General features: G+C 39.9%; 1 protein-coding gene across 1 annotated transcript; it reads right to left on the bottom strand.

Moving 5' to 3' along the window:
- Positions 1-26,913: 26,913 nt before the first annotated feature.
- LOC112650522 (bromodomain-containing protein DDB_G0278469-like) lies at positions 26,914-105,590 on the bottom strand. Its single transcript, XM_049116011.1, has 3 exons — positions 105,507-105,590; positions 65,955-66,123; positions 26,914-27,905 (listed from the first exon to the last, which is right to left on the bottom strand). Exons 1-3 carry the CDS (start codon positions 105,553-105,555, stop codon positions 27,686-27,688), a joined length of 438 nt encoding a protein of 145 aa, XP_048971968.1. The 5' UTR covers positions 105,556-105,590; the 3' UTR covers positions 26,914-27,685.
- Positions 105,591-121,896: the final 16,306 nt, after the last annotated feature.

The following is a 121,896-nucleotide window of genomic DNA, read 5'->3' on the forward strand; positions in this document are numbered from 1 at the left end:
AAGTGCCAAACAAATGAATAATGCTCACACAAATCACAACGTGCAGCCCTAACGGCTATTTAGAGAAGTACAGTTCTCGAATCTTCCATAGAAAAACGCTGGGAAATGGTGAGCTCCTGCCAGTGTGCGTAACCCCTCTTTCAAAGCTTTCACGTATGATGCAAACCTTTCCGAAATACATTTTCTTTGCTGTAAGACAGTGTCCTACAGCAAAGTGTGGCTTTGTGTGGTTTCTCTCCCTCCTCACTGTTCGAGGTATGGGGACATCTGTCCCAAAGACAGGATTTAGCTTGACTTCTTTTTTAAGATTTATTTATTTATTCATTCATTCACTCATGATAGACACACACACAGAGAGAGAGAGAGAGAGAGAGAGAAAGAGAGAGAGAGGCAGAGACACAGGCAGAGGGAGAAGCAGGCTCCAGGCAGGGAGCCCGATGCGGGACTCGATCCCGGGTCTCCAGGATCGCGCCCTGGGCCAAAGGCAGGCGCTAAACCGCTGCGCCACCCAGGGATCCCTAGCTTGACTTTAAAAATGAGAGTGTGTAGGGTGTAGGCAAATGTGAAGGCCGAGCCCACTTGAGTGATTGGTGATCGTCCTGGGGAAAAGTAAGCGAAACGGATGACTCTGGCCTATGTCTTCTGGGGCACCTCAGTGTATCAGCTGTTCAGAGTTATGATTCCAGAAGATGACTCCTCCTTCAAGGCTGCCCCACGGCTTGGGCTGTGCTGCTTTAAATTTTGGGTCTCTAGGAGATCTGTACAAGCAACTTTCTTTGAGTCTTCAAAGTAAAGCCAAATGCTCGGTCCTCAGCGGGAAAGTGACTTTAATTAATTCTGGATGACCTTTCCATTGAAAAGCAAAACACTGCCCCGAGGCTTTCAGAAAGGTTAGGTTATACCTTTTCCCTCTTACTGTTACGAGGCCATGTTAGTGTTTCTCACACCAAGTCTCTGCCTCCTGTGTTCTTGTGGGTGAGCGCGCCGTTTAATAAAGGACAAACAAAATAAAACAAGCAAGCAAGCAAAAAAGCCCTGTCGGTAGCCAATTAACTCCTCGATTCTAGCAAGAGCTAAACCAGAGTATAAAATCTTCCATCACAATAAAATATGACTAAAGACCTCATCAATACTCATTTAGCAAATGCTTCGAAGTGGACCATCTTTTTCTAATACTTACGAATTCCATTATTTCTTATTTCAGTGAACATGCTAGGGGGGAAAAAAGTAAGTGAAATGGGATTAGGTTTGCCATTTGTCATTTACTCAGAGTAGAATTCCGGTCTGACATGCGGGCACTCATACCCAGAGCTTAATGCTTTTAGTAATTATAAGGATCATGTAGCGTCTGTTGATTGGTGGGGGGAAAAATCTTTATTAACTGCTCAGAAATAGTTAATTCTTCATTAGTCAGAGCACTGCACTAGAGGCTGCTGCCTGTGAACCATGGATTAGAGTTTATGATAGTAATAACCTCCCTGAAAAAACATTTGTTACTATACTTAATGACCAGATTTTAGTGCATTAACCTTCCCTGGGAGGTCAACCTAACAAAATGGATGTTAACTGCTTGTAACAACCAATTCCTCTGAAATTAATATTTAGATGCCTTTGGTGTCAAAAAACCTTCCTTCCATATCAGGGCATTAAAAACACTTCTAAATTATTAATAGCAGGCAGACTTCAATGCCTGAAAGATTTCCATTGCGATGCTCTTTATCCTCGGCCTCTTCCTATTTTCTCCAACAGAGTTCTCTTCTGCAGGAACAAGGCAGGCATTCAGGGAAATTAGGTCTCAAAAATGCATGTGAGTCAACAATGCACTGCAGTTTTGAAAAGGTCACTCTTGAAGTTCAACAGAAATAAACATAATAGGAGTGTGAGAGGCGATGCGGAGCGTGCAATGGGAAGCTGACGGGGACAGACTCCCGCCAGGCCTGAGGCTGGGCAGCCACGGCCTCCTCGCCACCTGTCAGGAGCTCCTTAACCCTGTTTTTGCATCCCTGCTGCAACTGACCTGCTGGCGCGGCTCTAAGGCCCTTCCCTCCCCTCCCCGCACACCCCCGCCCCCTCCAAACTGGAAACAAACCACATTGATGTCAAAAGAGCTCGGAACGATTTCCTTCCCAAGCAATCCCAGAATATAAAACATGTTCTGAAAAGCTGCACCGTCCCCTGGAGAAATTTTATGATTTGGTTACTGCAGCGTGTGCTGCTGCTTGGCCAGGGTAGCTTTGAGTCTGTGCCAAACAATGAAGCAATGCTATTATTAGCTCTCCCATTCAATGGGGACAAAGCAGCCCGTGTTTCTATTTTCAGCCCGGGCTCCTCCGGCGCAAGAGATAGGCCGAAGCTTCATCTCAGGACCCACACTGTACCAGGAGGGCAAAGTGGGCATCTGTGGCCAAGACACGCCACGGGGCGTGAGCATGAAAATGTTTCCATGGTCTGACTTTTTGGGCAGAGGAAAAGAGAGACAGCCAAAGCCTTGCCTGCTGAAACTTGTTTCTTTTCTTTAAAGATTTTATTCATTCCAGATAGAAAAAAGCATGAGCTGGGGGGGTGCAGAGGGTTGGGGAGCAGAGGGAGGGGGAGAAGCAGACTCCCTGCCTGCCAGCAGGAAGCCCAACACAGGGCCCAGAGGGGCTCCATCCCAGGGCCCCCGGATCATGACCTGAGCCCAAGGCAGACGCTCGGGTTCAGCCACCCAAGTGCCCCGAAACTTCCTATTTCAACAGAGGCTTAACCACTCGAGTTGGCACCGTACCCCTGGAATATCAGTGGTGAACCTGCCATGTTTGTTAATTTTTTAATTAATTTTCCCAGATCACAAGGACACAGTAACTTCTGTGACTCCATCATTTCCATTGGTCTGTGCGCAGGCACAAAATTGATAGGCCAGCACCACACAGAGCAGGGGCCTGGGTGATAAGAGTGGACACGTAAAATGTATACAAGGGCCTCTTCTTCATGGCCCGGTCAGTTAGAAGCCCGGCAGCAAGGTTTCCAGAGGAGCCAAGCAGCTTGTGGGCATTCTGGGCTTTGTAAATTGAGCTATAACTGACAGGCCTTTTGTTAGGTTCAGCTGTACAGTGTAATAATTTGATTTTTGTAAGTACTGAGAAATGATCACCATGATTACTCGAGTTCACGCCTGTCCCAATAAGTGGTTACAAAACTTGTTTTTCTTGTGATGAAAACTTTTAAGATTTATTCTCTTAGCAACTTTTAAATATATCCTATTATCAACTACAGCTGCCATGCTGTAGTTTATACTCCCTTGACTTATTTTACAGCTGGATGTTTTCACCTATTTCGCCTACCCCATGCCCCCACAAAACCCCAGCTTCTGGCAACCACCAATCTGCTCTCTGTATCAATGATCTTGGTTTGGGTATTGTTTGGTTTTAAGATTCTACACGTAAAGGAAATAATATGGTATTTGTCTCTCTCTGGCATTTGTCTTTATCTTGCTTAGGGTAATGCCCTCCAAGGCATTCCTTAGTGCAAGGACGACCAAGTTGTCACAAATGGCAAGATTTCCTTCTTTTTATAGCTCAACAATATTCCATTATATATAATATATATATATATATAACACATTCTCTTTATCCACTCATCTGCTTGGTGGAGACTTAGGCTGTTTCCATGTCTGGGCTATTGTAAACAATGCAGTAGTGAACATAGGGATGCATCTATTTTTTTTGCATATTTTTTTTATTAGAGTTCGATTTGCCAACATATAGCATAACACCCAGTGCTCATCCCATCAAGTGCCCCCTCAGTGCCCGTCACCCCAACCCCCCGCCCACCTCCCCTTCCACTACCCCTTGTTTGTTTCCCAGAGTTACAAGTCTCTCATGTTATGTCAACCTCTCTGATTTTTCCCACTCATTTCTCTCCTTTCCCCTTTATTCTCTTTCACTATTTTTTATATTCCCCGAATGAATGAGACCATATAATGTTTGTCCTTCTCCGATTGACTTACTTCACTCAGCATAATACCCTCCAGTTCTACATCCGTCTTTTTTTGAGTTGGTGTTTTCTTTCTTCTTTTCTTTTCTTTCTTTCTTTTTTTTTTTTTTTTTTTTTTTGATAAGTACCCAGAGTGGAAGTGCTGGATTGATCATACATTAGTTTTAGTTTTCTGAGGAACCTCCATATTGTTTTCCATAGCGGCCGCACCAATTTACATTCCGACCAACAGTGCACAAGGGCCTCCTTTTCCCCACATCCTGGATAACATTTGTTATTTCTGTCTTTTTGATAACAGTCATGCATACAAGTGTGAGGTGCTATCTCATTGTGGTTTTGATTTGCATTTCCCTGATGAATAGTGATGCTGAGCATCTTTTCATGTGTCTGTTGGCCATCTGGATGTCTTCTTTGGAGAAATATCCATGTAGGCCCTCTGCCCATTTTTAATGAGACTGTTTATTTTTTTTTGCCATTGACTTGTATGAGTACTTTATATATTCTGGACATTAGCCCCTTATCAATAGGTATATGATTTGCAAAATTCTGTCCCGTTTAGTAGTTGCCTTTTCTTTTTGTTAATGGTTTCTTTTGCTGGGCAGAAGCTTTTTAGTTTGATGAAGTCCCATTTGTTTATTTTTATGTTTGTTGCTTTTGGTTCAAAAAACCATCACTGAGACCAATATCAAGGAGCTTACTGCCTATATTTTCTCCCAGGGGTTTTAGGGTTTCAGGTCTTACATTCAAGTCTTTAATCCATTTTGAGTTAATTTGTGTGTGTGGTATAATATAGTGGTCCAGTTTCATTCTTTTGCATGTAGCTATCTGGCAATTTGTTGAAGAGACTGCCCTTTCCTCATTGTACATTTTTGGCTTCTTTGTTGAAAATTAGTTGATATATATATATATATATACACTTATTTCTGTGCTGTTTATTCTGCACCATTGATCTATGTGTTTTATACTGTTTTGATTACTATTGTTTGGTAACATAGTTTGAAAGCATGACAACTCTGTTTTTGTTGTTCTTTCTTAAGATCGCTTCGGCTACTTGTGTCTTTCTTGGTCCCAAGCAAATTTTAGGATTTTTGTTTTATTTCTGTGAAAAAACATCATTGGGATCTTAAGATTTATTTATGTCTTTGTTAGGGGGGGAGCAGGCAGGGGGACAGAATCTTCGGGAGACTCTGCACTGAGTAGGTTTCTACACCTACATGGAGCTTAATCCCACAACCCACGAGATCATGACCCTGAGCCAAAATGAAGAATCTGATGCTCAATCAATTACGCCACCCAGACGCCCCACCATTTGAATTCTGATAGGGATGCAATGAATTTGTAGGCTGCTTTGGGTAATATAAATAGGGTATTCTTTTTTTTTTTTTTTTTTTAAGATTTTATTTATTTAGAGGATGAGTGAGAGAGAGAGAGAGAGCAGGGAGAAGGGCAGAGGGACAAAGAATCTCAAGCAGACTCTGCACTGTGCGCAGAGCCTGATGCAGGGCTTGATTTCATGACCCTGAGATCATGACCTGTGCCAAAATTAAGAGTCAGACGCTTAACCAGGTGAGCCTCCCAAGAAACTGGGCATTCTTGATTTTTCTTATTCCTTGTGGATATTTTTGTAATATTGGAAATGAAGTACGGACAGGAGTTCATCAAAAATTTTGGCATGTTTCCATTAGTAAACAAGATTGGCTATCTGACCATTCAGGTAAGACAGGTTGTGTATAATAATGATTTTAATTTAATAGACAGATTCTTCCTTGTTTTGGGAATACTTGGGAATTGAGAGGTTGCAATGCCATTGCATATATATTATTCCTCTTTCCTACTGTAGCATTTTCACTTTGTTTATATCGTCTTAGGAAAACATTTTTTGCAACCAGGAAATAATTTTTTCTTTTAAACTGTGACAAGTTTCGCCTTTTTAACAAAGGCATTTAGGAAAAGATCTCCTTTCAAATATAAAACTGAAATGTAACCTGTACATATTTTTCCTGCCCTCTCCCCTGTCATTTTCCATGGAAATATCATTTGTTGGTGGCTGGGAGCCAGCTCTTAGACACGGGATTTTCAATGGTAGGAATGATTAAAATATAGTTATTGCCTTGGACTGCTTTATCTGTAAACTGATAAGATTTCTGAAAGCTATTTAATTATCATGTGAATCATTAACTTCATTATGTTTACAGAGAATATGTTATCTCCCCTGCTTCTTGGGAACAGGGGATCCTTCATCAGTGACCCGGAATGGTTGCTGAGTGTGATGCAGGTAATGTACCTGTGCAATTTATTAGTGCCAGGTAGAGTTTTAAATCAGCATGTTGATTGTAGTGTTGTTCACTTAATGAACTTCTATGCACTGCTTCCTGAAAACCCCTTTATGGTTTCTGTTGGCTCCATATGGCATTCTGATGAGCTTACACTTCTCCTTAAGTGTTTCTATATCAGAAAACAAGAGCAAAGCTAAAACAAAGTGAGTCATCTGGTTTTGTCTTTGCTTTCACTGCATGAGATAATGTGGAGGTGTTAATTACAAGACTTCACTGAGTCTTGACTAATCACAGTGTGCAAACAAATGTATGTCAGGCTCAGCCACAGAGAAGCTTCTACTAATAAGGTAAAACTAGCAATTAGAGCTGACAATGAAGTAATACTTTCCGTTGAATATTCATTAATGAAGTTCTTGTTTGGGAGAAGGGAGGCTTCTGATTGTCCAGATGGAAACCTAGAATAGGAACCCTGGTCATTCCTTTTCAATGAATTAACCACCGTTTGGTGAGCCGGCACACTGGATTAATTCCCTTTTGTACTAATGCACTGACCCTTCGCTTCAAAGGCAGAGCCCTGATGGCCACTGAGATTCCTCAATTCGTGACCTGGGCATAATAGGGACAAATTGAATTCCCAGAAAGAGAAAAATGATAGTGACCACGGAACATCACTAGCTGGAGACACAGCATGTTTTATTGAAATTCTTCACTGCAGCTTCTCGAGTTTCAGGGGATAAAGAGTGCAATGAGCTTACCTCACCCAGTCACAGCACTTGTTCTCATGCTTTCCTTCATTTTCCTTCTTTCTTTTCTTCCCTCCTCTCTTCTCTCTTTTGAAATGTGTCTTTAAGCCCATGAGATCCTCTACTTTCATGCCAAAAAAAAGAAGCCTCCCTGCAACAAAGAGTACTAGGCCTCGACTGCATAATTACTTCTGAAACATGATCATGAGTTATACTACCTGGGCAGTATTTTTTAGTAAAGATGCCCAAATGAGGGACTCCAGGGATGAAAGCATTTCATTTAGGTGGCATTTAGGAGCTCAATGCATATTCTGAGGAGATACAAAGGTGTTTTGTTTCTGTTTTTGTTTTGGGGGGAGAATTGCAAGAAAACAAAAATCTTCCTTTGGAATGAATGCTCAGAATGTCAAAATTTTAGAATGGATCCTGACCCGCATAAAATAAAACCAATCTTCTGTTTTGACTTTGTTAAGTGGCTCTGTGCCCAGATTAAAAAACCACAGTCTTAGCCTTCTTTGCAGTTAGAGACAGCTATGTAACACACATCTGGCCAATGGTGTATATAAGAGGAAGTTAGTTAAATCTCCTTAAATAGGAGCAAAGCGACCAGGAGGCACACATTTTGTTGTTCTGTGTTCTCCTGCAGTGGCTGGAACCCAGGAGCCCTTTTGCAGTAGACCGTACGGAAGAAGTGAAGAGATTCTTAGAGCCAACAATATGGTCCTCTGGACTTCTCTTTATGTGTGGATCCCTCCCTCCCTCCTCTTCCCAATAGTTAAGCTTCTAATTTCGAGGTCTTTGATGTGCACAGCCAAATGCAATTCCTAAATGAAATGGGGTGTGGTATCAGAACTGGTGGGGGGGTACGAGTAGGAAAGGATGCTTCAAGAAACAGAACCTAAAACATCTCACTTGCTTAATGGAAGAGGTGGGGCAGTGAAGGCAGTATTACAGGCAGGGAGGGCCAGTTGATCCATGTTACACAGGGCAAAACGCTTATTTCAGACTCCTGAAAAGCAGTGTACTGACTCCTAAGTGATACAGAATGTTGGCATATGCTAAGCCCTTCTTATTGCTTTTAGCAGAGCTCTAATGGGGAGATGAGCTAACTCAGGAGACACACAGTCTCCAGCAAAGTGGATGAAAATTCAGCACTTCCCAGAGAGGTGCCTTTGCCCAAGACCTGCAATTGAAGTTGTTTGAGACCTCCAAAATTTACAGCCTTTTGTTAATTAGGGTATCTGACCGCTAGAAAAGAAACCAAGAATATGATGTAAAATAGAAAAACAGAAGCTTAGCTCTTTCTCCTGTAACAGTCTAAGTGTAAGCAGGATAAGCTGTAAGGTATGCGGTTTCACGTTGCCTTTCTATCTTAGGACTTTCTGAATCTGCAAGGTATTGTCTTGTCCCAGGGATCTGAGAGGCCTCTCCACCACACTGGCATTTCAGCTGATAGGAAGGGGAAAAGAGGGAGTGAAAGGGCACTTTCCTGTCTTTAGAAGCATATGATGGGAGGGGCGCCAGGGTGGTTTAGTCAGGTAAGTGTCTGCCTTAGGCTTAGGTCATGATTCCAGAATCCTGGGATCAAGCTCTGAGTTGGGTTCCCTGCTCAGCAGGGAATCTCCCTCTCCCTCTCCCCCTCCTCCTGCTTGTGTGTGCTTTCTCTCTCAAATAAGGAAATAAAATCTAAAAAAAAAAAAAAAAAAAACACTAGAAGTAGCACATGTTCTTTTTGCATGTAACTTATTAGACAGAATTTAGTTATATAGCTATCCCTAATCATAAGATCTTTCATTTGGGCCACCATGTGCTCATTTCTTTCTTTCTTTTTTCTTTTTTTTTTTTTTTCATGTGCTCATTTCTAAGCTTTGGTTTCTATTATTATGGAGGGTGCAAAGAACTGATATTTTCTCCCTTGCAGGGTTGAAAATCCAACTTCGCCTCCACCTCAAGTGGAAACTATTACAAGTCAAGGACCATACGTTTGGTTTCCTCTTCTGTTCTTCTGACAATCCAGCCTCAAAAAGCTGCCTACACCAATCTTAAATTCCTCAGGGCTTCACTTTTTTTTTTTTTTAATGTAACTTTAATAAGATGGCAATACATTATATTTTGCTCTTCTATTAGGGCAAAGTTTATGCTGTTGGAATGATCTTTAGCAGTTTCAATCAGGAAAAATAAAACTGAAAAAAATCTTTTGAAGATATCTAGGATAGTGGAAATGTCTCAAGGTTTAGTCTAATTGGAATCTGGAATTCTATATCTGAAGATTCTATTGCATTGACTGAGTTCAGGAGCAGGGATCCTGGGACGTCTTATTCTGTCTTGAAAGAGGCACATTGCCAATTCTCTAAACAATGAATGAACTCTACATTTGTCAAACAATTTAACTGCCATGAAATGAATATAATTCATAACTAGTTCTAAAAAGGAACAATTTACTGCAACTTCACCAGATTGTAACAATATTCCTGGACTTCTAGAAGCATCCTATTAAATAGTAAAAAGAAAAAAAAAAAACTTAAAAAAATCGGCATACTGGGGGAAAATTTGGCCTATCTTTTTTTAAAGAAGAATCACACATTGATTCAATAAGTGAACAGATACATTGTTACAGGATGTTTACAGAAGCATTATTCACAATACTAAAAAATTGCAAGCAAATTAAATATCCATCAATAAGGGACTATCTAGGAAATATATGGTGTATCTATGCCAAAAAATTCCTACCCAACCCTTAAAAAAGAGGAACTAGATCCATGTGGAAGTACAGTCAAAATATAACATTTTATCTAGTTATATTACTAGATATAATATTGAAACATTATATGTATCATTCAAATTCATTTCTGTAACAAAGAACAAATAAGGAAGCATATAAATATAACTGTATAAGCATATAAGTTTCTGGAGGCATATACCAGCAGCTACCAATAATGTTTACAACTAGATAGAGAACTGATTGTTCCGGTATGAGGAAGGCAGGACTCTCTCCTTTTACTTTGTAATCTTCTGTGTTCAATGGACTTTTGCTTCAAATTTACATTTCGTTTTAAATAGAAAAAAAAAAAAAGTTACCCAAACCTATAAAACTAATGTTGTTCTAACGCATGTGGTCTATAGACATTGCACGGAGTACTTATCCTAAGAAATTATGGAAGGAGAGTCTAATCTGAATCCTGCTTCCCTTTGCTTTACATTGCTGAAGAGACTAAGCCTAATATTGCTTCTAATGGTACAGCCTTAGCCAGAACTTGCCAGAGAAGAAACCACCAGTAATTTCCTGCCTTATCTGCAGAGTGAAGAGCAGTTTAAGATACCTACCTCATGCTCATTTGACAACCCAGAAATTTATTTTCTAAAAAGTTCCTATTTTATCAAATGTAACATGCTCAATCAACCAGACTTCAAATTTAAAATGAATATCCGTGGGATTCCTGGGTGGCTTAGCGTTTTAGAGCCTGCCTTCAGCCCAGGGCATGATGCTGGAGTCCTGGGATCGAGTCCCACGTCGGGCTCCCTGCATGGAGCAGCTTCTCCCTTTGCCTGTGTCTCTGCCTCTCTGTGTGTCTCTCATGAATAAATAAATAAATAATCTTAAAAAAAATGAATGTCCGCTAGGTACAATTTCTGCTCATTTTAGGAATTAAGAGTATATTCTTCTCATGAGACCATGTGGCTGAAGTCTGAGAAGCATGAGTTTGAATCTGTGTGTCGACTCAGGAAAGGGGCCCACAGTAGCCTCACTATTCCTCGGAGGGTCAGAGGTCACAACACAGACGTGTATGTTTCAGAGGAGTTTCCTAACGGCCACACATATCGTTATGGTAAAAAGCCAATCATGGAGCATCCGCTAAGTCCGAGGCCCCCTGCCAGGACAGGGAGAAGACATAAACTCTTGGCATCCGAGACTTTAGAATCTAGTTGGAGGAGACAGGACTTCTGCATTCATAACAAAAACATTCTATGTCAATATACTGCAATATTCATTTCTGTCCTTCAGAAACTGAGAGCTAGCTCTGGTCTATAAAAACTCCGGTCTATGTAAACTCTTTGAATCTAATTTGCAGACAAGGAAGGGCAAGAATTGCTCAACAGTAATAGCACTTCCCACTGATTAGATACCTACTAGGGTTTCCAGGCATTCTCTCTAAATTTCCTATGGATCCTGCAGACGTGGGTGCCATTGTCTTCATTTTTCCAGAGGAATAAAGTGAGGTTGTGTACAAGTTAGTGACTGAGTCAGGAATCAACCACGGAGCACAGGTTCTTTGAACCTCTGAGCTGTAACGCTTTGTAATCTTAATGAAGGGGAAGAGAGATGGGGAGGGGTGGGGAAATCTTTAAACTCCTCTCTTTTTCCTCCTTGCAACACTTGAAAAAGAGACACAGGACAAAAGAAGAATGCACGTTCCGTATGCACAATTCTTTGCAGCCCTCTGACGAAGTACCTCAAAAGCTAAGCTCCCATCAATCCTGGCGAGATAGGATCGGCAGAGCACAGTGCTGAAATGAATGGCTTAAAAGAACAGCAGAGACCAAAGAACTTTTTATGCAGAGAAACCCCAAATCTGGGGCAAAGCCCTCCTGTTCATTTTATCACACAAAAGGTAGGTAGTGCTGCCTGTCAAGGTAATGCATTACTACACTATTTGGAAAAACTACAGTTCTAATTAGATGAGCAAATAAATGTTCATTTCAATTTATTAATATAGCTGTAGGCCTTGTTACAATTTATCTCTTGGTTCTGAGGCCAATCCATCTCGAGCTGGGAATCATTGTGGTGAAGTAACAGGTTTTAATAATGGATACGGGCGGTGAATTATTCAGGCAGAAGGGAGCAAAAGCCTTGATGCCTTCACTCACTTCTTTAATTAACTGTGAGATGCTGACGAGTCTGGGCTGTCTCGAGGCTTTCTAAGTTTATCTCCGTCAGAACCGTGAATTTTTCCTGAGCCACAGATATGTTGTGTTCAGGCCCATCCTTATCTATCCATCACCATTTTGTCCTCTTTTAGTCTGAATTCTGTGTCTGCTTAAACATTTTCACACCGGTTCTAGAGCAATGAACACTTGCCTTGCTGAAACCCACAGCTCTGTTCTGCTGGGCTTCTGGATGAGATTTGAAACACAAGAAAATCTGAAATATTTCAATCCCCCTTTAAGTCTGGAAACCCAACCAATAAACAAAGCAGAATCCAGTTCTGGTCACTTAAGCCCATTTAGTTTGGTCTAAAGCCATTTATTTTGGCGGCTGAGAAACAGATGAGCTCCTAGAAAAGAATTTTTAGAGCCTCCATTTAACGTGGCATGAAACAAACACAACTAAAACTCTTACCAAATGGAGGTTGCGTTATTTGCACAGAATAGGGTATGTTATTTATGGAGCTTTGCAAAGTGCCCAAGTGATTCCTGTAAATAAAAGCCTCTCAAAGCTTGGCACTAAACACACAACAGAACATGTCCACATCTGGTGAATTTTCTCTTTTGCCTAACACAAGATTTTCTGATTGGGAAATACATCCAGCCTGTAGATAGTCCCAGTGTAAAATCAATAGTTTTGCTGCGAACACATTAATAATGTGCTTAGATAATTGATTGCCCTTATTTGGACAATCTATTTTGCTATTACCCGTTACTATGAAAGTTTGTGTTTTTTTGTTTTTTTTTTTTAAAGGTGCACATAAACTGTTGGATGGCAATTTACTTATGCTGTGACAAGAGAGTTCCTCTTTCAATTTTGTCACATCAGAGAGAAAGTAAGAAGCTGGGGGAGGTCTGAGCTTACCACTTCTTGGTAGAAATTGAATCACCATTTCTATAAATCAAAAGTCATGTTAAAAGCTCCGTGAAGTAAACAATGATGTATATGAATTAGCAGCACAACCAGAGTCAATACAAATCAAAGTGGCTTTATGAAGGTATTGATGTGTTCAGCTCTTCTAAGGTTGAATACATTTAAGTATTTATCCCCCAGGGCATTGTTGATCTAAATGAATCTATTCACTTTGAAACCAGACAGTGGTTGCAGTGAGACACACTGCTACACACACTGACCCCAATGGGGCGCTTCCCCAAACCGAGTAACCCCAACTGTGGCCAGATGCTCAGTGTAAACCAAAATTAAATGCACGACAACCCGGGGCCAAGACATTTATATAAAGAAGAGGCTACCTTTGTATTTGGTTTTCTTATATATTAATTTTTTCAACATTTTCTTGGAGGGAAAGGCAACATAGATGTATTTTCTAAGGATTCAGCCAAGGAGGACCATGTGGACGCTTCACTGTATCCTGATTTAACTTCACCCAGGACTTTAAGAGACTGAATCTGTATCTAGGAGTTGCATCAGTACATCCATCCGGTTACTGGATACTCACCAATTCAGCCTGGGCCACAGGCATACTGGCTTGTCTGAGACGCGAGTTTCTTATTGTACTGAAAGGTCATATTTTTAAAAAATCAGATATTACAGACATCCTGTTAGGATTTACTAGATTAGTCTTAAAAAATGTAAAACATCAGATTGTGATCGCATGACTATGAAGACAAAACAGGAAACATACTTCCACGAACTTTCTGGCACCCGCGGCATATTCAGAGTTGAGGCAAGTCATCCCTTTGGGCCTCTGTGAAGTTCAGAAGGGAGCTCATTGCACAGAGGACACACACTGGAATTCTTGCCTGCCACCCCCCCCCCCCCCCCCCAGAGAACATCTAACTTTGTCTCTGAAAGGACTGGCCTCAAATTATCTGACCAAGGGCACTTCCAGGAGCCCAGCCCTCAAAAAGCACACTGAGAAATGAAACATAAACTGGTAAGTGGGTGGAAGTCATTCATCTTTTAAAGCCCATAAAAAGGGGAGAATTGTAAATTAAAATGTCTACAATAGGTTCAACACCTCTCTCTCGGCCCCTCCCCTCCTTTTGTCATGGAGCAGCATTCAAGTGTGGGAATGTTTCTCTTAAACATGTGTAAATCACACATTTGGTCATGCCGTACCAGGAGCCCAGGACCAAGGGGCCAGGCGCAGGGAGGCAGAGGATATTAAATACCGGCCCAGCCGTTTGTTAATGAAACATTTACGCAAGCAGTTTATGTGGTTGTAATAAAAAGGGGGGCCTCTTTCATCACACCCTTTCATTACTTAGCACAGTCTTTAAGAGGATTAATGTGTGTGTTGTGGGGTGGGGGTGGGGGGAGAATGTGCTTATCAGTTGAGTCTCAGGATCGGGTAATGCTGAGTTCTTAATAGATTGCCTCTGGATTTAGGATTACTGCCATGCAAATTCTTGCAGGCTTTCAAAAGAAGAGAAAGCAGTTTGTTTTCTCCCCTTGGACAAGCAGGGCTATTGACTTTGTGATGACATGACCTGGGATTCAGTGTACTCATACCAGTCCCTTCTCCTGCTGTTCCACACAGATGGGCTCGTTTTATTCATTTATTTATCTGGGCTACTGGTGGCCAGTGTCTCAACATATGCGTCGATCCCACTGTCACTATGATTAAGAAGCAGCGGATGGCATGAGGAAGGTGACGACCAAGGGGCTTTTATGATGTTCATATCAAGCATCCTAGCAAGAAGAGGAAGCCATCGAGAAGACAGATCCACTTTTTTTTTTTTTTTTTTTTAAGAAGCTGTGTGTTCTCAGCACCTCATTTTCTGAAAGGTTTCCCAACAGCTCAGATAAACTACATATTTTGGAGGACACTGAAGCGAATAAGTGGCCCTTTTATGTTGCTGGGAAGTTAGAGGCAGCTTTTGTTGGCCATCTTGTGAAAGAGTAGAGTACTGATGGATCATGCTGCTTGAGGTCCTGTGACTTCCCACTATTTTTAGCACAAGGAAGATGTTAGTTGTAACAGTGTACAATGGACTAATCAGCCATAATAGAACTCACACTGTTTTTTACTTCACATTGCACTTATTATGTGCCTTGAATGTAAACAGCTCTTTGCTTCTGACAAAGATGGCAGTTTGCCACGGTGGGATTCAGCTTTCTCTAAAGCTCAGCAAACAAGGAATAGAAACAAGCCTGAGGACTCTGAAAAAGCAATTGTTTGAATATATGTCACTTGCAGCCCTAGACAAAATTATTTTTGTTACTTGTATCCTGTCTTCCCTATTTTGCGCTTGGAATCAGCAAGCATTCATATAGGCCAGTTTTCCATGTATGGAAATTATTTCTATTATTTCTCCACCCACATTTAAGAAGTCAAGAAATCACATTTTATAGAAAGCCTTGAAGGATGGCATCCATGTACATTTAACGCTCGTCGTGAAATATGTGGAACTCAGTGTAGTAACATAAAGCTTGATCATATAAGCGGATAAAAGATATTCTACTTAAAATTACACCCAACACCAAAAAGAAGTTTATTGTGCCGTACCATCTGTATGTACCATTAGCAGATTCAATAGTTTGCTCTCAAAACAGATTTAGAGCAATTTACTATAAAGTAAATTGTTGTTGGCTAGCCTTCCTACATTGTTAGCATCCTATGATTTTCCAGCCATGCTGGCGCATTTAAAAGCGTTTAGAATTTTTATCACAGTGATACATGCTCCTGATAAAAACAATCAAATTGTATAAGACGGTTTATAAAGAAAAGTATCCCCTGTACCTCCCTCCATGCCCAGACCCATTTCCTGCAGCAACTTCTAATCTTTCTGGGGTTTTTTGTTGTTGTTGTTTTTTTAGCTCTTGCGGGAATTACCTTCTAAATTCTAAATAAATAATACGCTTATAATGATTTCTCTTGATTCAGTCAACAAATGGTTCAACAAATATTTATTGTGTGCCTATTATTTGCCAGACGCTGTTCTAAGGCTGTGATTCAACAGCCAAAGAAATGGACCAAATGTCGTCATATTCTGCAGTGGGGGGGTCAGGGGTGGTGAGAAGAAGCAAGTAGTAAATAACATCAATGAACAACTTCTTCAGTATATTAAAATGTAAAAACTGCTATCAAATAAAGGAAACAGGAAAGGTAGACCAAGGGAGATGGTTTGCAGTTTAGAACAGGATGTTTATGGATAACCTAACTAAGAATGTGATATTTGAGTAACGACGTGAAGGAGGCCATACAGTAAACCGTGAGTCCAGGCAGGAGGAGGAACAAGTGAAAAGACCCTAAGATAGGAGCATGCCTGGCTGGCTAATGGGATATAAGTGAAATCAGTATATCCCTCCCAAGTGTTGCTCCTTAAAGGATGGGCTTCTATTCCTTTGGGTCTTTTTCACCTATCCTCCTAGTTTGGAAAAGGTGAGATTTAGACAATTATCTGAGACACCCAAATGGGAGCCCCTTGTCAGAGATGACAGAACTATCATTTTAGTCCTGGATTATTAACTGTATGAGAAATTAACTTATTGTTTTTTAAGTAAGCAAAAAAAATTTTTTTAATAAATAAATCTGCACGTAGTAACTGTTCCTTTAAGAGTGTATTAGTTTTCTATTGCCACACAACCAATTATATTAAGATGTAGAAGCTGAAATCTATACAAATGTGTTATCTCATCATTTATTTGAATTGGAGGAAACAGCTTAACTTTTTGCTAACATCTCTCATGAGGTGGCAGTCAGGCTATCCTCTAGAGCTATAGTTATCCTCAAGACTCAACTGGGGCTGAAAGACCTGCTTTCAAGCTCAGGGACCTGGTGGTTGTCAAGCTTCAGTTTTTTGCAGGCTGTTAGCTAGCAAGTCTCAGATCCTCTCGTGCTATTGACTGAGCTCCTCACCACACCATGTGGTTCTTTCCATAGGGCTTCCCACAGTCTGGCTGCTTCCTTCCCCCACTGCTAGTGATCCAAGAGAATGACAACAAAGAGCCCAAGAATGTGATGTACAGGTAGTTCCAACTTAGTACTGAACAAGTAAGTCCAGCCCATGCTCTAGGGGAGGGCATCCCACAAGGGCATGGAGGCCAGGAGGCAGAGGTACTCAATGCCACCTACCCAGGAAGAGAAGTCAGGTTGGATCCTCTCTTCATACCACACCCAAATGATTTACAGATGAACACAAAATTGAACTATGAAAATCAAGTCATTTCTAGGAACAGAAGTAGATGTGAACATTTCTTTAGTATCAAAATGGGAAGAATGTCCTACACTTAAGACAACGGAAGCTCTCTATCCTGGGCTGGGTTATCCAGGAAGCAGACACTGCGACAGCGTTAGAAGGGAATAGGCTTTTGTGTAAGCAATATCATGAAAGGAAAAGGGGAGGAGGTGGGATTGGGGAGGGAATGTGGATCTGAAAAAAAGTTGGTAAGCCCCAGGGGAGCTCTGAAATGAACATTTCCCCTTGGTGCCGTCCCAGCTGGTGTGGCCCACCTAGGCCCTGGAACCTACGTGGATAGGGACTGCCCTAAGCGTGAGAGTACTTCAGTTTGAAAGCCAAGGAAGGCTCTGAAGGAACTAGCTGTGGGTGGCTGTCTGCTAATGGCAGTGTTTAACGGAGGAGCACATCAATATTTCAAGGAAAATGTCACTGCAGCATCTCCATCTCTGCCACAGTGCACCCCCTGTGCTATGTCCATCAGTGCTCAGACACTCGTAGGGAACAGCTCCTTAGGGCTCTAATAGGCTTTTTTTCCTGAGGAGAAACTGCCCTCAGCCTCCTGCATGAAGCAAATAATACCCACTAGAAGGGTCTTGCGCTGATCAGAAATGGCTAGGTTCCTATACGACTACCTTGCTCTCTCAGTGGCTGAAGACTATCCTGCAGACACTGTGCCCTCCTCTCAAAAGCTGAGGTAAAATACCAGCTAGAGGCTGTCAGCTAAGCATGCTCCTAGTCACTGGGCAGGGAGTCCTTTCTGGAAGGGCAGTATGAGTAATACACAATCACAAATGAAAATTTAAAAAAAAAAAACTTTTTTCCATACAGCCATCATCCTCAAAGCTCAAACACATAAAACATGAAAGGTAGGGGGAAAAAAACCCCATAAAATGTTAATGATGTAACGTCATAAAACGTTAACATCCTATCATAACATCGGTCTCGAGTAAAAATATATAGTGTATGGACTACACATGATTACTTAACAAACAATTAAACACTTAAAAGGTTCTCAAGCATAAAAAATACAGCAACTAATAGACATGAAAAAGTATTCAGCTGGCCTCACAAGTAGTCAAATAAATGCATATCACAATAAAATACATTTGGGGGCCTATCAGATTTCCATTTTTTTAGCTAATGATTTAGCTTTGACAAGTGAGCTTTAAGTTAGACACTCACACACACACCTGACGGGGCATAAATTCCTCTTTCTGCAAGTCAGTTTGGCATTGGGTTTTAAGAATTGTAAAAACAAATCCTTCCTACTCAGTAATTCTGTCTCAAGAGTTTATCGCTTTTCTCTTTTGGGGTGCCTCAGAGGTGATCAGCTCCTTCAAGATGAAGCTGGACATCTCTCTCCCAACCACTGGCTGCCAGAAACTCGTTGAAGTGAACAATGAGTGCAAACTTTGCATATTTTATGAGAAGTCTATGATCAGAGAAGCTGCTGCCATGGGTGACAAAGGGAAGGATTCTGTGGTCTGCAATGTCGAGGGGAATGACCAACCAGATATCCTCAGGAAACAGGATATTCCAACCCATGGCCACGTCCATCTGCTACAGAATAAGGGGCATTTCTGTCATAGACCAAGGAGGACTGGTGAAAGAAAAGTGTAAATCTGTTTGGGGATGCACTGTGGGTGTCCATTGGAGTGTTCTCAAGTTGGTTATAGTAAAAAAGAAAAAGGAAAGTAGGATATTCCTCAACTCACTGATATTATAGTACCTCATCACCTGAGGCCCAAAAGAGCTAACAGTATTATAAAATTTCAGTCTAAGAAAGATGGCGCCCACCAGGGCATCCTAAGAAAGTCCCTGAACAAGAAAGCTAAGGAATTTCGGTTACTCAAGATCCAGCATCTTGTTACCTCACGTGTCCTGCAACAACACTGGCATACTGCTCGGAAGGAATGGTATACAGAGGAAAATGAGATGAAAGCCACAGAATATGCTCAACTTTTGGCCAGGGGAATGAAAGGAGCCAAAGAAAACACCAGAAACAGAATGCTGAGAGATGGAGGCTATGCCTTTTTGGGCTTCTACGTCTGAAGTCTGAGTCCAGTGAAAAAGAAGAGTTTCTAAGAGCAACAAATAAATGAGATGAGACACATTAAAAAAAAAAAGTTTATCCTAAGTAAATAATCAGAAATGTGAAGAAAGATTTATACATAAAGATAATCATCTTCACATTGTTTGTTGTATTAAAAGCCCGAAGCAACCAAAATGCCCAAATTGAGGAAAGGGCTATAAAAACAATACTGTATCTGCAAGATCTCATTTTGTGCAGCCGTTGAAATGACAACATGTGATGAGCCTTTAATGTCAAGAGACAATGCTTAGGACACGTTCTGTGAAAATAAAAACAATTGCATATGTCTTACTACCTCAACAGGTAAAAATCCACACAAAGACTGATGAGCAGAAAATATGCCAAAAGTATAAACACTGATTGGGTTATCTTTGGTTGGATGATTTTATTATTTTCACTTTCAATTTTTACAAAATAAACATTCTCAGAGTCATCTCAAGTGACAACTGCCACAAGAGCTCTTTCCCAGTGCGTGTCCCTCTCTCAACATTTACGGTACTCATGCTCAGGTTTTTCTGTGAATGTATGTGCCATGCAGTGCCGATAGCAGCTCTCCAGCGTTAGGTCAGATTTCACAGGTGGGTGGCCTTGTGCTCAGCCAGGCTCCTGTCCCTGCAGATACTAGCTGTGGGATCTGGGGTTCTCAGCCCACCTGTACTTTTGTAGCCCCAACTGGCTACAAATGTGGGGGTTCTCATGACCTTCATAGATTCTATAATCTGTTAGAAAGAATCAAAGAATTTGGGGAAGTATTATACTTAGCATTATAATTTTAGTATAAAGGATACAAATTGGGACCAGCCAAGGAAAGAGATGTATCATAGGGTAAGGTCTGAGAGGGTCCCAAACAAAAATGTTCTCTGTCCTCAAAATGCTTCCCCGTCCTGGTCCAATGATATGTATCACTCATCCGGAAGCTCACCTGAGCTTCAGATGTACAGTCTTTTTTCAGTAGAGGTTTCATTACATAGGGTTGACTGAATGAATCTGGCCTTATGATTAAACTCGATCTCAAGGGCTCTTTCCCCTACTCAGAGCTTGGGAAGCCGGATCTCTAACATTTGGATCAAAGCCTCAACTCTTTAGTCACAGACTGGTCCTCTCCAGCATGGCCATCCCCATTCTGACATTTAGAGGCTCATTAGGAGTCACCCCATTGGCAAATGCAAGTGTGGTCCCAGGCACCCACCATGAATAACAAAGACATTCCTTTCACTCTAGAAATTCTAAGCATTTAGAGGCACCCTCCCAGGAACCAGGGACAAAGGCCAACCAACTTCTTTATTATACAATAGTATCTGTCTCAGCCTTCAGTGGTGGCCTCCACTAAGGGGGAGATCACGTCAGGCATGCCTATGCGTAGGACTGGCCTCCAGCAGATATTCTGCTTACAGTCAATCTGGCAGTTTAGGAAACTTTGCCTAGGGCACATGAATGAGTTAGAGGAGCTCCTCACTGCTTCTGAGTTCCTACTTGAAACTTTGTTACTTTGTCATTCTACCACAGTACCCTGAGATGGTCACCATTCCAGGAATTCGTAATGCGCCCACATTTCGGTCTTTCATAAATTAATCTCTTGCTGAGAAGGACAGTAACACCACAGCTATACCATTAAAAAAAATTTTTTTTTATCATGTGTTTAACCTTGGTGATATCCAGCTACAGACATACATTAACTTTGAATAAACTAGGAAATTAGAAAATATACTTGCTTTGTGTTAGAACACACAACAGAGAGAAGTTCAGGACTAGTAAAGTCATGGGTGTGCTGATGAGTGTCTAAGACTGTCAATATTAAGTAAGTTATAGAAGTGCATGCTGGTATTTCCATTCTTGTCCTCAATCTGAAGATAGCCTGGGGATTGGCTGTTGAGAGCATCGCTATGGTATTTGGTGAATCAGACAAGTTAGCTGATTGTATTTATCCTTACTCTTTTATCCCAAAAGCTATCTACTTCTGGTAGGGGACACAGTCAATGCCGAGGACTGATTATTTAACCTAATTCTTTAAGTCTCTGGTCACTTCTGTTTTATGATTTAGTAGATTAAATCTAGGACCACCATCACCTTCAGAGGACTAGGTTTTCAAAATTAAGTCAACCCTTTTTTGGAAACAGAGTACTTTATATTTTGTATTGTAAATAAATATTGTATGCATAGAACCATCCTCCCGATTTTAAATGTTTTACTCAGAGACAATAACAAAAGTTTCTGGCCATCATGATTCATGGTATTACTTCTACACACATGGAAACTTGTTCCTGGCAGTCCTAAGACAGTTTCCGTGGGCTTTTGCCCCACTTTCTCTGGGTCCTTGTGTGATCTGAGCCTTTATTTTTTATCTTTTTCTCTGAGTAAGCTTGATCTGGGGCTTGTGGAAAAAGGCAGAACTTTCTGTAATCAGGATGAACACAGAGCCTTCTGTGTTTATTGCATTTGTGTGGTCTCCTGTTCTTGCCCTAGGGCAAGGGTCTCCCGTGACTCGGTTCATAGGAATTCCTAAGTCTCAGCAAATACCCAGCACATATTTACATTTTCCCATTAAAACTAAGGGTTTATTTTATTTTATTTAAAACTGGGGAGAATAACAGCATGTTTGTAACAAGATGATGCAACTGAGAAGGAAAAACTGATGATGCTGGATGACGTGGGGACATCTGCAGGAGTGATGTTCTTTTTTTTCTTTTTTTAAAGATTTTATTTATTTATTCATGAGAGACACAGATAGAGGCAGAGACACAGGCAGAGGGAGAAGCAGGCTCCATGCTGGGAGCCCGACGTGGGACTTGATCCCGGCTCGCCAGGATCACACCCCGGGCGGCACTAAACCGCTGCGCCACCAGGGCTGCCCAGGAGTGATGTTCTTGAGTGGGGTCCTGCACCATTCAGCTCCAGGGGACAGTATCACGTGCCTTCTGTGTCTGTGGTGCCCCCTGGATGTGCGTCACAGGCTTAAATATAAAGGATGGTATTAAAGGAGTGAGTAGCCCACCAAAGTGGTCTGAAAATTATTTTAAATGGAAAGGATCTTAACAGACTAGCAGCCACAGAAAGAAACATTATCTAAACAAGCAGAAGCTCCTGAAAATACAGCTGCCATTGCCACCTACCCCCATCCCCCAGGGAGTTTCCTGTTTAAAGAAAACTGACCTTTAACACTAGAAAGTGTGAAGACAGCTGCCAACCCTCACTCCCGTGGGGAAATTTCTGGCCAGGGAGGAGAAAGACTGTCCCATGAGCAGCAACAGAATCTTCCATTCCTTCCCAATGAAATCCTAACCCTACCCCTCTTTGTTAAGTTGGTATATAAACCTTTACCTCCAGCTTCTCAGTGAGTTTCTCAACACTGAGCAATCCCTACTGGAAACCTGTAACCTAACCCATGTCCTGTTGATCTATTACCAGAGAATTTTCATCCCCTGACTCTTTGGACCTAACTCAGTAGAGAAACACTTTTTCTTCCCCCAAAGGATCATAGAGACATGTGGAGAGCCAGCCTTAGTCAGAAGCATAGAGCCTTCCTGAACAGTAAGAAAGTAGATGGGTTGGTGTATATTCACCTCCTCCCCCTGGATGTGTCACCTACTCTGAATAACTCATGTCCTCATTCTCATTTACTATTGTATCTACTCCAACACGACTGCCTGGCTCAACACACTCATTCAGTCATTCATTCAGCCAATGTTTCTTTAATCCTACTATATGTTCTAGGCCCTGGGGATATGGTGGGGAACAAAATTCAAAACTTCATTACTCCATGGAGCTAGCTTCTAGGTGGAAGAAAACAGATATAAAACACATAAATAAACTACATAGTACATTTGAAGGTGCTAAGTGTGATGGGTAAAAACTAAACACCCATACACAAAACAGGAAAGGAAGTTAGGGAGTGATAGTTGTCTCACTGAGAAGGAGACTTTTGAATAAAGATTGAAGAGGTAAGGAACAAAATCCATGGGTATTGTGGGAAGTCTGTTCCAGAAAGGGGGAAGAATAAGCAGAGGGAGTGTGCCTGGTGTATTCAAGGAACAGTAAAGAGATAGTAAGGAAGGAGCGAGGGGAGATAAAACCAATGAGGTCATACAGGGCTGGGTTATGTGGAGGCTTATATCATTTTAGGTACTCTGGATTTCTTCTGAGTGAGATGAGGACTCAATGGAGGGATCTGAGCAGACAAATGATGTTTGAAAATGAGCAGTTAGGGAGCAAGGATGGAAGTAAGAGCCAAAATAATGCTGATGCAATATTCCTGCCAAGGGATGGTGGGCACCACTTTGGAAAGCAATCTGGCATTTCCTCAAAAGGTTAAACACAGGGTAACCATATGGCCCAGCAATTACACTCCCAGGTACAAATCCAAGAGAAAGGAAAACATACCTCCAAACAGAACACAAATAGTCATTAGCACCCTTCTTCAAAAGAGCCCAAAGGTGGAAAAAATCCAAATGTCCATTAACTGGTAAATGGATAAATTATGCTATGCCTACACAATAGAATATTATTCAGTTGAAAAAAGGAATGAAGTGCTGATATATCCTATGACAAGGATAAACCTTGAAATTATGATGCTAAATGAAAGCAGCCAGTTACAAAAGACCGCATAGTGTAGGATTGCACTTATGTGAAAAGTCAAGAGTAGATAACTCTGTAGAGATAGAAAGTTAATTAGTGGCAGTCAGGAACTAGAGGGATGAGGGAATGGGGAGAGACCGTTCATTCTTTTTGGAGTGACTAAATGTTCTGAAATTAACTGTGGTGACAGTTGCACAACTCCATCAATATACTAAAAACCACTGGGTTGTACACTTTAGATGGATGAATTATATGGTATGTGAATTATATCTCAGTGAGGCTATGAATAAAAAGGAGAGGCTATGGTGATTGGCACAAAGAGTTGGTGAGATGTGGTCAGGAGGTTGGAATACTGTAAAGGTGGAGCTAACAGAATTTGTAGCAGACCGGATGAGTTGTAGGAGGGAAAACCAAGAGTCAAGGAAAACACCAAGTACTTTTTGGCCTGATCACCTTCAAGTGAGGAGCTGACAGTACGTGAGATGAAGATTATGTGACGACCAAGTGTAGGGAAGAGAATCAGGAGCTCTGTGTTGAGGAGGTTAGGCTTGGAATGCCTTGTAGATATTCAATATGCAACTGGGGACATGAGTCAGGATGCAGGAAAGAGCTGGACTAGAGTTTTACAGAGTCCTCAGCATAGGGCTGGTATTTAACTGGTTAGAGTCACTAAAGACCTCCAGGTAGCCAAATCTTGATCGTGACTTGTCAACAGCATTGGACACTAGAGACTACTGTCTTCATCCAAAATTGTCCCTCCTTGGGCAGCCCAGGTGGCTCAGCGGTTTAGCGTCACCTTCAGCCCAGGGCCTGATCCTGGGGACCCGGGATCAAGTCCCATGTCAGTCTCCTTGCATGGAGCCTGCTTCTCTCTCTGCCTGTGTCTCTGCCTCTCTCTCTCTCTCTCTGTGTCTCTCATGAATAAATAAATAAAGTCTTAAAAAAAAAAAACCCACAAAGTTGTCACTTCTCTTACTTTCAGTAGAGAAATGTTGCTCTTTTCCTTCTTCCTTTCTGGTCCCTCCCCGTCTGCACTGTCTGCAGGCTCATCTTTTTGCACCACCTAGTCTTCAGTTGAGAGTTCTTCAAGGTTTGTTCCTGTCCCTTGGCCCTCATCTTACTGTATCCTCTCTAAGAGATCTTATCCTCACCCATAATTTCAGTTCTTTCTTACACACAGGCTCACAGGTGAGCTTCACTTTACATAACTACACTGAAAGCATACATCAAACGCATCTCAAAAACCAAACAAAAACAACAAAAACACAAACAAAAAAACCCCAAATCCCAAAACCCCCCAAAACAAACACAAAACACAAACAGAAAGCATCTCAAATCCAGGGTGCTTGGGTGGCTCAGTCAGTTAAGCATCTACCTGAAGCTCAGGTCATGATCTCAGGGTCCTAGGATTGAGCCCTGAGTTGGGCTTTCCAGTCAGTGAGGAGTCAGCTCCTCCCTCTCCCTTTGCTCTTCCTCCTAGCTCATGCTCTCTATCTCAAATAAACGAATAAAATCTTTAAAAAAGAAAGCACATCTCAAGTTCCACCAATATAACACTTAACTCATCTTTCCTTCCACTGTTACTCCAAACCTACCCCTCTTCCAACATCCCTTAATTCAATAAGTTAGTTATGCAAACCACAGGCAGGCAACCACAAATCTTTCTCTGTGGATTTGCTTATCCTGGATTGCCTTATTTTTCTTCCTTTCCATGTCTTTTCCTCAGGGGCTCTCCCCCTCAGCCCTATATGTGTTTCCTAATTATTTATGTCCTTCACTCCCTCAGTAAATTGGTGCTACCTGATGACAGAGGATGTGTCTTAGGTGTATTGCTGTTCCTAGCACAGGACCTGGTATATGGTAAACTTTCCTAGCATGCTTCTTAAATGAAAACATGAATCAATGAATGCTCATCTATCATCTTTTCTTGAGTGGTTCAAATCTCTGTTCCTAACTCACATGGGTCTCCTGAAATTGGACTGGTTTTTGATGTGTAAAATATAAACACACAGTAATATGTACTACAGTATTTACTGGACAAAATTTATTGAAGACAGTATTTTGCAGTTAGCATTGAGCAAGACACTCTACTGGACAAAATCATTATGAAGATGAAAGAGACATCAGTGAAAGGTTTTCTTGTTGTTGTTGTTGTTTTTAAAGGCCATCTGCACTATTTACTTTAAAGATGTTGCAGTCTGAATGAGGCTGTTCATGACTAGAAAATGATGTGAATACAAGAGATCAGCACGTGGATTCCTGGTCTAAGTATGAATTGCTGATAGAAGACAAATGACGCTACTTGAAATTGTGACTTGAAAAGCAAGTAAACCATGAATCATCCCCACACACAAGCTTGTAATCAGTACAATAGAGAACTGATATGTGAATAGTTGTCATTTATGCTGTTGTTGGCAAAACACTGGCCAATTCATAGCTCTGTGGGTAGCCTAAATTTTGTAGCACGAACACGATTCACGATATCTGGAACAGTGGACACTACTGTTGACAATTTACTTATTATTATTATTATTATTATTTTACCATGTTCAGGAAAAAAAAAGAGAAATCCTAAATTGGATAAGGCTAGGACAGTATATCATGCTTCTCTGTAGAAAGACACCATATTCACAGTGGTAGGACTAAATGTGTACAGTATTGCATATATAGTACTGTCCGATGTACAGATACATATTCCCCATAATTTCAGAATATTTACAACACTCTTGGGAGTTAAGTATTAGCACTGCCCCACATTTATGAATGAGAAATGTCCTCAGTCAGATGAAATGATTTGCTTGTGGATCTACTCAGCCAATATATGATAGGGAACCAGGGTGCATATTCAAGTCTTCACCTGTCCAACTTCAAACTCCCTATGATTACAGCTCAAACGTTAAGCACAGCACAAGTAAGCAAAGTGTCTCTATTTAATAATAATGGTGCTAATATAAATAGTAACAACAGCAAATCTATCAACTCATCTCTATTAGAATGTAAGCTCTGTGTATTTTTTTAAAAATTTATTTTAATTCAGTTATTTAACATATAATGTATTATTGGTTTCAGAGGCAGAGATTCATCAGTCTTATATAATACCCAGGGCTCATTACATCATGTGCCCACGTTAATGCCCATCACGCAGTTACCCCATCCCTCTACCTCCCTCCCCTGCAGTGACCTTCAGTTTGTTTCCTATGATTAAGAGTCTCTTATGGTTTGTCTCCCTCTCTGATTTCATCTTGTTTTATTTTTTCCTCTCTTCCCCTATGATCCTCTGTTTTGTTTCTTAAATTTCACATATGAATGAGATCCTATGATAATTATCTTTCTCTGACTTACTTCTCGTAGCACAATATCCTCTAGTTCCATCCACATTGTTGCAAATAACAAGATTTTTTTGACAACTGAGTAGTATTCCATTGTGTATGGGATACACATCTATTTTATTCATTCACCAATAGATGGATGTCTGGACTCTTCCCATAGTTTGGCTACTGTGGATATTACTGCTATAAACATTGGTGTGTAGGTGCTCCTTTGGATTACTATATTTGTAACTTTGGGGTAAATATCCGGTACTGCAATTGCTGGGTTGTAGGGTAAGCTCTATTTCCAGTGCCTAGAAGAGTGTCTGTCACATAACAGGCCCTCAAATACATCTTTTTGTTTCAAATTCTTATTTAGATACTAGTTAAAAAAATTCTAGTTAGTTAACATACAGTGTAATTTTGATTTTAGTATAATTATTGATTCATTATTTACATGTAACACCCACAAATACAACTTTATAAATCAAAGCATAATACATCATATTTTTAAAGACATCTCACAAATGTTACTTCTTTGGTTGTGATCACAATTTCCAACTTTCTGACTCTGACTCCAGTATTCTTTTTATTACTCCCCATTGCATAAAAATAAAAGTTAAAAGACTACTTAAAAAATCAATGTTGAGATTAAAAATAGGATATAATCAATGCTGAGAGATTAAAAATAGGATATATAAAATAAGATACATGTAGGATATAAGATAGTTCATGAAGACTAGTCCCATAATAGATCCCAGCTGATCTTACCTTAAAGATGACGTGTATTGACTTGAAAAGGTTGGCTTCCCTGTGGATGGGTGGTGTCAAAAGGCATGCAGAGAAATTCACCTTTGAGGAACACACACATCTATCAAGATTAAAAATAAACAAACAAAAATCACTCTGCCTAGAAATTCTGAAATGTGGAAAAAGATTGAATTCCCATCATGAGGGAAGACAGGGTTCAAACTCATCTCCTGTTAGAGCTACTAAAATGTCTTTCTTTTTACTATTATCCTAGCTTTACATTTATTATGGAGAATTATAGAGTGATTAATCTGTAAAAAATCAGGAAGTATTTTATTTTGAGATAGATATGTTTCTCACACGGCCTGTTTGTGACAGGAGATGCTAAAGTGTAGCTCTGCTTTACTTTCTTTAACAGAAAAATTGGGAAAAGGATTCTGTGGTCACAAATTTGAAACCCACTTCTATCTATTTATCTATCTATCTATCTATCTATCATCTATCTATCTATCTAGGAGAAAGTGAGAGAGCACACAGTGGAGGGGTAGGCAGAGGAGGTGGAAGAGGTAGAAGCTGACTCTGTGCTGAGCATGGAATCCATCACAGGGCTCAATCTCAGGACTCTGTGATAGCGACCTGAGCTGAAAGAGTCAGATGCCCAACCAACTGAACCATCCAGGTGCTCAAAACCACTTCTATTGAAAGTAAAATGCCACTCACTTTGTATTATTTAGGATGGCCTTATTTATTTCGTGCTCTCCATCGTGATACACTATCCAACCCAAAGCTCAGTAACCTGTATGTATGCATATATGTATTTATGTATGCATTTATTTATTGGCCTCTACACGCAACATGTGGCTCGAATTCAGAGTTCCTAGATCAAGAGGGGCCTATTCTACCACCTGAGCCAGCCAGGCACCCCAGTGAGGTTTTTTTTTTTTTTTTTTAAAGATATTATTTATTTATTCATGAGAGACACAGAGAGAGAGGCAGAGACATAGGCAGAGGGAGAGGCAGGCTCCCTGTGGGGTGCCCCACTTCGGACTTGATCCAGGGACTCCAGGATCACACCCTGAGCTGAAGGCAGATGCTCAACCCTTGAGCTACTCGGTGTCCCACTGAGGTATTTTTTAATGTAAAGATTGCTTATCTGGCTATCTCAGCTTCCTGGAACTCAATGAAGAAGCAGGAAGGAAAGCTCACAATTAACACAGGCCTCACTAATACCAACAATACCCCCTCTAAACTGTTAAGCTGTTTACTCACAGGCAGTCTGGGTCTTCATCAGGCTGCAATCCGGAATGCTAATAACCTAGCTCTCTGGTTTCCCAGGCCCTAGGGGTAGTATAGCACTCCAGGGGGAAGGGAGGCACTGGGAGGGGGGGTGAGGTGTTAGCAGTAAGTTCTACTGGCAGCAGAACGCAACACAGAACTTCCCCCTCACTACCCCCTAGTGCAGGAGGCACCTGTGTATGGTGATGAACGGTAAGGCTAAATAAGTTTATAAGCCTCAGCTGATGTACAAGACCTGCAGATAAACAGGTAGACTCAAGAGTCTGTAGCAATGATATATTTTTTAAATATTTAAAGACACTCTTGAAAAACGGAAGGTCTCATATACTCCATATGCAGGAACTAAATCCAAACACATGAAAAAAGGGTAGATGTGTGATGATATAATGCAGTTGGATAAAGAATTATTTTGCCCCTGCCTTTTGATGGAGAATTCCATGAAAGAATGTGCCAGCAAGAACAAGTTCCTCCAAGTGACATTTCATTTCTTAGCAGCTAGATAGATTAATGCCTGCTTCTTGCAGCTCCATGCATTACCAGCCCTAGTACTTCAGAAATGAAAAATCATGTACTCAATTCATTCTTTATTGCGTAAATGTTATACAAAGAGAATAGAAATTTGCATTTGGGTCTTCATTCCTGTTAAAATATTGTGCTCTTAATAACAGGTTAAGAAATACTATAGTACCACTGTCCTTTAATACTTAGCCTCTATAAAACAGCTTAATGGATTATATGCATAAGGTGAGGGTGAAAAAATGAAAGCCGAATTGTGTTAAATGGTGTGGCCTCTAAATAGATTTTTAAAATTTTTATCACCTTTTTCAGGGCAAACTAAAGAGACCCACCTGTAAATCTTCTCAATAGCCAAATCATGGAGGACCAGAGACATCTTCAAGTTATCAGCAACACAACTCAACCCAAAGGCGAGTGAGCCACAAAACTCCCAAGGAAATCACAATCAAGAGCCAAAAGATTCCTAAACAAAATGCATGAAAACCAGGCTGCCTCACCTCTGATCTCTGCTCTTGCAGACAAGAGAGAACAATTTCAGCCAAGCAACTTGAAAGACCAAACTGGGATTTTCATTTGTGGTGCCTGCAATATTCTGGTTTCTAAACGTCCCTGTCACACGAGGCTTAGTACTTTGGTGAAACTCTAGCTTGTTCTTTAGATAGATGTATTTTTCTTTTTTTTGGCCTTAATTAGAACCTGTTTGAGTCGGGCTGGGGACATGGAGGAGGACTCCCAGGGCAGGGTGTGGGGGGAGGGAGAAGACAAGGAAAACTGGGAAGCTGCTTTCTGCTTCCCCTCTCCTTCGGAGGCTCCTTGAGTGAAGTTACCTTGAATAATCCTCACTGTTTTGGAGAAACACTGCTCGAAAAAACTAAGTAAAATACAAATAATTCTGGCTGGTAGCCTGTAAACATAAAATTGTACTGTTATAAAATATCTTTGTAAGGTGAAAAATTCTGGGAGAGTGCCAATGTTTTCAACTTAATGAGACAGCACGACAGTCTTGAGTCATTTCTTTGGAATATTTGATAGGATCAAGGTTTCACCCTTAGATACATTTTTGGATATAATAATTTACGCACCTGCCTGAAGTTCCTTAGCAGCTTTGTGCAACATAGGCAAACAGCTGTTCCCTGGCCTCCTGTGTGCTCTCACAGTCAGACGGACAGCAGGGATTCAGAGAGGGCTGGATTGAACAGAAAAAAATGCCCCATTCTGACAGCATCTTTAAAGTTGGAGCTCTGAATTTCTGCCCTCCGTGTCTGTGTGCACTGCTTCTGGAAACTGGCTAAGTTAATCTAACACTTAGAGGAAGGACTTGTTTGTGGCTCAAGAAGAGAAAGGGAAACCCTTGAGGGTTTAATTTAAAGCAATTATGACCCTGGACTACTGCCAGTGGAAATTTTTCAGAAAGCCCATCTTTTGCAAGAAAGTAAACTCCCAAAGAGTTGCAGGAGGAAAATCTTTTTTTGGAAAAAAAATCCCACTAAAAACCAAGTAATTGTTTTAAGCAGTGTAGCTCCCAGGGTTAAGATCTTTGTATTTTCCAAAACTTTCCCGAAACAGGATGTAGAGGGATAATAAAATACCAAGAAATGCAATAAAACCAAAATTGAAGTCTTCGTCTTCAGGAAGTCCTAGCCATTTCACACAGTTGCACAGGCCTGGATCTGAAAAGCAAATCCCAGCAGTGCAAGCAGAAGCCTGGTGGAAATGAAAGAGGCTGTGCTTCTTTTCCCTGCTCTTTCTTTTGATTCTCTGGGAATTCAGGGAGTCAGGGAAACTGAGCATGCTCCTCTTGAATAGCCAAGTGTTCCTGTTTTCTGAATCAGCCTGGGAGCAGTAAAGCAAAGCAGGAATGTGTAGCATTATTAATGTGCTGGTTAAAGGAGTGAGAGGATGCTTAACGTGAACTTGGAAACTATTCATTAAAGAAACAAAACAAAACAAAACCCAGAAAGAAAGTAATAAGCCTCTTTTACATGTCTGAGGTATAGACTTGCCGAAAGGCAAAATAATTTCTGATGACTCATTATTTATATTTTAATACTTAGGAACCAGTGGGCAGACAGGGTTGACGTGTGGCACAGTGGGTTTCTTATGATTGTTGTTATTGTTTATCTGTGATTGTGTTGCTGCTTTTGTTTGTTTGCTGCGTTTTTGCTTTTGAAGGCCTTTGGCCGGTTATACATTTCCTGGTAGACTGTTCCCCCATTAACTTATATATAATTGTATTCATGTATTTATCCTCAGAAGTCTTTAAGTGAGCAATTTTAGAAAAAGCCTGTTGTTAGATCATCATAAGAAAAGCTGTCTTTGGTGATCCCTGGGTGGCTCAGCGGTTTGGTGTCTGCCTTTGGCCAGGGCACGGTCCTGGAGTCCCGGGATCGAGTCCCACATCGGGCTCCCGGCATGGAGCCTGCTTCTCCCTCCTCCTGTGTCTCTGCCTCTCTCTATATATCATCAATCAATCAATCTTAAAAAAAAAAAAAGCTGTCTTTTTTCTGAGTGCCCACCATATGTCAAACACTTAATATTCAGGGAACCCTGGGTGGCGCAGCAGTTTAGCGCCTGCCTTTGGCCCAGGGTGCAATCCTGGAGACTCGGGATCGAGTCCCACGTCGGGCTCCCGGTGCATGGAGCCTGCTTCTCCCTCTCCTTCTGCCTATGTCTCTGCCTCTCTCTCTCTCTCTGTATGACTATCATAAATAAATAAAAAAATTAAAACAAACAAACAAACAAAAAAAAACAAAACAAAAAAAACAAACACTTAATATTCACCATTGAACCTCTACAGTAATCACAAAAGATAGACATTATCACCTCACTTTGAAAGAGGAGGAGCCTACTAAGTGGTCATGCTGCTAGGTGATCCCAGGTAAGTCAAGAGCCAGCAATTCTCCATTTAGCCTCAACTTTGTTGTGATTCAGAAATAATGTTATATATACCAACTTTGAGTATATGTCCCTTCAAATAATTACATGGGATAAAGGACATCGATACCCTGTTAAGTTCCAATAAAGCAGAGTGCAAGAGCCTTGGACTTCAACTGAGATTCATAACAGAAAGAATGATGCATTTGTTCTGCATAAGATCAGAAACTAGAAAGAACATCTTTTTCTCTTTTTCCTTTTGGTAATTTTGCCCCAGGGCCCAAAGTGGTCAACTGTTGTCATAATTCATTTGGCAGTCCTGTCAAAGATAGCTCAGTCGTTTAGTCTAACAAAATATTTTTTAACAGTCAGGATACATATTTGATTTGGATCCAGGGACAAATGGCTCTCCAAAGGCTTCCTGGCAGGTTGATGACGCGATGTATCAACTGGATGGATCAGGACTTAATAGTACTGAACCGTGGAGTACATTTAAAAAGCTCACATACATTCTCAAATATCAGGGTATGTAACAAATTTCATTGCCTTTGACTCAATGATACTCAAAGTATGTGATACATCAGTCTTTCTGTGTTGGGTTTTAGTCATGGTCCAAGATTTTTGTCTTCTTTTAACATGGAAAAAGTTTAACTTGAAATATGGGTTATTTATCTTGGGCTTGGTTTGAAATGGCATATATTCAGTCATATTGTGATATATAATAGCTTATAATTTAACCAAGGAGGAAGTTACAGTCACACATTATTTATCCACAATCACTAAAAATGGAGATGTTACATGTAAGTACATTTTCCTGAACACCTTAAGCATACTTTTTTTAAAAGAATACTTTCAAAATGATAAAACCTATATTTACTTTCATCCATTCAGGCTTGATTTAAACAGGATCAGCATCACAATTGGACTCCTGATGATTTGAAGTTTTTCTATTATTAGCTTTCTCATTTGGAAGATTAAAAAAGAGCACTAAAGAAAATCTCTTGGATTTGTGTATTGGTCTCCATTCAACTTCCTGCACTGAACAGTATTGTTTTTGCTTAGCTTTACTGACAAGTATAATACTTTTTTCTTCTTTTTCCTCTTCTTCCTCCTTCTTCTTTGACCCATTTTAAAAATCAGATTGTTGATTTTCTTATTGTTGACATTTGAGAGTTCTTTATACATTTTGGATAACAGTCCTTTATTTGATATGTCTTTTGCAAATATACTCTCCCAGTCTTTGCTTTGTCATGTCGTTTTCTTGACATTGTCTTTTGCAGAGCAGAAATTTGCAATTATAGTAAGTCTTGACATCAGAGAGTGTCATTCCTCCAATTTGTCCTTTCCCTTCAATACTGTATTAAACATTCCAGGTCTTTTGTCTATTCATAAAACTTTGGACTCAGTTTGTTGACCTCCATAAAATGAATGGCTGGGATTTGGACTGGGGTTGCACTGGATCTGTAGATTAAGTTGGAAGAACTGATATCTTGACAATATTGAGTCTTTCTATCCATGAACATGGACTATCTCTCCATTTATTTATTTCTTTAATTTTGTTCATCAGAGTTTTAAGGTTTTCCTCATTTAGGTCTTGTACATATTTTGTTAGGTTTACACCTATGTATTTCATTTTTAGGGTTGCTAATGTAAGTGATATTGTATTTTTAATTCTAAATTCTACATTTTCATTACTGGTGTATAGGAAAATAATTGACTTTTATATATTAATCTTGAATTCTATGACCTTACTATAATTACTTTTTACTTCTAGGAGTATTTTTGTCAATTCTTTTGAATTTTCCCATAGCTCATGTCTTCTGCAAACATAGAGTTTTATATGTTCTCTCCTTATTAGACTAATTGGAGAGGTTCCCACTAGCTGATATGGACTTATAAAAAAATTATAACAAAAATGGGTTAAAGCACATCAAATATGTTTAAACCCAGAAGTGCAGAACGATCTTAAATAACAACAAAAAAACCTTCATTGTTCTCCATTAGAAGATGTTAGAAAAATGATTCATTATTTTTTAAAACGTGAAAATACAGGGAAAGATTCAAGCATTTTGCCTGCCTTTCCATATCTCTGCACATCAGGGTAACCAAATAGTTTGCAAGAAGCTACTATTTTTAGAAATACTCTAGCTAGTAAATGAAGAAGGTATGTTAAAAATATCATATCATTATTTTGCAACCCCTTTTGAAATAATAGATCTAGATAATGGTTATAAATGACTGCTAACAACTCAAAAGGACAAATAACTAGATGTAATATGCTTCCTAATGGAAGTGCATGATACTACCTAACAAGCATATTTACCAAAAATTAGTACTTAAAATGACCAAACTTATAAATCTAACTACAAGAAATACAGAGGACAGAAGAATATATTAAGCATCATTATAAGGATGCAATTAACAAAGTCCAGACTGAGACTCCAGACTGCGACTCTCTACTGGACAAATGATCAATGTTTTCCCCCCTTAATAAGTTGAAGGAGAGAGAGAGGGAGAGGAAGAATCTGTAGTTTATTTTATTTATTTATTTATTTATTTATTTATTTATTTATTTATTTAAGATTTTATTATTTATTCATGAGAGACACACAGAGAGAGAGAGAGAGGCAGAGAGAGAGGCAGAGAGAGAGGCAGAGGGAGAAGCAGGCTCCATGCAGGGAGCCTGATGTGGGACTTGATCCTGAGACTCTGGGATTACACCCTAAACCGAAGGCAGACACTCAACCAATGAGCCACCCAAATGTCCCAGAATCTGTAGTTTAAAACAGACTTAAGAGACATTTTACAATTTAATTTTGGGACCTCATTTTGTTCCTTTAAAAATTGTTATTTGGGGATACTTGGGTGGCTCAGAGGTTTAACACCTGCCTTTGGCCCAGGGCATAGTCCTGGAGGCCCGGATCGAGTCCCACATTGGGCTCCCTGCGTGGAGCCTGCTTCTCCCCCTGCCTGTGTCTCTGCCTCTCTTTCTCTCTCTCTGTGTCTCTCATGAATAAATAAATAAAATCTTTCTGAAAAATTGTTTTTAAATTTATTTTTAGTTTTTAAAGTAATCTCTACACCCAGTGTGGGGCTCAAACTCATGACCCTGAAATCAAGAGTTGCATGGTCTACCAACTGAGCCAGCCAGGTGCCCCTAAAAGAATATTTTTTAAAATTTTATGGTCAGGAAATTTGAACACTAGACATTTGAAAATACTATTGAGTTATTACTTCTAATATCTAATGTTATTGTGAACTTTAAAAACAAAGTAGTTCTAATATTTTAAAGATCCACTATGAAATATTTATGGATATGATGATATGAGTCTGGAATTAGTTTCAAAGTAATCCAGTAGGTGATGCAGAGTTTAATAAGTTGAAGTTCATGGGACGCCTGGGTGGCTCAGCGGTTGAGCATCTCCCTTCGGCTCAAGGTGTGATCCTGGGATCCCAGGATCAAATCCCTCATCGGGCTCCCTGCAGGGAGCCTGCTTCTCCCTCTGCCTATGTCTCTGCCTCTCTCTCTCTGTCTCTCATGAATAAATAAATAAATAAAGTCTTAAAAAAAATAAGTTGAAGCTCATAATTGCTGAAAGTAGATGATAGGTACATAGGATTTATTATTCTTTCTGCTGTTGCATAGGTTTGAAATTCCAATAATAAAATGTTAACACCACCACCAACAACAACAAACCCCTAGAGTCTAGATATATTAAGTTACTTGCCCAAGAGTTCAATTAGGGACAGTTTAAATCTGCAACTGGACCTGTGACTTCCAATCAGATTCTCATTCCCTTATAATAAGCTGTTTTGCAGAGAGGCCAAGCTTCTAGGGTACTAGATTATCTGCCCAAAGCTTGGTAAGCCAATGGGTGAACCAGGGAATACACTATGGTGCTATCAAACACTCATACATGCAGCTCATCAGTAAGCAGCCAAGTGGCAAATTGGGATTGACTGGGAGTGCAGAGCAGCTGCTGACTTTTGAAGTATTGCCCAGAGTTCTTGGCTTTTCCCCATTTGGTCTTTCAGGGAGCCATTTCACAAATAGACTAGCCTTCAAGTGCCCAAATAAACATACTTGAAGGGCTGCTGAGTCTGTACCTAGACGTTTCTTGATTGCATCACAAAAATTAGATTTTTGCTGAGAGCTGTATAGGTAGTCAGACCAAGATGGGGTCTAGCAACAATAGGTGAGGTGACAATGCCACCAAGGATTAGTTAGATTGGAATGTTGTTTCTACACTGATTAAGATTGTTTCACAAGCCGCTAAAACTCAGTCATCACTGCTGTAGGTCCGGCATTGTTGGGACACTCAGGCTAATGAGTAATCCGTGGGGAAATGAAGAACTAATGAAGATCATACTGAAAATCAGAAAGATGATAAAGGGTTGGTGGCAGCAGTACCAAAACCAAGGAAGAGGCATATAAATCCTCCAAAGGAGGCAAATATGAACCCAGTATTTAAACACACCTAGTGAGGCTAACATCTCCTGCCATTATACAGCCTCTTTATTTTGAGGTTTTATCACCACGTATTCAGAGTTTGAGTATCTACTTGGAGGTCATTTAGGGAAACAAAGCCAGCATGAAATCCTTCTGTCATCAATGCTAATACTGATGCTTTCACCTTTCCCATAATCAATATTCAACACAGATATATTTCTGGTAGTTGTTCCTAGTGGACATCTGCTGCTTTCTTCTGCCCATTAGCATATTTCTAAGAGCACCCCATACTCCCTCCTCATGTGTACTATCAGGGGAATTGTAATCAAATGGACAACTTACCCAAATCTCCTGATTTGTTTTAGGAGAAGATTGGTTATAGAGGCTGTGATTTATACCAACAGTGGCATTCTAAAGAGAATGGCTTTTGGGTCATGTTCTCAAGAGCCCTAAAACTTATCTACTCTGCATCTGCCTTTTCAGTGGCCAGGAACTTATCTTCAATTCTATGATTTGTCTTTTTCGTATAACAAATTCCCTTCTTGCTGAAGTCAGAATTGGTATTGCCTACAACCCAGCCTAAATAACACACGGTCCACATATGATAGGCAGCTACTAAAAGAGAACATATCAAAGATAGTGGGAATTCATTTAGTATGGAGCAGGGCAGTACCTTGGCCACATTTAATTCACATTATTATTATACACTAAAATCAAATCTATGCTGCTCGACTTGTTCTTGGAAAAAAATCAATTGGGCACTAAAATGTTGGCATATTTTTGGTTTTTCTTTTCTCCTGAAAAAAAAAAACATTAAAAAGTCATGGTATTTTTATAAGCAAGCCCACAATGTAATACGCTGAGATCACATTCATATTTTTATTTGTATGAAAACACATTTGCCTTCTGAAGAATATTCACACAGTAGATAGCAGTATGAATCTGATCTAGAACATCTTTTTCTTTAAATCAAAGGAAATTCATGATGGTCAGAATTCACACATTGCCTCAATTTTTTTCTTCTATATTTTCCAAAGGAGACTTGGTTATAGTTTACAAAATTTATCCCAGAAAAAAATATTTACAATCTGATAAACAAAGTGTGACTGTAAGAGATGAATATTCCTCCTGGTTTAACACCTACTAGACTATGGGGTGAATCAAGGCCATTTTTAGGAAACTCCAAGCAAGGGGAATGGGCATCTTACCATTGCTTTCCTTATTTACAAGCCTTTCATATAGACAGGTCAGACAGCAGCACTTGAAAGTGCATGGTGATCTTTAGTCCCCCAGGTGGGTGGTAGAATGCTGGATCTTTTCCTTTTGTTAGATTTATTCATGAAGTGGATGCCTGGGTGGCTCAGGGTGGGGTTCTGGGGTCCCGGGATTGAGTCCCACATCAGGCTCCCTGTATGTGGAGAACCTGCTTCTCCCTCTGCCTGTGTCTCTGCCTCTCTCTCTCTCTGTCTGTCTCTCATGAATAAATAAATAAAATCTTAACAAAAAGAAAGATTTATTCATGAAGATCCATCCTAGGTACTTGGTATGTGCTGAATTCTGTTCCCCCTAAATTCATATGTTGAAGCCTAATTCCCAAAGTGGCTATATTTGAAGATAGAGCTTTTAAGGAAGGAGTTAAGGTTAATTGAAGTGATATGAGTGGGACCCTGATCCAATAGGACCGGTGTCCATATAAGAACAGGGAGAGGGACAGCTGGGTGGCTCGGTGGTTGAGCACCTGCCATCGGCTCAGGTTGTGATGCCGGGGTTCTGGGATCGAGTTCCACATTGGGCTCCCCTCAGGGAGCCTGCTTCTCCCGCTGCCTATGTCTCTGCCCTTCTCTCTGTGTCTCTCATGAACAAATAAATAAATCTTAAAAAAAAAAAAAAAGGAGAACAGGAAGGGACTAGAGCTTACTCACTGTGTGCACATAGAGAGGAAGATATGTGAAGACACGAGAAGGCAGCCATGTGCAAGATAGGAAGACACCAGACAGCAATCCTGCTAATGCCTTTATCTTTATCTTAGACTTCTGGTCTCCAGATCTCTGAGAAAACAAATTTCAGTTGTTTAAGCCACCCAGGCTATGGTATTTCAGAAAGGCAGCCCTAGCTAACTAACATACTCCCTGTTTTCCAACATTTATACCTTATGTTTATATACGGTATATTGGATCCCTCCCAATAGCCTATGATTCTTAGGCAAGGTCAACTTAACATTTTTATCAACAACTCCAACCTGACTGAATCTCAACTCCTTCCATTTCTTTCTTTCTTTTTTTTTTTAAAGATTTATTTGTTTTTATTTATTTATTAAATTTTTTAAAAAGCATTTTTTATTTTTTTTTAAGATTTTATTTATTTATTCACGAGAGACACAGAGAGAGAGAGAGAGAGAGAGAGGCAGAGACACAGGCAGAGGGAGAAGCAGGCTCCATGCAGGAAGCCTGATGTGGGACTTGATCCCGGGTCTCCAGGATCACACCTTGGGCTGAAGGCAGTGCTAAACCACTGAGCCATCGGGGCTGCCTTTTTTTTTTTTAATTAATTTATTTTTTAAAAAATTTTTTGTTTTTAATTTATTTGTTTTTAGAGAGAGAGAGAGAGAGCACAGGTAGGGGATGGGGACAGGAGAAGAGGGAGAGAGAGAGATTCTCCTGCAGACTCTGCACTAACATGGCGCTCAATCCTACAACCCCAAGATCATGACCTGAACTGAAACTGAGAGTCAGGTGCTCAAATGACTGAGCCACTCATGTCCCCCTTCTCCCCTTTCTTTATACCACTACCTGCCATTATCTGCGCCCTGCTATTCCTATGCTCCGTTGTTGCTCAGACTGACCTGAGGGATAGGACTGTCCCAGCATAACATCACTACTGTGTTCAGACCACCTGAATCACAGTGCTTACTGCTTTTAACTTCTAAAATTCTAGGAACTCTGGTCCTTGTGCTTGACATTCTTGGATACCTTGGGATCTCCAAGGGGTTTATTCAGTTAGCACATCTTATTTTCTTATCCCACAGATACATATAGCCTTCTTTTGCCTGCATATACGGGGAATTTCTGAAAGTTAGATCAGGATGGATTCAAGTCCAATTTCACTCTGTGCTTGGGTCCATTGTGGCCCTTTCTTTGGACCTGTTTTTGCAATTGGTCTACTCTGCAGAACTTCTTTCTCATTATGATTTTTCTTCTAAGGCATTCCATTGTTTCTTCTGCAGTTTGCCACTTATGCTCATCAGCATATATCTGAATCCAGATTGTAAACGGGGTTCAGATCTTTCCATGAGTATGCTGAGATCCATGCAAATCATAGCTGTATGGGGAGTGAAGGGTTGCCTAATCACAAGTTACCATATCCAAGCCTCATTTCCAGCTAGGTGGTTTACACAATTCTTGTGGGAGTTTTACCCACTGAACTTTTTATGTTTCACTCCATTTTAGCTCAACTCTTAGGACAAAATCTGTGATATGCTGATGAGTAAGATATTCAAATAAGACAGACACAGTGTCATAGCTCAAAGAATTTTAGAGGTGTCCTAGGCTCTCAAGTTGCAATGTCTTTCCCTGATAGCACTCGAACTTCTTAGCACTCCAGGACCACCCAAACTTTATCCTGTTGTTGTACCTTTTGAAAATTGCTTTTCCCTGGTAACAATGATAGCCTGTGTCCCCCTTTCCCTTCCTTATCTTCATCTGAGCAAACAACAGTGCAGAGTAGAATCTTGTTCCCTCTTTAGTTTGTTCAGACACCAGATCCAGGCCACAAGAGCACTGCTTCTACTCCATATCCATAGGGGGAACCAGAGGGAACTTACTTTTCCAGAGGGAAAAAATGCTATGCACAATTGCATACCTCACTTACTTTTTTAAGGTGTCTTGCTTTTTTTTTTTTTTTAGGTTAAAACCTAAAGGATATGGTTACTTAACAACTATCATTCCTTATCTGACATTTCTTTTCTTTTCTGAGAACAGATATGTCACTGAAGAGAGTTGACAGATAAACCTGAGGTTGCTTAAAGGACCCTCTCAGTTTATGTTGGCTAAGTCTTTAGAATCAGATACAAAGAGGTTATCAAGACAGTGAATAGTCAATCAATAACTTCCAAAGTTTAAGCAAGAAAAAGTAATAGCCAAGGTGTTCAAGTAAACAGGAGACTCTTTTGCCTACATTGTTACAAATTCACTAAAGTGAGAAATTTTGGTATACAAAACAAACATAAGTGTTTTCATCACTTCATTATGCCTATTACTACACAAAGTAGGGCACCTTATTGTTAATTTGTTGATTTTAAATTAGCATTTACATGTCGTTTGTTTGTAACTTCAACTAGAATGATTATCATTTGGAATTTTAGGTCACTGTTATTTGAACTGTATGATTAAACTCAGGAATATTTTGCCTTAAATTCTAGTCTTCCTAGGTGTCCCACTCTTGCCCATTGGTTTTCTCCTAATTAGGTATTGCTCGGCTGTTGTGTTTTGATCATGGAAGGAACTTGTATAAATTGAACAAATTTGTAGAGTCAAAAAAAATATACTGTCCAAAGTCAATTCTAGATTTTTCCCTATTAATATGGATATGAGTTTTGAAATCTCAGTCTTCAGAGTTTGATTAAGGAAAGAATCCCAGGGCTTTCTTCAGAAAGACACGCCATATCCCCACACATCTCCTCATCAAGGTACCCATTTAACCATTACCCGACATAGAGCCCACAGTCAACTGCAGAATTACTTTTACTCCAGATCTTCAGGATAAATTTATATTTTGTGGACATGGAGAGCCACATTCCTATCCATCTGTTCCCCAAACTTAATGTCTCCCCTATTCCCCTTTAAATACCTACACTTGGTTTTCTAGGGTCATTCTACAAATGCTTAATTTCTGTGGGGAAAAGTGATTTTTATAGAGTGATGGCACAAAGAATAATAGATGAATTACCATTAAACAGTCCTGTTCAACTCTGCTCAGGTCTTCCCAAAGAGTTTAAATCCTGCTGCTTCCTCTCAACCCAGGACAAGTGGGCCAAATCAAAATGGGGGGAGGGGAGGGCAACATGCAACTATCCTCTCAGTGTGTTTTAAAATACCAATCTGCAAAGAATGTGGGGTGTTTCTCAGAAACTGAAGCATAACAAAACAGCAACAACAAAACAAAGAAAACACCACGAGTGGCTTTATTCTTTCCTACAACCTGCAGTAGAAAATTTTGATAAAGCGAATGCATATTTTGATTTTCTCATTTTGATAAAGCGAACACATATTACTCTCAAAAGAGCAAATGTTAAAATCTTTACTAGTATGCTAAAGAACAAAAGCAACAACCTCCCATGAAAAACTGTAATTTAGTCCTCTAAGCACCCTGCAATCCCATTTCTCTTTTCCTTGAGATTTTTGAAAGTTATTAGAATGAGTAGTAAATAGAAGATTCCAGGAAGAGGAGTATTTCATTATTTGTTTGAAAAAGGAAACAGATTGGTATGGGATAGAGGAGGAATGGAGTGTTCAGGGGACTGTCTCTTACTGATGTGCAGGATGGGCTGAGCCAGCTGGGTCCAGATACCAGACAAGACTTCAAGGCCATAGGGGGCGGGGAAGAAGGCTTCGAGAAAGAGCTCCGGGAGAGTGGCTGGAATGTTTGTTTAGAAAGCAGCAGGGATTATCTGATAAACTGGGGTAAACTGCTTGTCATTTTTCTAATGTAAATGAAACCAGTAGTGAAGTGAAAAGCTGACTTCCTCTCACTGGACAGATAAAGCCAAATGATTATTTTTAGGTTCATTTACAGAAGAAAGTAAATATTTTATTCCTAGTGTCCAACACTTACCAACTCCTCCTAGCCTCTCGGAATGTTTATTGGGGCTGAGTGAAAGGCAAGTGCAGGAAGAGAAGGGGGAGGGGAAGAGTGCATTAATCCCTCAATTTTGCCTTCGGGCTTCTGATGGTGCGCACCGAGCGTTTGAAGTTGGCGACAGAATGAGGATTTATACAGAAGTGAGAACTGGCTGGTTCTCTCCGGGCCATGCAACTTGTCCATCTCAAAATTATTATTTCAAAATGCTCTTGCCTTCCATTTACCCACAAGGACCTGACCCAAAAGGTATTTAATTTTTAAATGGGCATACAAATAATTCAAAACAAAACACGCTCTTAACCACAACAAAAAACCCTTATTTAAAATCCCTGGAAGGCTTCTAGTGAGAGCAGCGTGTGACTGACGTGGTAAATTAGGCCTGCTGGAGAAAAAGCAAGACAAAATATGGATTCACTGTGTTTTTGAAAGGCCGCCATCTTTCCAGGAGAATGTGTACTCCACGTTGTATCAAGAAACTCTAGCTTTCCCCAGGTTTTCCATCTCTGTCTCCTGCTGGCAATGGCAAGCAGGTTGAACAGATGTGAGGAAAGAATTAATACCAGTCTTGGGAACATGTAAACGAAATATTTCTTTAGAAACACCTACCTTTAAATTCCATTAGTTCAACCCGACCCTGGAAGGGACTGGATCAGGGAAATGATTTACACGGCGCGGGTTGTTTGTCCAGCCTTAGAGCCCTTCTGTACTATGAAAAACGTGTAGATGAATTTAATATTTCTCCAATGAATTGGCACGGGCTTTAAAATCTTGCTTTGACTCAGATAACTGCATTTGTTTTAGTGCTAATAAATTCACCTCGGGAAGGATTTTCCTTTCCTTTTTTTTTTTTTTTTTTTCTTCTCCTCTTCCCTGGGTTCATTCATAGCTGCTACCCATTTGTCTCCGTAAAACCAACTCTCCCCTCTGAAAAAGCAGCATAACCAGTCAAAGAACAAGTATATAGGATTAGCACATTATGAAGAATAAAGAGAAGCTTTCAGCTCTCTGTCATGGATGATATTTATCACATTTTTCACGACCGGCTCTAATAACAGTGCAGAGATAAAATAGGCTTGATACATCTCTCCTGTACAGAGAATTTTACACCAACTCTGAGAAATCCGGGAGATGAAACATGTACTTCTCCCCTCGTGCAGTTTTTATTAGTCTAAAAATGGGAGGTGTGCGTGGAGGGGGGAGCCGGCTGCTACAAAAGTGGGCTTGAATTTTCTGTCTGTTATGCTAATGTATTCATAGAAAAAGCTGGTGCTGAGGGCGGTTCTCCAATTAAGACAAATGAGGCACATTGAATTTCTCCCCCAGGGCACAGCAGGGGTGCTGGCAAAATCTACTTTATTCTTTTCTGTCAGGGCTGAACTGGAAACAAAAGCATGAAAATTCAACACATCCACTTACAGAATAATAAAGGCTGTTGTTTAAAGCGTGAAGAGTTTTGGCACCCTTCTGGGGCTTTATGCAAATCACTCTTCCTCTCCACGGCTACCACACCATCGGTCTTGGAAATTAAAGATGTACTTGGTCGGTTAACAGCGGAAAGGAGCCGAGCAGGCTGAAACTCAATTAGATTTGTATTAAGCAAATAAATCAGGACTGACTGGTATTGGCTCAACTAAAATGCATTATGGGCTGACAGTAATTCTAATTTGATTGACAAATATATGTGGTATGTTATTAACCTAAATGAAAGATAAGAATCCTTTTTTTTTTTTTTCTTTAAGGATTTTATTCCAGTAAACAATCCTCTCCTCCCTCCAAACTCCCACGAAACAGTAAACAGAGACCACCGGCTTGGTGCTGTTTACTATCCGTGCTCAAGAACCCAGGAAATCTATTTTCTGATACATGTTAGAGTTTAAGATGAAATTATTCTGCGGAAGGGCATTTGTTTTCATTGATTTATTTGGCGTAAGGTAACAGCTGAACACATTATTTATTTGGAGGAGTGAGACACACCAAACACACTATTTTTATTACGGTGAGTAACACAAAAGCGTAGACCAGTATATGCCTGGTGATTTACTGGGAGCTCCGCAGGACATGATGCTTTCCTACGCTGGGGCCTATCGGAAGGAGCTTCAAATGAGATTCAAAGTCATAAATGAAGATTTCAATCAAATCCTCCGAAGCTTTGAGGAGAGAAAAAAACCTCTTAGCGAATCACATCAATGTGTTGGTGTGCGTGGTTAGATGAGTTCCCCTTGTGAGAAGGTTCTGGGAGTTTCTTTTTAGCACGTCTCCTTGTCTTCCTATTCACACTTTTAGAACTTAAAGAAATTTAAGGCAGTACACTTCACATACTGCTAAACTGATAATTAAATACTCATTTAATCTTTTTTTCTTTATTGGAACCACCTCCTATTTTCCCCATCTCTTCCTTTCATCTGCATGACCCCCTTTTCCGCCTGGCTACGAGATTAGGGACTCATTCTTATCTTTCAATTATCTCTCCTTCGGTCTTTTCCCACCTGGCTCTTCCTGCCAACTCCCGCTGCTTGGTGCTCTGCATCCATCTCTCCCCCTGGAGACCTTGGGGAGCCCCTGCCCTGCCGGGGCTGCTTCCGGAGGCCCCGCAGCTCCTGCGGCACCTGCTCTTACTCCTGCTGTCCTCGGTCCTCCTCTGATGAACACATGAAAGTTACTCAGCAGAAACACTTTTTCTCTGGCTCCCCATCCCAAAGTTTCCTCCCCATCACCATCGATTATCCTCCTCACTGATGCTGAGAGTCAAGTGAGAACATCAAGGATGTGACATCAGCGATCACTCTCAGCCTCAGGTTTCACATACTATTTCTTCCATCCCAGATTCAATTCTCTATTTTTAGCTTTCAAGCAATTGCCATGTCAGACCTCTCAGGCGCTACTCTCACTTATCTCTTCTCATTCCCGGCGTAGCCGGCCGTCAGTTGGGCTTCTTTTTGTCTTTCCTTTTCGTCTAGTTTTTGCTCTCTTGCTTGACACCTCCGAAATTGACCTGAGAAATCCGTTTTTGAAACTTCAATGTCCATCCCAACACTGATATACAATCCGTTCAGGCCAGTCCCTGCCACTTATTGCTGGTTTAGAATAACCTTGTACTTTTATTTTTGTTACAATCAAACCCAGACACCAGACTAGAACGTTCCCTGAGCAGACACATCCAGTGAAGTCCTACAAGCAAAGCTTAATTCAGCTTATTTTGCAAGACAGGTGAAGCTAACTCGCCCTGGGTGACTTGCTTATGCCCCTGAAAACCATAAGCAAAACCTACATTGTTCTGCAAAATTGACATGAGGTAACAGCTAACGAACTCCCTTTCATTTAAAAATAATTCTAATATCGTGACCCATAACTGCACAGAATAAACGGTGGCTGCCTTCTCACTGTATAACCTGCTTCACCGCAATATACCTGTAAGCCTCATTCCACGTTGTGGTTTAGGTGTTCCCAGTTTGCAAACTGTCCTTGCAATGTGTGTATGTGGGGGGCAAACTTTTACCAATTACTACTTCAGTGATTCATTGTTTTTACTCCTGCTTTTGTTTTTTTTTTTTTCCCTAAATTTCTGGCATATTTAATTAATGCTTCTTCAGTTTTCAGATTCTTTTGATTTTGTTTTAAAGATTTATTTATTTATTTGAGAGAGAGAGAGAACAAGCAGAGAGAAGGGGCAGAGGTAGAGGGAGAAGCAGCCTCTCTGCTGAGCAGGGATCCTGATGTGGGGCTCGATCCCAGGACCCTGAGATCATGACCTGAGCCGTAGGCAGACACTTAACTGACTAAGCCACCCAGGTGCCCCAGTTTTCAGATTCTTTTAGTTTACATTCTTTATTATGGGATGACTGTTAAAAGTGAGATCAAATGTAATTTTCTTGAAGCATTTTGCGTATGCCTGTTAGATGATCCATATTGGTTTTTTTTTATTTAAAAGCAGTAACACTACAGATCTGTGACATGTACCCAGAACCCATTCTACAGACCTTTGTGAATCTCAAGATTGATTGATTGATTGATTGATTTTTCATCTTTAAAAATTGTGGTAAAATATGTGCAACATAAAATTCACCACTTTAACTATCTTTTGGTGTGCGATTCAGTGCCGTTGAGTACATTCACGATGTTGGGCAACTATCACTGTTATGTGTTTCCAGAGCTTTTCCCTCATCACACACTGAGAAACTCTACCCATTTAAAAAATAACTGCTTTGTGGAGCCTCGGTGGTGTAGTCAGTTGGGCATCTGACTCTTAGTTTCAGCTTAGGTTGTGATCCCAGTCATGACATGGAGCCCTGCGTCAGGCTCTGCACTCAGCATGGAGTCTGCTTGAGATTCTTTCTCCCTTCCATCTGCCCCTCCTGCTCTTGCGCTCTCTCTCTAAAATAAAATAAATCAACCTAAAAAAAAAAAAAAACAACAACAACAACAACAACAACTCCCCATTTCTCCCTGGCCCTGACCTCTAGTAATCACTATTCTACTTTGTCTCTGATTTTGACTACCCTAGACACCTTATATAAATGGAATCATACAATATTGGTTCTCTTGTGACTGGTTTACTTTGCTTAGCATAACTGTTACATCTTCAAAGCTCATCCTTGTTTGTAATATTAGAATTTCCTTCCTTTTTAAGGTTGAATAATATTCCATTGTGTGCACGTACTGCATTTTGTTTACTCATCACTGATGGACACATGGGTTGTCTTCACACTTAGCTGTTGTGAATAATGCTACTATAAACATGATGCATTAATATCTGAGTCTCTGTTCTCAATTCTTCTGTGTGTGAAATCTCAAGATTTAATGACACAAATGAAGCATATGATTTGATTTCCTCATAAGACTCTTCCTTCTTAGACACTTTCATGTTTTCCTCTTTGCCATAACTGACAGCAGTTCATTTTCTCATTGGGGTCATTTTTTTTTTTTTTTTTGTCAAGAAATACAGCTTTATATCTACTCGCAAGACACAAGGCAAGGCTAAGGCAAAACCAATGGATGCTCTTTCACCCCTCTTCAAATGCGTAGTAAATCTAGAGGGAGGAAAACAATCTGCTATGGGGCAGAAAAGCTTTCCTTTTGCCTTTCTAGGTTCTTTGACTGGTCTAACAATCAAACCGACATAAGGCAGATTAACCAAAGTAAAGCAAGCAAAATTATGTACACAGGGGACCCCCACAAAGATATGAAGACTCAAAAGGCAGACAGGTGGTAGAGGCTTATATAACACCCTGAGCTAAGGGAACTGTTGGGGGTCTGGGGATACAAAGAGGAGGAAAGCCATTCACAGGAAGGTGGAGGAGAGGTTTGGAAAATAAAGGTTGCCCTGCTACGCAGATAAGTTTCTTAAGTTAAAAAGTTATGTGTACTAATTGCCCTCTTTCTGGTACAGGTGCCCTTTCCAAAGTAAATTTAGGCAGTTTAGAGTGAAGTAAAGAGCTTTTCTTGAATCTGCTTGGCTTTGATTGCCTTTGGCTTGAAATAATCCTTTGCCAAAGAAACATATTTTGGGGTGGCAAAATCTGCTCCCCTGGAGTTCCAACTTTGAAACTTCACATAGAAGTTTCATAATCCAGCAGGCAAGCTGGTATCTTGCTCCATACCTCATTGGGCTGGTCTCAGTCTTGGGAAAAAATCTGTGCAATTACATAGCTGTGTCTTATTTCAGGAGGTAGGTGATACAGATGGACTCCCAAAGTTAGGCCTATTTCGTGTAAGCAAGCAACCGGTATTTAAGAAAAACTTATCTATAGATACAATAGGAAAACAATGATTAATGATTGAAGTGGACTATAATCCCAGTTTCTGAGTTCAGAGGGCAGCCAGTGGACAAGATTTCTAGATGTCAGGCATGAAGTATCTTCAGATAGAGTGAAGGCAGACTGTGGACCTCTGACGGATTTTCTTGGTTTGCAGTTTGAATATCTTTGGTGGTCTTTCTGATTGGTTCACCTAGCAACAATCACCAAATATTGTCTAAACATGAGTTGTTGTGGCAATTTCTCTGAAGTTTAAATTAAGTCATTCACATAAAGTTTGCAGGATTTCAAAGAAAGGGGCAGCTTTTTTTCTTAGCGATTCCACATCAAAAGAGTAGAAGAAATTGGAGATTTGTAGTGAGATATTTGAGGAAACTAGAAGAATTCAGGATCCATTCCAGTTACAGGTATGTAACAAAACCTCAAAGGCCAGAATCTGAGGGACTCCTGGGTGGCTCAGTGGATGAGCTTCTGCCTTCAGCTCAGGTCATGATCCCGGAGTCCTGGGATCAAGGCCCGCTTTGGGCCTCCCAGAGGGAGCCTGCTTCTCCCTCTGCCTATGTCTCTGCCTATCTCTCTGTGTCTCTCATGAACGGATAAATAAAATCTTAAAAAAACCCAACAATCTAGATTCTGATATCTATAAATATACATTATAGTTTCTTTTTCTTTCTTTTTTTTTTTTTTTTAAGATTTTATTTATTCATGAGAGACACAGAGACAGAGGCAGAGGGAGAAGCAGGCTCCATGCAGGGAGCCTGATGTGGGACTCGATCCGGGGTCTCCAGGATCACGCCCTGGGCCGAAGGCAGGCACTAAACCTCTGAGCCACGCAGGGATCCCTACATTATAGTTTCTACTGAAACATAATTATTCTCTCCATAAGCAACCCCATTTCTACCAATAATAATTATGGTAAAACTAATTTGTTTGCAAAATAAGTCTAATCTTATTAAATTTGGCCTCATTATTTTATATAAATGCAGCAAGGATAGTTATTGAACATGTAGACTCTTTTAAATCTGCTTTGTTGGAACTTTTCATAAGGAACCCCCGACTGGACTCTTAAAAGCCTCTTGACACTAGGAAGTCAAGCCAAGGATGTGCCATCAGACTTCGCCTGCAATGTCTACAGATTTTGGTGAATTCCTCTCTTCTTGAGGTCCCAAGATATCCTAAGTTTCCTGTATCTGCTAGGAAGTGACCTTCCTTACTCACGTATTGGTAACTCTGAGCAAGGAGGAACCAGGCTGTTCTTCCCAGAGGCTTTGCAAATGGCTCCATAAAGTCAATTTAGTTTCTTAAAGTTGTCTGATTTTGATTTAGGGAGATATGTCAAAAATATCAAGTGGTTTGGACACTTGGTTAAACAGGATCACTGATCATTATGAAACAACAGTTACTTATCTATTTGGCCAAAGGGACATAAAAGATATTAAAGGCAAATACAGAAAGTCACATAGTTGTAAGCAAAACTTAGCTCTTTAATATTAAGAAGACTCAGTTTTCTTAAGTGATCAAATACTAATAATAAAGATAACATGAAGCACAGGAAATTATTTTGATAAATATATTTATCAAATTTTTGCTTCCTAAGCATATTATGTAAAAGGTAAAGAAAAAAACCTTTCAATCTCTCATCAGGAGCAAAACATAGTTGAAGGAAATTTTGTCCTTTGATCAGATAAAGGTAAATGTAAATGAAGTTTTAGTTTTACATACATATATTACTGATTTTAAAGTTAAATTTAATAATTTTTCTATTAAATTTATTCAATTTAAGCCAACCTGACCACATAAGGTAAGATCTTTTTCCTCTCTGTCCTCCCAACTTCTTATTTAGTTTATCCATTACTTTCTTCTTTCCTATTTTGAAATAACCAGTTTTACTTTGGGACAAATTCACTTTCTTTTCCCTGAACAAAAATGCATCTTCTTGTCGCATATATTTTCTTATTCCAAAACACGTCCCACTTTCCAGGCCTAAAGTTGTTTCTCTTATTATTTCTAGTAGCTTTCATTACATGCATTAAATAGAATTAGAAACCCTAACTTCTAGTGAAAACTAATAAAAAAGCAATTGTGACCTATACGTTATATCAGTATTCTTTAGAGTCAAAAAGTTTTTAAGTATATTTCATAATTTCTAGAAGCATATGTGCTTTTTTTTTATTTTATTTTTATTTTTTTTTTTACATATGTGCTTTTTTATAGTGCAGTCTTTCTGTGTGACACAAGACGTGTTTACTAGCAGATTCAAATCTATCTTCAGTTCTACAATAGGTAGCCAAAAGTAGATAAACCTACATTTAATAATTAATATTTCACTGTTTTGTCTTATTTGGAAATGATCTAGGTACTCGATAAATTTTTATCACGTAACAGCAAAATTCCAGAGTTTCAAAGTTACCAAAAAGATCTTAGAAGCCGTTTTTAAGAACACACTCCATGAAACATAACTGTTGCTAAAAGGTTCAATTAAGGAGTGCCTAACTGGCTCAGTTAGTAGAGCATGTGACTCTTGATCTCCGGGTCCTGAGTTTGAACCCCATGTTGGATGTAGAGCTGACTTAAAAAAAGACAAATAAAATCTTAAGAAGTTCACTAAAAATCTTATCCCACTTAAACCTATAGAATTTACTTGCTCCTAACAATTATGTTTAGATTACTTATGAAAACTCTATATTAGACAAAATCTCAGCCATCATTCTGAGGTACTTTTCTTGCTAACAACTTTTATGACAGGAGAAACATGAACTTACTTAATAAACACTGTCAGAATAAAAGTTGTATGTATTATTTCAGTGCTGATAACTCTGAAGACATACCTATTTTAATTGGACCAACAATCTTAAACTAGCTTTAATGGTGAATATTTTCCCAGGTCACATGAACTTGAAAAGCATTTGGATTAGATTTTATTCTATTTATTTTATTATTTTTTTAAGATTTTATTCATTCATTCATGAGAGACACAGAGACACAGGCAGAGGGAGAAGCAGGCTCCATGTAGGGACCCCGACGTGGAACTCGATCCCGGGTCTCCAGGATCAGGCCCTGGGCTGAAGGCGGTGCCAAACCACTGGGCCACCCAGGGATCCCTGGATTAGATTTTAAATATTTCTAGCAGTTTCAGGAATCTTTAATTCATAAGTTTTTGTTTTTAAGGCAATTAAATAGGGCCTCTTTTATAAATCAATGTGGTAATACCATTTGAAGGTAGAAAAATATCTCACATCTATAATGCACATATACAAACACTTAGCAATATACAGATAGATACAAAGACCTAAGAACTTTTGTTTGAAAATTTTAACCATGAGATTGATAGGATAATGCAAAATTCACTAGTTTTTAAAAGACCATTTGGATCGAAATTTTGTTTTGGCAGCTAGAATAAGTTAAGTTTGCCTGCTCAGATGGCAAAAGCTTTTTACTAATACTTGCAGAAAGAACATTTAGGACTTTTCATTAGCCCAACTTCCAAATGTTTCCTTTTTATTCCCATTAAGAAGAGAAACTTCTCCCTAAATTTTACATTTCAAAGGATGGCTTTTAGGTCCTCAAGAAGATAAGGAGTAGGCATGTAGAAAATCTGTATCACAAAGGCACATAGATGGTATCCGAGTTTTCCCCAATAGACTTATTGTTTTTGGGTTTTTTGTGTTTTTAAAGATTTTATGTATTCATTTCAGAGACAGCAATGAGCAGGGGGAGAGGCAAGAGAGAGAGGGAGAAGCAGACTCCCTGCTGATTGTGACCTGAGCCCAAGGCTGATGCTTAACCACCTGAGACACCCAGGCACATGTCTAATATAGTTTGGGGGCATATTTAGCTATTATCAGAGGTCTAGGATATTTACTATTAAATTTTTTCCTTCTTTTCTTAAGTACAGGACTGTTATGTTTCCAATGTCCTGACCTTGCACAACATTTGCAAGCATTTTGAGACTAGGAGAGATTTTGTTATTGGTAAGAATAAGTGGACTTTGAACTGTTCCCAGAGCTGCATCTCTGATTTTGTAGAGATCTGTAGGACAAAGACAGTTGTTCCCAGTTCCTTAAAGAATTGATTGTACCCTGAAAAATAACAAAAGACTAATATTTTCATTCAACTACATATTTTTTTTTTGAAGATTTTATTTATTCATTCATGAGAGACAGAGAGAGAGAGAGAGGGAGAGGCAGAGACACAGGTAGAGGGAGAAGCAGACTCTATGTAGGGAGCCTGACATGGGACTCTATCCCGGGTCTCCAGGATCAGGCCCTGGGCCGAAGGCAGGCGCTAAACCGCTGAGCCACCTGGGCTGCCCCTCAACTACATATTCTTTAATTTCCTTCTTTATATCAGGGAGATTTCCAGCTATGATGTAAATGAAAATATTTCTATATTCTAGGATTTCAGGGTTGGAAGTAGTATGCCTTAAAAAGAAACTGAATAAAGTGTTCAACAAAGGCCTTCAGATACTCACCTTGTTTCTGAGTAAACGATTCAACCTGAGATCTATTCACCTTAGTTGGAGGAGCTTCTGCTGTTGCTTCTATCAGCCCCAGAATATCAGCCTTCTGCTGAGACATGTCCAGGTCATTTGTAGAAAGGCCTGGGAGAAACTCTAGCCATTTGTTTCCTCTGGGGGAGGGGACTTTCCTAGGGGCCATTTGGCTTGTCTGATAACTACAGTATAATCATGGGTGGGAAGAACATCCCTTCATAAGCAAACTTGGTCCCTGTGAGCAGAGCTGTGAGTGGCCACTAATCTTCCTAATTCCTCTCTAAATTTGGTAGCATCTTCTGAAAGTGGAGGTAAAAGGGCTTTGTAATTCAGAAGATCTGCTCTAGCTTCGTGAACTCTTTGTGGTAGGTGTCCAGGATACTTTCACAAAGGACATTGCATAGGAAGTCCTGAAGCTGGCAGAGCCTAATTACAGAGCCCTGGAAAGTAGGAGTGGTTGTCAGCGATACAAAGCAAGCTTTACTGCCCATCTGGGGTATTTTTGCTAAATTCACTTCCTGGCTTTTAGTGTTTACATGACTAATCCATGTATCCATGGCCTGGACATCAGACAGAGTGCTTCCTGTAAATCTTATAAAGCGAAGGAAGTCAAAACAGGTGTAGGGGCCTAGGGCTGGCTTCCACAAGATGGGCTACTTTGGCATGAATATTATTTTGAGCTAAAAGCAATCAAAACCAACAGATTCAGGAAAAGCTCTTTGTCTCCCTCCCCAACTGCCTGCTTGTACCAGGAAGAGAGCTACTAATAGAGATTCTTCTTTACTTAAGAAATGGTACCTACATAATAGGACAATCTTGGCTTTCCAAACATCTTTAATCTTTCTGCAAATGGTTTTCTTCCACCTGTATCCTCAGACCCCCATCCCCCTCCTTAGCTCCTAGAAGCACCATGTTGCTCTCCTCCCTTTGGAATTTCCATGCCTGTGTGGAATCCCCACAAGTACATTATTAAATTGGACTTTCTTCTGTTAATCTGTCTCATGTCAATTTGATTTTTAGTCCAGCTAGAGGGACCTTGAATGGCAGGGGAAATTCTTCCCCAACACAGGCAACTATATGTTTAAAGGATTTTCTGGGAAATTTGGAGGAGCTTTGAGATCTAAGGAAATTTGCTCAAATGATGGGGCTGGATTTTGACAGTATGGTTGACTAGGAGCCCAGAGATCCATAAGATCTTCTGTTGGGTCAGGGAAAGGAAGTTGGGGATAAAAGGGAATATAAAAAGGTGGAGAAGGGAATTTACATTAGATGTGGACTTTACTTTTTGTTCTATGTACAATTTTTGTTCTTTCATTTTATTAAGTAAGTCCTTAAAGCTACCTTTATACTCCTCTGTATCTACTTTCCAACTTAGGTCTTTCCATAGGTATCAATAAGGCAATTGTTTGAAATGAGAGTTCTCAAAAAAAAAAAAAAAAAAAAAAAAAAAGGTTTCTTTTAAATATAGCCAGCTAAAAAATCCATCCTCAGGCCCCTGATGAGAGGGATCTCATATGAATCTTCATAGCAATCTCAAACCAATAAACCTTTTTATGGCTTAACCATGGATGCAGGAGGCATCCCACATGATGGTGCAAAGATGCAGCCCTTATAATCCAAAAAGTTTACTTCCAAAGATAGCCAAAAAAAGGAGTTAGACCCATATCTAGCTGCAAATGGAGTACAACCCACATTTCTGTCCAAATTTAATAACTCAGAGGAAAATAATGACAATCTCTGAAAAGGAATTAACAGAAAATGAGACTACTCATGGCAAGTTTTTACCCAAATTGCTATACCCAAGGGCCCAGTTCACCCAAATATTTTCTCCTGATAATCTAAGTTTAAAAAAGAGTGACTCCTGGGTGGCTCAGCAGTTGAGCATCTGCCTTTGGCTTAGGGCATGATCCTGGAGTCCCAGGATCGAGTCCCGCATAGGGCTCCCTCATCCGGCTGCCAGGGAGCCTGCTTCTCCCTCTGCCTGTGCCTCTGCTTCTCTCTCTCTGTGCCTCTTGTGAATAAATAAAATCTTTAAAAAAAAAAAGAAGAAAAAGTACATTCAGCATTCTTGCTTCCATCAAACCCTGCAGGCAGAGATGCGGGGAACTGTTGCAGTAAGAATTTTGACCTGCTGGCTTTCATCAGAGGTTCCTGGATGTCTCAGCTACAGCAGCTCAGAGTGAACAGTGTCTAGCCAGGGAATGTCCTGTTGTGGTCACCAACTGTAGGGGCAGAAGAATTTTCCTTTCACTCTTCTAGGTTCTTTGGCCTAGTAATCAAGTTGACATGAGGCAGAGGAATCAGAGAAAATCAGAATTACGTATGTAGGGAGCTCCATAAAGATATGAAGACTCAGGGCAGCTCGGGGGGCTCAGCGGTTTAGCTCCGCCTTCAGCCCAGGGCCTGATCCGGGAGATCCGGGATCGAGTCCCACGGCGGGCTCCCTGCATGGAGCCTGCTTCTCCCTCTGCCTGTGTCTCTGCGTCTCTCTCTCTCTCCCTCTCTGTGTTTCTCATGAATAAATAAATAAATAAATAAATAAATAAATAAATAAATAAATAATCTTAAAAAAAAAAAAAAGATATGAAGACTCAAAAGGCAGCGGGGTAACAGAGGCTTACATAACACCGGAGCTAAGGGAAGGGGCGGGAGTCTAGAGATGCAAAGGAGAGGAAGGCCATTCACAAGAAGGTGGAGGAGAGCTTTAGAAGATAAAAGTTGCCCTGTTATGCAGATAAGTTTCTTAGGTATAAAGTGCTTATAGCTCTCTTTCTGGCACAGATCCCATCTCCAATTTAATTTAGGCGGTTGAGGGCCTAGTGAAGAGCTTTTCAAGAATCTGCTGGGTTTTGTCTTTAGCTCAAAATAGTCCTTTTGCCAAAGACACATATTTTAGCGTGGCAGGATGTGCTTCCCTTCATCGCTGAATCCTAGATCTGGGATCAGTTGTTCAGTTTAAACCAAATTATCCCCTGGGAGAGATACTTTTCAAACCTCGAATTCACATTCAAAGTATTTTTCTACTTCTAGTGCAAGGGAAGGACTGAAAGCAACACAGGAAGCCAGATTTAAGGGGGGAGATTGACACCTGGGTAATCAGAAGGCTTTGTTCCCTAAAGCCCAGTTAAATAGTGTTGAGCTATCACTCAGTGCTAACAGCAATAGTTTTCTCTTGCATTGCTCTAAAACCAACTACTAAATAATGTTAGGATATCTTTGAGGCAATAATGTGTAATCACTCACAGTTCTTTTGAAGGGAATGTGGTTAAGATAAAAGAGCCCAAAGGCAGAGAGCTTTTAACTACCAGCCATTCAGCAATATTACTTTCCACACTCCCTCCCGCCCTACTCTCCTCCCCTGTAACCCTTGGTGTAAATCTTCCTTCTGGATTAAGTGTTGGAGAGAGAGATTGTGAAATCACTTAAAAAAAAAAAAAAGTTAAAAAGTTCTTCTTGTTGCTGTTGTTCACTATATCTGTTGGCTTCATTATATTTTAAAATATCAGTGTGGTAGAGAGTGTTCTGAATTTTGAATTACTAGGTTACATAGCCACCTGTTGTGGAAGAGGATTTCCATCCATCATTTAGAGGACTTAAGTTTCCTCCAGAGCAGTGGTTTTGACCCCTAAGGCAGGTAAAGAAAGCCACTAATTGAGAGAGAGGGAGAGAGGCTGGCAAGTGATTTCTCTCAGGGGCAGTACTACTATCTCTTCTGATTATTTTGCAGGTCTAGAGAGGGAGCTGGGAAGAGAGTCTCCAATGGATACATGGGGAATTACAATGTTGTCTGGAGAGGTGTTGGCCAAGAATGGAATCCCTCACAATTGGCAGGCATGGTCCAAGCCAGTATCGACAATCCTTTGAGTACCATCAGATGGAAGTGTCCATGGAGCAACTCTCATCTGGAGTGGCCTATTCGAAGTTTTTCTTTATTGAATTTTCATGTAGCCCTGCTTTGAGATATTAATAACCAGGAGATTAGTCTAAAGTCAAGGTCTAGGTGCTCTATCTTCCTGGGGGGTGGTCCTTTTCTCAACCTAGCTCATATGGCAGCTCTCCTAACTTCTTTGTGCTCCAAGGCCTCTGAATTGGACTGTTCTTTCTTAATTCTCAGCATCATTTTCCTTTTATTTTACTTCTGAAAACACTTCAAATATAGACATTTTAAAAAGCAAATGCCCTCTCTGTGCTTCTTAAGGGATTTGCAGAGGTATGCTTGTATCTTTACTTTATGCATACATATCAAGTTTACCTATTTATCATTTATCAATCTATTATCTATCTCAACTATTTTATAAAAGGACCTATAACACACTTGACAACTGACAGTTGGTCAGTTAATAAAAAAAGTGGCCAAGGTAGGAATATATGAAAAATGAAACATTTACTAGAGCAACCTCTTTATGAAGGGATGGGTCGTTTCCAATGATTTGGAAATTTTGCATAGTTTTTCTTCCACATACTCACGATGCATGGTCTATAGTTTCTAGTTTTTATCTCTTTCAAGAAAGAGTTTATAGACAATTAACAAGCAATGCATAAGTAGAATCATTCTCAGTAAGTGATTCTTACATGTTGGTACCTGAGCCACTTGGAGGACTTGTTAAAACACAGAGTGCTGAGCCCCATCCTAAGTGTTTTGGATTCAGTAGGTCTGGAATGGGGTCTGAGAATGTGTGTTTTTAACCAGTTCTTTCAGAACTACCATGCAGATTTTCATCATATATCACAGAAAGTATGTCATAGTTTATAGTAAGAAGAAATAATGTTGATAAGTAAGAAAAGTTGGTTAATAGAAAGTTGACAATGAATATAAATATATACATATTTTTATATACTTAGATATACAGCAATCCATATTCACATGCATTTTTTTCCCCTAGCGCATTCCTACATTGACATACGGTGTGGATAATGTGCTATGAATAGCTGACTTTACAAGAGGAGGAAGGAAGTCCTTTAGGAAATGAGATTGTTCCTTAAAACCCTTCCCCTCCACACTGAACAAATTAAGTTCTCAGGGCTTCTTTACTTCCCTGTAAATCGGGCATGATTGCAAATGCATTACAGGGTTCTCCTAAAGACAAAAGGTGATGGCATATGGTAGTTTTTTTTCATGGTAAGTTGGGGAAACCCATAAATACATATTAGAGAACAGCTTCATGAAGTCTTTTTCACATTTTAAAAATGAATATATATTTTTCCTTTTTCATCTGTTGTAGATCTATTTGTTCTAATACCAAAAAATTTTACATAATTTGACATTAACCGGGATCCCTGGGTGGTGCAGAGATTTAGCGCCTGCCTTTGGCCCAGGGCATGATCCTGGAGACCCGGGATTGAGTCCCACGTCGGGCTCCCGGTGCATGGAGGCTGCTTCTCCCTCAGCCCGTGTCTCTGCCTCTCTCTCTCTCTATCTGTGTGACTATCATAAAATAAATAAATAAATAAATAAATAAAAATAAATAAATAAATAAATAAATAAATAAATAAATAAAATAAAAATTGACATTAACCATGTTTATCTTTTGATTTCTGCTATGAAGAACAAGTATTTTAGTTTGAGAAACTTTGGAAAATGCTTTGTAGGCAGTAAGGTATCACACACAATTTTCACAATTTTCTTATTAATAGGTGTTGGGATTTTTTGGGAAAACATGTAGAACATTCATTAGTATACCCAGTGACCTGGATATCTCATTTACAGATTTCTTGGAGTAAAGTTTGGGTTTTAAATAATCAGACATATGAAAAGATTTTTTTTTGGTCTAGATGTTGGCTCTAATCTTAAAATTTTACTTACAAATTGAATTTTGATCTACAAATATTAAAATCATTTTAAGAGTGTAATTGACCCATGGATTTATTTAGCTCTCTCTCTCTTTCTTTTTTTTTTTTTTTTAAAGTAAGCTCTATGCCTGAAGTGGGGCTTGAACTCATGACCTTGAGATCAAGAGTTACCTGCTCTACCAACTGAGCCAGTAATGCATCCCTCATTTATCTCTATCTCTTTTTAAACTTTTATGTAGGTATGTATGTATGTTTTTGAGAGAGAGAGAAAGACATTTAGTGCACAAGCAGGGGGAGGAGCAGAGTGGGGAGGAGAGGGAATGGGAAAGAATCTCAAGCAAACTCCTGGCTAAGCATGGAGCCCAATGCAGCGCTCAATCTCATGACCCTGAGACCATGACCTGAGCCAAAACCAAGAATTGAATGCTTAACCAACTGAGCCACCCAGATGCCACTACCCCCTATTTATCTCTTAATAAAGTAATAAATTAGGAGATAGTGAATGAATATAATACCTAATGATTTCTGTTACATCATTACACAGTCTCGATCATAATCAATATTTTAAATGTGTATCTAATATTTACAAAACAGTACAGTTTTAAGTCATTTCTAACTAAAAGAACTTGAAAACATATATTCCAATTTATGCATAATACATTTAATTATTATTTCTTGAACACTTCCTCAACTAATGCTGAGCCAGTCTCCATGAGGGAGGCAGAGATAAAAAGGACACAATCCTTGATTCTTGAGAAACTAATTAATTTTTTCATTCTAGCAATTGACCAGAGAGCTGCTAGACTTTTTCCCTTTACAGATAACAATCTACTTAAAGCTAATAATCATTTTTTGAAAAAGATTTTATTTATTTATTCATGAGAGACACAGAGAGGGAGAGACAGAGATACAGGCAGAGGGAGAAGCAGGCTCCATGCAGGGAGCGGGATGTGGGACACACCCTGGGCTGAAGGCAAGGGCTAAACTGCTGAGCCACTCAGGGATCCCCTAAAGCTAATAATCTTAATAGCATGGCTAAACTAACTGGTTGGGCAAATGTGGAGTCAGACAGAGGTTGCTATGAATCCCTGCTCAGCCACTCCCCAGGTATGCTATGGTGGGAGAGTTACTTAAATCTTCCCACTTGCCAGTTTTTTAATCTGTAAAATGGGGATAATTCATTGTGCAAGGTCTTGTGAGGAGTGGAAACAATATATTTTAAACACAGAAAAAATAGTAATCAACATTTAGATCTTCCATAGTGCTTTTTCCTATTTGCTCACTGACTAGCTTGAGTTTGTAAGTTGGTCTGACACAGGACACAGGAAGATGGCTGCCTTGTTATAGGCCCAGATCATGGTTCTGGGAGCTGCAACAAGGAAGACAGGGCCAACAGTGAGTTGTGAAAGGAGAGTCTCCTGTGGCTGCTCTTGTCAGAAGATGGCAATAGCCATCCTTCCCATTTATGGTGTCATGTGCTGCCCTGCCCATCAGCAAAAGCTAAAAAGGGAAGATAGAGTTCATCTGTAATTGAATAGAACTTGAAGTTAACTTTATGGGTCAGCTGGGGGCATTCCACAGTTTTACACTGGAGATGGAAATCCAAAGTAAGCTTTTTTTTCCTCACACAATTTTTAGTGGGTATTAAAAACGTTTCTGTATAAGAGAAGCAAAAGGCTAAGCTCCATTCCTTTCCTCTTTTAATTTTTGAAGGACTCCAAAAGTAGATGGGTAATAGATATGAGCTTAGGAAGAGTTCACATATAAATTCTGGGGAAATAAACATCAAACTGGGAGTACCAATACTTTATTTATTAAAATATTTTATTTATTTATTCATGAGAGACACAGAGAGAGAGAGAGAAAGAGAGAGAGCAGCAGAGATACAGGCAGAGGGAGAAGCAGGCTCCCCGCAAGGAGCCCAATGTCAGACTCGATCTTGGACCCCAGATTACGCTGAGTCAAAGGCAGAAGCTCAACTTCTGAGCCACCGAAGTGTCCCTCCAATACCATATTTAAAGACATGTACATTATGCATTGATCCATGAAGACTTTATTCTTAATGTCAAGTCTTCAGGACTGCATAGCCAAATCAAAGATTGATGGATATTTCAACCATAGATAATGATGCAAAAAGATAACAGCTCACCATATATTTTGATTGTATCTAGTTTTCTTTTTTTTTAAACTCTTTAGAGATAAATTAGAAGTTTTACACATGTCTTTTTTTTTGTGTGTGTGTGTGTGATATGTAGAGAGTGATGGGAGTTCAGAACACATTACACTGAAATATGACAACTAGCATGTCGACTATGTTAAACCAGAGGAATTTCAGAAGTTGCAGATATAGGAAGAACTCTGACCTTGCCCTTCTTTCTTGAAGCAGGTCATAAGATCCTAATGTGGGAGGAGCTCTTCTATATCCACAGCAAAGGAGCATCCCTATCTCTGAAGATGGAGGCACATTGAGAGGAATCTGAAAGAACAGGCCTTGCTAAGTGTTCCCCAGTTTACTACTCTTAGCTCAGACCCTTTTGTCCTGTCACATTTTCCCATGACTTTCCACTCTTCTTAAACCTAGTATGAAAACACACAGGCATAGCTGTTTCTTTGGGTCTTCATTTCCTTATGAAGGCTCCTATGTCATGTAAATATTAAATATATTAAATATATGTAAATATATTAAGTATATTAAATAAATGTATATGATTTTCTCCTGTTAAGCTGTCTTTGCCAGTTGACTTTTCAGGCCCAGCAATTCCTTGAGAGGATTGAGGAAAAGTTTTTCCTCCTCTCCAATACATATATATGTGTCTAGCAACTTATGTATTAATTCAACACTTGCTCTTTTATATTACTGGCACCAAAAATCTCACCAAGAGACCACTAAAAATTTACTAACATCTAAAAGTAGAGTAAGTGCCCTGGGGCACATTGTTCATATATTCCTTTCAGTTAATCTCCTCTACATTTTGAAAGCCTGATATGACTAAGAACAATAGATTTTGACTCATAGCAATTCACACCCAAAGCCCTTTGTCAAGAATATTCCAAGTTATTATTTGTGGATTTAAAAGCAGTCACATCACAAATTATATTTCTTAGTCTCCTCTCTTCTGCCCTAGCATATAAAATCTTTCTTCCCTCCTCCTCCTTCTTTCCCCACTTGTGTGGCCTTAGTCTATCTTGAATCTTTGACCATTGGACTGAGATACAATTCCTGAGCCCTCTTTAAAAAAAACATACAGAAAAAAAAAAAAATACAGGATTGGATGTTCTATGAATTTGATTATACTATACAGAATAGAAACAAATTATTTATCAGTAATTAGGTATGGCCTTTATTTCCCCCTCCTTTTTTTTCTAAAAAGTTTGTTATCAAGGTCTTGATGGTAGTATAATATTAAATTACCCTTATGGAAAAATCATATTTGATTTACAAAATTTTTTCTCTAAGGATGTAATTTACCTTTAGTTAAGAATCTACCTTTAGTTAAGAATTGCCCATGTTGGGATGCCTGAGTGGCTCAGTGGTTGAGCATCTGCCTTCAGCTCAGGGCATGATGCCGGGATTTGCGATTGAGTCCCACAGCAGGCTCTTTGTACGGAGCCTGTTTCTCCCTCTGCCTGTGTGTCTGCCTCTCTCTCTGTGTCTCTCATGAATAAATAAATAAAATCTTAAAAAAAAAAGAAAATAATTGCCCATGTTAGTTGATAATTAATGCATTTCTGTTATTTATCAGTAACTAGTATTCAAATGTGGACCTTAAAAAAATAACTAAATTCTTTTCATGAGAGTCTGAAAATATTATAGGCAATGTATTAAAGCTTATCATTTGCAAATAAAAAGAAGTTACTTGCCAAATTTATAGTTTCTCATGTAAGAAATTAATACAGATATCCTAAAATGGATCTCCTTATTTATTCTGGCATAAAATTTTCTGGCACAGCATTGAAACTTACATGTGGATACACATCAATAACAAATCATTAAAATCTAAGTTAAGGGCAACCCGGGTGGCTCAGTGATTTAGTGCCTGCCTTCATCCCAGGGTGTGACCCTGGAGACCCAGGATCGAGTCCCACGTCGGGCTCCCTGCATGGAGCCTGCTTCTCCCTCCGCCTGTGCCTCTGTCTCCTCTCTGTGTATTCTCATGAATAAATAATAAAATCTTTAAAAAAAATAGGTACTATTTAAAAAAAAAATCTATGTTAAAAACTCAACCCCAGAACACTCATTCTATCAGTCAACTTTCTTCTATCTTTTGCTTTTTAGGCAAAAAGTGTTTTGGCAACCTTTCTAGAAGCAGCAAGGTGCTCACATTGGACAAGTTCTGGTTCAGAGAAGTACCATTAGATTTTGTCAAATGCAAAACTCACTCCATCAACAACCAAATGAAACACCAGTATCTGTGGTTCTTTAGTTTTCCTTATGCAGAAAAAAAAAAAAAAAGAATATATGCTCACAACAAGCACATCAAAACAAATAGTTTGTCATAGTTTTCTTGACAAGGAATGACTGAATCTCAAAAGCAATTTCCTTTCTTTCTTTTTTTTCTTTTAAGATTGATTGATTTCAGAGGTAGAAATAGAGAGAGCATGAACAGGAGGGGCGAGGGAGAGGGAAAAAGAACACAAGCAGACTCGAGGCCAACTGTGGAGCCCAACAGGGCCTCAATCTCATGACCCTGAGGTCCTGATTTGAGTGGAAACCAAGAGTCATTCACTTAATTGACTGTGCCACCCAGGCACCAAAATCTCAGAAGCAATTTCTAAGGTTTGGATATAGGGCTTACACAAATAATAGTGGCCAAAATTCTTCAAATATGATATTTATTCTGCACTACTGAAGCCTGCTCAGATTTAGTTGAAATTGCTCCCACATCATCAGAAAAGGAAGTATTTACACAGAAATGGAAATTTCTTATTTTTTTTTTTCCACCTGGAACTGAAATTGTTCACAGGTCACAGCTAAAAGAGAGGAAAATGTGCAGATTGATTACTCTTTTTTTATTTTCTCAGCTGGGCATCGCGCATGTCAACGGAACATATCTGTGCAAAAACAGCACACTTTTACATTCAGGAAGTGACATTGCAGAACGAGCTTTTATAAAACAATACTCCATTTTCTGTGGTTTGGGGTGAAGCCAAGGCAAAATTTAGATTTCTTATATTTCATAAATGAACTCTATAATAAACAAAACTAAGTCTGTAAAGTAGATGTATAATACAGCCATTGTGTGGGATTCAACATGACTGCAAAATATCACATTTGACAAAATTAATGCCGCTGAAAATACTTGCTGCCAGCAGCTCTTATAATTACAAGGAAAGGCAATTGGTAATGAATTCTTTTAACTCTGAATTTCAAATCTCAGGACTGAATGTTGCCCATTATTGGAGTTCAAAGGCAACTATCTCTAGAATTGTTCTTTTAATGCTTGTTGGATGGTTTTAGTTGTTCTTTTCTTGTAGGCACACAATTGTTGTCTTGATCTTTGTGATAAAAAGAGCTTTGCTAGATCTTTGTACTGAACCCAGTTGGCTTGGTAACATGCCTGTAGTCAGAATTCCAAAGTGGGGAAACAAAGGCTCAGAAATTATAGGCTGAGAACTGTTTGTTCAGGACTGTGGGAATCTTACCCTGGTCTGTGGGACCAATGGACTCTCTTCATTAGATCCACATTCATCCATAAACTCCCCGATTCCTTGCCCTTTTGTCTTTTCCCAAACTAGAGCTTTCACCACAATAAAAACAAATGTGACAACTTCTTTTATAAATCAATTCCTATCAAAATTCCCAGTGTGCTATGATTCCTGCCTTTCATGTCATAATTCCAAAAGGATGACATTACTTATTCAATGTTACATTCATTTCCATAATGAGAATATGTCAAGGGGCAAGATGTTACTTAAAGGGGGGAAAAAGAACTGCATTTAGGCCTATTTGAATGGTGAGGACTTAGCTTTCTCACTGTGCAGATACAGACCTTTTCCCCCAAGTTAAGGAAATAAGCAAATATAGTTGAGTCCAACATGACGATTTTAGACTGCTTACTCTAAAAAATTCAGTCCAAATTGAAGTATAATCCAGTGCAATTAATTTCACCAGAGAGCACCAGAAGATGGAAGGAGAAACATAGCAATTTCATTTCTATTTTTTTTTTTTTTTACACAGGGTGTAAAGGTATTCCTAAACCAACTGACACTATGTCATCTGATTAGACAATTGTGACTTAGAAATGCCAAGAATTTTCCTTTGTGTGCCTACATAATACAAGTTGAATTCAGCAGTGTTCATATAAATACTTTAATTACATTGAAGCTTTATCAGCAGGGAGTCATGGGAAGTATGTGAAACACTGGATAAACATTTTAAAAAGCAAGTACCATTCAAGGTACACAAAAGACAGGACAGTCATAACAACAGCAGCAACCACAACAAACTAGGGAAGCTGGTAGCTCAGGACTTTTTAGGAGCCTGGGATCCAATTGTTTTTCTTTTCTTTATATTTCCCACCATTGTTTTGGGTAAAACACCAAAACAAAACAAAACAAAAAAACCCCCAGAATGATGAAGCCTGACCAAACTGACAAAACTGAAAGAACTAAAGAATTCTAAGTAGTGTCCTGTGAGAAAAAGTCGAAGGAGGCCCGGGTGAGAGTAATTGAGAGAAATTGAATTCGAGGTGTGTTTAGGCTTGGATGTGAGGCCTAACAACTGAGGCAAGGATCAACGTGAATTCCTTTTAGGAAAGTTTCATTAATGTTGTTTAAATTGGACAGAATGCCTTCCTGATGCGAAATAGCATCTGGACCCACAACCATGGATCATTTCGTTTTCTCTGTGGTCCTAGCCACCTTCAAAGTTTCCTTCTGCAATTTGCAGCCCCTGAGCATAATGGAATGAAAGTTTAATGTGGTGTTAGATCCAGCGTTACAACTTACACCCATTAATTATTGACTGAGCAATTCACGGTTTCATACAAGGAGGAAAATAAATAATGAGAAAGAAATCATGCCACTTACCTTGAGCGGAACTTAGAGTGTACTTTTCTTTCTTTATCCTGAGTGTCATGGAGCTCAGAAGCCAATCTAAACTTCATCACTGCAAAGGTGATGAATTATCACTGCCATATTTACCTTTTCCTTTCCTTGGTCTTGCTTTCTGATCTTTTCCTCTCTTCTCCTTCTTCTTCTTCTTCTTCTTCTTCTTCTTCTTCTTCTTCTTCTTCTTCTTCTTCTTCTTCTTCTTCTTCTTCTTCTTCTTCTATTTCACAATATGTATATTTGTTAAATGCAGCTTTATTTCCTGACAATAGATAGAAATTGGAAAATTGGATAACTATAAATACACACCAGTACAGTAGGGAAAACACATTATGTGGGGAAAAAAAAATTAAACACACTTCTCAAGCAATGTCCATGTGGGAGATGGTCAATGGGGTGAGAAAAGTGTAGGAGAACTGAGATTTTTATGGATTCTGGGTTCTTTTGGGGCTGGATTTGTCTCGTCTGTTTGTTCTGTTGTTGATCAGATAATCTTTGAGCACAATATTCTGTGACTCAACAAAATAAGTAGTTTCCAATAAACGAAGAAAACTTTATTTTCAGATTCTCTCTTTGAGCATGTGAATTAAGAAGAAAAAATTAGGTGCAGACCGTGGCTTAACTCACGAGTCTCCATTCTGGCTGATCTTCAAAATCCTTGTAAACTTGCAAAGCACAGCTCAAATGTATTGATTGAGAACATTTTGCACTGTGGTCTGGAAGTTTGTGGGTTTTTAAAATTTTTATTTATTTATTCATGAGACACAGAGAGTGAGGCAGAGAACAGGCAGAGGGTGGGACTCGATCCCCGGACTCCAGGGTCAGGCCCTGGGCTGAAGGTGGTGCTAAACCACTGAGCCACCCAGGTTGCCCGAAATTTGTGTTTTAATTAAAAAAAAAAAAAAAAATTTAACAGGATCCCCCAGAGGAATCAGATGAATGGCCAAAATGATCCAACTAGATTGCCCCCTGTTTGGGTGTTTTGTTGTCATTGCTATGAGGAAAGGGTCTTCATTTGGAACCATTAAACCAGAGCCACAGAGCCTACATTTTCCATACCTGCATGCTGATCACAGTTACTAGATAAAAACTTACAACCCCTGGTATAAGCGAATACTCATTTGATACAGAACTGCACAAGCAAACCTCTTATTTTTACAGCTTCTACTCATTTTGTAATTTTTTCTTCACTTCCCTTGTGTTATATGTAAAAAACATTTAATTCTCATGTTCATCTCCCAGCACACAAAAATCTAGGAAACTTTTTTCCCTGTCAGCTTAAGAAAACTGGTTTCAGTGCTTCCATAGATTTTATAAGCTAGTGATACTCTTGAGTTTTCTCCTTTTCTGTTGAACTCAAAGTAAGTTTCTCTTGTATGCGAAAGGACACCTTACAGACTCAGTGAGAGACATTCTCAGTAAGAAATTCTCAGTAAGAGAATGTCACAAACAACAGGTGGTCTTTCTGCATGCTTCACAGGAGATGATAAAACAATCTTCTGGGAATACTTTGTGTTTTGACAAGCTTGTGTCTGCATTAGGAAAAGTTTCTGAAGAGTAAAAAATGGCTCATGTGCGTGTTTTGCAAAGTTATTTCCTATTCTTGCTGGGTGGAGCAGAAATTCTCTGCTGGCTTCACTCCTGTCTCCACAGCTACTGGTCTGCTTCAAGCCACCATAATCTCTCCACAGACTCAGAGAACTTTCCTAACTGATCTCTAGGAAATTCTGGTCCCATCTCTCACAGCAGACAACATAAAATGTATAGAACATCATTCCAGTCCCAAACTCAAGAGCTTTGTAAGGAAAGAAAAATCTCTCCCCCTACCCTTCTTAGGTTCTCCTGCCTGGACTCCATAAATCAGATTGGTTAATTACAGATCAGTAGGAGAAAAACAAACAAATTTATTAACATGTGCATCATATACACATGGGTGTGCTCAGGGATGACTAACCCAATGGTGAGGCTAGAACATACCACCTTAGGCTAAACAAACAAACATAAAAGGGGTTTTGGGCTTCTGGGCTGGGGGGACAAGATACACTGGAAGGGGACCAGGAAAAGTATGGCAGATAAGTTGTTTACTAAGCTTTGTTATGCAAATTTAAGTCCACTGGGAAGTGCTATGAAGAGTCCTCCTCCTCTAAACTTAAGAGAATTATCATTATAAATGGAAATTTTCTTTAAAGATCTAAGTTTCCACAGGAAAATTTGTGCTCTCCTTTTAGAACTTTCCCTGGGTCTGCTGGTTCTCAGTGAACTTAAACTCAAAATAATTCATTTGCCATAAAGGCATATTTTGACACAGTATATTTTGGTACCCTACCCCATACTTTCCACTTACTTCCTGTAACAGTTCAAAGTATACAGTCTGCAAAAAAGAAGTACAGACTGTACCAACGTCTATAAAGTTTCCATCATCTCGTATGCTACTTCTCTTGCTCTATCCCTTCTCCTGGCATGGGGCCATGCTCACTCTGTTCCATCACACTGACCTCCTTGCTGGCCCTATAGACATTAACTTGGCTGCTGTTTCAGTTTTGCATTTGCTCTTCCCTCTACCTAGACTGCTCTTCATCTAGTGATTTGTATTACTTTGACCCTTATTTCCTTCATGTCTTTGCCAAAATGACTCCATTGTAGTGAAATCTTTGCTAAACACCTCTTCAAAACAGTAACTCGGCCCCACTTTACCTTGTTTTGCTTTATTTTCCCTCACAGCCCTAAACATCATGTGACATATATATTAATAATTTTGTTTGTGTGGCTTACTCATTTTCTGTCTTTCTCTGTTAGGACATAATACAAAGGTATTTCTGTTTTGTTAACTGCGTTATCCTCAGCACCCAGAGCATGGTCAGGAATATAGGTCGAGCAGGTAAGAAATAATATTTGTTGAATGAATGAATAATGAATCCTAAATACAGCATAAGTCTAGTCAAGGGTATTTATTTGTTCATTCATTGAATCAAGGAGATTCAACAACTCTGTAAAAAAGAAATGCAAAACTTTAGAATTAGCAAAAGAAATGACTGGGTATCCTTTCCATGAAATGCAGAGGCAGTTATAGCTTATGCACTTTTTTTTACAACTCCGTCAAGTAGAAAGTAACTTGTAGAAAATGGCTGGTCACGCAAATAACTCTTAGCTACAGACATGCAAATCAATTTGCAACTGTAAGTTTCAACTTGGCTCTCCCACTGTAAAAGAAGTCAGTTTTGTATATGTGTGCAGATCCATTTCAATATTCCTAATCTATCTATGTGTCTGTTCTTTGGATTCTTTGACAAGCTTTTGTGTTATATTTCTATGAGAGTCATGATTTTCCTTTTTTTTTTTTTTTTTTGTAATTGGTCTTTAACAAATTTGGAAATATGCCTCATGTGTTTTTTCTCTTCCTTTTTCATTTGCCCAAAGCATATCTTTGGTGTGATCATTTTTTTTAGAGCCAGCCCCTTCACGTCCTTGCGTTTGTTTGCTCAGCTGTAATGACTAAGTGCAGTGATACCTGGCAAGCAGAAGTCATTCCAGAAAGGAGATAGGGAAGAAACAGATTGAAAGGCTAGGGCAAGTAAAAATACGGCAGGATACTGGGCATAAAACTATTGAAAATGAGGAAAAGCATTACCTTAGAGGTGGGCATTCATGTGTTGATTAGAAACTGGTTCGCTTCTTAAGATGCATTCCAGTTCTCACAAGAGGACAGGAGGTCTAATCCTGAATAAGAACTCTCAAAGAAAATCCTCATAGTCAGGGGCCCTTTTCATGATTGCAAGAAATGATCCAATTACTGCAATTAATTAGTCGAGAAAAAGAATCACATCTCAAGAAACTAAAATAGAAGAGTGTAAAAAGATGGACAAAGAAACAATATTTTGTGGGGCAAATGGTTTTTGGTTTGGTGAGGGATGAGGAGAAGCAGACAAGTACTGTTTTATGTGATATGTACTAAAGCTAAAGGAGGTAGGGGTGGATGCGCCTATTCATAAGAATAATGTGGACACGGTCCAATGAGGCACCTCACTTTGTCAAGGATTCCTTCTCTGAGATGGGGCATCACAAATGCCTTCCTGTGGCTGGAATTCATGACAAGGCATGCAGCTACTCAGGAAATATTAAGAACTTAGAATGTCAAGGGAGAAGAGGATAAGCCCCAAATCCAAGTAATCAACCAAATTCCTTGATGCTGACCACAGTAGTCAATGGTGCTAAACAGACTGAACCAACATCACCAGCCATGAAGGACAGACACAAGCTGAAGTCCCAAGGGAAGAACACAACCCCAAGGACTGGTGGCCACAGCAGGGCTTTACACAGACAATAGATCCATAATGGCCCTTTGCTCTTCTATTCATTCTCCCTGTAGGTATTTTTTGTTCCTCTCTGGTGAGAAGGAACTGGCTAACATGGGACTCTGGGGTGGGAACAGATTCCTCCCTTGTTGCTTTGAAAAAAGTTTGCTTCTGCGTGGCTGTTATTTCTATGAAGACATCCAGTTGATAAAAGAATCAAGAGGCCAGATAAAATAATTTAAGTATAATTGGCAACCAGATCCGGAAAGCCTGGAAAAAGGGGAAAATGTTTTGTTAATGAAGAAATAGATCAAAGTCTTTGCCAGAAACATATGGCACATTTTCTCAGTATGTTTCTTGACAGGGCCCTTTAGTCTGTAGATTTCTGAGGCTTAAGTCACAAATTCAAGGATTATGTTGAGATCAGGCCTGGTGTTAAAAATGCTCTATCTGAATAACTAATCATTTTCCACATCATTACTGTAAATTTTGTTCACTTGGGGGAGGCCATATAAGCCATAGGGTTGTAATATGTGCTTTTTCCAAGAGTCTGGAGTGGAAAAGATAGGAGGAGAAGGTGTAGAGGTATGGATTTAAAATGGGTCTGGGTTTATCAGTTATAGTATCAGATTGTTCTTTATCTTGCAACTTATAAATACACACTCAAGAATAAATCCTAGGGACCCCTGGGTGGCTCAGTGGTTGAGCGTCTGCCTTTAGCTCATCCCGGCATCTGGGGATCGAGTCCCACATCAGGCTCTCAGGGAGGAGCCTGCTTCTCTCTCTGCCTGTGTCTCTGCCTCTCTCTCTCTCTTATGAATAAATAAATAAATCTTAAAAAAAAGAATAAATCCTATATTAGTAAGTTGTTTAGGTCCACATTGGCTTGGGTGTTTGGGAATTACTTTTATACACGCATTCTGCATAGTTCATGTATTATGTAATCCTTTGTGCAGAACCTCCTAAGCCATGCCAGGGTTTAGCTTTGTATGCTCTCCATTCCTACTTTAGTCCCAGATGATAATCCTACCTCCTCCTCTGCTAGATGGTTTAGAAAATGTTAATAGGTCCAAGCATGACAAAGAAGATGAACCAAATTTCACACTGAGAAAGGAATAAAAAGCAAATAAAAATCCACCATGCTAAATGCCCTCAAAAGGGTCACCTTTCCAATCCAGGTACTGCTCCAAAAAATACCTACATCAAAGGCAAATTTGTTTATGACTATGGTCACTACTTGTCTACACAATTTATTAGTCACATAAAATATTTTGTAATTTCTTACTACAGCGGATTTGACAAATTTGTGTACATATCTTACACAATACTTAGACAGGCTCTGTCTACTTAAATTTAAATCTACATATATAATTTGCAAAGTTTCTGGGCTGGGTGTTTACAGTGCACTGCTTCTATGGACAGAGAAACCTAACCTCTACTAACCATCAAATTTCTTGGAAATGTGTCCTTTCCATATTTTCTGTGAGTAACTGGAAAAAAATGTATCAGTGCTTATATTTAGACACATATCAAGCTTCATCTTTTACTCTCACAAGTGCAGTATAAATGAATCTCTTCTTTCTTTTGTACAAGTGCATATATTTCTACAGAGAATTCCCTCAGCTAATTCATGACACTTGACATTAATCACATACACAGATCAACAAAGACTTTGCTTTCATATAGAAACTAATTTAGAACATATTTCTAAATTACTGCTTGTTATTGCAGTCAATTTAATTAGCTAGCTAATGACAATATCTGTTCATAAGGAAAATAGTAAAAAATACCAAGTTTAGTAATTAGGCCATATAATTCCTTAACAACTCAATTTTATAATGGAAAAGTACAAGGCTTTTAGTCAATTTTCTCCAAAAACTCCTCTATATTCAAAATTAGGAATTCCACAGCGTATTCTTCTGACATTTAAAGCTCAAGATGGAGAGGTTGTGTTAGAAAGCGCAGCTCCCTCCTGGATCGTATGTGAAATTGCCTGTAAGTCACATTACATTCCAAATCCATTTCCCCTCGAACCATTCTGAGGGTATAACATTTACTCTTTGTCACTAATGTTCTTTTCTGCAAGACACACCAATATGAATTGTAACACAATGAAATGATTTATCTTTGTTGGGCAATTTTAATGATTCTATAATTATAGAAAACTATAGAAAATCGTGTTTTCCCCTTTATCAACTCAAATACCCAGTAGCATTTCAAGGCTAAAACAAAAAACAAAAAAACAAAAAAAAAAAAGAAAAAGAAAAAGAAAAAAAAAGTGGTGGTGGGGGGCAATGAGAATCTCTGTTTTTGTCTTAAGAATATCATATTAAGGAAAATCTATAAACCAAACATAGATAGTGTCACAAATTCAACCTGACATGTGGCATAACGGAGGGCTGCACAAAAATCCAGGCGAAAAAGCCCTAAAATAGGCTAATTTCATTTCTCCCAGCTGCCTGCCTTTCAATTCTTTATCTCAGCTATCGGGTTTGAATACATTTCGTCTTCCCTACTACAAGTAATGAGGAGGCAATGACTTATGGAAGCACAGAGACCATGTTAAGACAGAATTAGAATACAATTTTAATGAGTCGGAGCTGGGAGAGTGGAAGTGCTACTCATTTGACAGACTTGGCAAAATATCCAATATTATTTCAAATGTTCTTTCCCTTCTCCAAAGAGACCGTCAAATATTAAAATAAAAATTTAAAAAAGTAGGATTCTGAAGACTGTGTTAGAGCTAGACTTTTAACGTGATTAGGAGCTAAAAATTAGTTCTGAGAGAAGTAATCTAAGGGCAGAGCAAATGGGACTTAGAATGTAAGCGTGTTAAGTATAAATACTCCTGTGAAAACAAACAATATGCTTTAGTTTCTCTGGAAGAAAGAAAAGCACATTAACATTCCGGCAACATGCGTCTCTTTGAAATAAGGTCCAGAAATTGTTGAGGAAATGGAGAGTAGACAAATATTTTCTTTGTTACTACTTACTTGGAAGTCTATAAAATAATGTTATTGTATGGCCTTGAAATACACTGAAAATAAGCTGGTGTGAAAACAAGATAAACTCATGTGTGACATTCTTTTTCAGATGGTCCATACCCAAGGTTGGGTAGGGGAGAAAGAACCTAGTGGAGGTGGTGGGGATCACCCCCAGGGGTGTATAAAGGGAAGTGGTCCCTGGCTAGGAAGTAAGGTTTGCACCAGAATGAAAGCATTTATTTTCACACTTAAAAAATAACAAAAAACAAAACATAAGGGTACTCGTACCATGGAAAACTTGGATGCCTCAAAATAACAAGAATAACTACAAGAGCTAAGGACTCCACCTCAACCGAAAACCCCGAAATGTAGACAGGTTATTAAGAATGCTTTCCCACTCAGCTTAGGTGAGGGCATGCCCTCTCTTCCTCAGAAACTCTGTGCCTTCTCAGCTGTGCTGAGAGGGAGTCTGGTCAAATTGACCCACTTGGCAAGGGCACTCATATTCTGCATTTTAAATCCGTTCCCCATCCTCCCAAAGGTAAAAATCGTGTTTTATTTTTTTCCTCCTGCTCCTACCTACTCCATACTGGTTCTGTCTTGTAGTGATTGCTTCCTGTCGGTTTTTCTAGTGCATAAAACATCTGTGATCTGTTGCAGGCGTTCAGTATTTATGCGGAGAGCCTCACAGCAGGTGCCACTTAAAAAAAAAAAAAGGCCCCTTGGAGCCTGAGCACACTAGTGTTATCCCATGACCCGAGGGTCATGCTGCTGGTGCTGCACAATGTTTAGTAAGGGAAGGCTCCTTCCATCAGCAACCGATAAAACAGTGTTTTGTCTGGTAGACACAACTTTTAAGGCAACGATAAGCTAGTGTCCATATAGCTTTAAAAAAGAATATATGGGCTTTCAAAATTATCTGTAGAGACTGGATTCTGATTTGCATCCTATAGTAAACAAACGACCAAAGGGGGGAAAAAGTCCTAACAATTTTCTAATGCTGATGGATAGTTTCCCTCCGTGCCCCTAGACTCCCATGCCCCAAATCCACTTCCTTGACTTTGAAGTCTGGGTCCCCTAAAGCTGTGAAATTTCCTGGATAACAAACAATGCTGGGGAAACTCAGTGGTGAGAAAATACATTTGATAGCCATGGGTCTCGTAAATGTAGTTTGCTTTTCACACCCAATAACAGGCACCCAAAAAAGGTGTGCTCCTGTCCCCCATCAATGTCCCCATTCTTGAAACTGCGTGTTAGGAATTCAGTTAAAGGGGATTTCATGGGACTAATTACGGTTTGTAAATCTCTCCAGCTTTCTCCTTGTTGTTGTTTTCCTCACACTGATTTTGCAGCATCCCTCGCTGGAGTATCTCATGTATCTCATCTGGCTCTCTACAGTAACACTCCAGATTTGACATGTCCTCCTTCTGCATTTCTATTGTAACTTATTGTGAATGCCAGATCCAAGAAATCCGTAGAAAGTTCAGGGCAATACCAGCAGTTTAAAAATGGCTTTCTCAAGTATAGCCAACAAATCACATTTGTCCACCAAAAAGGCACCCAATCACTTTGCGTGACCTGATTAAATTGGTAGAAAAATGACATAATAAATATGATACAACATGCAATGTTATGCATAGAAGAGAATAAACTTGGAAGATGAATTTCCACTTCATGCAAGAGGACGAAAGAATAAACCTTTAATTTTCTAGAATGCTAGACATTGACTATATTGCATGGGGGGAGGTAATGCTGTCAGTTTATGCCCAGTCAAGATTCTGAAAGAAATTTTGATTTTCACAAATAATAGGGTCTTATTCCACAGTCCCACGCTTAGCCACCTTCCACTCCTACCTCCTTTGCACACACTTCTGGGTCCTAATTAAAGACCATATATAGTCTTCAAAATAAGAGACTATGAAATACTCTTGCTGTGTCACTCGACCAGTTGGATTTCATGATAAGACAAAAATATATAAGCTAAGCACTATTTCACTCCCTTCCATTTTTGGGAATCTTGTTCACAAGAGGCAGAGGAGGACCTGACAGGGCCTCGGGCTTGGCGGGTCATCCATATCCTTACCACACTCAGTGCCCTTGGTTGTAGATACTAAATCCCACCCATCCCTTCTCTACTAACTCCTTCTTCCATTTTGGTTTTTAATTGTCCCCCCAGTGAAACTATAAATTGCCTTCCATTGTGGCAGCTACTCAGCATACTTGCTCCCTTCTCAATAGTTTCTCCTAGACAGTTAGATTCTTGAGGACAGGGGCTTGACCTTGTTCATGTGCCTATGTCCAAGGATTTCTGTACTGATGGTCAGTTGTTAAAAGATGAAAACCAACATGGGGCTAATGTGGACAGTTGCTTAAGATGGCAGACTTAGAGGTGCCTAGGTGGCTTAGTTGATCTGACTCTTGATTTTGGCTCAGGTCATGATCTCAGGGTCATGAGATAGAGCCCTGTGAGGGGCTCAGTGGGGAGTCTGCATAAGATTCTCTCTCTCTCTCTGCTTCTTCCCCTGTTTGAGCTCTCTGTCTCTAAATAGACAAATAAAATCTTAGGGAAAAAAAAAAAAGAAAAAGAAGAAGAAGGCAGACTTAGATTCAGGGACCAGAGACCACAGAGGTCTAATGTATGATCATGACTCATGCAACCTGTAAGTCTGTAAGTAGACAAGAAAAACTAGTCATGCCTCTATTCCTCAATCTCACTTGTGACTTTCCAAAATCATGCAACAACAACAAAAATATTACAAAACAAAACAAAACAAAATCATGCAACAGAGAGATTGGGTGGGGCTGAATCCGACTCTGAGCTAGAGTTCCATTTCTAATGATAACAGTAATATCTGGGCAGAATAGGGCAAAGTCTTTAATCTCTCAGACTCAACTTCTCTCTTTGGAACTAATGGGATAGTATTACCTGTCATTAAATGAATTATCATGTGAAAAGCACTCAGTGCAAGCTCAAGAAATCATATTTTGGCTCTCCTTCACTTTCATCCAAAAAGTTTCTTTTCCCTATTGTCCATCTGACATTTAGAAACTTGGCATTGTTGTCAGTGCCTAAGCAATGACAGTGTCAAGGATCTACAAGGCTTGTTTAGGATAGGGTTTTTCACAAGTTCCCCAGCTGCACATCTCATGGTGGGAGGTTTTTCTGACAGGTGGTTTCTGATATTCTCCATGAATCAAAATTATTCAAGGAGTCAAGGGCATTGGTCATCTTTTCCTTCTTTTTGTTTTCCTTGATCCCTGTGGCAGTTTTACCAACATTCTCTACCTATGCTTCATATAACTTAAAGCTGGTTTTTGACAGGTACATAATGCATACTAGATCCAGAAGAGAATATTTCTCCTGAATATCTGAAAAAATAAAAAAAAATAATTGTGGTAAAAACCATATAACAAGAGTGCCTAGGTGGCTCAGTCAGTTGGGCATCCAACTCTTGATCTCAATTTCACGGTCATGAATTCATGCCCTACATTGCACTTCACTTACAAAAAAAAAAAAAAAAGGAATCATATAACATGAAACTTACCATCTGAACCATTTAAATGTATATAGTACAATGGTGCTAAGTATATTCACATTGTTGTGTAATGGATCCTCAGAATATTTTCACCCTGCAAAACTGAAACTCTATACCCATTAAAAAGCAACTCTCCATTTCCCTCCCCTCCCACACCTCTGATTATATTATTAATTGTTGGTTTTGGTCTAGTTTTACATGTGGTGGTATAGAACCATGTATCTGGTGGTAATTACAATCTCGTTATGAAAGCTATTTTTCATTGAAAGAACACCTATGTTCACAAAGATGGTATCAAAAATGCTCATTTTGGGGATGCCTGGATGGCTCAGTGGTTGAGCATCTGCCTTTGGCTCAGGGCATGATCCCAGGGCCAGATCGAGTCCCATAACAGGCTCCCTGCGAGGAGCCTGCTTTTCCCTCTGCTTGTGTCTCTGCCTCTCTTTCTGTGTCTCTTATGAAATAAATAAATAAAATCTTAAAAAAAAAGAAAATGCTCATTTTCTGTTGTACATAACTTTAGTAATAGTTATACCAATAACTATTGGTGTTGAAAGCTCATCCTCCCCAGTAACACACTAGGTGAATATGTTTGTGATCCTGGGCTCTGATCTGGTTGAGAATGGGTGAAGGTATCATGTCTAAGGATGGTTTTCCTCAAAGGTGGGGATTCTGTTGGAGAAAACTAGATCACACATTCTTTAGCTACACAAAGTGATTCTTGAAATACTATCTGGACAATTGAGGTCAAAGCCATTTTTGGTATCTAATCTACCACTTCTCTGCCTAATTTGGCATACTTAGATTGAGCCTTTATTAGTATTTGAAAGAAACTTCTTTTCTTTGAATAAGTTACAACTCAGAACACTAAGTTAAACAAGTGCCATGGTGAAACCACACAATTTGAAAAAAGAAGTTAACAACAAGGCAGGAGAATTTTACTTTGAGTCCTTGGTTCTTATTACATATGACCTTATTCCACTTCCATTTTCAGACTTACCTGCTAACTTGCCACATTGATTTCAGCTCGAAATATAAATCTAACATCACATCTGCCTACCATTGCCAATTCTTTTTTCTAAATGGTCACTATATGTTTCCCTTCATTTTCATTTCCCATCATAAATAAACACTTTTTAAACATTAAAAATATTATCTTAGAGAGGTTCCATTAAGGTTTATCCTGAAAATGATAGAAAAAGAAATACCATGCCACATATTGAAAAAGGCTATCAATTCTATTATATGAATGTATTTCTTTAAAAAAAACCCACTTATATATTCTCACTGATACATCTTTGCTACGATATGCATAATTAAGATGTCCTGAAGTTTAATACTCTGCCCGATTTTAAAGCCACAATCGAAAACAGGATTCACTGTTGCGTTTCTTAAAGTCAAATCATTCTGAAAAGCTGAGGTCACTGGAGTTCAAGTCCCAAAATGTCCCCATCCCTTAGGAAGCCGGGACATTATTAATATTTTTGTCGAGAAGGGCTTGTGCATGGTGCAGTCCTCTGCAGTGAAATGAAAGGTGATTCCAGTGCGCTCTGTGAAAGGGATGATATATCTTCCGCAGAGTTGGTGGAGGTCCCACTGCCAGCTCCTTCACGGTGTGAACCCCTGATTGAAGTGCCAGCTGTGATCCAGGCTTTCAAAGAGGCCTTGGAAATGGCAAAGCCAGACCCTGAGCTCAGAACTGACAAAACCAAGCTGAGGAGAGAAACAACAGCTATTCTTTGGGAATGCTCATCTCAGCGAACGTCATGGACAAAAAGAAAAGAGTGGGGAGCAAGAGGGAAAGGAGGCTTTTGTGTGCTATGACCTGACAGACCTGAGATCGAAGGATAATGCCACAGAAAGAGGGGTTTTCTTGACCCACCGCGCTGAAGACAAGGAACTGGTCATCACAGACAAAATAAATCATTGGAAAAAAAATATTTCTTGCTGAAGTTAGCCCCGTCAATATAATCGGATTTTATTTGGCTTGTACTATTAATTAGAAAGATCTGTGTAGCATTTCCTGGCCTGAGAGGTGTAAGGGGTTTCCAGAGAGCCCTAAATCACCCACCAACCGTTACCCTGTAGCCCTGTGTTAGAGGTAAAAGGCCTTTGTTAACTAACCAGGAATGAAAGGCAGTCATTTCTCCCCTGGGAGGAGTGCTTGTTTCTTTATTTTTTTAGCTTCTAAACGCTTTTAAACATACTTTCCTCTTTCCTGCTAAGCCCAGTCATCAAGAAAAATGTGTCTAAGGTAGTTTTGTTTTGTTTTGCAGAAAAACCATTGGTACATCCATTGGTGTCCTTTTGAGGATTTCACTGAGGCAGAGCTCAGCATCATGACCTACCTGTTAGTGCCCGATGGTGCCCGAGTTGGAGCCCTGAAAATCAGAGATGCCCAAAGTGACAGTAGACAGCAGTCTGCCCGTGCACAGGCTCGCCGTGTCCAGGGCCAATAGGTTGGCAGGCCATTAATGGAACGGTGGTGCTCCATCTCTGCCAGAGGACCATGCGGAGGGCAGCCCATTACCCTCTGCTCTAAAGCACAGTCACGAAGAGATGGCTTCTGGTGGGCTCTGAGATAAGGTGGAGAAGACTTTACTAAAATGCAGACCAGATGCATGTGAAAATTTGTTTTGTTAAATTCAGCACACTCTGGACATTCCTTTTAACCTCCAAATTACCTCCCTAGATGCTGGTCAGTCAGTTAGACAGTATTTACTTAGTCACAGAGGCTCAGAAGATAAATTTCCAAACCCTCAGTTGTTTAAAGAAAGATAAATAGCAAAGCTGGTGATGTTATAATCAGGGACCTGTCTCCAGGACAATTTTGAATGAGGCAACATATTATAAACAATTTATTGACACTGGTTTATACCATGTTTGAACATAGGGAAGTTTCCATGGTGAATAGATTAATGCATATTTTTGCTGACCCACATAGTAGTTCTTTTTTTCGGTCTTTTTTTATGCCACAAACCTTACAGAAAGCTGGGATGTCATCACGTACATCTCTGCCTCTGAGCCTCTGATGACTCTAGTCATCTTAGAAAGATAGGGCTCTGCCCTCTTGCTTCTGATTTGCTGGCAATAGACCTTCAGCTAACAGTATATCTGCTCAGCCGAAGATGGAGTGCTAATCTAGAGGGACTCGAAATGGCTCTGTCATTTTCTAGATGACAGCTCCTATTTTCCACTGGCTTCTGGCACATGTGCTATCATCCATCTATGTCAAGAAGACACTTGCTTATCTGGTTGCTAGAAATGCTTTTGTTAAAAACACGTAACTGCAGTTCATCAGTCTTGTGAGCAAGTTGTTGATTTTGCTAAACTAAGTTTAAACTCTGCTGTGGTTTTGTGATATGACATCTATTTTTATTAGATATTGTCATGATTATTTATAGTGTCTTAGAAGCATACTACGGTTTACAAAAAGGCAAGTTAATCAGCCAGTTGAGTGGTATAAAACAAAACTTTCAGGACTGTGATTACACATATTAATGTCATTCTTCATTTTTTGGCAATTTAAAATTAAGAAATCACTTACGGAGAAAAGAAAGAAGTTAAATCAGGACTATAAAAAAAAACCCCAAATTTAATGTAAATAATGTATGTTTCATGACAAAGGCTGATAAGCATTTAAAAAATTTACTAGTCATGTAATTATACTTTTGGACACTAAAGAATAGCATCAGAAAATATCCTTAATTAACTTATAGAATTCAAACTAGAAAATACTTTTTTTCAAAGATTTTATTTATTTATTTGAGAGAGAGTGAGAAAGAGAGCATGAGAGTGGGGTGAGGGGTAGAGGGAGAAGCAGACTCCCTACTGAGCAGGAAACCAATGTGGGGCTCTATCCCAGGACTCTAAGATCATGCCCTAAACGGAAGGCAGACACTTAACCATCTGAACCACCCACCTGCCCCTGGAAAATAATTATTTTGTTGATATGCTTTTGGTTTAAAGCAGTCTGTTGATGTCCTAAATCATGACTTGACCCCTCAGACCTTGTGTAAACTGTGTCTACCTGGTCCAAACTAGCCCTAATCTTCCTGGAAACTTCTGATGAATTCACATCTAGCACAACCAGGGGACACTGGTTCAAACCCTTCCATCATAGGTTAACTCACAGCCAGGAAGGTTGTTAACAAGTGTCCGAGGCAAGGGTATACCATGTCATCTTCACAGGGTAGGACATCTGGACAACAAAGTCAAGTGACATTTCCAGTTGGCCCTTCTCATATCTGCCATATCTGAACTACATCCTCTTTCCCTTCTTTCCTCTCCTTTCATGCAAACGCATGCTCATGGCCCTTCCCACGAGTCTGTCATGTGTCCTTATTACTGAGCATGGATGGAAGAGTCAGGAAGAGCCAAGGGACATCCCTGTATAAGCTGAGTGGCTATGACTATCACCAGAGGACAGACTGAGAAGAACTACTGATGTGCTGCCCATCAGAAGCTTCTGTCTTACATGAGAGCAATGAGGCCAAGGGCTGAAGCTGGTACCACAGAGCTTTCCCGAGATGTTCTTGTCATGGACGGGAAGTCATGAAGTGGCTCCTGGGTGTGGAAACAGCTCTGGAGCCCTGTCTTAGCATCCATTTCCTTCAGTTGACTCTGTCAGGCTGAAGAAATGGACTCTGAAGAGAAGAATGGGGCCTGACCATTATTACCATCGGGGATTTGGCTCAGTAACATTAGTCATGTGAATAATATCAGAGAGGTGACCACAATAACTAAACAGACCATGTGAGTAGGTATTGCTTAAAAACAGAAGTGCTACACTTCCTGAAAGGAAAAAGAATAACCAAAAAAATGAAAAGAGAGGAAGTGGAAAATCTTGGGTTTATTGGCTTTTTCGGCAAAATAGACACATGTTGGAAACAGATTTGTCTGCCTTAAAGGGCAATGGTATAAATTTTATAACAAGGAATTATATTTCTAAAAAGAAATAGAATTTGATAAAGAGCTTCCAATTAATTATATTGACATCCACATGATTGTAAATTAAGGAGAAAACGGTTGGATACCAAAGTAAGTTATTTGTTCTTTGAAAAAACTCATTTCATTTTTCTGAAAACCAAATTTTATGTTGATTATTTTGCAACTTACAAGCAAATGTACACATATGTGTTTTTAAAAAATATCAAGTGCCTCTTTTTCCTCCCTGGATATCTAATTCCTTTAAAAAGGTGAAGTAGGGGTGCCTGGTTGGCTCAGTTGATAGAGCATAAATCTCTTGATCCTGGGGTTGTGAGTTCAAGCTCCACATTGGGTATGGAGCCTACTTAAAATGAGGGATGCCTGAGTAGTTCACTCGTTTGGTTAAACATCTGACTCGTGATTTTGGCTCAGGTCGTGATTCTGGGGTCTTGGGATTGAGCCCCTGTGTTGGGTTCCTTGCATAGCAGGGAGTCTGCTTCTCCCTCTCCTTCCCACTTGTGCTCTCTCACTAGCAGTTTGTCTGTCTCTCTCTAAAATAAAATAAATAACAAAATAAAAAAAATAAAATAAAATAAATTAAAATAAAATAAAAACAATAACAAACACCTTGCAATATACGTCCTTACAAGGGAATAGCAGCAATGTCTAATTAACACAACTGTAACATCTCAGGTGAAGAAAGAACTTTTATATCTTCAGATGAGGACTAATACCTAGACTATGTGAAAAGCATCAGCAGTAGTATTACAACTGTATTCTGAGAGAACAGAATCAGAAAAAATGGTATTAATCTGAGGGAAGAAAAGATTTGGGGAAATAAATGACTTCCCAGCAGTAAGTTAAAAAACACTGTTCACTAAGGCATCTTTGTTTGTTTTAAGCACCAAAGTGAGATCATCTCCAGAGACCAGCTTTTGCAGGGGGCTTGACACACAGCTACACTCTCCCCTACAAATATAGAAGTGAATTCGTCTACATGCACAGGGCATACAGAGAGCAAGACTCAGAGCTGGAAGGGAGGTTTCACAGCTTATGGTTCAATCTACAGGAAAACAAAACAAAACAAAACAAGCCAGTGCCACTCCAGCCAATGCGAGTTGATGAGTTCAAAATAGCGCTGAACCTATACTGGGGTCTCCTTACTCTGAGCCATGTCCATATCACAGGACCTGGTCATTATTTAGAATAGCTTCCTTTGCTTATTAAAAAATTTTAAGAGATCTTATCAAGCCAAAGAGTATGCCTTACAAAGTCTATTACTTCATACTAGAATATGCAGTGTCATTTGAACAACAGAGAAATATCAAATAGTGAAAAAGTAGTATGAAAATATTTTGATCGTGACGTTTTTGTAAAATACACGTTGAGGCCATGCTACCTAGAAATGTAAAGGTCCAGGGGAAATGAATGAATAAGACCCAGATAAAAATATGAGATGGGAGGGGGGATAAATACCATTTGTTCTCATGATTTTGAGTTCTATTGTGTCAAATAAGATGCTGTTATCGAGTAGATATAGCAATCTAACAACGTTTATCAAACATCAATGTCATTTGCTACGCCTGAGTCTAACAAGTGCTTTGAAGCCTAATTTTCCTCTCTGTAAACGTGAGCCATACTAACCTGCTAGAGCCGCTGTTATGATCCCACACCAGGTGACTTTGCCCAGCCTGGGACTGGCAGCCAGCACCTCCCAGCCTCAGGGGCTTTGTGGCTGTGCTCTAATTTATCCCAGAAGGACTGCCCAGCCACTGACGTCCAGGAAATTAATCACAGAACACTGCCTACTTTAGGAAAATCCCATATTCAGCTTATTATATCATCACAGAAGTCAGCAGGACTGGGGATAACCTCAACACTAAGAGGCTGCACCAGATATATTCTTTGAGCTCATCTGCCCTGAGATTTTATTTGACTGGGTTCCTATTCCTTTCTCTTCAGATGGGAGGTGTCCTAGTTGGGATATGTTCTCACCTGTTTCATTTTGTATTGTGTCTTCTTTCTGTATCAGGTAGGCACCAGATGCCTGTCATGCAGTTAGGAATTTACAGCCCCTCTTCTCAGATAATATAAATCAGGACTGTAGCAAGTAACCAAGAGGGTCGTGAAGTCAGCCAGGATTGTTCCATGAGGGTGAGCACTTCAGAAAGTTTTTATTTTCAGGGTTTTGAGAATGTATTGTTTAGTGTAAGTTTCACCCTTTGATTTTGTTTCTAACCTACACCAGGTATTAGTTGCCCTTTGCTACATAGCAGCTAGTATTAAGTTATTATTACTTTTTTAAAAAAGATTTCATCTATTTATTTATGAGAGACACAGAGAGAGAGGCAGAGGCACAGGCAGAGGGAGAAGCAGGCTCCCTATGGGGAGCCTGATGTGGGACTCCATCCCAAGACCTCAAGATTATGACTGAGCTACCCAGGTGCCCCTAATTATTATTAGTTTTATCAGCAATGCTTTTATTCCCATTTGATTTAAGCCTGTCTGGGGGAGCTGGTCTCCCAGATCTTCCAAGGAAAATTCTGATCCCACTACCTCTGCCCCATACCCCCAGCCCTCTGTTCCTTACACACACACACACACACACACACACACACACACGGTTCTGCCCCCAATAGGCCTCTTTCTGCCACATTGGCTGCCCATTCCTTTCTGTGCCATTCTTTGCACATTATTTACTTTGCATAATTTTTTCTTTCATTTGTATATGCCCAAGAAGGATGTGCCTGGGAATGGAAAACTTTCTTTAGGCACATACCCAGCCTATTCTCACAGTGGCTAAAGACAAAGCATCCTTTCCAAGCAGGGTGGTTATAATCCAGGGCTCTGAATCAACATCAGGCCTGGTATGAGTTGCACACTTCACTGTTATCTCCAATTTACTGTCATCAAATGCCCAATTGACCAAATTCACTACTTTACAAAAAGTTACTTCTTGTATCAACTTATTAAGTTGTAGGCAATCCCCATGGAAAATAATTTTAACAGTTTTTGTCGATTTCCATGAAATTACATTTGACTGTTGAAAAGTTCTAGCATGGTTTAGTGTGATCTCAGCAGTGAACATTTTATTTTACTGTGGCCAGGAAAAGCTTATTGATGTCTGGATTTTTCTGTAATTTTGCTTTACAGTTTTTGGAAATGCACATTTTTAGTGTGTTTTGAATTACCAGTACTGTGCATATCTTGATGTCAAGGATTTTATAAACAATCAAGTAGATTTCATTAAAACATATGCAATACAGTCCTTGCCTTTTGGCCCTTTCAGGGTTCACAGATATTTTTATCCACTCAACTCAAATACATTTTGGGTATGCTTCAAAAATATGAGAAGTCTCAACATTGGAAATGTGAACCGGACACAGAACTGACTCTGAACTTCGAAGGACTAACAGATTTATTGTATAATCAACTGGGTGAAATGAGTACAGTGAAATAGAAGCTTAAACTCAATCTAAAACTAAATAGAAGACCAAACTTCGAAACAGAGCCTTAAGGACTGTTGAAACTTCCAGAGTAACTTTGCTATATACTCTAAATAGATAACAGAAAACAAGTATTTGGAGAATCTGTAACCTGGCTAGTAGGCTTTCAACAAATTGGGTTCGGCAAATTGATTTTTGGTAAATTGGTTTCTGAAAAATAAGCTTTTGGTACATGAGAGAAGTTGAAAAATTTGACAAATTGGTCATTTGGTCAAGTGGCTTCAGAAATTGATTTTCAGAGAATTAGGTTCTTCCACAACTCCCCAGAAAGAAAAAATAAATGACACAAGAACAAGATGGCACATGGTAATACCAATTAGGTGTCCAGTAAGACATCAGTGTATTTTTTCTTTCCACTTGAGAAGTTGTGACTGCAGACTGACTTTGAGGACGAAAGCATTAAGCAGTCCATCTTCTGAGTTTAAACAACTACCAGGGATGCCTGGGTGGCTCAGTGGTTGAGTGTCTGCCTTTGGCTCAGGTCATGATCCTAGTGTCCTGGGATTGAGTCTGCAGGGAGCCTGCTTCTCCCTCTGTCTATGTCTCTGCCTCTCTCTCTTTTTCTGTGTCTCATGAATAAATAAATAAAATCTTAAAATGAAACAAAACGACTACCAGTAATATGTGCCCCTTAGAAAGCATAAAAAATCAGTACCGGTCCCACCATGTTTCACTAGCATCCCCTCTTAACCTCTCACATGCCCAGGCTGAGAGGCATGTCAGTTGTGATGCCTTTTGGAGAAGTATAGTGTTGTTGCAGGAAGGTAGTTCCCTTTCCAAGGTCAATGGACAGGGGAGCAGACCGCAAGAGAATTACTCTTAAATATTGGCACTGCACAGAAGAAAAGAAGACTGGTATTTATGGCCGGCCTCTTTGGATGCATTCTTGGCTATTAAACTTGCTGACCCAATCCTGTACTACATGATCTAAAGAAGAGAGAATTAGGGGCACCTGGGTGGCTTCAGTGGTGGAACGTCTGGCCTTGGCTCAGGTCATGATCACAGGGTCCTGGGATTGAGCCCTGCATTGGGTTTCTTGCTCAGCAGAGTCTGCTTCTCTCTCTCCTTCTAGTGCTTGCTTCGGCAGCACATATACTAAAATTCTCTCTCCCTCTCCTCCTCTCCCTGACTTGTGTGCTCTCTTTCTCAGATAAATAAATAAAATATTAAAAAAAAATAAAGAAGAGAGAATGAAAGAGAGACACTGTGGCGAGCAACAACAGGGAGGACAGAGGTTCAAATGAGTCCTCAGGTTCCCCACGCTGAGGTAAGAGAGATGGATCCTGCACATGCCAGCAGGTCCTGGCGTTGGCTGTGTTGCACAGATGAGACCAGAGATGCCATCCTGTTGGAGTTAGTGACACATGGGAGCAAAGATGTACACAAATGGGAGAGATGCAGTAAGTACAGCCCTTCCTGGAGCTCATGAGGGAGCCAGGCTGAACCTCACAGAGGACTACTAGTGTCTAGTATTGGGCTCATGATCCTTTCTCCCTGAATCCACAGATAATAGCAGATGCAGCTAATCAAGGAGAGGACGGTGCTCCTGCTTAGCCATGAGATCCTTGTGCTTTTCCCTTTTGCTCCTTCCCCCCTTAGCACACTGGATGAAGTTGTGAATAAAAGGGAGACTTGGATGCTTCCGCATCTGCCATCCTTTCTTCAAACTGTTGGAACCACAGGTTCCACGTAACAATGAAGATAGATAGTTAGGTGACCATCTCTGCATGGAGCCTGAGATTGGAGTTGTTTTACCTTTTTCAAGATTTTATTTATTTTAGAGAGATAGAGTGCATGTGTGTGAGTTTAGAGAGGGGCAGAGAGGGAGGGAGAGGGACAAGTAGACTCTTGTTGGGTGTGGAGCCCTTCCTGGGGCTCAGTCTCATGACTCGCAGATCATGACCTGAGCCAACATCAAGGGTCAGGTGCTTAACCAACTGAGTCACTCAGGTTCCCCAAAATGAGCAAATTTGGAGTTTTAAGAATAAATAGACCTGAACCTTACATAGAAAATGATACTATTTTTTCCTAAGATTTGTTTATTTATTTTAATGAGAGAGAGAGAGAGAGAGAGAGAGAAAGAGAGAGAGTACTACAGGACCAGGGGAGGAGGGGCAGAGAGGTAGAGAATCTCAAGAAGATTCCCTACTGAGTGTGGAGCCTGATGTGGGACTCAATCCCATGACCCTGAGATTATGACCTGGGCCCAAACCAAGAGTTGGACTTTCAACTGACTTTCAACCTGACATTTCAGGTGCCCCAAAATGACACTATCTTTTGTAACTAAGATTCAAGAAAGTTATAGGCACCTGGTCTAGAAAGGAAATTTTCAATATAGCTCAGCTGGGGACAGTTACCAGAAAAAAAATAAAAGGATTTCAGGTTTAAACTTCCATGAACTGGATTCATCAATAGATTACGAAAGCCCATGGAGTGAATTAGCCAAAAAGTGGTGGAACTAGAATTAAAGTGTTTTTAAGGGGATGGAGAAGAGGGACAGGGTTTGTTTCTTTTGTTTTTTTGTTTTTTTTTTGGGACAGGGTTTAAGAACAATTTAGGGTAAAGGGTTTACAGGACTTGGCAACAGAGTGGATATGGAAAGCAAGAGTAGAGGATGACATGTACGTTTCTGGTTTGGGTGTCTTGTGTTGAGGTAATTGAGAGACAGACTGGAAACACAGGTGGAATGGAAGAAAAATTTAGGATTGGAGTTTGCCGTGCATGCAGAGGATCCTGAAGGAGGCAACAAAGAAGAGAGAGTGAATGAGAAATTTTTCTCCCTTTCCTCACTTAAGAAATAAAAGATATAGCTGGGAATTTCCAACTATATATACACACACACATATACATACACACACATACACATACACGCATATATGTATGTGTGTATATACATAGGTATATATACACATATGTATATATATTATATATAGAAAATAATGTGATTATTTAAAAATCATAAGGTAAAAAGTGGGTATGTAGATGTTGAAATGAAGTAGTAGGAAGCACTGTTCAGAATGGAATGTACCTGATTGTGAGAGATTTTGTAAAAGATGTTTCTGTTCTAAACATATTTTTCTTTTTCTTTTCTTTTTTAATTTTTTAAAAAAGATTTTATTTATTTATTCATGAGAGACACAGGTTGAGAGGCAGAGACATAGGCAGAGGGAGAAGCAGGCTCCCTGTGGGGAGCCCCATGCAGGACTCGATCCCAAGGACCCAGGGATCACAACCTGAGCCAAAAGCAGACGCTCAACCACTGAGCCACCCAGGCGTCCAAAACCATTTTTCTACTTTGTTGAAAGTCTCTCTTTCATTATCACTTTTCCCCTCCATTAAAAGACAAGAAATTGCTATTTTACTTTTAAAAATAGGTCATATTTTTTTCTGTGTGGAACAATAATACTTATTCATAGTAGAAAAGGTGGAAAATATGGAGAAGAATAAAGATGTTGTTCTCTGTTATATACATGTTTTATTGCATGTGTTTAAGTAAAAAACATCACTACGTATCCAGCATATAAGACTGAAAACAGGTTCAGGTGAGCTAGGGCAACTGCTGATTTCTGCAGAACATTCTAAGGATAGATTAATAGAAGTTTGTGAGTGTGCAGTATGCATGTCTGTGTTTTGGTGGCAGTTACATCAAGTTAACAATGACAGTTTTTGTGTTGTTAATATGAAAATAGAAAGTGTGAGTATGTCCTAGATACATGACAGCATATTATTTTTGTTCAATGGAAACAGATGTTATAAAGAAATTGAATCAGAAGTAATCTTGATGGAAATATTTGCACAATGTTATATACTGTGTAAAGATGCAAATTCCTTTTCTCTTTTTAGCTGTAACTTCAACTCTTTTGGGAAATAGGGGATATATATATATATGTGTGTGTGTGTGTGTGTGTATATATTTAAAGCAATATATATATTATATATATATAATATGTATATATATTAAAAGCAATAAATAACCTAAATGAAGAAAGTAAACTTTAAAGGTAAAAAGTCTGGTGCCCAGGATGCTTCCAGTATAAGCTATTTTATTCCAGCCAAGTTGTTTCCCTCTTCATCTAATGTCTAGAACATAAAAACGAAGGTAGAATCAGTCAAGAGCCAACTAAAATGAAAGTAGCATCTTAAGTCACGAAATTGACTATGTCTTTTCCTTCTTTCTGATTTGTAAAATGTCCAGGGGAGTTACTATTCTCATCTTGCTCATTTAGGGCTATTTAGACAAATGTGAGCTCTACCTGTAATGTTTTCTCACTCATCATTAAATCTTTAATTTTTTAAAGTTTTCAAGTCCTAAGCTCTCATGCTTAGGATTTTGATGTAGTTCAAATCGATTTAATAATGTATCAGTCACGGTTCAGTCAGAGAAGCAGAGTGGCGATGATGAATGAATATACATGACTTCCTTCTCTTTCTTTCTTTCTTCTTTCTTTCTTTCTTTCTTTCTTTCTTTCTTTCTTTCTTTCTTTCTGTTCTTTCTTTCTTTCTTTCTTTCTTTCTTTCTTTCTTTCTTTTCTTTCTTCTTCTTCTTTCTTTTTCTTATCACTAATTTAATGTGTTTGGTTTTACTGTTGCTGTTTAAATTTTTAATGTACTTGCAGTGCATTTGGGGTTAGGAGAGGTGAAGGCAGTGATTCAGATTTAAAACATTGAATTTTAAAATATGCAGATTTCTATTTCCTCTTTCCCCTAATTTAGGGGTCAGTAGTTTATTTTTATTTTTTTTAAAGATTTATTTAAACCAAAGATGTAAAGGATCTATACCCTAAAAACTATAGAACACTTCTGAAAGAAATTGAGGAAGACACAAAGAGATGGAAAAATATTCCATGCTCATGGATTGGCAGAATTAATATTGTGAAAATGTCAATGTTACCCAGGGCAATATACACGTTTAATGCAATCCCTATCAAAATACCATGGACTTTCTTCAGAGAGTTAGAACAAATTGTTTTAAGATTTGTGTGGAATCAGAAAAGACCCCGAATAGCCAGGGGAATTTTAAAAAAGAAAACCATAGCTGGGGGCATCACAATGCCAGATTTCAGGTTCTACTACAAAGCTGTGGTCATCAAGACAGTGTGGTACTGGCACAAAAACAGACACATAGATCAATGGAACAGAATAGAGAACCCAGAAGTGGACTCTCAACTTTATGGTCAACTAATATTCGATAAAGGAGGAAGGACTATCCATTGGAAGAAAGACAGTCTCTTCAATAAATGGTGCTGGGAAAATTGGACATCCACATGCAGAAGAATGAAACTAGACCACTCTCTTTCACCATACACAAAGATAAACTCAAAATGGATGAAAGATCTAAATGTGAGACAATATTCCATCAAAATCCTAGAGAAGAACACAGGCAACACCCTTTTTGAACTCGGCCACAGTAACTTCATGCAAGATACATCCATGAAGGCAAAAGAAACAAAAGCAAAAATGAACTATTGGGACTTCATCAAGATAAGAAGCTTTTGCACAGCAAAGGATACAGTCAACAAAACTAAAAGACAACCTACAGAATGGGAGAAGATATTTGCAAATGACATATCAGATAAAGGGCTAGTTTCCAAGATCTATAAAGAACTTATTAAACTCAACACCAAAGAAACAAACAATCCAATCATGAAATGGGCAAAAGACATGAACAGAAATCTCACAGAGGAAGACATAGACATGGCCAACATGCACATGAGAAAATGCTCTGCATCACTTGCCATCAGGGAAATACAAATCAAAACCACAATGAGATACCACCTCCCACCAGTGAGAATGGGGCAAATTAACAAGGCAGGAAACCACAAATGTTGGAGAAGATGTGGAGAAAAGGGAACCCTCTTACACTGTTGGTGGGAATGTGAACTGGTGCAGCCACTCTGGAAAACTGTGTGCAGGTTCCTCAAAGAGTTAAAAATAGACCTGCCCTACGACCCAGCAATTGCACTGTTGGGGATTTACCCCAAAGATACAGATGCAATGAAACGTCAGGACACCTGCACCCCAATGTTTATAGCAGCAATGGCCACAATAGCCAAACTGTGGAAGGAGCCTCGGTGTCCATCGAAAGATGAATGAATAAAGAAGATGTGGTTTATGTATACAATGGAATATTACTCAGCTATTAGAAATGACAAATACCCACCATTTGCTTCAACGTGGATGGAACTGGAGGGTATTATGCTGAGTGAAGTAAGTCAGTCGGAGAAGGACAAACATTATATGTTCTCATTCATTTGGGGAATATAAATAATAGTGAAAGGGAAGGGAGGAGAAATGTGTGGGAAATATCAGAAAGGGAGACAGAACGTAAAGACTGCTAACTCTGGGAAACGAACTAGGGGTGGTAGAAGGGGAGGAGGGCAGGGGGTGGGAGTGAATGGGTGATGGGCACTGGGGGTTATTCTGTATGTTGGTAAATTGAATACCAATAAAAAATAAATTAAAAAAAGATTTATTTATTTATTTGAGAGAGAGAGAGAGAGAGGGTGCATACGAGTGGAGAGAAGAGCAGAGGCAAAGGAGAGACAGGATTTAAGCAGACTCTACTCCCAGAGTGAAGCCCAACATGGATGGGGCTTGATCTCATGACCTTGAGATCATTACCTGTGCTGAAACCAAGAGTTTGACACTTAACCTAGACTGTGCCCCTTAGGCACCCCAGGAGTCAGTAGTTTAGAGGATATTCCACCCACTGCATTCTGCATCAGCAGTCTGTGGTTCTCTAATAATCTGTGACACTCTCTTTCAAGTGCAGTGCCATCCTCCATTTCTTTCTATATGCAAACACTCATGTTATTCATCTTTTCTTAATTTCTTTTCCCTTTTTTACCTTTCTTAGATCAGATTGGTGGAAACAGAGTCTGGGGTGGAGAAGTGCCTGCAGAAGGCTTATTGGGGTGTGCCTTTATGACATACGTACACAGTGAAGAGTGTAGGGAAGCACCGGGCTTTGAGAACATGGTTGCAGCTGAGGGCTGAGACATTCCTGCAGGGAGTGCTGGAATTGGGACCACCCTCTAGAATGATCCCAAATCGTGGCAAGGGGACTGGGCCTTTGTAACCTTGTGTGAGCCCATCATTGTTCCTTGAGAAGGGAACCTTAAGTGAAGCAGTTCACTAGGACCAGAAAGTGTCCAGAAAGTCTCTTAGCTGTGGCCCATCAGCAGATGATCTTCCCAGCAACGGGGGATGTATGGTTGGCCTCAGTGAAGGGTGCACGGTGGGGTGCCATGCATCTACTGTACTGCTGGATGGGAAGCCCTCATCCCTGATTTTTTAAAAAAATTTATTTATTTATTTATTCATCTGAGACACAGAGAGAGAGGCAGAGACATAGGCATAGGGAGAAGCAGGCTCCTTGCATGTGGGACTTGATCCCAGATCCTGGGATCACACTCTGAGCCAAAGGCAGATGCTCAACCACTGAGACACCCAAGCATCCCTCGTCCCTGATTTTTATTGTCATTTTCATCTTTTGCTCTGACATTACTGCAAAACTTCCACTCTGGTTGGAGCCTAAAATTACAATAAGTTTTTATGTAGCTACTTAGTTATTTTTGGCTGTGTAAAGATTTTGTCAGTATTAAAGCTGTTTCTTCATTTTTGTTTGTCTCTGTATGAAGAAAAGTTAAAGATGTGAATATTTGATTTCCTCTACCAATCCTTTTTAGAGATGAGTATTTCTCGAAGTAATTATTCTGGAATGGAGATCAGGGGCCAAAAGGACAATTAATTCCCAGAAATTTCACAGATATTGGTGTAAGATGATTTATGAGCACATTGAGTATCTCCCAGGGAGAAGTCAGGGGCTTGTGGAGATAGTATAAGGTATAAGGCAAGGACATTGTCCCTAAAGAGCATGAAGTTTAGAAAATTAGAAACTGTAACCGAACTTGTTCAGCCACGAGTGACAGAAAAACAAACTAAATTGACTAGTGTGATAGTTAGTTTTGTGTGTCACATTGACTGGGTCAGGAAATGCCCAGATTAAATGTTATTTACGGGTGTGTCTGTGAGAGTGTTTCTGGATGAGATTAGCATTTGAATCAGTGTACTCAGTAATGTACACTGCCTCCCCCCTTTGCCCCCAGGTAGATGGGGTGTCATCCAACCCTCTGAGGGCAAGACTGGAATGAAAAGGCTGAGGAAGGAGGAAACTGCTCTTTTTACTTCCTGCCTGTTGAGCTAGTACGTCAGTGTTTCCTTGCCTTTGCTCTAGGATTTATATCATTAGCTCCCTGGTCCTCAGCCTAGGACTCAGGTGGGGAGTTTTCCTGAGTCTCCAGCTTACGGATGGCAGCTGTCGAACTTTTCAGCCTCCATAATTATGTGAGCCAATTTCACAATGGGTATATTCCATTGGTTATATATATATATATATATATATATATGTGTGTGTGTGTGTGTATGTATATGTGTATATATATGTGTGTGTGTGTGTGTGTGTGTATATATATGGAGGGATTTGTTTTGTATATATATATTTGTTTTTTTTGTGTGTGTGTATGTATATATACACTCCATTATATGTATATAATATATATATATAATGTATATATAATGCATATATATATACACACACACACATATATATATACACACACACTCCATTTCTCTGGGGAACCCTAGGGCAAAATGGGAATGTTTTGTTAAGTTTTTTTTTTTTAATTTATTTATGATAGTCACACCGAGAGAGAGAGAGAGGCAGAGACATAGGCAGAGGGAGAAGCAGGCTCCATGTACCAGGAGCCCGATGTGGGATTCGATCCCGGGTCTCCAGGATCGCGCCCTGGGCCAAAGGCAGGTGCTGAACCGCTGTGCCACCCAGGGAACCCCCTTTTTTAAAAATTTTTTTTGGGGGGGGGAGTTTTTTTTAAAGATTTTATTTATTTATTCACGAAAGACACAGAGAGAGAGAGAGGTAGAGATACAGGCAGAGGGAGAAGCAGGCTCCACTGAAGGAAGCCCCATGTGGGACTTGATCCCCACCCCAGGATCATGCCCTGAGCCTAAGGCAGACGCTCAACTGCTGAGCCACCCAGGCGTCCCACAAAATGGGAATTTATCAGCAAACCTAACTATAAAGTTTGTGCCTCACTGGATCAAGAGATTCAAATGATGTCACCTGGAAATGGTATCTCTCCATTTTTCAGCTTGGTTTTATCTAGAGATCTATCTCTAACCTCAGACAAGCCCTTCCATGATGACCTCTGGTAATGGTGTGCCAAATCCAGAGACCAGTTCAAACTGCCCAAGAGCAGACTGTGTCTAAAGACCAGTAGAAGCCCATACCCTTTGGCAAGTTTCTTGGTCATTGCCAGCCAGTTTGGATTCTATTTCACAAGCAATGAGAAACCACTAGGAGGTTTTGAGCAATGGAGTTACATGACCTGACTTATATTTTTAAGAATCTTCTCTGGTTTCTGTGCAAAAGAATCAATTAAGACAGGTGATGGGACTATTGAAATAATTCATGCAAAATGATGGAGGTTTGGACTAGGTATAGTGGTAGAAATGGTGGGAAATGGTTGTTTTCTGTGTATTTTTGAAGTTAGAGCTGACAGGGTTGCCTGGTAGAATTAAGTTGCCATTACCTGAAATGAGAAACATGAGAAGGAACATGTTTAGGGTTGTGGGTCAAGTATTTACTTTGGGAGATTTTTAACATAGATTAAGTTTGAGAGGCCTATAAAAGTTCTAAATGGAGATATTGAGTGAGAATGTGGCAAACAAACTGGGACTTCAGAGGAAAGTTAGGGACCAGAATGTATATTTGGTTGTTATTAGCATATAGATAGTACTTTTACCGGATGAAATTCCTGATGCAATGAGTAAAATTAGGTAAGGTGAGTCAAGCTGGAGCCTTGGATCAATGGAATACTTAGAGGTTAGCAGTATGAAGAAGAACCAGCAGAAAAAGAGATGAGAGTGTCCAATGAACCAGGAGGAACATCAGAAGTGTTGTTCTAAAAGTGAAGGAGGTAGTCCATAGAAGGAGGAAGGAAGTAAAAATATTGTGTAACAATTGCTTCTGATAGAGTAAGATGGAACTTGGGTTTGGTTATAGCATCTAGCAATGTGGAAGTCAATGGTGATCTTGGCAAGAGCTGTTAGGAGTGGTAGGAACAAAAATCTCATTGGATTTGCTTCAAAAGAGAGGTAAGGAAAGGAAGTGGGAACAGCTATTTCACAGCCACATCGTTGAAAAGGGAAAGGAGGCAATTACTGAATACCTATGTTTGATCATGAGAGATTGTTTAAGTATGTTTTCATGGTCATGGTTCACCCAGAAGGAAAACCGACTTTGCGGGAAGGAGAGAATAAATGCTAGTTAGACCAATACCCATGCACAGATGGGAGGGGTAACTCCGTGCATAGCTGATGGGCATGCTGATGGTCATGGTCCTTGATAGGGGAATAGACAGTTCATCTATAGAAAGAGCAGATTCTATGCAAGGAGAAGAGTATGTTTGGTAGTAAGAGCCTCTGGATGCTATTTAGGTAACTCCTAGTTCCTTAGAAAAGTAAGAGAAAGGCTTTTAGATGAGAATGAGGAGTGAGGCAAAGTTTGAGATTCTATGGAGAGAGTATAACGTGAAAAATATTCTCTGGGAAAATGGGAAGATGAGTTGATCAGAGAAATAAATATAATGCAGGGCCATGAGTGTGAGCAAATAGCACATTCCTAGTAAGTGAAATTAAATCTCTGTAAAGCTAGAAATACTCTTTCCTTTGTGCTGCCTTTCCCACTCCTAAAATGTATTCGTCGTAAAACCTACTCACAATAAAGTCCAAATCATAGCCATTTATCCATTTGAAGCATCTGTAACATCTACCTATGTTAAGAGAGAACTGGGACCAAGGCAGATGAGATGGGGCGTGCAAGAAAAGTAGATGGATCCACAAGCTTGTAAAACCTTATTTCTCAGCATTTGAGGTTTAGGATCCTTGGGCAAATAGAATCATAGTTATTTGAAACTCAAATGCTTATGTTTCCAGGTCCAAAAGAATCTGTGTGAGAATGGCTTTTCAGACTTCGCAATTTATAAACTTATCTTTTTCAAGTAGTCTTCAGGTTTTCAAGAGGATGGAACCTAATTAATATGAATCACTTCTATGCCCCATGTAGGTTAAAGTGTTTGAAGTGGCAGAAGAAAGTAATAATTGCTGAAATATTTTTTTTCTTGTGTTGCATTAGGACTTTTAACAAATATTAACTTGCTTAATGCTTAAATCATCCTAGTCTGGTAGGTATTTGTAGTACTTTGGTCTTCTCATTGCACTTTTTCTAGTGGGAGAGGCCCATCACTCATCATTTGTGATTTTGTTGGAACTCTGTTTGCTAGCATGGATGTGTGATGCAGATGGTTTCTCAGCATTAACTTTCTTCTCCAAGTGGGCTAATAGAGTCTTCTGTGGGAGTTGATATGTGGGTACTGGGAAAGAAAGGGTGTGCATTTATTCTCTAACTCATTTGGTGAATATTAATCAGTATCTACTACGTTGCAGCCACTGTTCTAGGTTTTGGGGATAAAGTAGTGGGCAAATCAGTGTTTCTCTTCTCAGGGAACTTTCTACCCTCTGAGATGGAGTATTTTATGAATCATGTTTGTTATTCAGGAGAATTTATTTGTTGTGCTTCTTACTGTCCAATCTGCTTGAGAATGAAAAAAAAAACAAACCCCAAAACCAAAAACCAAATCAAACAAGACAAACAAACAAACAAACAAGCCACAGGGAAACTGAGTTAAGAGACTATTAATTATAACAACACTAGTATGTCAATCTTGGATACTTGGTTTCAGCCATTCCTTATGCCAAATCTATTCCTTGACCTATAAGTTACTTTTCTTTTGGTTTACTTCTCCTTAAGATAGTTTCAGTTGGGTTTTCATTTAAATTGTAAAAAATATTTAGTGAGTGCCTCTGAATAGACTAAAACTCTCTTGGATGTGGAGGATATAGAGAAGAAAAGACATAAGGTCTTGGTGTTATGGAATCTTATAGGAGGAAGGCAGATAATAAATAAATGATTAATAAAATTTCAGATAGTAATATGGCTTTGAAAAAATGAGAAAGTTTAATGGAGTAGAAAATATATGTGTGCATGTGAAAGTGTGTGGAGACAACTTTATTTTAAAATGTCAAAGAAAGTCTCTCTAAGGAATTGACATTTGAGCTGGGATCTGGGTCGTCAGTGAGCCAGCCATGTGAAAATCTGGGGCATGAGTATCCCAGTACAAATACAACGGGAAAATACAAGTATAACGTCTCTGAAATCCACATGTGCTTATTGTATTCAAGTATCAGAAAGGTCATGATGAACAAGGTTGGTGTGTGAGGCATGATTAATTCATGCAGAGCCTCTTAGAACCTGCTATAGAGTTTGGATTATATTCTAATTGTAGTATGAGTCCACTGGTGGCTTTGCAGTAGAAGCATACACTTATCTGCATTATGTTCCAAAATAATTACTTAGTCACACGAAGAATGAATGACAGCTGGACAAGAAGAAGAGTGGTAGAGATACCTGGTAAAGTCTATTAACCTAAGCAAGGGATGTTGCTGGCTTGAACTAGGGTAGTTGTGGCGAAGATAGGGAAGTGGATATATCCTTAGACAGAGCAAGCAGGACATCCTGATGGTCGGATATATGAGTGGAGGGTGGGAGATGGAGAGTAGGAGAGGAAAATCAAGGAAGCAATACTGAGGTTTCCTAGGTTCTTGGCTTAAGCAATTAGATGAATAGGGGAGGTGGAAAGGTATGGAGAAGAAAAGTTTGGCAGGTCTGAAGGTGAGGTGGGTGGATGGATGTTACAATTTTCATATGGGATGTGTAAAGTTTGAAATGTTTCTTACCCATCAAAGAGCAGAGGTTGAGTGGACTGTTGTTGAATTTGACAGGATGGAGCTTGGAGGTGGAGCTCCACCAGGCTGGAGACATAAATATATATTCTATGGGAAGCCATGGGAGCTGATGAGCTCTTTCAGGGGGTGGGGATACATAGAGAAGAGGGACAAAGTTGGAGCCCTCGGATATTCTGACACTTAGAATTTAGGCAGAAAAAGAGGTACCAGCAGATGAGATTGAGAAGTAATCACTACTGAGGTTTAAGAAAGCCCAAGTGATGGTGATATGAAGGAAGTCAAGAGAAGGAAGAGTTTCAGGAGGAAAGAATGTGCTCAGCCATGGGCACTGAGGATCAGCTCCTGAAAGTTGGGAAGAATACTGGTTTTCTATGTTGAAAAAGAGAAGTTCCAATTGACTGGTCAGAGAGTCAGGAGCTTACTAATGGTTGTCTGAAGAGAGGTGGAAAAGTCAGAATGTGGTCACAGAGCATCAGCCTTTCTTTGGGAAGAGCTTAACAATGGAGGCAGTTGCCGGAGGAAATACAGAGTCCAGGAAGGGTTGCTCGTGGCCAAGAGTCCTGGACAATACTGTGTCATTATCCTCATTACACAGATGAGGAAATTGGGGCTCAGGGAGTGTGCATAACTTGCTCGATGATACGTGCCTAATATGTGGTGGTATTACAGTTCAAAGTCAGGGCTGTCCTGCTGAAGTCCACACTCTTTCATACCACAAAGTCAGCTTTGCTGTTTACTCTGCATACAGTATCCAGCATTAATAGACAATATTACAGTGAATAATAATTGCAACATACAATGTATCATTATATTGTTACTGCTGTTATGATTATTCTGATTTCCAGGAGTCCAGTACACTTTTCCCATGGTGCCCATCACATATCTCATCTACATCAAGCAAAAAAAATACTACCAGGTGACACGTGTTTACATAGTCTGGATTCTGGAGCGTGATGAACCTAGTGATTTAGCATATGATGAAAAGTTTCAGAACTCCGAATTCTTTATTTCATCATCTATGCACAAAGGTCAAAAGTAATCACTAGTCCCTGGGTGTATAAAACAAATTAATTTTTTTTTTCGAGAGTGTTAGAAGTTGGGTGTTTACCTATTCTCTGGAATTTCATAGTTCCTAATTGTCAATTATTCAATGGGAGAGGTATACATCCATGTGAGAATTTGTAGGACGGTCCTCTTATGAGTCATTGTATAGTTGTCATTCGTGTTTATATTCTGCATTTCTTCATTGAGGCCTAAACTTTAAATTCAATGCCCAGTATGCCTGTTTTCTGAGATACACTTTCTTCCTCTTAAATCATTAATTTGAATACTTACGACTTTCTTTGTACCTTTCCTCCACATTATTCGCCTATATGTTGGTAACCTTGAATTTGTGAGATATTCTTTTTTTTTTTTTAAAGATTTTATTTATTCATTCATGAGAGAGAGAGAGAGAGAGAGAGATGCAGACACAGGCAGAGGGAGAAGCAGGCTCCATGCAGGGAGCCCGACGAGGGACTCAATCCCGGGTCTCCAGGATCATACTCTGGGCGGAAGGTAGGTGCTAAACTGCTGAGCCGCCCAGGTATCCCGAATTTGTCAGATATTCTTAACCCTTGTAGAGTTTTGACCGAATTACACGGTCTAACTGCTTTCTGGTGTAAGCCAAGCAATGGGCACCATTGCTTAAAAGAGAAATCTAATTGCTGCCTCACTGCTGATTCCTTTTGTGATTCTGGATAAATGACTAGCCTGCCCAGCTTCCTTCTACTCTCACTACTGAGCTGGTAATCAACAATCTTCTCTTCCCAGACTATTAGGTTCCGGGCTTTCCGTGATGTCAGATGTTGTGATGGTTTGTGCTGTTTTTATTCCAGAGGAGGAGTAGTACTTACTAATCTTACAAAAGTGTTGTGAAAATTAATTGGTTAATGTTCACAAAGTACTTTGAAGATTAAAAGCCCAGCATAAATGCTTATTATTGTTTTATGCACACTAAGGGCCTAGCTGGGCAGCCGAATGTGTTTCCCAGAGATGAAAGGATTGTGTGACATAGAGAATTGTGGTTTGTGCTGTAAGGTTGGCAAACAGGTTACTCAGGATCGCCTACGTGGGAATCATGCTCACCTGACCCAGGTGTTCCACCAAGACCTGGAAGAAGGTTATTTGTCGCAACTAGTGTTGACTTCCAAAGTAGCCCAGCCGAGATGACGACTATTTCCTGATAGTCCGTGTAAGGAGGGACTGATGGATTTCTTAGGTAGAGACGGAAAGAAAGGAGGAAGGTAGCCCTGAGAAGCTAATGCTATTGCAGAGTGCTCAGAAGCCTACGTGATGATGATAAGACGAGGGTGATTGCCTGGAATCATGCTTGGTCAGGCTCAATATGCCCAGCAGGTTCCCACTGAGGTCAGAGCCATTAAATAGAATCTGCAAGTCTGCAAATGCATTTCTTAATCCTGAACACTGCTGGAAGAGTTTGCATTGGTATAGCTTTTCTGGAGGAGGAGTTGATAATAATTACCCAAAGCATTAAAAGGAGACATACCCTTAAGCCATCAATTGCCCTCCTAGGAATTTATCTTTAGCAATATTTATCTGCTTACTTTGGTGTTATTAATAGTTGCAAAAATTTAAACAATGTAAATGTCCCATAATAGGGGACTGATGAAGCAAATAATGGTTCAAATATAAAATGAAAGGTTATAAAGCCATTAAAATGAGATTCTGGACCGTTATTTGTTAACAAGAAAAGATATTAACATAGTAAGTTAAAAATATATTAAGAAAAAGCCAGCTGTAAGCATAACCTATACCATGATAAAGAATTCTGAAGTATTTTTGTTTTCTTATCTGCTTATTCCTATTTCTTAATTTTTCTCTCTTAAGCATTACTTTTTAAAATAACTGACATAGAAAAAGAACACATACATTCCCATCGGTATCCATGGAGAAGGAAATATACAAAATAGTATGACAATGAAGATTGGTACAAAAACTTGAGAAAAAAAAATCTCTAACTCCTTTTGGGCTCACGGTTACCACCCAAAGAAACCTCTCCCTACATCCATACCCAGTCCTCTTCACTTCACGCCCAAGCTGAGGCTTAAAATACTGGAGTTTTACTCTATGGCCACACAAGCTAGTAGTAAAGGGAGTCAGTGTCCTGTGGGCAGAACCTTTGACCAAGAGAAGATCAGGAGCCATTGGGTATAGTCTACTTTCTTTCTCTGAATGTACTGCCCTGAAGTGCAGTAGGTAATATGCTTCTCAGAAGACTCGAAGGCAAGAATAAGCTATGAGCAGCACTCCGTGTACAGAGATAGTCAGTTCTATTAAGCACCCTTAAATTAGTCTTATCCCTCCTTCTCTAGCCCATTCCCGCCCTTCCCTCACTTCTGTTTCTCTGCATTACACTTGCTGACAACGTGGTAGCATCCAGGCTTTTTCTTAAGCTCTGTTTTCTGGGGAGCACCAAGCTAAGACACATTATGTGAGACACATCCACACGCACCAGATTCCCAAGGGACTTACTGCCATTCACTTCATGAGACTTAAAATAAGAATAGCTAGTATTTGCTGAATGGTTTCTATGTGCTAGGCACCAGACATTATGTCACCAAATCCTCATATGATTATGATTATGATTATGGGGACACGATTTTATGTTTATAATTGAGGACACTCTGGTCTACAGAGGTAAAGATGCCTGCCCAAAGTCACAGAGTTGGGAACCGAAAGTGAGGTGTGTCCAATGCTAAATTTGATGCCCTTCACACCACAGGGTATGTATAATCTAAAAGCAGGTGCTGCAGAAGAATCATAAGAGATGTCTCCCACCTCAAGGATCATAGTCAGGCGAAGCAGTCACAGGTAGGAAACATAAAACGTCAGTAAGGAATGGGAGATGGTGTTTAGTAAAATGTTAAATTGTGTGACACAGACTTTAATTGTTACCAGATGCAGAAATAAAGGAGAAACTTGAGAACCTGGAGGGAGTCCCTGACAGGGAGGATGTTGTACCAAAGCTGAATCCTAAAGGGTGAGTGTGATCTGAGAAGATAGAAGGAAGAGAGGAGTAAAGCCAAAGAAGCTCAAGGCTGAGCCAACAGAGGAGAGGATTAGTGTGACCTAAGTGTGGAATAGAGAGGGAAAGTCCAGGATAAAAGACAAATGTCCTGGGGTGGGATTTAGTAAACTCAATCGCTGAGGAGCCAGACTGCTGTGGTTCCTGAAAGCAAGCAGCACAGTTTAAGTCTGTCATGTTAGGGAAAAGGAGCCACTCAATCCTTCTGAACAGGAGAAAGGTGTAATCACGCAGTGGACAGAATGATTGGGTAGGGACGAAGAATGTAAAGGCAAGAAGGTTTTGCAGTTGTTTTAAGAGTAATGAAATATTCTAATATTTTGCTTGGTAGATGTCAGATCTTCATGTTTATAAATTAAACACACAGGTATGAGCGCGCGCACACATCAGATGCAATTACAGGTTGGTATCTCATGAGTCTTCCTTTCATGAAAATATGGGTTAGAATTCCCCAGAGACACCTGTCCCAGGAACGCAAGCTCCCACAACAGTAATTTTATTTCAGCTAAGATCATAAGGACAAATAGCATTTATTTAATATTTACTAAGTTGCAGGCACTGTGCCAAGGTCCCTACCTGTCATGAATCTCCTTACAACCCATTTAGTCACCACTGAACGATGAGTCAGAATTCAAATCTAGATCTGCATGTTCCTTGGTTGTAGCCTTCCATCCCCTGACACATTTGGGAGTCAGCTTCCCAAAGCCCTTCTCCTGGGAAGGTGTGGGTTCCTTGGGACACAAGGATGACACTTGTTCTTTCTGAGGATCCATGTCAATTAATTAAAGTTTAAGAACGTCTCTGTTTATGAGGACCTTAGGAGACTTTGCATTGCTCCAGCTCACCGACAGATTCCCAAGTTGACTTGTCATTGAGGGAATTTAACTCAGAACAAATTCCCGTCCGTCATGGACCCGTGTAACCTTAAACGATGAAAGGAAATTTGCTAACATATTTATGCTGACAGACCTGTTCACAGGGAGGAAAAAACAAAAAATAAAAAACAAAGTCCCCATGTTGCATGTTCCCTAGACAGTTCTAGGACTTGGAAAATGGGAAGTGGTGACACTTTTTAAGAAAAGCCAGCACCAGTTTTTTCCCAAGGGGGAATTTGCTGGGTTAATGTATTAGAGTATAAGTAAAACAAAATAAACCTTGGAGAGATAGACTTTTTTTCCACAGTAAAGGCCATCGCACCTTTCAAGAAATGTTTCAGTAGGACTAGATTTTATGCTCAGGTCAGCTGGTAGCCTTCTGGTGCAATTTGAGGGATTCTGGAGGAGATTTCTCAATCTAACAGAATAGAACAGCACATTCATAATTACAAGTGCTTGAATTTCAGCTGTTAGGTATTCTTGTCTGTCTTCAAATAAAAGCTTTGGGGCTTTACACATTACTTATTAAAATGTGAATACCCTGGGAGGTATAACACCTTGGATCCTTTTCAGATAATACGTTGAGGAAGATTCTGTTTAATTCAGTTTGTTTCAATTCACTTGACTTCAGTTAGATTTATATGAGCCCCTTCTAAGTGCAAAGGCCTTTGCTAGATCTTCACTGTGGGAGGAAAGATGACTCAGGTAATTCATCTGATATTCAAGAGTTTTGGCTTTGTGAGCTTTATACTCAATAATGCTCAACTCTGCTATTGTAGCTGGAGAGCAACATGCAAATCAATTTGTCTATGTTCCACTAAAACTTTATTTACCAAACGGGCTGTAAGCTGGAGGCTGACCTCTGTTCTAAATGCTTCTAAGAGGGATGCCTGGGTGGCTCAGCGGTTAAGCGTGTCTGCCTTGGGCTCGGGGCGTGATCCTGGAGTCCTGGGATTGAGTCCCACATCGGGCTCCCCACATGAAACCAGCTTCTCCCTCTACCTGTAACCCTGCCTCTCTCTCTCTCTGTGTGTCTCAAGAATAAATAAATAAAATCTTTTAAAAAAAAGATGCTTCTAATAGGGCAGAAGACTGACTTACACTCATTATCTGATGACATAAAACTCCAAAGAGGAAGTTGTAGGACATTGGACTTGATTGAAAAAAAAAAAAATCACTGGAATCACCTGGAAAATTAAAATAAAAAAAAAAAAAATAAGGCTGCCTGGAGTCCTTGCCCAGGTCCAGAGATCTAGATGGAATTGGTCTGGGGTCTGATTTGGGCAGTGAGGATTTTCTTCTTTTTTTTTTTATATATAAATTTATTTTTTATGGGTGTTCAATTTGCCAACATATAGAATAACACCCAGTGCTCATCCCATCAAGTGCTCCCCTCAGTGCCTGTCACCCAGTCACCCCCACCCTCTGCCCACCTCCCTTTCTACCACCCCTAGTTCATTTCCCAGTTAGGAGTCTCTCATGTTCTGTCTCCCTCACTGATATTTCCGGCAGTGGGGATTTTCAAAGATCAACACAGTTTGAAATCACCACGGTGGGACAATGCCTGGGAGATGTTGCTAGATGCAAGAAGGCTCCAGCAGGCAGTTTAGGGCCAGGGGAAAGGAGATTTGCAAAGCTGGCTGTGTGCTTCAGTTCTTTGGGAGAAGAGTATTTAACATGGAAACTTTCCTACTGCATTGTAGGACTCAGAAGAATGTTTTTTTTTTTTTTAAGATTTTATTTATTTATTCATGAGAGACACACAGAGAGAGGCAGAGACATAGGCAGAGGGAGAAGCAGGCTCCCTGAGAGGAGGATGCAGAACTCAATCCCAGGAACTGGGGATCATGCCCTGAGCCAAACGCAGACGCTCAACTGCTGAGCCACCCAGGTGTCCCGGACCCAGAAGAAATTTAAGAAACTTTACTACACTTACAGAAAGATAAATAACTGATGGTGTTTTACAAAATCAGAACAGCTTGTGTCTACCTGAACCTTGAAAATATTGCAGTCCTGATTCTTGCTTTTGGCCTTGATCTGTAATATCTGTATTCAGATGCTACCTGTATTAATTTTCAAGGGCTGCCATAACAAAGTACCACAAACTGTGTGGTTTAAAATAACAGAAATTTATTTTCTCACAGTTCTGGAGTCCAGGATTCTGAAGTCAAGGTGTTGACAGAGCTATACTTTCTTTGAAAGCTCTTGGAGAGCTTTGCATCACTCCTTTTTTATTTATTGCATGCCTTACTCCTAGCTTCTGGTGGTTACCAGGATTTGTTTGTTTTTGTTTTTGTTTTTGTTTTGCTTGTAGATGTACCACTTTAATCTGTGTCTCAAATCATACAGAATTCTCCTTTCTTTGTGTCTGTCTTGGTGTCTTGTCTTCCCTTCTTTGAAGGACACTGGTTATATTGTATTAAGGACTTGCTCTGTTCCAGTATGACCTCATTTAATTCCTATCTTACAACTATAAAGATCCTATTTCCAAATAAAGTCTCATTCACTGATACTAGGTGTTGGGACACTCCCACAGGAGCATTTACTTTACCTTTGTGTTTGAAAGGCAGAGGTAGTACTGAACAGGATGGAAGGAACATTCCACTTGATTCCTAAGGCAGATATCGTGACTTCTGGGCCTAAGAATCAGGAAAATGATAATCAGGAGACATGTGAAGAAATTTGAAAAGGAAAAGCCCTAGAAAATGTAAAGACTGCAATAGAAGAGGAAATCAAATAAATCAATTAAAAAGTACTGTGTATATTGTCTGGATTTGAGAAAGAGGCAACCCAAACTCCATCTGTGGCCTCTGCAGTAGCAGTGAAGTCCTGCTTCTACAGGCCAATGTTTTTGCGGTGGTGCCTTGTCTATTCAACCCCAAATGGCCAGAACCTTGGTCTGACCCTAATCACTGGAGAGAGGAGGAGTTGTGGTTTGGAAGGGTGTTGTCCCTTTCCTTTCTAGGATGGCACGAATATAGCCAGTTTGCCTGTTTGTTATAAAGAAGGGTGGCTCCTCTGGATCAATCACCTGCCTCCTTATTCTCTTAATCTAAATGGTCCATCAGACATGCCACTTCAAGCCTGGAGCATACTGAGACCAAGTGAGAAATTGCAAGTCATGGGGGGAGGCGGGGAGAATGGGCACCAGATAATGGGTGAGATGGTGTGCCTCAGTGTTCTCACCTGTAAACTGGGGATGAGAGAACCAATCCCAGACGCTTGCTGTGAATGTTCACTGAAACAAGATGTAAAATAAAGTTCCTAGCACAAGACCAGGAGGCAATCATGTTAATAAAGTACCAGGACCAAAGCCTGGCATTTTGATTTTCCACAATTCAAAACCCAGGATTAGGACAAGACTGTATTAGGGGAGGAAAGGGGGCAGAGACATGCTGTAGCACTCAAAAATGACTCCTTAAAGAGATTGGCGGTGCCCAGGGTGGACAGAGAGGAAGTGCTGCCAACTCAGATGAAAACTTCAAGAGGCTTGTCCCCATGAGTGCAGGAATGAGAGGGGCCACAGCCTCAGCAGGCATCCGTTGCTAGACAGTCAGTCTAGTTCCTACAGTCTGCTGGGCAGGTGCTCACCCAAAGGGCTCCTTATAAATAGGAGCAGTGCCATCCACAGCCACCGTAGGTTCCCAGGGAGGTAGGGCTGCCCCGGACGACCCAGAGTTTGCATTTAGAAAGAGGTGTGGGTTGGCACAGTAACCTTACTTTGTCGATGAAGTACCAATAAAGCTGAGACAGGCTGGGGCCTTCAGTTTTCCAAAGCTGAAATTTTAAAATGAATCCAAGGCTGGTGGAGAGTATTCAAAGGGCAAAGAAAAAAGTCTCTGTTTGTTCATTTCCCCCTTTCTTCCTCCTCCCAACTTCTTCAGAAACTCTTGCTCTCTTTGTCACCTTCTTGGGTGTGTATGCACACACATGTGTATGTGCATGTGTGTATATGTGTGTATGCTCACGTACAGGTGTGTATGTATGCATGCGCACGTGGGTATGTATGCATGTATGTGTGCATGTGTGTGCGTGTGCACCGGTGTGCATGTATGCACGTGTCAGGCATGCCAGGGAGAGTGTTCTGGGGCCCATCATTGGGCAGAACGAATCAAGATTAGAGACTCCCAGTCAGCAACGAAGGACGGGGTACCTGGGGGTGTGAAACACGATCAGACCTGTCTCTCTCCTCTGCCTTCTCCCCTGCCATCCGTCCATGCGCACAGAACAAGAGGGTATTAATCGCAGAGCCAGTAGAATGCTGTGGGTGGAAAGGTGGATTAGCAGGTGCCTGCTTCGAAATGCAGGTGTGCCGTCAGACCTGAGCAGTCGGGGACAGAGAGCCAAGCTAATGCCAACCTACGATGGGTGCTAATTCTCATTTCCTGGGATGACCGGGTGGCTCAGTGGTTGAGCGTCTGTCTGCCTTTGGCTCAGGGTATGATCCCTGAGTCCTAGGATCGAATCCCACATCAGGCTCCCCTTGAGGAGCCTGCTTCTCCCTCTACCTATGTCTCTGCCTCTGTCTCTGTGTCTCTCATGAATAGATAAATAAAATCTTAAAAAAAATAATTCTCATTTCCTTTTTCTGTCCTAAACTCTGGAAGCAAACTTAGCCTACTACATAGCAGGGGATATTAGGGCAAAGGGGACTATTTTGTCTTCTGTAGTTACAGAGTCCCATATACACAGTTCTGAATTTGGTTACGGAAGCCTGAAAAGGGACAAGTTGCTAGTGAGAAGTAAAGCAAATACATTCATAGAGTTGATCCAGACCCTAAAATCATTGATGGGGGGCTAGTATCTGCCTTCAGAGCAAATCACAACTGGCGGAATACAAGAAAATTCTGTCTACTTTTTTTTTTTTTAAGATTTTATTTCTTTATTCATGAGAGACACGAAGAGAGGCAGAGACACAAGCAGAGGGAGAAGCAGGCTCCCTGTGGGAAGCCTAATACGGGACTTGATCCCAGGACCCCGGGATCACACCCTGAGGCAAAGGCAAATGCTCAACCACTGAGCCACCCAGGTGCCCCTGTCTACTTATGATTGGGTGAATTTCCAATCAGAGCATCACACACCAGTCATAAAAAGGGTCATATTTTCAGTTTTCAAATGCTCATGTAATGCCAGAACACACTGTTTCACTACAAATCAACTATAAGAAGGTGCCTGGAAAGGCCATGGAGGGAAGAAGAGCAGCAGGGATGCACAAATCAGAGGCTGAGAAGGATAAGCAGCAGAACAAGGGGTGTGAGTAAACCGTCTCTCTTCGAGGATGCTTCTGGTTGGTGATGATGGAAGGCTTCTTAGGAAAACGGCATGTGAGGTGGACCTCAGGGATGAGACCAAGCCACTGCAGGGAGGACAGTGATCACAGAAGAGGAATACAGATGCAAGGGCTATATGTTGGAAGTGGGCTTTTTTTGTATGAAGCACAGGCAAAAGTAGACTGCCCTATCAGTGTTTCTCAAAACCCTGGGAACCCTTGGACAACCCAGTGACCAGGCCTCCTTATAGAGCAGCTGGATCAGAAACTCATGTGGTGGGACCAAGGCAACCAGAACTGTCTCGTTCTGGTTGGAACCACCAGGAGGTCCCAACATGCTAGCAAAATGAAGAAACTGGCTCACTTGTCTTGCTTGCAAGGCTGGCTTAGGCTGGCATTTGGGTTCTTAAATTTTAGGAAGGTTCTTGGCATTCCCTAATAAGAGTAGCTCCCTGTGTCTGACCTGTATCACATTTATGCTGAATGCCTGCTCTTCTTCTGGGGTTCTGGAATTTTGCTTTGGGCTGGTAGAGGGTGCCTATACGCCCAGCCTCCAGTAAAAACCTTGGGCACTAATTCTACTGACCTTTCCTAGTAGACAATATTTCACATGTGTTGTTGATGTTGCATGAATCCTTCAGCCATAATCAATCATAGCTGTGACTCTATATGGGTCCCGTGAACTGTCCCAGTGAATCATCAAATCTGGCAGTGATTTGGGGGACCAGTGATATAACAAAGAGGAGGAACATGAAGACCAGTCTCATCAGAAAGACCAAAAGATCCTGCACGAGTCCATTTTTAAGAGTTGAAGCAGATCCAGATGCCTTTGCGAGTCATAAGGAGAAAGATTTGAATTAAAATTGTTTATGCAGGCCTTCTGATTATAATGGAACTGAAAACTTTTGTTTTCTACTTGCTCGAAAGAAATAAAAGGTGAGCACAGTGAAAAGAACACATCATGAAAACAAAATTTCAAAGAAGCAATTATTGAGTCTTGGTACCTGTAGTAAAATGTTAAAACTTCATGGTTTGGGTCCTGCTGCCTCAACATCCCCCTCTACATAGGTTGTGAGCAACCAGCCCAGGTGACCAGGTGCAGCAGTGTGATAAAGTTGGTCCCTGCCATGGTTCTCCTCTCTGCGCTCCCCTGACCGTGATGTAGGGAGATTCAAATGTCCTGAAGCAATCCTGGTGAGCCCTTTTTTGTGTACCCTACCCTGACCCCTAGTAAAGGTGCTTGCCCATGGGTCCTCATGCTCTCTCGGCTTCCACCTGCTTGGCTGAGGCTGCTCCCTAGGTCTGCTCACATATGGCCCACTCTTGGTGTGCAATGAATGACTCTCTCTCTAGGACCTGTGAGAGTCTCCTAAACTTTGTTTTCCCGTGCCTTTCTTGTGGACACACCTCACGGACTAGAGACATTTGTTTTTCCATGTATGAATTCCAACCTCATAAAAGAAAAATGTGATAAATTCCAAATGAAGTAGAAAGGCTAATGAAGTGAACATGCCTGCTTTATCTGTCTTAGCTCAGGCTGCCATAACAAAATACCATAGATTGGGTGGCTTAAAGAACAGAAATATATTCTTTCATGGTTCTGGGGGCTGGAAATCCTAGATTAGGTGCTAGCAAGGTTGGGTTCTGATTCTCTTCCTGGCTTGCAGTTGGCTGCCTTTCTCACTAGAAATGCAATTTCACTCTTCCTCTTCTTCTAAGGGCACTAGTTCTGTGAGATCAGGGTTGTCCCTCATGACTTCATTAACCTTAATTACTACCCTAATGGTAGGATCTCCAATACAATCACTTGAGGGGGTGTGAGGGCTTCAACATATGAATTTTGTTCAGGCACAATTCAGTCCATAGCATTATCCTTCCCTCAGATCTTCACTTGACCTCCAGCCACCATCTTTCTTCATAACCACTTTTCTCAAATGAGAGGTTATAAGTGTGAGCAGCATTTCTTCACCATGTACCATGCCTTGGACCCTCTGCAGTCTGTTCTCCTCTGTTAAAAGTCCACTGGATTTTTTTCTCCTTCTCTTGGCCTTCACACACTTTTTTTTTTTTTTTTTTTAAAGATTTATTTATTTATTCATTCAGAGAGAGCAAGAGAGAGGTAGAGACACAGGCAGAGGGAGAAGCAGGCTCCATGCAGGAAGCCCGATGCCTTCACACACTTTTTGTATTTCTTAAAATATTTTATTTCTATTCATTTATTTTTAAAGATTTTATTTATTTGAGACAGAGGGAGAAAAGGGGGGCAGGGTGGTGGGAAGGGCCCAAAGGAGAGGTAGAACAAGAATCTCAGGCAGTCTCTGTGCCAAGCGTGGAGCTGGACTGGAGGCTCGATCTTATAACCCTGAGATCATGACTGAAGCTGAAATCAAGAGTTGGATGTTTAATAGACTGTGTTACTCAGGCACTCCAAGATTTTATCTTTAAGTTATCTCTCTGCCCAGGGTGGGGCTTGAACCTAAAACCCAAGATCAAGCGTTCCACCTGAGCCAGCCAGGCACACCCAATTTTTATACATTTTAATTTTCCTGTGTCACCCATTATGTTTTTGCCCCCTTTCTTCTAAAAATTCTTCCTCCTCATTACTTTTCAAACTCTGAATTCACACCAAGTTTGTAACAATCTCTGTCTCATTTTTTCCTTTTCCAATTGCTTTTTAAAAACCTCTACTTCAGAAAATGTCAAAACTACAAAATTGGAGAGAACAATATAACAAACCCTCTTGTAGCCACTTTATCAGATTATAGCATATCTTTTTTCATTGATATCTACCGTCCTGGGATTGTTTTGAAGCAAATTTTGTTTTGAAGCATTTTGTACATAAATATTTCAGAATATTTCTTAAATATAACAATTTTTAAAGTCACAACCACAATACTTAACATATCCAAAAATGTTGGCAATTTTTTAATATTATCAAATATCCATAATTTCTTGATTGTCTCATTAATATATTTTCATGGTTAGCTCGGCTCAAATAAGGACCCAAAATAAAAGCCACACATTGCCAAGAGTGATCTCTCAAGTGTCTTTTAATTTACAGATAACCTTTTCTCTTTCTTTGCTATTTTTTTCTTTCTAAGAAAGCAGGTTATTCATCCTCCAGAGTTTCTCTGTCTCTTTTAAAAGATTTTATTTATTTATTTGATAGAGAGAGAATGAGTGAGAGGGGCAGAGGGAGAGAGAGAGAGAGAGGACTCCAAGCAGACTCTGTGCTGAGCAGCAGTGCCCAAAAGGGCTCCATCCCAGGACTCTGGGATCATGAACAGAGTTGAGGGGCTCTTTCCTCTGTTTATAATCTGCTAAGCAGCTACTTTGTCTTGCTTAACTGCTATATGCAGACTAGGTCTTAATTTAGTTTAAAAAAAGAAGAAGAAGAAGAAGAAGAAGAAGAAGAAGAAGAAGAAGAAGAAGAAGAAGAAGAAGAAGAAGAAGAAGAAGAAGAATCTCTAGCCCTCATCTGAGTTTGAGTCCAGTTTTCCTAGCAGTACTGCCTTGCTCCTTGGGAATACACTGTTGTCAAACATAGCAGTGAAATCAGCTTCCTCTCAGCTAGATCCCTCTCCCCTTCTTGTGCGAAATGTCCTCCTCTTGTGTAGAACGTCTACTTTTTAGCAATGGACTCCAAGAATAAGGACTCTTTCTCAATATGGTAGCCATTGTCTTTCAGTGTATAGCACAGTCTGGGGCAGAAATTCACTGGTTCTTAGAAACATGAAGGAATGTCTTATCAGCAGAATGAAAGATATTAACTCTTAATTACTTCCCAGAAATACAATGGGCTCATGTTTGATTGCATTTGGAATCCCTATGGCACTTCTGCCCCCTTAACCTGTCCTACAGTGTTTCCTTCACTCCCTGAGTTAATGTTTATTAAAAATGCTTTGGGCTACACTCTGGGCACTTTATTTCCCTTGAATACATGCCATGGTTCCTCTTCTGGAAGGGACTCAATGTGGTGAGTGACATCAGTCACACAAACAGGTCATTATAACCCGGTGTGGGTTGTACAGTGATGCTTTACATGGGGAGTTAGGGAAGCACTATGGTAGTTTCATTCTTAACAACCTTGCTGCTCATAAGGCATTTTAAGTTCTCAAGTCTTGGGAGAATGTCCCCTGTCTTTCTTCTATCCACACAGCATGAATTGAACTGGGAGTACAGTCAGCATTGACAAAATTCTTTCTGGGAAATTCACCTACACCTGTGTTTTAGAAACCATACATTTTAGCCTTGTGATCTGAACATCTAGCTAATTCTCTTATCTTGTTTTTCTTCCTTTGTTAGGAAGAAATCATACAGATATAAATCAGATGAGTACTACAGTGTGGTTTGATGGCATCAAGTTTGAGAGAAACAAAATACCGTTGTGGCCACCTGCCAAAATGTCCTTCTGTGACCATCAAAGCCAGACACTGTCACACAAGGCCTCTCACACATCTGGAATCAATTCTTTTTGTGATGTGTGTGTGTGTTTTCTATGCAAGGGAAGTTCTAGATTTAGGAAAGTTGGAGTGAGAAATTTTTAATCTCATCAGGAAAAATTACTCACAGTTAAGAGGTCCTTTACTCCAGCTGTGGGTCACATGAAAAGTTCACAAACGGTCAGTGAATCTGCTTATTGACTTTTATGACTTCAGCAGTCAAGTCACGGAATGTTCTTTAGCTCCCAACAGAAATTACCCTCTAAAGTTAGATCAGAGCAAAAACCCTTAACTGGCCAGTAAAGCCCAAGTGATTTTTGTTTCACATATGGGGAGTAATTTATTATGTCAATCACAGAAGTTTAGTTTTGAATCTAACACTCGATGAAAATGTTAATCATTAAAGTGATAGTCTGTAAAAGCATTTTAATTTTATGTTGCATATTTTTTTCTTCTGACAAAAAACTAAAGGATTTTAAATTTCTCCTCATTAGTATCTCTGCAAAACCATAAGCCTTCTGCAGGCTTCAATATATAGAGTTATATTCGCACATGCATTTATATCTATACTTACCCCTCCTCACCTAGCCCCAAATTGGATTTATGTGTATACCGCCACTTCACACTGTGCCCAAAGGTCTTTGCTGTTGAGGCTGGAGTATATAGATCTCTTTTAAAGGTAACTTAGTTAAAAGGAATGAAACTTATTCTAACTTTCCCTGAGGGGGAGAACAAGATCTTTAATGATAGGTTGACTCTTCGGACTGGTGTTCCATGGAAGGAATAGATAATAATTAATGGGAATGATGGTTAAAATATTCTGAGTTTATTTCATGGAACAAGTCACTTGTTATCTATCATTTCTGAGACAGATATAATTTCACCCATCCTTCTGTCTCATCTATTTATTTACTTTATTTATTTAGTTATTATTTTTTAAAGATTGTATTTATTTACTTGAGAGAGAGAGAGAGAGAGAGAGAGAGAGAGAGTCAGCACAGGCAGGCAGGGAGGCAGGCAGAAGGAGAGGAAGAAGCAGGTTCCACCGAGCAGGGAGCCTAACACAGGGCTCGATATCAGGAGCCCGGGATCATGACCTGAGCTGAAGGTAGATGCCCAACTGACTGAGCCACCCCGGGGGTCCTATTTATTTATTTTAGAGATGGAGCAGAAGTGGAGGGGCAGAGGGAGAGGGAGAGAGGGAATCCCACACAGACTCCGAGGGAGCAAGGAGCTCGAGCCCAGGACCCTGAGCCAGAATCAAGAGTCAGAAGCTTCACAGACTGAGCCACTCAGGCACCCCCGGCTCATTCCTTTACCCTGCAGATTCTGTACTCGCTACTGTTTCTTTTTCTTAGCCACAAATGGGCTTAAATCACATTATTATCATCTTTTGTTGTTATTTTTCCAATGATTCACTTTTTTGTAGGTCAGTAATAACAATTGAATATAATAATTTTTTTTTTGGGGGGGGGAGGTAAAGTATAGTACTTTGACACACACTATCTTGTAACTGAGCTTCCCTATCCGCTTGCAAGGAAAGCTGAGGACATAGCAATATGAGAAGCTAAGGCTTTGCGACTCTCAGTGAATTCCCTAAGGTCTCACCACCAGGACCAGAAATTGCTGAGTCTTAATCCTCACTGTCATGTCTCAGATGCTCTTTAGACCATCCCTCATTTTTTTTCACTGGGCATCCAGGGTGCAAACGTGCGGTGTACCTGATCGGTATGTGTGGAATATTCAAGCACATTTATTTAAAGGTCACAGGATAATCAGTCAGGACTGACCCAAATAGACATAGCTCTGTACCCACAGGAACAGCAGGTTAGAACGTGGGCAGGGAGCCCAGAATGTGTCTCCCCACAGGAAGACGGACAGGAATCTCTCTGGAGACTGGCCAGGAGGCCAGAAGGTCTCCCAGAGGGTCAAGAAGGCTGCCAGGAGGAATCTATAATGCTTCCACTTTAGGCTTAAAAAACATTATAGTCACAGCAGGCATATCTTGTACTCTCCATGACGCTGCCAGAAATGCACATACATCGGCTTCCATGTGGATGCTATCTTGCTGTGAAGGGTGAACCTACAGGCCGCTTTCTAGTTCTAACTTTCGGTCAAACCAACCAACGTAAACCGTCAGCGGTGTATGTGGGATGACAGTCTTCCAGATCTTTGCTGATTGTACTAGGCGGGTAATTAAGTCGGGCATAAGTCATGGTTGGACTGCTTTGCCACTGCATGCTCAGATTTTCCCCACGGCCGGCTGTGGGGAGGCTGCTCCCCACCTACCCAACCTCCACCCTTCCTTCCTCCTTTAGTCATAGAACCCTGGTTTTATGGAGGACAGCCAGGGCACAATTAAAAAATCATTTTCCACGCTCCACCTTGTAGCTAGGAGTGGCTGTATGGGTATGTTTTGGTCAACAAAACGTTAGCACAAGTATTCTGCGGGCCGCTGGGAACCTTTCTTAAGAGGCAATGGTTTGATCTGTCTTCTTGCTGCCTGGAATGTGGTTGTGATGGCTGGAGTTCTAGAAGCTATCTGGAAAGCCTGAGGACAAGGGCAACATCCTAGGAACTGATGAGTGAAGGACAGTAAGGAGACCGAGTCACAGAAAACTCTGAGGAGCTGCCATGACAGCCCTGGACTCTGACTTCCGGACCTATTTTAAGTGTGAGAGACATAAGATTCCACCTTGATGATGCCACAATTATTTGCATGTTCTGTTATACTGCAGTGAGGCCTTATGCCAAGTGACACACGGATGGGCACACGGTGAGAGAGGAGATCTAAAAAGTGGTAAAAAAAAAAAAAAGGAGGTTAAAATGATTTTAAAAATAAAAAAGGAAGAGGAAGTAATTTGAGGTCATCTAATAACAAAAGAGAATAAGCAAATCATGTAACTGGACACTATTTAATTCTGCTCTTTTCCTGTTCTTTCTGCTCCTACCCTTTGCTCTATAAACACCACTGTCCTGATAGCAGGAATGGTACACAGAATAAAGTGCCAAATTACCAGCTTCTAAAGGTTTATGTAGACTTTTAAGAGTCTAGAGAAGAGATGATAATATATATTTTAAAATGACTTAACTTCTTATTAAGGAGAATTTACAACTTACTCAACAGCAGGAATTATATTATAGTAAGTCCCAAGTACTCATCACTCAGTCCCAACAACCACGAGTCCATGGTTAACTTGTTCCATCCAGAGCTCCATGTTATTCTCCTTTCTCATTACTTTTTTTTTTTTTTAAGATTTTATTTATTTATTCATGAAAGACACAGAGAGAAAGGCAGAGACATAGGCAGAGGGAGAAGCAGGCTGCCTGCAGGCAGCCCGATGTGGGACTCAATCCCAGGACTCTGGGATCATGCCCTGAGCCGAAGGCAGATGCTCACCACTGAGTCACCCACCCTTCTCATCACTTTTAAAATAAACTCTTCATTTTGGAATAATTTTAAGTTTTCAGAAAACTTGCAAAGAGAGCACTGAGAATTTCCACATACCTTCACCCAGATTTCCCTCTTATTAAATATCTTTTTTTCTTATTAAATATCTTATGTTCCCATCATGCAATTGTCAAACTGAATAATTAATAGTGGTATTTAACTATTAATTAAATTCAGACTTTTTTCTGATTTCACCAGTTTTTTCCCAGTAATTTCCCCCCCCCCTTTTTTTTTTTAATTTTCCTTTTTTTTTTTGTTTCAGATTCCAATCCTGGATACCATGCTGCATTTAGCCCTGTGTTATTTTGAAGCATATCTTAGACATTAAATAGTTTCACCTGTAAATGTGTTAGTACAGATCCCTAAAAGACAAAGACTAATGTTAGTGAAGTGCTATTGTTACACTCCCAAAACATCAACTCTTTAATATCATCTACATCAAATCAAACACTTTCTTGTTTGTCAAGGTCATGTCCTTTTTTTGGTACTCGTTTTTCCTAGTCCTAGATCCAAACATGACCCAAATATTATGATTGGCTTATAGACTTTAAAACTTCTTTTGTTCAATGGGTTTCTTCTTTTCTCTCTCTTTCTTTCTTTGCAATTTATTTGTTGAGGAAACGAGGTTGTCTGTTTGTCCCCCCCACCCCATCTGGTTTTTGCTGATTCCATCCTAGAGGAGTTGTTTCCCATGTTCCCCTATCCTGTAATTGGTACTAGAGCTTGATCAGATTAATTCATTCATTCGTACAATTAGTTTTGGCAAAGATATGTTATAGACTATGGTGGTACATTTCCATTACTTTCTGGCTCTCTTTTTGCAATGTTTGTGGCTGTTGAAATCCTTTGTTATAGAGATTACAAACTGATGAAATTGTAATTCTAACATTTCTTATTCATTTATAAGCTGCAGTATCCTCCCTGCCCCCACTATTTGGTTATTGTCATCATATAAGAAGGCAAGATAAATACCCTTATTTACCACTTAAAAAAAAAAAAGAGTTGATCTCTTATCCTCTAATGTTGATAATGAACTTACAGTCCATGGTCTGGGAGAACAAGCTTTTCTTTCCTTTCTTTCTTTCTTTTCTTTCTTTCTTGATTTTATTTATTGTTTATTTGAGAGAGAGTGAGCATGAGTAGGGAGAGGGGGGAGGGAGTGAGGGAGAAGCAGACTCTCTGCTGAGCAGGGAGCCAGATGTGGGGCTCAATCCCAGGACTCTGAGATCATGACCTGAGCCAAAGGTAGATGCTTAACCAACTGAGCCACTCACGTGCCCCAGAACAAATGTTTCTTATGTTAAGGTACTGAATGCTTATGACAGAGAGTATTTGTTTAGCATTTCTACACTTCTCATCTGAGAGCCCAAACAACTGACCTGGAGAAGTGTGATTAATAATATAATTAAAACAGAATTATAAAATAAATAACATATAATTTATAAAAATAAAGTATATAAATAAAATATAGTACCATGAGACATTGCACAGGGAAAATGAAACAGGAGCTTTCTTTCCCCTAATTAAACAGAGAGTGGGAAGGGTGAGCACTACAGAACAGACCTCAGTCTGGGAATCCTGAGGAGTTAAAGCTCCCACTGTGTGTGTGTGTGTGTGTGTGTGTGTGTGTGTGTGTGTATGCATGTGTGAGGGAAACATGCAGGTAGATTTGGGGGAATCTGGGAGGGGTGGTGGACTTTGCACCTCAGTTCTCAAAATATAGCTAGGAAAGATGTAACTTCGTAGAGAAGCCTCAGGGTTGGACTGGCCCTGGAGCAGCTGGCATTTGTTAGTGGCTTGGTAAGGAGGCAGATATGGAGGCAGGGAGGCCAAGGAGCAACCCCAGGAACAACTCCAATGCAGGGAGGGTGCAAGGCCTACAAGTGCTGACACGACTGGGCTGTGGGGCTGGAGGACACCTCATGGTTGGTGGGAGGTAGACATCAGAGAACAGCTGAGTACAATGGGCAGCTCATGTTCAGGTGGGCGACCTACACCCAAAGGAGACCCAGGCACCAGAATTTAGATGACCCTGGCCCAGGGGGAAGAGATCTCAAAGCATTCTCTTGCACCTGCTGCCATGTGAGGATTTAGCAAGAAGGCCATCTAGGAGCCTGGAAGGAGGGCCTTCCCCCTTCACTGAATCTGCTAGTGCCTGGATTTTGGAATTCTCAGTCGCCCTAACCATGAGAAATAAATGTTTCTTATTTAAGCCACCCAGTCTATGGTATCTTTGCTATATCAGCTCAAATGGACACTATTATTTTCTAGATTCATGTGTGTGGATTACCCTTTATGTCTCTAGGTTCTATCTCTCCATTTGTCAAAGGAAGAGAATTTGAATAGAGCACTAGACAGGCTGCACCATGATTCTGCAAGCTGCAGTTGGTTCTCTCACGACAGCTGCTATAGTAAGTAAAGTAACCCAGGAAGCTCTATCTTACACAGATAGCTATAGTTTTGGCCATATTATATTTAATAAAACCAAACATTTTCCCCAGGATGGCAGATAGCTACTGTTTACCTGCTCAGCAACTACTCCTTTTAGTTTGAGGAACTTCTTTTTCCCCTTACTCTAAACACAAAGTTTTATTTCACTTGCCACTCTGAGGTCCTGGATTATCTGGCTATGGGAATGGTCACATGACCCAGGCCAACCAATAAGAGTCTTTCTTGAGAATTTTTGTTTCTTTTGTTTTTTATTTACAACCAGAAGAAAGAGCACTCTCTGATGGCAGAGCTGGGAAGATATAAGATATTACTAGTTATGGTTTCGGCCTCAAAGAAAACTTTGGCATGTGGAGAACTTTAGAAAAAGAGAAGCAGAGAAGAGAATCCTATTCTACTTGAGTTCCAGTTCCTTTCGCTCCAAGTGTTATATCACCTTCATAGAGATTGGGATATGCCAACAACAAAGACCTCTTATGACATAAAATAGATAAAACTTACTTTTATTTGTAACCGAAAGAGCACCAATTAAACCAAAGTCAATTGCATATGGGCTGAAAATTAGGGAGGCATGAGAAGTGGCTTAGCATGACTTTTGGAATAATACCACTGCTCCTTATTGAATGCCAGAATATAGGCCTCGCTTACACTGCTTAAAAAATACATTCTAGATAAATGAAAGAGGTAGGCCAACGTAGTTCAAGTTCTTTGCACAAACATTTTGCGCTATTGTTCTGTTTTTTCATGAAGTCATTTGTGTTCCAGTCCTCAAAGCCTCGTGGCTTAGAGATTGCAATACATGGCATTCTCTATATAGCCTTTTAATAATCCCCCAGCCTGAAGGTAATCCACATATATCTCTTTCAGGTCACTACAAAAAACTCAACTAATTCAACCAAGATCAGTAATTCTTAAGGGTACCATCTGAGTCACTATGAGCTCTTTTTTAAAAGACAAACATTTAGTATAAGTAGGTCTGAAAACTCCACAAGTAGTACAAAATGCATCCTGATTAAGATTCACTTCACTGGATTTTCTTTCAACTTCCATGAGTATAGAAGAGCTGTTTAGATACTGGTGGGTGGTCATGAGGCTACATTAATATACAACTATGCCAAAATCCAAAAAAATGGTCAACCTCTAAATAACTATCCTTGTCTCCAGTTTTACCCTGTTAAAATATCTATGGTCAGTTTGGTTTCCTCCTACCAAAAATAGATGTCACACTTTGAACTTAAAATATTTTCTGGTCATAATGAGTCTTAGACATGAAATTTCTTTCTATTATCCTCCCTGCCTATTTCTCTCACACTCTCTCATATCCTTCTGGTTGTAATTTCAGCAGCCCTACATTCCCAACATCAAACAGAGGTTAAGTACCGTGTTATTTAAACAAGATGAGTGTATTTGATAATGACTGAGTAGAAAAAGTGGAGGAAGAATAAAGCAAAGAGAGGCAACTCCCAACAGTGGGGCAGAAGGAAAAATGTCTCAGCAACACCACATTCATCGGTCTCCTCAGTAAAAATACTGCTCTCATAACATTATAATTCAGCTCCCTAAATTTTTATGTTTCCCACTTTGGAAAACAGCTCTGTCTAGTATATAATTTCACCCTTTTATTATGACATTTGAGAAAGTAGCCAAGACTGGTTAGGTTTAATTACCCCCATCAAGTTATTTTAGATGTCAGTTTCTACAAGTTATTCACAAATGGGCAGATGGCAGAAACATGTTATTCCAGAATGACCAGACTCTGGTAGAGCTAGGGAAAAACACTGACTCCCCTCTTTGATGTTTGCGGTGTTTTGTGAATACATATCTTGTATGTTTGCTTTGGTGAGCTCATTGTATGATTTTAGAAGAACCGTCAGCTGATTTGTTTGCTGTTTCTTTGAATAATAGTAAAAAATATGAACCAAGTGTTTTCAATTAGAGATAATAAAATAATGGATAATTGTCCTGAATTCACCATTTGCTGTAGTTATTTTCTTCAAGGTACGGTCCTGAACTTGATTTTGAAATGCTAATGCATTCTGATTGCATGACTTCATCTGAATGTGCCAGATGAAGAAACGGAATTTGCACTCCTTGAGAATCTGTACTCTGCAGTGTTCTTAGCTTTGGTAATCATATACCCCTGGACTGCGTGTGTGTTCAGAATGGACCACATGTGGACATCTTTGGTCAGTGGCATAAGCCTTTAATTACTGTTCAAATATAGATGAGCATTTTTCTTTTTTAAAGGATATATTGTGGGTATAGAATAAAATAAGCTTTTATATATATAAATGGCCTGAGAACAAAACACTGAAAAACTTACAGAAGTAAAATTATTAGTATTCTTTTTTTAGATTTTATTTTTATTTGTTTATTTAATTTTCAATGGATGAGGATCCAGAATAGGTTTATTATATGGAAATAAATTTTTAAAAGTTTTTATTTGAATTCTAGTTAGTTAGCATATAGTGTAATACTCATTCCAGGAGTAGAATTCAGTGGTTTATCGCTTACATACAACACCCAGTGCTCATCACCTATTTAGGTCATCCCCCACCCACTTCCCTCCCTCAATCCTCAATTTGTTCTCTATAGTTAAGTCTCTTACAGTTTGCCTTCCTCCTTTTTTTCCCTTCCCCTATGTTCATCTGTTTTGTTTCTTAAATTCCACATATGAGACAGATCATATGATATTTGACGTTCTCTGTCTTACTTTGCTTAGCATAATCTACTCTAGCTCCATCCATGGCATTGGAAATGTCAAGATTTCATTCTTTTTTGATGGATGAGTAATATTCATTGTATATGTCTACCACATCTTCTTTATCCATTCTTATTAAATCACATTGCATAACATTTAATCTTTTGATCTAGTTAGGGTACTGATAATCTACTCAATACAACGTGACGGTTCTGAGATTTTACCCTATTGGTAAGATTACAATGGTTTGCCTGCCAGGGTCATGGATTTTGACAGAAAACCAGAGACTCCTGGGTCAGAGACAAAGCTATTATTACTCACAACAGCAGTATCCACAGATTGCCCCAGATTTCTTACTGTGAAGGACAGGTAATGCCGGCACTTACAGTGGGTTATGTTACAGGAGAGGAATCCTGAATTTAGGTAACAGGAATCATTTATTATGGGCAGTGAGCAGGCCTAAAATTTGCCCTGAAAAGAGATACTATCTTTATTTTATTCGATGATAAACAAATATGCCTTAATTTCTTTGGAGGAACACTATATCCAAGGTATACCAAGACTTTTTAACTATACAAACATCCTTAAAAATATAGTCCTAAAACAGGCAGTCAGTGGCTTCACTCTATG

The sequence above is a fragment of the Canis lupus genome, chromosome 11, assembly GCF_003254725.2.
Source record: "Canis lupus dingo isolate Sandy chromosome 11, ASM325472v2, whole genome shotgun sequence".
In the NCBI taxonomy this organism is placed as follows: Eukaryota; Metazoa; Chordata; class Mammalia; order Carnivora; family Canidae; genus Canis; species Canis lupus.

What these genes read in the sequence shown, in the direction of transcription:
- LOC112650522 (XM_049116011.1), bottom strand. Translation starts at nt 105,555, where the DNA reads ATGTTCCTTCCATCCTGTTCAGTACTACCTCTGCCTTTCAAACACAAA. An exon ending in TCTGCCTTTCAAACACAAAG is followed by an intron (nt 66,124 to 105,506) that starts GTAAAGTAAATG and finishes ATCTATTGTCAG; the next exon opens with GAAATAAAGCTGCATTTAAC. An exon ending in AAGACCAAGGAAAGGAAAAG is followed by an intron (nt 27,906 to 65,954) that starts GTAAATATGGCA and finishes TAATCTTGATAG; the next exon opens with ATGTGTGTGTTCCTCAAAGG.